The sequence below is a fragment of the Cricetulus griseus genome, chromosome 6 (genome assembly GCF_003668045.3).
Source record: "Cricetulus griseus strain 17A/GY chromosome 6, alternate assembly CriGri-PICRH-1.0, whole genome shotgun sequence".
In the NCBI taxonomy this organism is placed as follows: Eukaryota; Metazoa; Chordata; class Mammalia; order Rodentia; family Cricetidae; genus Cricetulus; species Cricetulus griseus.
The window spans coordinates 59,808,470-59,931,802 of NC_048599.1; the positions used below are offsets into that span (position 1 = coordinate 59,808,470).

The window sequence follows — 123,333 nt, forward strand, 5'->3', positions numbered from 1 at the left end:
GAGGTAAGAGCTCTTAGATAGCTGCCTCACTCTGTCTGCACAATAACCCTGGTGGAAGCGCTGTACTATCATTCTTTACAGGTGATGAAGCTGAGATACAGGGTGGCTGAGGACTCATAATTCCTGCTGTAAAATGCATGTGACACCCCCCCCCCCCGCCGCCACGCACTTGTATCCATCCACACGTTGAGATCTAATCCCCAATGTGAGAAGGCAAGGTTTTTGAGGTGATTAGCACCTGAAGGCCCCTTGGAACTACCCTGGTGGTTAACCCCAGCTAGCACTCAGGAGGCAGAGGCAGGTGAATCTCTGTGAGTTTGAGGCCAGCCTGGTCTGTTTAGCAAGCTCCAGGAGAGCCAGGGCTACACAGAGAAACCCTGCCTCGAAAAACAAACACCTACCGCCATCAAAATGATTCTCTGGGTTAGCAGAGAAATATTCTAAAGTGAAACACTTGTGCCTCTCCTTTAGAGACATCCAATCTATGAGATAGTGGACCACAAAGAATTCCGATTTTCTGCTTGAATTCCTTTCTAAGGGAAGGGATAAGCTGAAGCTCTGGTGCCGTCAGAACCTGTCTCCCAGGGAGGGGCTTCATCCGATCCCAACAACCTACCCACCCACCTCACAGGGTGCTGCTGAGACAGAAATGGGGGACTAACAGCAGAAGCACACCTTGACTGAGACTATTAGTTATACACGGCCCTTTCTCTAGTTAAAACTGACCCTGTCAGTACTCCTGGAGATGGACTTGGGGGTGTGTATGTTTCTCTTCCCAATGTGGCCATAATGAATATTTTTTGCCCCACTCCCAACCCCCATTACTTCTTTCTTTACTTGGCATTATCAGTGAGGTGACTAAGTCTAGCTTGTTGGGGCTGCCAGAGCATAGGCTTTTACTCTAAAAGCAAGCAAACAACAACAACAACAACAACAACCCATAACACCTCATGAACAGGATTAGTGCTCTACACAAGTGGCCCCAGAGTAGGCTCCAGTCTCTAGTCATCTGATGTTATTAAAAGCCAGGAAATGAGTTGGGCGTTGGTGGCGCACGCCTTTAGTCCGAGCACTCAGGAGGCAGAGACAGGCGGATCTCTGTGAGTTTCAGGCCAGCCTGGTCTACAAGAACTAGTTCCAGGACAGCCTCCAAAGCCACAGAGAAACCCTGTCTCAAAAAAACAAAAACAAAACAAAACAACAAAACCTAAAAAAATACAAACAAACAAACAAAAACAGGAAATGAGCCTTCACTGAACACCAAATTTTCCAGCGTCCTAACCTTGGACTTCCGAGAACCACAAGAAACAGCATTACATATACGGTATATATGGTCAGTGGTACTCTGTACAGCAGCCAGGGGCCTAAGCCACGTGCCTATGACTCCAAGTTTGTTTTCTTAACCTGATGTTCAGAAGTCCCTGAGGCTAAGGACAGTCTGAACAGCTGGCAGTGGGAAGAGGTCAACTGTGGAGAAAGGGTGAGTTTGCTGCAAAGATACCTCCACTCCAAATCTGAGTAGGACATGAGAACCTCCCTCTATAAGTGCAAGGTGAAGGTGGTCACTGAATCCCGTTAGGAACCAAGTCATGAGGCAACAGCCTGCCTGCATGTCTTCCTCGAGCTGTCTGTCTGTCACAGATGAATATGGGCTTGACGACCTGAGTTCCACATTCAGAGACTACTGGGGAGGGGGGCAGCCGACACACCAGCACACTCAAGGAAGGAGTCCGGTGGAGGCTGGGGTCTAGGAGTAGCAGTGTGCTGCTCCCTGCAACTCCCTGCCCCAGAATCAGGAACTCTGGAGAATAGTGGTTTTCACCCCTCTCTTTTAGGATGTTCCACACCTGTCCATTTCTGCTCTGGGATTGGTCCTGGCTAGTGCCTTTTCCTGACAGCCCATCCACCCATTTGCTGGTGCAGCAAGAGCACAGTACATACCTCCAAAGGCCTGGCAGCAAGAGCTGGGAGAGCTTACTTTGTCAGACTCTTGGGCCTTCCTGTAGGAGGAGGCAGACAAAGTCTAGCTGTAGAAAGCGTAGATTCCTGCAAGACTGTCCAGATGTTCATCATGACCTCAGCTTTGGTTTCTTGATGTGGATAATGGCGAAAGTTTGCTCTCTTCCCTTGGGAAGGAGAAGTGATGAGGTCTAAAGCATTAGGGTGCAAGAGTCCTTTGGGCCAGTACCTCCAAACAGAGTGAACACAGCTGATAAAGGAGTAAGGAGACTACACACACACACACACACACACACACACACACACACACACACACAGAGAGAGAGAGAGACAGAGAGAGAGAGACAGAGAGAGAGAGAGAGAGTGTGTGTGTATCCACACACTTTCCATAAAGCGCAGTCAAGCCTATTGTGGTATGCCGCAGAGCAGAATCCCAGAAGATAATGTTACTGCATGCTACTCAACTTATTCAACAGATCTAGCTACTTCATAGCCCATAAAAAGAGCCCCAGCCCTGCCTAGGGTCCAGTTAGTACTAGGAAAGTCCATGGGTGGCCATCTGATGGGACCACCCATCCATCTGCTGATGTGACAAGAGCTCGTGTGCATACTAGCCTCAGCAGAAGGAGACAGCCTCATCCACAACAATCCTTTTTGGCTACTTTTTCTCAAATTCCAACCCTTTCTAGACTGCCCTCCAAATAAAAACTGGCACTGGGGGTTCAACTAACCAGACATTCCCAAGGGGGTCTGATAACCCGAGAGGAGTTGTTCAGGAGCAGAGGCCTCTCTGCAGACCATGGCACCCTTCCCGGGAACATGGATGATGAGCTGAGTCAACCTGGGAAGGCTTGGGAGCAAAGCCATCTCTCCAGTAAGGACACTCACTTTAGAGACATGATGGATTCATTTAATATCTTCCTGCTACAATTGCTTTGCAGGCTTTACTCTTAATGGCCCCCAAAGTTCCATCCAAATGCCTTTTGCTGTCACTTTGGCTCTCTGGCTGCCACCGCTACTGGCTGAACTAACAGCTGGAGGCCCCCTGGAATAGAACCCCTTAATTATCCTTCCTTCTCTCTGCAGGACCCGCAGCTGCTGCCCCAGGTCTGAGGTTAGGGCAGGGTTATGACTGTGGAATCCTTGGGTCTGACTTTCAGGGAGGGACAGATGGAGATGGTATGGGGTGGGGGAGACCCATGCCTGGCCAGATGAGGACCAAAGCGTCTGAGGGAGTATGATGTTGGTCCCCCAAATACCACCCCAACTCTTTGGATTGAAGACCATACTTCGATGTAATTGCATGAAGGCCACAGGGTCTGGGCTGTATGGCTTCTAGGGACCTCTGACCACTGGTTTGATGTTTGAAGGCATGGCTTGTTTAGCTGCCACTTGGCAGGTCTGTGCTTAACTGTCTGTTCTCTGGGTATTTCCTTTTCCAGCTCTTTGGCATATACTGGGCATAGCTCCTGTTTGTTTACTGGAACATTCCTGTGAGCACTGACAGGGTGGGTCCAGTTCACACCATCGCCACACCCATAGCTGTGCCCCTGCTTAGCTGGTGGATGGTGGGAAGGTGTCCCCACATTGCTCTTACATGCTCCCACAGAGTCCTTCCCCACCAGCTGTGGGTCTGGGCCATTCCTCACATGGGCTAACATTTCCACCTTACCTCTCCTTCCCGGACATTGGACATACCATCTTCTTCCAACAAGTTCTTCCCTAAAGTCTTCTTGCCTGTCTCAGATCTGCTGACACGGGACCATCCTCCGCCTCCTGGGAACTGACCTCTAATTGTGACAGCTACATATTTACATCCCTTCCTCTAGGGGTAAAAAGATGTCTCAGTGGGCAAAGTACTTGCTGTGCAAGCATGAAAACCTGAATTCATACCCTTTCCCTGACCAGAACCCATATAAAAAAATTATGGCAAGCGCAGAGTGTATCCCCAGCTCTTGGAGTAACCAGGAGACAGACCCCAGGGCTCACTGACCAGCTGAAATAATGAGCTCCGTTTCAGTGAGATACCCTGTCTCCAAAAAATAGGGTAGAAGGGGCTGGAGAGATGACTCAGCAGTTAAGAGTCCTTTTGGCACTTCCAGAGTACCCAAGTTCAGTTCCCAGCACCCACATCATGTGGCTCACAACTGCCTTTAAGTCCAACTCCAGAGGATCCACCACCTTCTTCTGGCGTCCATGGGCATGTACACACACACAGCATCCACATACAGACACATGCATATAAAACCAAACCTCTAAAAATAGCAATAATAAGGAAGAGAAGTAATGGAGGAAGACACTAATATCAACCTCTGGCCTCCTCATGGAGGAGCACACACACACACACACACACACACACACACACATACACACACACACACACACACACACACACACACTCCTTGCTGGAGGTACCCCTCCCTCTATGCCTTCTCTCCCCTTTTCCTGTATTCTCTCACTTCCGGATACTCCCATCATTGCCCCCATCTTGGCTCAAGGCATTCTCAGCCTGTGATACTACCTGGGACACACAGAACTTGAGTCAATCCATTTACAAATTAGATCTGTTTATTGGCCAGTGGCCTAGTGCCAGGAGTGATGCCTGTCCTTGGGGAATGCTTGGTTAATAAACACAGACCAGACTGAGGCCCCATGTTGAGCAGAATGCAGGGTGAGATGGCAGAGCACAGGCCCTGTGTGAACAGCATGCCCAGAGGAGGCATAAGGACAGTGTCCAGCCTCACACTGTCAAACCAGACCTCCGCTCTCAAACCCAATGAGCTATGGGCCATTCTTGGCTGCTTCTGGTCAAGGGAGGTGGGATTTCTAGTTAACTGGGTGACCTCAGGGCCCACCTCTTCTCTCTGGGCCTGCTTTCCTCTATAAGTCAATGAGAGTTGGATTAAACACTGTCAGAGAACCACCTTTGTCTGGAAGGTGCTGCGGCATCTAAGAGGGCCAGCTCATTTGGATAGTCCTTTCCTCCCTTGGGCAACATGTACTCTGGCCGTGCAGCTGTGGTAGAACTGGTCCCCTAGCTCCTTCTACCCAAGAAGTTTCTTGTACAATTCCATATGATGCCTCATTTGAACCTGAGATAAAGCAACTGGAGCTGGAGGTGCTCCAGGCCAGGAAACCAAACTACAGAACCAGTCCTCCCGGTTTTAACTCTGCTGTTGCCTTGGCTTTTGGGAGTCTTGGTGCCATGCAGGCAGCCTTGAGCAAGGTGACTGCTTTGTAGCTATTTGCCCTAGGGGACAGGAGGCAGGGCCTCTGCTCCACTGAGATCCGAGGACAGAACAACAAGGCATAGCTGACTTGAGGTTTCTGCATTTCCTCTTCTACACACTCAGGGAAGCCTTTCCAAGCTCTGGGCAACCTGAAGTGAGGAGAAAAAACCCAGCCATGATGCTTCTTCCTTGGCCAGAGGTGTGTGTGTGTGGGGGGGGGGGCATGTGGCTAGGATACAGACACAAACGCCACACAAGCAGAGCATCCCAGGACAGCAATGTCTGATTTACTGATTAAACAGGACTTTAGCAGAATCCCCAGAGAAGTCCCAATTGCCCAAAAATGGTCATCGGCATCCCTCCGTAAATACTCGGGTCTCTGTACTGCAACAATGCCATAATGAGCTTCCGTAAACAGTACTGACTAGTATGAGAGTTCCTTTGCTTGGGTTGAGGTCCTGTGGCCTCTTGTCCAGAGAGGGAACTTACATGATTTCTCCCAGCTTACAAAAGCCTGTCATGTTCTGGGTCTGCCTTTGTTTCTAGGTGAAATCAGAACAGGGGGGTTGCATTTCCTAAATCACTACGATGGATTACCATTTGGTAGGAGGTTAAAGTCTTTGGGATTGAGCATCCCTAAGTCACTTGTAGGAGTGGTCCTCTCTGCATGCAGCCTTCCAAGCTTTGTTCTTCAGGTGGGGATGGTGAGTAAATAGCTCTTCAAGAACTGCAGCCACCACTATGAGAAAAGATGTCAGGCCAGAGAGGAGTGGTACCAGATGTTTGGCACTTTGCCTCCCCAGTCCTTCCACCGGCTCAACCCACTCCAAATCCTCAGCACCCTCAACTCAGGACCCCAGAAGGAACTGTTATCAGTAACCTGGGGACCTTTAACAAACCTAAGCACACAATCCAATCTACGGGGCAAATGGATCTGGTATTGCTATTTTCCCTAGGTCTCTTGGGCCTGGATCCATCAGCATTGTGATGCTTAGCTTTTCTCAGGGCAAGGTCTTCCACAGTCACCCAGAAAGCCCCTCCTGAGTCCCCTAAATAAAGTGAGTCTCTTCCTGCCAGCACATTGCCCCTCTGATGGTCTCAGCAGCTTCCAAAGCATCATGGTTACCCACTCAACAGCCCACAGGTCCTAATTATCTCTGTGGGTCAGGAGAGGAAACTGAAATGGAGAGGCGTGAAATAATTCATCCAGGTTACCAGAAGCAGCAATGAGGCCTGATATGCACTCCTGACTCTGCACAGTGACACTATCCCAGGTCTGACTGACTTACCCCTGAGCACTGTTTGCCTGGACGGAGAGGTAAGAGTTTCTACCATAACATAGGGCTTTTTTGTTGTTGTTGATAGCGGTAAGGCTTACTTTATGAAGTTCTAGTTCAGGACCGGCTCAAATTCTTAAAGTATTTGGAATGGATGAGTCATGGGTGACAACTTCAGGGATGAGAATGGGGCCCAGCAGAGGCACAGGCATAAGGACAAAATCATCAAGTCATAACCTGGCTATGTAGCTCAGCTGATTTCTGGTGGCCTTGACCCCAAGCTTCCTTCTTCATCCCTCTACTGCAGGGCCCCAGTACTGCCTAGGTCTGACCACCTGCAAACTTCCCCAGGCTCAGGGCTCTGTCCTGTTTATCTTTCCCACTCCCTCTTCCAGCCATCTGGATTTGGGACTTAATAGCCACACAATCACTAGATGCAAGCCCGTGAGCAAGGGAGAGCACTGTCTGGACCTTGCAGCCTGCCAGGTGCCACAGTCTACTGGCAATCCCCAATGCAGTAGGGTTGAGAGGTGTTTTCGTCACCGGGGTACCACCTTCATAAGTGGATTAAGGTCTCACAAAAGCTTTTGCCAAATGTGGGCCCTTTGACCATGGACTTCCCAGCCCCTAGAACTGTGGTAGCAATAAAACTCCATTATGTGAGAATTACTTGTATTATGCTGTAGTAACACACAACAGACGAGACACCAGAAAAGACAAGCGTGGCCACCATTGCCCTTGCATGAACTGAATCTCCCTGACTGTCCTCAAGATCCTCTGGTCTATTACCACTTGGCTCAAGTACACACGTCCTGCTGCTGGTCTCTGTTCTCTGACTGTGCCAGGCGCTATCCTGGCTCCTACCTCATCATCACAGCCTCATCCCCTTCATCTCATTGGTCCCAATTCTCTGCTTATCACTTCCTGGACCCAGAGTCTAAGTTATAATGGAGGTGGAGTGTGTGTGTGTGTGTGTGTGGGGTCATGCACATAGCTTAAACACACAGGAAGGCCAACCTTGGCTAAGGAGTTTCCATTGCCTATGCTCTGCCCCAAGCTGCTAGCTAGCCCATTTATACCAGAAACCTCAAAGAAATGAGCTCTTTTCTCAAGGCTGGCTACAAAATGCCTGATAATAAGGTTTGCAGGGCCCCAGTACTGCCCAGGTCTAACCACCTGCTCTACTTCTGGTTCTTTCTACTGAAAGTCTGGATGGCAGCCACTAGGAGAGCTCTCTGCTTCTAGCCACAGTTCTCTCAGGAGTCCTTTCTGCCTCTGCAAGGGAGACACAGGTCACTGGAGGAACCTCCGGGCCAGGTGTGTCCACCTTCTAGGATCTTGGCCTATCTTTTGGCTATCTCTGCCAGTCCTCTGTGCAGAGGATCTCCCCTAGAGACAGGCATGGTCAGAAGCCAGCCCAGAGCTTTTACTGAACCCTCTTAAGCCCCAGCAGTCTTTCCAGCTGCCGATAGCCTGGCTTCTACCTGAGGCTTCCTCCTGGCCAAGCCAGCTGCCTCCCTGAGGATCCACTGTTTTCTTGGATACTTGCTAGCATCTGCCATTATGTCCCCAGCTGGGCACTGGCTTCTGCTCAGCTCTGCAGACCTGGAGGCTCCCAGGGTTAAGAGTCACCTTCTGGGAGGAAGCAAGAAGCACTTCCAGAGCCAGGTCATTTTCCTCATCCTGGAGCCAGGCATAGAACACACTATAGTCTCCTCCTGACTGAGGTCCTGTACCCTCTCTATGCTTGGAAAATCCCAAATACTCTCAGTGTATACATGGGGGGAGGGATCACCAGAAAGGTTATGCAGTTCCTATATGCCCAGCAGGGGCTCAGAGTTTCCACCCAAATCAAATACTTCTAGAAGGGTTTGCTCTTAGTGCCAGCTCCCTTCCCTAGTGCCCTTGTCATTAGAGTTCCCTGACTTACCACCAGAAAAAAATTCGGGTAAACCTGCCCACAGAGGGGGACTAAAAGCCTTTAGTCTTCATCTAAAAGCCAATCTTCAATCTTAACTAGGTGAGCTCCCAAGCCCACCCTGGGAACTCAGTTTCCATCATAACCAACTTGGGCAAAGACCCCACTCCCCCACCCCCAGAGAAATGCAGAATTCTCTGACCTTGGCATTCCACACCAGAGGATACACTGCAGTATTAGCCTTGCTGTCCAGAGCTCTGTGCGTTATGAACCTGAGTTCCTGGGGCCTGATGGAGCTCACCAACCAAGAACTCAGGGCAGAAGCTGGGAGCCCAAACAAGACTAAGAGTAGCACTAGTGTGCCCCTAGGCAGGCCTCTGGCCCTGGCCTCATGCTGACCTTCAAAATCAGAGTCAGCCAGGTAAGTTCAGGGAAAGGGCGCCAATAGGGAGCAGAAACCCGGTAGGCAGAGGACGCGTGCCATAAATATTTGTGGAATGAGTACATGAGGGGCAGGTGAGAAGTGCTTCTTGGAAGGAGTCCTGGTGGCCCTGGCTTGGTCCAGCAGGAGCAAGAAGTAAATTCAGGGACTCAGAGACAAGCCCAGAGGCCGAAGCCAGTTTCCACAGAGCTGTTTCAAAATCTTCCTGAAGAGGGGTGGCAAGCAGGCAAGCAACCTTGGGAATCTTTAGCCCAAGACCTCACAGCTTTTTTGTGAACATGGAGTTAGTGTCTCAGTCCTGGGTGAGGATTAGCCTCAATGTATGGACAACCTATCCCCAGCTCAAAGGTCCAGAGCCTGATGGCACAGTGGAGACCTTACCTTGGCACTTCTGGGCAGCTGAGCCTCACCCTCTCCCACTGCAGGCTGGTGCTTGTCTGGAGCCCAGAAAGCTGCTCTGCCTTTAGACAAAAAAAAGAAAAGAGAGAAAAGGAGAAACCTCCGTGATTTTCTCTGTCAGCCTCTTTTCTCTGGAAGGTTCCTAATCGGTGTCATCTTGTTCCTGTGGGCCCAACCTCCCTCCCTGCAGCAGCTTACTCACCGGTGTGCCTAAAAGCCTGCCAGTTGCGTGGGGGATACAGGGGACCCACACCCCTCTGTCTGACATACACTGGGGCATAGCTGGAAGAGGACCCTGGGGCTTCATGGTGGCCCCCAGCTGAGCCCCAGATAGTAGCCTGCTCACTGAAGGTGCCTATGAGCTCAGCAGGGGACACACAGGTGCTGACCAGCTCTGCATGGGAGAATGGCAGATCTTGGTAGGAAGGTGTTCCCTGAGTGCCCAGGGCTGTCTGGAAGATAGAACGATAGACCTGCAGCCCCAAACCTTCTTAGTTCCCACACTTGGCCAGGCCTCAGGACCACTTCCTACCTTGGCATCTGGTCCTTTCTCTGTCCTGTGGACCCAGCAAGGGTTTGGGCCTGCCCGAGCAGGCAGCTGTTCTTCAGTCTGCTCAGGCCATGTGTTTGGTGTCCCTTCTCCCCAGCATGCATTCAAGACTAGACCCGCCCAGCATCAGCCAGGACCAACTGCTCTCTACTGACCAGCCGCTGTCCTTAGATCTGGCTGGGCTCACACACTGTGATACACCCTCACCCTCACACACGTGGGTCCACACCCAGTATAGAGCCACCTACCTGCACAGGCCTGCCTATGCCAATCCAGCCTTGCTCTCCAAATCCCAATGGCCCCGGAAGCCACACGTTTACAGAAAGATCCCCTTGAGAGGTGAGCTCAAAGCCAGCACAGGAGGTCTCCAGTCGGTGTGGACCAGACTCCCCTTCTCTTCCAGCACCCTCAGAGGACACATGGGCAGCCTGATCACCATGTCTGCTATTGTACTCTGCCAGCTGCGGTCTCTCCCTGGGCACCTCTGGCTCCCTCCGTGCCTTCCATGTCCTTAGGGGGTAGTGGCAGCTTCCCAGCGAGTTCCATCTTCCTCCAGCCGAGGTAGGGAGGAGAGTTAGAAGGGGCGGGCCTCAGGTACACCTCCAAGTTTTAGATCCCCAAATAATCAGATGCAAAGGGGGAAGGAAGAAAAGCCAAGGCGGGTGGGTGACTCAGTGGCGGTGGGCCGGCTTAGTCACCTGGATGGCTGCTTGCTGCTCCCGGTACGGTACGTCAGGAACCGAGCAGTGCCCTCCCCCCACCTGATGTGATCCTCCGATGCTGTCAGGAGGAGCTGGCGTGGAGCCTCTGGCGTGTCCAGGCTGCGGAGCAAGCGGTAGCCACTCCCGCCTTCCTTTGGCTGATCGATCAGGGCCCCGCAGCCCCGGCCACGGCGAGCCCCTCCTCCACCGTGCACCCTAGCTCACTTTGGGATTTCTCCATTAGATCCTCAGGCAGCGACCTGCTCCTTTAGGGCACGAGCAGCTCCAACGTTGCCTGGCAATTTTGATATCGTCGGGGGTTGCCATGGGGAGGAGGGTGATGTCATTGACACACACAAAAAACCCCACTGAATTTACAAATCAGCTGGGGCTGGAGCTATTTATAAAAACACGTTTCTCACTGCTTTCCTTTGCTGAGGGGGAGGGCGAGGAAGGACTGAGGGGTGGGACTCATAGGAGCCTACTGTAGTCACCGTTGCTCCCCAGAAGCCAGACCTTACTGGCTCACCGCCAAGCCTCACCCCATCTCCCTCCCCTACCCCAGGTTTGCAGCTGTGGGTCTCATCCCTGGCAGGCGTGGCCACAGCTGGGATGCACACCCCTTACTGGCTCCCATCTGGTTTTGTCCTAAAGAGCAAAAAGGGTGAGGATGGAGGGTGGGGTACTCAGCCCTGTGGGTACCAGCCTTCCGCTCTCCTCTGCCTCTGCATGCCCCTCCCATGACTAGAAACAATTGCACTGCCTGGAAAGGAGACTTGAGCTTTCAGGATGCCCACCTGCTGGTACCCTGGATAGCACTTGGTGAGCCTGGCCAGCCCTTTCCTGTCTTGAGCCTCCTGCCTCCTTCACTGGTCATTTTTCTCATGTCCATCTGTGAAGTGCCCAAGTTCCAGTCTTGACCAGTTGTTTTTTCTTTTCCCTGTTCCCATCTATCATTCCATTGAAACACTTCTGCTCTGTGGCTTCCACTAAAATCTGCTGAAGACTGGCCCCAAACCTATGTAGCAGCTGCCCATTGTGGGTAGCCCACCCCACACTGGTCAACACCTGTTCCTGGGCTGACAAGTACTCACAGGAGGAAGCTGGGAGTTGTTGCTGCTAACCACCTGCTGTCCAAGATGGCACTAATGTAGTTGTACCCAGCCGGGCATTGGTGGCACACGCCTTTAATCCCAGCACTCGGGAGGCAGAGGCAGGCGGATTTCTGTCAGTTCAAGGCCAGCCTGGTCTCCAGAGCGAGTGCCAGGATAGGCTCCAAAGCTACACAGAGAAACCCTGTCTCGAAAAACCAAAAAAAAAAAAAAAAAAAAAAAAAGGTAGGTATACCCATTATTTTTAAACACTCATTTTTAAAAATTTCCTAAAATTTGGCTAACACCCTAAGCTTTGAATTTTCAGTCTTGAGATTTCAGCTCCACAGTTCATTAGCTGAGTGACTTTGGCATGCTGTTTAACCAACTGAACCTCAAAGTTATCATCTATAAGATGGAGATAATTTTACCTGCCTCTGAGGATTGTGGGAATTCAGTGAACAAAGCTCTTGGCACAGGGACTGTTCATCCAAGAGCTCAATGAACATCTGCTTTCCTCTTGGTTGGTCTATGTCATTTATTGATCCTTCTTATTTGCCCAGTCACCAGGTTAATCCTCTAAAAACCATGAGTCCCAGTCACTGCCTGGGCAAAGGTCTCAGGCTGCACACGTGCCCCATGTCATGGAATCAAAACACAAACATCATTCAGGAGCCAGCAGGAAACATTTCCCCTTTAACTAGGTAGGCAGTTCCTTTTGGAGAGCTCCATGTTTCCTTTTTGTCCTTCAACATGGCATTGTGAGAAAAGAGTTATAAATGATCTACACGGAATCTAAAGCCCAGGCAGATGAAGCAAATCCATGATGGTTCACACTTGTAATTCCAGCACTCAGAAGACTAAGGCAGGAGGATTACTGTTAGTTTGAGGCTAGCCTAGGCTACATAAAGAGTTTAGGCCTGCCAGAATCTGATGTCTCTCTTTGCCACCCCCCATATATATTAGTATTGTTTGTGATCAGAAAAAAAAAAAAAAAAGGAAGCTATAATAAGGTTCACAAATAGAGGATTGGCTAACATAAGATGGTACTTCCTGATGTAACCAAGTACCTGGATCCTTAAAAAGGATGGACTTGGCCAGCAAGATGGCTCAGTGATTAAAAGTGCTAGCCACACAAACCTGACAAGCCTCACTGGAGCCTCAGATCCCATGATGGGAGGGAGGAAAGAGATTATCCTCTGACCGCCACACGTGCGCCCAAGCATTTATGCTCGTGAGTGTGTGTGACACAAAATAATAATAAAAATTAAAAAATTGTTTCTGCAAAAACTGTATCTGTAACTCAAGAGAAAAGACACCAACTTGCTGCAAGACAATGAGAAAACAGTTTGTAGAAAAGTATTTTTACTTCTCTGTTTAGCAACCAACTCTCACGCTGTTGCCCCCAAGATTGGACCTAGTGAATCTTTTTACTTAAAAAAAATAACCTTTGCAGTATTTGAAATTGTTTTTCTTGTTTTAAAATTATAGCCGGGTGTTGGTGGCACAGGCCTTTAATCCCAGCACTGGGGTGGGGGGGGGGCAGAGGCAGGAGTTTGAGACCAGCCTGGTCTCCAGAGTGAGTGCCAGGATAGGCTCCAAAGCTACACAGAGAAACCCTGTCTCAAAAACCTATATATAATATATATATATATATATATATATATATATATATATCACATAGGAGCTGGAAAATATATGTATATATATATTTGGGGCTGGAGAGATGGCTCAGTGGTTAAGAGAACGGGCTGCTCTTCTAGAGGACCTGGGTTCAATTCTGGGCACCCACATGGCAGTTCACAACTGTAACTCGTTCCAGGAGACCTGACATCTTCATACAGACATACATGCAAGCAAAACACCAATGCACATAAAATAAGAGGAAAGAAATCATTAAAATATATTTGAAAAATAAATTTATAAAGTTAAAAATAAGCAAGAAGGACTGGAGAAATACCTCAGTGGTTAAGAGCACTGGCTGCTCTTCTAGAGGACCCAGGTTTGTTTGCCAGCACCACAAGGCAGCTGGAATCACCGGAAACCTAACCCTAGGGGATCTGATGCCCTCTTCTGGCCTTTGTGGGTACCAGACACATACATGGTGCACAGACAAACATGAGGGCCAACACCTATATACAGAAAATAAAAACTCTAAAGAAATAAGCAAGGGTTTAAAAATTTAAATACAGAATACAAAGCTAACATGGAAACCCAAAGTTATGAAGAGTAATTAAAATACATATATTTGAACATCCCCCAATTCCATTTTAAGGCAATGTAGGCATACGAAAAATTATTTTTTTTCTTTTTTCAAATTTCCAGAAATGGTCTGTTTTAGAAGGAAGGACAACATAAAGATTGAAGGAGTTACCGAAGGAGTTAAGAGGTGGGTTGTTTATTATACTAAATTTGAAAGAATAATTGATTGAGATAACAATTATATTCACTCTTTAGGAAATATAATATTTCTATGTTCCTGCCCGTTTATAAGAAGCAGCAGAAGAAACTGACAGCATCCCCAATCCAGACACATCTGCCTTCTGCTACAATACCCAGTGGTCACAGATAACAGTGAATGAAGAGAACAAAACAAGCCACCTCCCTCCCAGCTCCCGATCAGCCACGTTCTCCAAATACCAGCCAGAAGAATCAAGAACAGAACAGAGATATCAGGGCAGCCTCAGAACCCCTTAAGCATCAGTGTGGAGGCCAGTCTACACAGATGCTCACACCTGCACAAAAGGTGCTTCGAAGCACCTACTGCAACCCTGCACTGGGACCAAGGAGATTCTGATTGGCTGGCTCAGGTCATATGCCCACCTCTCACGCTGACAAAGGGGAGGGAGATTCTGGAGACAGTGCTTCTGTTATCACACATAGGAGCTGGAAAATTAGTGTGCTATCACTGAAGGAAAGGAAACTGGCTGCCAGGCTACCAAAAATTACCCCCAACAACAACAAATACATCGGCAGGAGGGAGAGAGGAAGGGAGGTGGCTCACAACATCTCCACCACTTTTTCTAACTAAAGTCACTTCCTGAGAGTCAGCAGTTACTATCTCTTAGCTTCCTAAGGGACTTCTGGAAGCCGATGGCCTGCAGATACTGAGACCCAGTCCTCTGTGGTGGTGCATGACTGGGGTGAGGTATCTGTAAACCTGGGTCTGTACACACACACACACACACACACACACACACACACACACACACACACACACACTCCATATGAAGCAAAGATCTGCCAGCCATAGGAAGAATTCCTGTAAAGGCTTGGCTGCCTGTTGCAAGTGAGAGGTCTCACTGTCCCAAGTCCTGGCCAGTGGTATGCCCCGTGCCCTCCTTATCCTTCTGGAGTCACCTCTCTCACTCCAGTAGCCTCTGAGCTCTCTAGGACAGGATATAGTGGCTGCTTGTGTCATTTAGTTGGATGACTGAGTGAACATCTGAAGAGGCTCCAGGCTCTATCACCCTGAGAACACATTCAGAGCTCAAATGGATTCGAGAAAGCCCCGCCCCTCCTTTTAAAGATGCCAACTGCCTATTGCAGCCCTGGGAGAGGAGGTGACTCAGCAAAAACACAGAGGGAATTAGAGGCAGCCAGGACCAGAAGTTAACTTTCCCAACTCGCAGGTCTGGGTGTTCCCCTTACTGCTGACACAGGCCCATTGTAGCCGTAGCCCTGAATGTGATATTTCAGAAACTGTCAAGGCAGCAGCAGTCCTGTCCCTGTGGACATTTTGGCCTTTAAATTTTGGCTCCCAGGGATCTGCTGTAGTGTGAGTCAGCCAAGCCAGTGTCCTTACAACTTCAAAATAAAGTCTTTTGCTTTGCTGGCTTCTGTTTTTGTGAATGAACGTATACTTAGGAACTGGGTAGTAACCTCCCTCACTTCACAGAGTTGGCTTGGCAGGAACAACCGCTTGTACTTGCGTTGCCCTACGTCATGATTTTAAACTGTCATTTGGGGGTTCCTTTGGACAAGCCATGTCAATGACATCTGAAGTTTTCATAAACCAGTAATTCCAAAGTTTTTCACTAAGTGACGAAATGTTCGACACAGACTTCGGGGTTCCAGTGTGTCCAAAATTTTCCTCTTTACGGCCCCAAATGTCTGGATCTTCTCCACACTTCCTACCCACCTTTTACATAGACCTTTTTGCTGACTGAGCTGGGCTTGTCTCCACCTGCCTACACTGTCAGTGTCTGGAAGAGAGGAACGGACTTTCTGCCACACCTGCCCAGCCCAGCCCAGCCCTGGCTCAGCCCAGCCCAGCCCAGCCCAGGCCAGGCCAGGGCAAGCCTGAGAGGAACAGCTTGGACACAAGAGCAGGTGTTGCCTCTGGAGGCCCATGCCCCTCAGAGCTGACTTACCCCTGGGCTTCAAGTCGGGGAGGCTAGACAGAGGCAAAGGTCATCAGGCATCGCCCCGTCACTGCACCCACTCTGGAGGGTTAGCCAAAAAGGGAGACTCACTAGGTCCATTCAAGATATTCCTAGAGGGAAGGGGACTCCAAGGTCCTGTTGATGGGGATGCTCTAGGTTGCCTGTATGCCCTTTCCTAGCTCTGCTCCCCGTTTCCTGTGGTCTGCTGGCAGGCCTGCCTCCGTTCTCTCGATTTGGGCTCCAGGGTGGCAGCTGAGGGAATGTAGGTGGAAACTCCTCCTCTTTTGGCAAAGGCAAATGAGGGTACTGTGGGCCACGCCCTTCCACCCCAGCCTTGACCTGGGATGAGGCTGCCTCTTCTTGGAAGTGAAGAGGAAGAGGAACCCTCTAATATCGGGACCGGGCTGCAACCCTGGCTGCCAATGGGCAGGAACAGTGTGGAAGGGACCACGGACCCTCCCCCCCCCCGCCACCCCCGAGAAGCGTCCACACCCACCACACCCTGTTTCAGGGAACTTGGGAGGTGAAAGATTACGGTTATAAGCTGATAAGCACCGACCCAGGGCTCGGGCAGCAGGAGAGTACTGTCTTCTCTTCCTGCCCACTTTTTAGTCACAATGCTGTGGGGGAGAGGACTGTGGGATCCTAAGTCGGACTGTCGCAGGGTCAGGAGTGACCCTGGTAAGGAACCCTCCTCCAGAGGTACTTTCGCTTGGAACAGGAGTTTTCAAGTAGGTAAACAGGAGATGGAATTCTTTGGAACTGTGAAACCGCAGCTTCATGACCCGGAGGCTGCACAGAAAAAAGCTCCCATTGGGGGCACATCTAACAGTCAGATATGATAAGGCGAGGATTTCTCTACCTTATTTCTGTGCTGACTCCTCAGAGCACCCCAAGGCAAGTGCAATTACCCCAGACGGTAGAGAGGAGCCTGCAGCTCAGAGTCTGAGGAACCTGTCCCAAGTCGAAGAGGGACTGGCAGGCTCGGGATCTGGGGTCTGGGATCTGGGGTTTGCGGCCGGCTTTTACAGGGGCAATTCAGGGCAGGGGCAAGACTTACTGAGAAGGTTTACATTTTTCAGATGACTCGGCACAGGGGTGGGTCACTTGTAAGGAACTGCCTGCCTCTGTGGCTGGAGGGTTCACAGCTGTGTGACAGGAAAGCCAGGCGCTTAGACCCCAGGTGGGAGCGGCTTTCAGTCCTGGGTTGTTCAGCAGCTGGCAGCGGGCCCAGCAACAGCCTAGCTTATTGATGGCTAAGTGTTTCATCCCCACAGAGGAACCTAGACAGGGAGCAGTAACTCCAGGAGGAGCTACCCACTGCTGTCAGAGCAGGGAGGAAAAAGAAAGAAAAACTGGCTGGCATTTCAGTACGAAAGGGATGAAAAAGAAAAGCCTTTTGTCAGTGATGGGCACCCATCCAGATCCTGACCAGGTGGCCTTGGAAGTGAGTGAGGCTGGGCCAGAGAGGGGCGGGGTTAACTCTGAGAGGTTAAGGGCAATGTAGAGAGCTGCTCAGAAGCCAGTCAGAGGACAGTTACAAACTGAAGTGCCAATTAGGAACTGGCTGGAAGCCAGGGGGCCACAGATACTGATGTGCAGGGTCCCCCTATCAGCATAGGAAGTGACGAGCCTTTGTGTTCCAGCACTACCCACTAACGACCCAGAACCTTCTGAAACGCCCAGCTTCTGGGAGAGCAAGGGCAGCGGGAGGCCTGTGGTGGGCAACTCGAGAGCTTAGCTAAAGAGGTTTTTCTCCCCACACGTAATAGGTTACTCACATAGGTTAAACATTGACTCTTCTAAACCTCACAACACCTCTGTGAATTAATCCACTTGTCCAACAAACACCTACTGAGTGCCTGCTAACTGCTGGAGATAACTCAGGCCACAAGTACCCATATGCATAAAATTTGCAATCTGAGCAAAAACTATGATCCCAGTTTAGAGATGGGGAAACTAAGGCTTCCTAAGGCTAATCTACTCACTCAGGTAGTGACAGAATATCAGAGAAACAATCTTTTCTTCTCCCTGCCCTTTTCTACTTCTTAGCACAGTTCATGTAGCAGACACTGTTGGTTGCCCTTCTTTTCGGATGAAGCCCATTTATCTGAATGTACACCTTTCACCCATGTGCCCAGGGCCGAGTCCCTTCCCAGCTCTGGGGATGACTGTCAATTAGATTAAGACAAGTCTTAGTAACTTCTTTTTCTTCCCTTAGACAGGTGTTGGCTTAGGCCTCAAATATGTGGCATTCTGGCCAAGAGATGCATGGGGAGACTGGCTGGGAGAGTTTCTGCAAGGTTTTTGTTGGTTTTGTTTTGTTTTGTTTTTTTTCTTTTTCCAGCTTCAAAAGTAGCCAACTGCTCTCCTAAGGGGACCAGCCTGAGGCAAAACCCAACATTTGATGACCAGACAGGAGGGTGACAAAAAGACATTTACTACCATTCGATTGTTGAGCTCCAGACTTTGTTATGTGTGTCAGCCATGCCTTTCTGTTTTTTATTGGTTCTTGTTTGTTTGTTTGTTTGTTTGTTTGTTTTCAGTTCCAGACTACTTAATTCAAGGCAGCTCCCACTGCTCCCCAGCTGTGGTGGCCCCTGGATGCCCTCTACACTGGTGTTCACTGAGTATCCTAACATAGACTATGGGTTCTACATCTTTGGCTCTTGCTTTCCTTGAGATGTGTCTCTATAAAGCCTCCCCACCCCACCCTGCAGCTCAATAGATGGCCCAGCAGTGAAGAGCTTTGCAGGACACTTGAGTTTGGTTCCCAGAACCCACATGGAGACTCACAATCACCCGTGACTCTAATTCCAAGGGATCCAACACCCTCCTTTGACCTCTGCTGGCTCCTGCATGCCCACGTCGAACATACACATACTATGGCATTTTCTCTTTATTTTTTGTGTGTGCATGATATGAGGGTGAGGAACACGTAAGCTATGGCTATCTGGAGATATATGGAGGTCTGAGGACAACTTTGTGGGTCAGTTCTCTCCTACCCACAGATTTCAGGGACTGAATTAGGTTGCCAGGCTTGTGTGGAAGCACCTTTACCCATGATGCATCTGGCTGCCTACGCTGGCTCTTTTTGACTGATATCTCTTGTGTACTTTCTTGGCTATTCTGTTGCTATATCCCGCTAACTCAGAATTATAAACTCCTTCCAGGGAATAAGCAGGCCTTCCATTTCTTTAAATCCCATCTTAGATGGGCCATGGTGGAGCTTAATAAATATTTATTGGCTAATATTTTAAAACCACATTCCAAGATATCATTTGCTGCCCTGGAGGAGGTCTGTGAACTGGTTTCAACAAGCAGCAAAACAGAAGGTAATGGCTGCAGCTGGAGGCCTGGGCGAGTAGGCGTGTGGGGCATCTCGCTTACTCATGGCTTGGAGTCAACGATGGGGCAGCTCCAACCACGCTCTTTCGGGGCTGTCTGCTGGACAGGCAGATGAATCTATGGCTCGCTGTGAGCCCAAGGACGGTCCTGCTCTCTTTCTCCTGCTCACTCTCACAGCCCTGGAGGTAGGAAGCACAGTCTGTGTGGGAGAGGGATAACAATGGCAGATAGGCCCGCAGCTGGTCACCGGCAGGGCTACTTTTCCAGTTCCTGAGTCAAACTCAGGGAACTTCCAATATCCCCCTGGCTTTTTCCTATGAAACAACCAATGGCAGAGCACAAAACAGAAAAGGTTCAAAAGGCCAAGTGCAAACAGGAGGAGGCCAAGAATTTTGCCTTGTGTGATGTCGGTGAGTCCTGTTCCCTAAGCTAGCCAGAGATTTCCACAGTAGGGAAAAGGAAGAGAGAGCAACGAGGCACCATGTCTGTGGGTGGCTAGTGGGCAGCACTAGCCTGGTGCATGAGGGTAAATGGGGTTCAAGAAAAAGATTCCTGCACCTGCACACAGCGCAGAAGCCCTGCTGTGGCAAACCAGTGACCCTTTGCATCCAAGCAGCCTTATGGACCAAAACAGAGGAGCAGATACATACACCCTCCTGATTATCTGGTTTCGTGTCTTTTGATATTACTTCCAACCTTTAAATTTCAGAACAATTTGTTGTTGTTGTTTTGTTTTTTTGAGACAGGGTATCTCTGTATAATAGCCATAGCTGTCCCTGGAACTTGCTTTGTAGACCAGGCTGTCCTCAAACTCACAGAGATCTACCTGCCTCTGCCTTCTAGTGCTGGGACTAAAGGTGTATGCCACCATTGCCCAGCCAGAACAATTTCTTGACCTGTCTACTACAGTCCAAGTTTAGGTACACTGAGTACTATGAATTAAGGCAAGAGAGAAAGTGGGTTGAGGATGTGTCTAGGCCCTGGGTTCACCCCCAGCACCTCAAAAGTACAGACTGAATGACTGACACAAAGAGGACACTGGCAACCAGGTCACAGGCTGGTGGGGGGGTGGCTAGGGAATACGCACCCTCCTCCAACAGAACCTGCCCATTCTGCCTGTGTACTCACAGAGACCTCTATCCCTTGGGGCTGGCTCAATCTCTGAGCTGAAGGTAAGGGGAATTGAGGTTACTGGCCTGATGTGTTCCTACAGGGCAATAGGGCTGCTGCCAGTAACAGGAAACTGACACAGTGGGCTAGCCAAACAAAAGAGAGTAAGGGGGTAATGGCCAATGCAAGCAGAGCCAGAAAGCAGATGTGCCTAGTGCCCCAGAAAGTGGGGAGGGGAGTGAATGAGGTGCAGGCCCCGGCTCACCCTACAGGCCCATAGCACAGAGAGGTGGGAGCTTAGAATAGGGTCTGGGATGCCAGGGCAGTGCTGGGGGTTCACGCCTTTAATCCCAGCACTCAGGAGGCAGAGGCAGGTGAATCTCTGTGAGTTCGAGGCCAGACTAGTCTACAGGGCGAATTCCAGAACAGCCTCCAAAGCTACACAGAGAACCCTGTTTCGAAAAGAAAGAAAAAAAAAAAAAAAAAAAAAAAAAGAAAGAAAGAAAGAAAGAAAGAAAGAAAAGAATAGTGTCTGGGAGGGACACTGGAGGGCACATCATGCACTTTAATTGGTCACAGACCACTTATGCCCTCTCTTATGGTTGATTTCAATGTCAACTTGTCACAAATTAGAATCACTTGTGTAAGGAACCTCAAGGTTGTCCTGATTGCCTTGACTGATGTGGGGAGGCACACCCCGATTGTGGGTGGTGCAGTCAGGGAGCAGCCCATATAAAAAAGGGCATTTCAGAGGGATGCTCATCTCACTTTTTGCCCACGTGGCCTCTCTCTCACCACCGATTTGATTCTCACTGTTGATGAGCCTGTCACTGATGGTAGAAACAGTTTCCAAGCTTCCCTCACAGACTAGGAATCACCAGCTCTCCAGGATCCTCCCAGGCTCCCAGTAGCCAGACCGGGGCTACTGAGGCACCCACCACATCCTACAGACGGAGTCACTCTCGGTTGTTGCCTTCCGCCCCACCAGTGAGAGACAGCTATTGTGGGACTACTCCAACTGTTGAAGCACGCAGCTCCAGGGACCAAAGCTGCCAGGTTCTCAGCACCTCAGGTATGATTTCAGCACTGTCACTGTTTTACAGGACACTTAATACATTATTCATCCCTTAGTTCTGTCCCTGTAGAGAGCACTGACTAAAACATCTTCCTTCCAGGTTTGCTTCAAGGACATTTCCCACATTCCCACACTGAGAACTGCTAATACCTGGACCCATTTCAGGGTCAGTGGTGCTCCTCATTTTAGGGGCCTTGACCATGCTCAGGCCACATACAATACATACATACATACATACATACATACATACATACATACATACAGCTCTGCAAACGCAGTTTGGGGGATGTTTGGGGTGCAGTACTGTGCCTGTTTCCCCTGGCTCTTCCACACCATCTATTTCCACTCAGAGTCTCAGGCTTTCTCTGGACTGTTTGTGGGTGTTCTACTATCCACGGGGCTCTTTGTCCCTTAGCTATTGCTGCTTCTCCTCACCATGGCTCAGGCTGATCTATGCCTATCTGCGCCTGGGTGTTTCTGCATTCTCGTGGCCCCAGCTTGCCACGCTGAAGCACTGGCAGACAAGAGCAGGTGTGTTCCTGAGACCTGACTCTCACAGAGAGAGGTTTTGATCTCATGGCTGGGAGCTCTAATGCCGGAGCTGGCCTTTGAGGGCTTAAATTCCAAAGCACTTATTTCCTGGAAGATGTGCCACACAGTTCCAAGCCTCGCCTTTGTTGCCAACAGGAATCCCAAGTGATCTAGAAGGTAGCTACCTTGATGACTCTCTGGCTACCACAGGGCTGGAGGAACAACTTTCCAAGCTGTTGTATTTTGCTTTTGTGCTGCCGGGTTCGAAATCAAAACCTTACTTGGGTGCAAAGCAAGAGCTGTGCCGCTGAGCCACACCCTGGTCCCAACGCACTCGTCATTAAAAATTAATCATTTATTTTCTTGATGCTGGAGATGGATCCTAGGGCCTGGCAAATGCTAGGCAAGCACTCCGCCACTGAGATATGTCTCCAGCTCCCAAATGCTTTCAGCATACCTCACTGAAGTGAAAGGGAGGGTGGTAGAATCTGGTGCTAGTCAAGTGCCAGCTCTTTCAAAGCACTGGGGACTGAACTTGTCACCTCCATTGCCCTAGGTAAAGAGTGGAGGTGTCAAACCCAGCCACCGACCTTATAAACTTCCTAAGCAAGACAGCCACCAGCCAGTAGGCCTGAGAAAGGTCAATGAGAGAGAGCTTACCCCTCCCACAGCCACTGTCCACCACCACCATCTGCCCTTTCTTTGTAACCCATCTCATAACAAGCTACTCACTTTTTAAGACATGGTAATGTGTATTGTATATAGTATAGCTCCTTTTAAATTGTGTTACTCTGCCAAGGGAAGAACTCAAGTTATTTGAAGCTGGGCATACCTAGGATACATAAAAACTAGTGGCTTTATTCTTCTATCTGTAAATAGATTCTGTATCGGGGAATATAGGACCCAGGTTACAGTTGCTGTTGAAAAGTGTGCTGTGTGAACTGGAACACACAAAGCCCTGGGTTTGATGCTCAGCATCTCATGAAACAGGCTTTTAAAAAGTATACTGTAAAAGAAGGTGTGCAAGGGTGTGGTGATGTATGCCTTTAATCCCAGCCTGTACACACACACATACACACACAAATCCAATCCTCTGATTTATATTATACACACACACACACACACACACACACACACACACACACACACACACACACAGAGAGAGAGAGAGAGAGAGAGAGAGAGAGAGAGAATAACAAATAGAAACCTATTAGCATTGTGGTGTATCCTGACATAAAGGTTACAGTAAAGTACAGAAGACCACTTGTATGCCCACATATGATAGCAAGGCTCCAATCAACTAGCCAGGACCCCAACTTACTTGAGAGGTCTTTACGGAACCTCAGGCCATTGATCATTAGAACTAAATCAATGAAAACATATATGCTGAGATCATCAGTTTTCAATACTCCGTGAAGTGGGCTCTTGGGGTATCAGCATTTTAGAAGATGACATTGGCTCAGAGAAGTTAAGGTACACAGCTAAGATTCAAGTCCAATCATTCTGGCTTCAAAGACAGTATTTCTAGGCCTGGTGTAGTGATATGGACTTACAGTTCCAACCTGGGGAGGCAGAAGCAGGAGGACTGCCATAAGTTCAAGGCCAGCCTGATCTTCACAGAGTTCTACACTACTGGTGCTATAGTGAGGTGAGGCCATCTTAAAAACAAACGAAAAGGATGGCATTCTGACCACCACACTTTGTCTTGCCTGGCAGGGAATCACACTGAGAACTTCTAAGCAGGTCCAAACTTGTAAAGTCAACCCCTGTAATGTAAACCTAACTAGGTATTAGAAGGAACCCACCCCACTTCCTCAAACAGCTCACCTGATCTGGCAATGCAAAGCAAATACAAGGCAAATGCAACGAATCATACGTACAGCATCTGAAGGAGCAAAAGCACAGAGCTATGGGGTGGCCCTATAGCTATGGGCCTAATTATAGAATGCTGGCCACTGGTCCGTGCACTGGGGGATAGGACCTGTTTGGCTTCAATCCTGAGCAATGGCTTTCTTGTCTATGTAGTAATGACAAGCCCTTGATATGGAAGAACCTACTAGACAGTTACCTTGTTCCCTGTGCCTTGCTCATCTTTCTGCCTACCCCCACCACCCCCACACTTAATACTGTACTGTATTCACTCACGCTCAGCTTTTACTTCCTCTGAGCCCACCTAGGTCAAACTTCCTTTGTGCAGCTTTCCCACCTCTATTAGCACTTTATTTCAGCGTTACAAATTTTCAACTATAAAAGCTGGCAAATGCACATTCATCTCTTTACAGATTTTAAGTGGTCTTATTTACTTATAGATGGATTTTTGCTATGTAGCCTCGGCTGGCCTGGAATTCAGAGCTCAGCCTGCCTCTATCACCAGAGTGCTGGATTAAAGGTATGCGCCCCCAAGCGTGGCTCTTTTTATTTTGTGATGTCCAGTGCAGGCTACAAACTGTCTATGTAGCTGAGGGAAATCAGCGTCTGACCCTCCTGCCTCCACCTCCCAAAGGTTGGGATTGCAGCAGTACCACTACTGGTGCACGGTGCTAGGACTCAAACAAGGATATGGGGCATGTCAAGGAAAGGCTTTCTACCAAGTGCATGCACCCCTGGTCCAGTGTTTGTTTTTAGGAAGACCAATCTCACTTTGCAAATCTTAAAATGGCAGCAATTAGACAAGAAGCATCATGTGACCAAGGTTCGTTGAATCGACTCTGTATCTGCAGCACACAGGGCATCCCGCTATTTCAGCTGAGCATGAGCCCCAATTCAGCATGCATGGAAATGAAGAGTACACACCACAAAGAATACACTTCTGAAATAACATTTTTAGAGATAGTTTTTATATGTAGCCCAGGCTGACCTCAACTCGAGGTGCTGCTCAGCGTCTGGATTACAGACATGCATCACCATACCTGGCATCACTTTAATCTGAAAGGTATAACCTAGAGAGTGAAGCATATCACAACGTGAACTCACTAGTCAGCATGTTAAAGCAGAATTAAATGGCATACTACAGCGAGATCTAGAGCCAAGGACAGACATTAACCTCAGAACCAATACACTTGGTCGCAGAATTTGTAGACACCCCCTTCCAGTATTTTCATTTATGAGAATTACACAATTCTGGATACAGAGTAGGAGACACAAAGTCCCTTGCTTACAAGGGGTTTGAAAACTAGCAGTTTGGGCAACCTCAGTGTCAGGGAGAGGCTGGCGTAAACTTAGGGAACAATTACTGTGAGCCTCAACTCAGCCACGGGGGCCTCTCGAGAGCAACAGCAGAAGCAGATGTTTCACTGGGGAAACAGTCCATTCGCAGATGGTCACCTGACACCCATCAACCCATGAACCTTTCATAAGTATATAGAACCAGCTTGTGACAACTCACGTTTTTATTCAAAAGCAGTATTTTTAAGTTTATTTGTGTATGTATGTGTCCATGAAGACAACTTGCAAGAGGTGGTTTGTCCTTCCACCACGGGGGCCCCAAGGATCTAACTCAAGTCATCAGGCTCAGTAGCAAGGGCTTTTACCAGCTGAGCCATCTCAACACACACTCATGTACATAGACACATGCCATTAGCACATGTGTGGAGGTCAGAGGACAACTTTCAGAAGTTGGTTCTCTCATTCTACCATGTTAATCCTGGGGACTGCACTCAGAATGTCAAGCTTGGAGTAAGTGCCTTTATCCAACTCAATAGTTTAGTTTGGAAGAGTTGGACTGTATGTCACTCGATCCTTTGTTCATAGACATAAGGGTGCTTGATAGTGACAGAGACGGTGGTTTTAGAAGCATGTATCTGACAGGTCACAAAACACTCAAACTCAAGTGAATTTTCAGCATGCTACAGATACAAGTTTAGCTGCATTCTCTTTAGTGATTTTAAAATGAAGAACTGAGGTGTGGTTGGCTCAGTGGTGAAGAGTACTTGCTCTTGTAGAGACCTGAGTTCGGTTTCCAGCAACTACCCACATAGTGGCTCACACCCATCCATTAACTCCAGTTCCAAGGGATTCAGCTCCTGGTATCCTGACTCCCATGGGCACCAGAACACTTGCGGTGCACAGACATACATTCAAACAAAACACTCAAACACGAAGTAAAATAATGTTTTTTTGTTTGTTTTTCCCTGAGACAGGGTTTTTCTGTGTAGCTTTGTAGACCAGGCTGACCTAGAACTGAGATCGGCTTGCCTCTGCCTCCTGAGTGCTGGGATTAAAGGAGTGTGCCACCACCACCTGGCTCAAAATAAAATAAACCTTAAAATCAAAAATACCAATGACAGTTTATGCTGGAGAGGAACACTCCTCCACTGCTGGTGGGAGTGCCAACTTGTACAGCCACTGTGGAAATCAGTATGGCGACTCCTCAAGAAAATGGGAATGAGTCTACCACAAGATCCAGCAATTCCACTCCTAGGCATATACCCAAAAGAAGCACATTCATATAACAAGGACATATGTTCAACCATGTTCATAGCAGCATTATCTGTAATAGCCAGAAACTGGAAGCAGTCTAGATGCCCCTCAACCAAAGAATGGATAGAGAAATTGTGGTACAATTACACAATGGAGTACTACTCAGCAGAAAAAACAAAAACAAAAACAATGGAATCTTGAAATTTGCAAGAAAATGGATGGAACTCGAAGAAACCATTCTGAGCGAGGTAACCCAATCACAAAAAGACAAACATGATATGTACTCACTCATATGTGGACCTGCTTTATGATACACAGTAGTGACCGTGCTTTATCAGAGCTGTTTTTAATGATATTGCTCAGAATGGTTTGTTTCCTCCCAGATGATGACTGAGAAACTAATTAAAAAAAAAAAAATGGTGCCAAGTACCACAAGAGTAACAGAACTGTGCTGTCTTCTGGGATTTTGTTTTTTACTTTTTTGTTGTTGTTGTTGTTTTGTTTGTTTTTTGTTTTTTTAAAATGGAGTGTGCTGGATGTCTCTACTATTTTGTTCAAAGGACTACAGAACCTGGAAAAGCTGTTGCTGCTATTGATGTATAACATATTGCCATTATTGCTCTTTTTATATAAATATATATATATATATATATATATATGCGAAATAAAATAAAATAAATCTTAAAAAAAAAACAAATGTAATACTGATAAGGACCTGGGTTGGATTCCCGGCACCCACATGGCAGCTAACGACGGTAACCCGAGTTCCGGGGCGTCTGACACCTCCATGAGCACCGAATCAATGTGATGAGTAGAGATATGTGCAAAATACCCATACACAGAAAATAAACAAATCTCCAAGAATAAAGAAATGAAAATGTTAAAGCTTCCTAAATTTCCCAGGCTTTCATTCATTCATTCCTTCCTTTGTGAGACAGAGTCTTGGCTGTCCTGGAACTGGCTCTGTAGACCAGGCTGGCCCCGAACTCACAGAGATCCACCTGCCTCTGCCTCCAGTGCTAGGATTAAAGGTGTGCGCCTGGCACCCTTTTTCTCCAAACACAAGCTGGCAGTGACAGCTTGACTCAGGTTTTATTATCACTAAGGAGGACTCAAGGCAAACTGGTGCTAATGGCAGATGTCTTGGTCACATGGGTCACCCCACTGGGGAAAATGAGTCTTGGAAGCAATGAGGGCAGTGTTAGCTCACCATGTCAATGTCTAGGTAATATAAATTCTTAAGAGTAATTTCTTAGCTAGACAACATTTAAATTTAGAAAAGATAGTCAAACTGGCTTCTAAGAATGAACCTGCTAATGAGTGACTGCTTCCTTAATCTCACTAGTATGTTTTTAATATGTATAATCTACATACTTAAAATGTACATATCAGACTTTTGAGAGTGTTTTGCTTGCATGTATGTATGCATACCACATGTGTGCCTGGTGCCCTCAGAGATCAGGAGAGGGTGCTGAATCCCCTGGAAATGGAGCCACCATGTGGGTCCTGGGACCAAACCTAAGTCAAGTATTCTCAACCTGAGTCAGGTCTCCAGCTCCTCATCAACACAATCTTCAATGTATTTCATTAGTGGACGCTGAAGTTCTCACTTATATGTCTTAATAGGTTGTTTGTTTCCTGTCTCTGTTCTGGTTTTCTTCTATTTTTTGCACTTTGGTAAATGGTTTTATTTATTTAGGTGCTATTTTAGGGATCAGAGTTAAGAACTAATGTAAATTCCTGCCCTCAAAGAGTTTAAATTGTAGTAGTGGGATACAGAAAGGGGGGTTGTATATACAAGAACACATGAGGATCACTCCTGGTTGCACAAGATGTAAAAGGTGCTATGGGAAACACAAAGGCAAACAATGACAGGAAGTGACAGTGAGCCCATGGGACACTATATTGCTCAAGAAGGTCAGGGAGGACCACTCTAGTCCAGAGGAGATTTGAGAAGGCACCTGATTGAAGGAAGTAAATAAGTCACCCACAGGACTGGAAAAGAATTACTTGTATTTGTAGAAACAAATGATTGTCCGTATATCAATTTTGCTGTCTAGCCTGCTGAAGAATTCGCTTGATGGTAACTTATGTTAAAAGCTCTAAACTTCCTGGGTCAATGTAGGAAACTGAGAACCAAGGAGGGCAGAGGAAAGGGGCCTGATTACAGAAAGACAGAGTGCCATCATTCTACATCTTCAGTATAAGAAGCAAAGATCTTTGAAGAGTTGTATTTTGGTTGACAGAAAGTATTGTTTAATTATCATTCAGATCCAAATCATGTTTTATGACTTTAACCATACAGTTTGCTTAAAGTTTTTAATTGAGACATTTACTTAGTATTTTCTGCTTTCTAGCATTCTTAGAGCAATATTAGTGACAACTGTAAGGGGAAAATCAGGCACTAGCATGAGGAGCATTAGATAACTTTGATGTTTTAATATGAAATAAACAACTAGATGGTTTTCATACCCTTATTGAAAAAACAAAACCCTCAAGGCCAAGTGCAGCTGGTGCTGCTCTCTGGGTACCCAGTGGCTTAACAGACTTACTCTCTTTTCCAATCAGTCCACACTTTAGAGTCCTCTTTATGTTCTGACCCCTGCTTCCGAAAGTCAAGCAAAACCATCTTCTATCCTGTCCCCTCAGCAACCCTTGCTTCCTTCTACACGAAATGACAGAAAGGTGAGTATTCCATTCCATTCCAAGTTGGAAAATGTGTTCAGCAGCTACAAAATAAAACTACAAATACTCAGATGTGAGTCACGCACAGAATACAACTTGGAAACTTCAGAAAAGTTGAACTTGTGTACATCATTGATCTGCTCTCCATCTGAACACCTGCTAGAAGGCCGGAGAACCTAAAGAAGAAATGGCCAGCCAGCTGGCTTGTCATAACCCAATGGCAGCTGCTCTAAATCTAGGACACATAAGTGCCATGGTAAAATAACTCCTCTCTAAAACTAAACTGTTTACCACCTTAGTTTGCAAATGTAGATGAAATGCCAGAAGCACACATTTAACAAAAACTATTTTATTATAAAATACATGGTGAGTGCAAGAGTACATGTTATAAAATTACAAAAGAGAAAAGTAGAGGGGAAAGTAGAAACAAAAGGGTTAAGAAGTACCCATTTGTATGAAATCCATTTTGAATCAAACAGATAAGGCTGTCAGGGAACAGCATTCTGTTAAAAGTTGCCACTTAGAGTAAAGTTCTGGTAGAAAGGACTGGTAGTGTGTGTAAGTGTGCTCCAATTAAACGACAGGGCTCTGGGAGAGGCTTGACTGCTGGTCTTGCTGAAGGAGCAAAGCTCCAGGACTAATTACCTTCCCCACCTTCCACAAGGCTTTGTCCAGGTGACTGTGGAACGTGGTATCAAAAACCCCATTCATTTCTGCTGCAAGTTCCCTCAGAACAGACACCGTGGACTCATCATGGGCATTCAGAATCCGCATAAAGAATTTATTCCATAAGTCACCATCCTTTAGCCTAAGAAAATATAAAAATCATTTCTGTCAAGATCAGTCATATGAAGAGTAGAATTCTTTCTCAGTTTAACTCCGCAGTACAGGAATGTGCCAAAGTGATGTAGGGTAATACCCAGAAATCTAAGGTTGGAGATCATTCACTCTTTTTGAGAGTGCAGGGAAGAACCACAAAACCAGTCTACCATGGTGGTGTGGAATGCACATAAAGGGAAAGCCATTCTCTCACCTGAGCCTGCAGATCTCTTCTGTATACTAAGATGCAGCAATACTCCTAGTGTCTCTCTACAAACGGTACAAAGACATTGTCTCCCCTCTAGCTTTCCTCACTCCCACCTCAGGGGTCTGTCACCCTCACAGGTCTTGGAATCCTCAACTTGATTGAAGTAACTTACTTACTTATTCTCCTTGCCCTTTACCCAAAAACATCCACTGCTGGAGGGCAGGGGTGTTAGAAAAAGCCAAGTCACCCCGTCTATTTCTGCTTGTGTTAGCCACACCTAGCTGGTCCATAGCTAACTGGAGATGCCTATTAGTCCCACACATCTCAAAGTATGCTTCAAACTATTTCATTAATTTATTTTTGCTGTTGTTTGAGACAAGGTTTCACTGTGTACCCTGGCTGGCCTTGAACCTCTTCCTCCCAAGTGCTGGGATGAAAGGCAAGAGCCACCATCTCAGGCTCACACCTGTTTTAAAAATACATACAAGAGACAAATGTGATTGGTCAAGTTCTAAATCAAAAGAAGAAGAATATGCAACTTAATGCTTTGGAGAGGAAAGTAGGAAAAGGGGCACTAACTCTTCAACCCTGATTTAAAATGAAGACCAACTCAAGCACGGGTAGTGACTCATTAGTTGGTGAGCATCTTGTGGGAAGCCATTGGTGGAGCTGACTTTAAACAGTACATGGTAGCTAAGAGGTTCACAAGCAGGCCTGAGGAGTCCGGGGGTTCTGAGAGATCATTTATTTCTGCACCAGAAGAGTCTGCTCTATGGTTTGGCTCCACCTACTCCTTAAAAAAATAAGTCTAAAATTAGAATCTAACGTGGGAACTTAACTCTCTTCAAAAGACAATTAACTTTTGATAAACACAATTGTTAAAAATACTAACACCAATGGTTAGAAAATTATTCTTCTAAAAGGTTTCTAATATTTCTAAAACAATACACTTCCATACTCCTATATGATATACCAAGGTTCAGAATGCTCTAATGTCAGTAGAGTCCATGACTTAGTTTCAGTTAGCAGTTCTTTCCCCAGCTCTAGCAAACGCACAGAGAGATCACTGGAATCACAGTAACAGGTTCAGGAAATTAAGGTTACTCCACAGCAGGGACCACTGAAGAGAGAAAAGATTAACTACAGGGGGGAGGAAACTGCAGGATGTTACTTACTCTGAAGTATTCTGGCTAAGTTTCCAGAGGAGCCCATCCCAGAAGACATGTAGGTGTTCCTTGAACAACAGTAAGTGTGCTAGGTTTGCTATACCCAATAGATCTACCTGAAATCACAAAACACACCATGAGCTAAAGTCATTTTTGCTTCTATTATAAACTTATTCATATAAGAGTTGAAAAGCATGCCAGAGCTTAACTGTGTATTTTATGACATATTTTAGTAGATGTTCTTATCTTTACAGGATAGGCAGAAGCCCCTCAAAGAAATGACCAGAGATAACATAAGGGATTATTATTATTATTATTTGTTTTTGCAAGACAGGGTTTCTCTGTGTAGCCTTGGCTGTTCTGGAACTCACTCTGCAGACCAGGCTGGCCTCAAACTCAGAGATTGTCCTGCCTTTGCCTGCCAAGTGCTGGGATTAAAGTCATGTACCACCTGGCTTAAGAATTATTTTTAAGAGCCAAAGACAACAGATAACCTGGATTACCAAATCACATCAGCACACCTACTCCATTCTTCGTGGGCTCCATTTGTGATCTAATGTGACCTACCCTATCCAATCAGCAAACATCTTATGTCCAGAAGATATGTTTGCATACAATACAATCATATAAGACTCCTCACATTTGCCCTAGAGTTCTTTTCATGTACATCACTGCATTTAACCTTCCAAGTCTGATGTATATATAAAGAGCAGAGGCTACTGTCTTTACTGCAGAGGGACAGCAAAGAGGATGATTTGTAAGAGACGGCACAGATGGTGAGTAAAAGAAATGTCCCGAGCACTTAGTTACTGAGTTGCGTATTTCCATGTGTGTATTTATGTCCTTGAAAGCTGTGTTACAATATTTGGAAACGAGGTCATCTTTTCTAGGCGAGTCAATGGCAGTAAATACTAGCTTTCATAGCTTATCTAGATACAGAAATGTTCTCCATGTTTGCTCAGTCTTCTCTTCCACTTACCTGGTAGGGAGAACAGTTCTCCAGGATGTTTTGTCCTTCCAGGGTCTGTACAGTCCGAAAGCCATTGAAGGAAAAAGCATCTAGTTGCACCCTCAGGTCAACACTGTAGGAAAAGTCCACGATCTTCACAGCCTGATCGTTCTTATTGCAATCATAAGGATCGTGGATTCTGCAGCCAGATTCAAGAGGAGATAATAGAAACAGGCTGTGAAAGCAGCTGCAGAGCCGCTGTTTTTTCCTTTTAGGACTGCAGATGTGTCTTATCCTTGCCAACAGTACCCTCCAGTGGTTAGTTATGGAAGTGCACACGGAGAAGTAATAGCAATGCCAGCCCACAGGGTTAATCTACCTAATGTAAACCACAGAGTATGGCCACACAGGACACTCTCAAGTTTTTGTACTATGCAGAAGTACTGAAAGTAGAAGTAGGCTCTGCCCCATGCCGGTGACACTACCCTTCTTGTTACTGAAATAGGTGGGCTTTCCAAGTAGCAAAGGTTCTTCCTCTAAAGGTTAATGAAAAACAACTTATAATGTTATTTTCTAGTGAGCTACTATCTATATTGTAAATTTTCCTGTTTCAATTACATCAACAACATATTCTTCCTTACTTTTTTGGTAACCCCATCTCTTACTTCCTAAGAAAATAATTCAAAACACAACCTTACTATCAAGTAGGTATATTTCATACAATAGTTATTTGATATGGATATCCGGAAACAATTTGCCTGAGAGGAAAACAAAACAAAACAAAACAAACAACAAAAAACCCAAACAACTCTTTTCACATGTTTCTTTTGTTTGCTTTCTCTATTAGTTCCTCCAGTTGCTCACTGTTACAAATGCAGGTCTTAGATCCAGGCTTCCCGTGACCTGGCTCGCACACCTGTGCAGCAGCATTTTAGAGTTCAGCAGCAACCATTTTTCCTTGGCATAGATCCAACTTAATTTTGTTTCCTAAAACTGTGATCACTTAAAACATTTTTTTGTGAGCTTGAGTGTTTCCAGATTAATGAAGAGCATGGCTACCCTCTAGTTCTCTCTCTCCTCAACTACTCACATTGCCAAGGGCAAAACCTCTTTTCTTCCCCCTCTCCCTGGGGATCAAACCCAGGTTTGCTCATTACCACCGAGCAATAGTCTCACCCCTGCCCCCAATCGCTGATCTCATCTTCCTCACAAGTTTTGTAAACAATAAACTGAGTGACTTCAAAAGTCTCTCTCGGACTGGAGAGATGGCTCAAATGTTAAGAGCACTGGCTGCTCTTCCAGAGGTCCTGAGTTCAATTCCCAGCAACCACATGGTGGCTCACAACCACCTATAATGAGATCTGACGCCTTCTTCTGGCATGCAGGCTGAAGACTGTATATATAGTTTTTTAAAAGAAGTCTCTTTCTTGGGGAGCACTGGAGATGGCTTATCTGTTAAGAGCACCTGTTGCTCTTCCAGGGCATCCGGGCTCAATTTCTAGAATCCACATGGTAGTAGTATACAACCAATCATCCATAACTTTAGTTCTGGGGTCCTATGTCCTCTCCTGAACTCCACCCATCGTTAAGCATGCATGTGGTGCACACCACACATACAGACAAACATTCACATATAAAAAAATAAAATATATAGTAGGGTATGGTGGCACAGGCCTTTAATCCCAACACTTGAGAGGCAGAGGCAGGTGGATCTCTGAGTTCGAGGCCAGCCTGGTCTACAAATTGAGTTCCAGGCCAGCAAGGACTACACAGAGAAACCCTGTCTTGAAGAACAAAACATATACATACATACATACATACATACATACATACATACAAAAAATGTACACACATATATAAAAAAAAACAATTAAAAGACTTTTCTTGCTTTTAATATCTTATGACTCTATAAAATATATCCTGGCAAGTTTATTAAATAAAAGATAAGGTCCTTTTATTTTTTTCCCTAGTGTTAAGTTGAAGCCCAGAGCCTTATGCATGCAAGGTCCTTTGTTCACAAACATAGGATCCATTACCAACACCCACATGGCAGTTTACAAACATCCGTGTCTCCAGGTCCAGAGAGCCTGACTCCTCCTTCTGGCCTCAGTGGGCACCAGGCATATAAGTGGTACACAGACAAACAAGCAGGGAAAACACTTCCACACTTACTTTAGGCATAAATATGACAATTATCTATGTTTCAAAAAAAAGGGGAAGGCGGCCAATGTAGGAAAATAAAAAGGACCCACTGATGGGCAATGTCCTTCTGTATATGTTTCTCTTAGTGGTTGATGAATAAAATACTATTTGGCCACTAGAGCTCCGGCACTAGGAGATGAGGAGAATTTGGGGAAAAGTAAGCAGAGGGAGACCAGGAGGAGACGCCATGGAGATCCTGGGAGGATAGGACACGCCAGGCATTCTTCGGTAAGATAAGGCCATGTAGAAATACACAGATTTATAGAAATGGTTAATAGTTAAGACAGAACTAGCCAATAAGAAGCCCTAGCCATCGGCCAACAGGCTTATAACTAATATAGCATCAGTGTGTTTATTTGGGACTGTGAAGGGGCTGCAGGACCAGGAGGGATAAGAAAACTCTAGCAACAGACTCACCTGTTTCTTAGGATCAGACTCCTGGGACTCAAGTCTCCATGAACTATTTCAGCTTTGTGAAGCTTCTCCACTATTGTCAAGAGGTTATAAATAATCAGGACTATTATTTCATGAGTCACAAATTCACTGTGTTGGAGAAGATCCTGGAAACAGACAGAGAGAAAACTGTTTCTCCAGCTGGTGCACCTACAATACTGTCCCCCAATGACCAGCGCTTTGTGCATCTCCTCCTTCCCCACCAGACTGCAGGCTGGACCCTGGTCCCCTGCAGACCGGAAGTGTGTAATGAGACAGACTGTGGACGAAAGGGAAAGGTGTCCCTGCCAAGCCTGGAGATCCTTTTGGTCCCTGGAATCTACACAGTGCACAGAGAGAACTGACTCTAGCAAGCTGTTCTCTCATTGCCACATGTTATGTGCATGCTCACCTATATGTGAACACACACACACATAAAGGAAAATATTACCTTTTTTTTTTCTGGCAGGGAAACTTGAAGAACAAAGTGAAGAAAAAAATGATATATTTTTTTGTTTTTGAGACAGGGTTTCTCTGTGCAGCTATGGAGCCTATCCTGGCACTTGCTCTGGAGATCAGGCTGGCCTCGAACTCACAGAGATCCACCTGCCTCTGCCTCTGGAGTGCTGGGATTAAAGGCATGAGCCACCAATGCCCGGCGTGTCTGTATTTTTAAAAGGATGCAGGGAAGGCAGAATAGTCAGGACAAAAAAATTTATTTTGTCTTAAATGTGTTAATAATTATTCTAGTTAGGTAACTCATTCATTCCCCAGGATAAAATGTTAAAAAAAAATACCAAATAGGCACTTGATCAAAACCATTGGAGAAGGCGGCTGGGGAGGTAGCTCAGTGTAGAGCAATTGCCTAGATGTACAGTGCTCTGGTCAATCCCCAGTGCTGAAACAAAACAAAAAAAAACCCAAAAACAAAAAGCCAGGCATGGTGGCACACCTTTAATCCCAGCACTTGGGAGGCAGAGACAAGTGGACCTCTGTGAATTTGAGGTCAGCCTGGTCTACAGAGTGAGTTCTGGGACAGCCAAGGTTGCACAGAGAAACCCTGTCTTGAAAAACCAAACAAAAACAAAAACAAAAAAAACCCAAAACAAAACCAAATAACAACAACAAAAAACCTCAACCAGCCAACCAAGTATCACCTGAGAAAGAAGTCACTAATACTTTTAAATTGTAATTAAATTTGTCTTTATCTAGAGACGATGTGTTGGTGCACACCTGTAATCCCAGCACTTAGAAAAACTTCTGAGTTCAAGGCCAACCAGGTCTATGAACTTGCCTCCTCGCCTGCTGACATAAGTCTGATGCCAGGAACCCACGGAGAGAACTGACTTTTAATTGTCCTCGAATATCCACATGTACACCATGGCACACACACACACAATAAATGTGTGTGTGTGTGTGTGTGTGTGTGTGTGTGTGTGCACATGCCATGATATGAGAGTGAGTGTGTGTGTGTGTGTGTGTGTGTGTGTGCACATGCCATGGTATGAGAGTGAGTGTGTGTGTGTGTGTGCACATGCCATGATATGAAAGTGAAAACCGAAGAACAATTTATAGGATTTAATTCTCTCTCATCACAATTTGGGTCCTGGGGATCAAACTTGGCAGCAAGTGCCCCACCTGCTGAGCCACCTCACCAGCTGTATTAAATGTCTTTCAAAAATCTAGTATAAATTTCTTTTCATTTTAAGTTGTATGTTTTGAGTATTATCACAAACCTGAAGGGTGGAACACTTTATATATTGGTACCAAACGATATGGCCATCTTGGTACTGAAAATAGCTACAAAGCTGATCACAGTCCTCATTTAGACGTTCCTTTAACTTGAGGTTGATATAAAAATCCCATGGGACAGGTTGAAAAGATGCCTGTAAGATATATTTAACATTAACATTAGAATATGCAGTGATGGCTGACAGACTGCAAACACAAGGTCTCACTATGTATCCCTACATGGCCTAGAACTCTCATATAGACCATGTTAGCCCTGAACTCATAGAGATCCACCAGCCTCTGCCTCCTAGGATAAAGAGTGTATACTACCATGCCAGGCTGGAAAATACATGTCTTAGCCATAAAAAACAAAATCATATTATTTGTAAGAAAGTAGATAGAAATGAAGATTAAGTGAAGTAAGCCAGATACAGAAAGACAAATGCCCTGTATTTTCTATTTAACTAAATATACATGAAAGCAGGAGGGGACTAGGAGGGGGCAGCAATGCCGAGAGGGTGACAGAAGGGGAGCAAGTATGAGTAAAGTACAATTATTTACACACACACACACACACACACACACACACACACACACACACACACACACACACCTACATATGCTATAATGAAACCCATTATTTTTTATGCTACCTAAAACCAACCAACCGACCCAAAACACAACAATAACAACAATAACAACAAAAACTGTAGAACTTAGTTGGGTATTGATGGTGCACACCTTTAATCCCAGCACTCCGGAGGCAGAGGCAGGCGGATCTCTGTGAGTTCGAGGCCAGCCTGGTCTCCACAGTGAGTGCCAGGATAGGCTCCAAAGCTACACAGAGAAACCCTGTCTCGAAACCCACCCCCCCTCAAAACAAAAAACAAAAAAACCCTGCGGAACTTAGGAGGCAGAGGTAGGAGAACTAACATAAATTTAGACTAGCCTATTAGAACATTGCCTACATACTATGTTCCAGACCAGCCAGAGCTTCAGAGTGAGACCCTGTCTAAAACAAAACTAACAAAATCCTCCACATTTCTTCCAGCCTGTCTTAGTCCCTGTTGTATTGCTATGAAAAGACACCATGGCCAAGGCAACTCTTATTAATTGGGGGACTGGCTTACAGTTTCAGAGATTCGTCCATTATCATCACGGCAGGGAACATGGCAGCAGGCAGACAGACATGCTGCTGGAGAAGTAGCTCCAGTCGCACATCCTGATGCTTAGGCAGAGAGAGACTGACTCTGGGCCTGGCATGGGCTTTTGAAAGCTAAAAGCCCACCCCCAGTGACATATTTCCTTCAACAAGGCCACACCCATCTTATCAAAGAATTACACTCCCTAGTGACTAAGTATTCAAATATATAAAACTATGGGGACCATCCTTATTCAAATCACTGTATAGACTTTCTGATACTCCCGCAAATATAAAGCAAAAAGTAATTTTAAAAAGCATAATCTGGGGGCTGAAGAGATGGCTCACTGGTTAAGAGCACACCGGCTGCTAGATGCACTTCAAATGAAGAATGGATAAAGAAAATGTGGTATATTTAACAATGGAGTACTACTCAGCAGTAAGAAACAATGACATCCTAAACTTCACAGGCAAAAGGACAGAACTAGAAAACAAAACAAAACAAAAACATTGTGGGTGAGGTAACCCAAAACGAGAAAGACAAAAATATAGTATGTACTCACTCCTAAGTGGATACCAGACATAAAGCAAAAGATACCCAGCCTACACTCCACAACCCCAGAGAAGCTAAAACCCTTTTCCAGAAACAGATGGTAGCAGACGCAGAAATCCACAACTAAGCATTGATTGGGCCAAGCTTCTGGAGTACAACTGAGGTGAGGAAGGATCAACAATATGAACAAAGGAGTCAAGACCATGGTGGGGAAACCCATGGAGTCAGCTGACCAGAGCTAGTGAGAGATCTCTGACTCAGGTCTCACAAATGAGGAACCTGCAAAAAACCGAACTGGATTCCCTTAACACTGGTGACAATGGTGTGACTGGGACAATATATGAGGCCACTGGCAGTTGGTCTAAGATCTAACAATAATGCACAAACCGACTTAGTGGAGCCCATTCTATATGGAGAGATACCTTGCCCAGCCTAGACACAGCGGGGTGGGGGGTGGAGAGGTGCCTTGGTCCTGCCTCAATGAGATGATGTGACAGCCTTAGTAGACTTCCTAGGGGATGCCTTACCTTCTCCAAGAAGCAGATGGGAGGTAGGAGATCAGTGGGGAGAGGGGAGCAGGAGGAGAGGAGGGAGGGGGAACTGGGATTGGAATGTAAAACATAAATTAATCTAAAAAATAAGAGCATTGGCTGTTCTTCCAGAGGTCCTGAGTTCAATTCCCAGCACCCACATGGTGGCTCACAACCATCTGTAGGGAGATTTGATGCCCTCTTTTGGCATAAAGGCATACAAGCAGATAGAGCACTCATAAAATAAATAAATAAATAAATAAATAAATAAATAAATCTTAAAAAAAAAAAAAAAGCACAATCTGGCCAGGTGTGGTGCTTCCTTTAATGCCAGCACTCTACACCAAGAGTTCAGACTAAAACACCAAAATAAACCAACAAAAACCAAAGCAAGAGGACACAGGAGCAATACAGTTCTGAAAGGTGGAAAGAGAATAGAGTTAATGACTTAGAAGACTGACAGGAACACTGTTTGAGCAGCCAAGGACACTGCAGAGCAGCCTTGGTACCCAGACCCCTACTGCAGGAAACCTCCAGAATCAGTTAGGTAGGGCTGGATGCAGCCACAAGAGTGCCTGCACCACACTGAAGGAGAATTTAGTCTCCAAATTCTCTTTCCTGACCCTGTACCCCAGCTGGACACCCAACTTCTCCCCTCCCTCTCCAGAAGGTCATTTCCAGATGTACAAAGCAGAAGGACTGGACTAGAGGAAGCCAGGCACTGTGGGGGAGGGCGGAAACTCGGAAGACGCTTCTACATCAGAGGTTGCACCATCCACATCACTTCTCTTCTATACTGCTTCTCACTCCAGCACTCAGGCTCATACTCTCTGGGCAGGAAATGAAAAGCCCTCTTTCAGAGAGCCAATCAGCTCAAGAGAAAAGATGTAATAGTTGGTGGATTTCCAATAAAATGCCAAAACTACATCATCTAAAGTGATGCCCATGCTGCCAAGGTCTCTATACACACAGCTTCCAACTAGCTTTTAGTGTTACACACCTAACTCCAAAGAGAGCAAAACATTCCAAGTTGCTAATAATATGAAAAGACAGAACTTCAAACAGACAAAAAGAAAACAGATTAGGGCGGGGGACGACACAATGACTTTTTTCTCTCTGTAAAGAAAAAAAACACAGGCCAGGGAGATGGCTCAGAGGTTAAGAGCACTGGCTGTTCTTCCAGAGGACCTGGGTTCGGTTCCCAGCACCCACATGGTAACTTACAACTGCCTGTAACTCTACTTTCAGGGGATCCAACACCCTCACACAGACATGCATGTAGGCAAAGTACCAAGGCACATAAAATAAAAATAAAAAGCCACTTAAAACCATTCGTTTGTGTGTGTGTCTTGTGGCATGCGTGTGAAAGTGACAAGACACCTTGGGGAAGGGAGTTGGCAATGTTCACCTATGCCAGTTTCAGAGATTGAACTTCAGGTGGTGGGCAAGCACCTTTATCCATGGGCCATCTTGCTGACCCAAGAAAAACACGTTACTTAAAGGTAGCCTGGTAACAGAGTTAGTTCCAGGACAGCCAAGGCTACACAGAGAAACCCTGTCTCAAAACAAAAACAAAGACCAATCAAACAAAAAAAAAGAAAAACAAAAACTTCATTAATATCTAATGAGATAAAGAATATTCTCCCTTTGGAAGAAATAATGAAACCTATAAACAGACTGAAAATATGGCTAATAAAATAGTCTTCTGAATCTACAGGTTATACATGGCAGGACTCAACCAACTATGGGTGGAAAATACTTGAGGGGTTGGGGGGACAAGACACAATGAATAATATAGTATATACATCATATTAGGAAGTATAAGGAAACCCAGTGATGATTTAAAGCTTATTGATGAGTATGTGGAGGTTATTTGCAAATACTATGTCAGTCTATATAAAGTACTTGAATATCCTCAGGTTTGGTTATCTCAAATAGGAGGGAGGTCTCTTAGAATCAATCCCCTGCAGCTACGGAGAGACAACTGTACTACAGAAAGACAAAGGGGAAGCTAGAGGGGGAATAAAAACATTTTAATTTTGTCTGTCTGGGTACCCAAGTGCAGGTGCCCTCAGAAGAGGATCACAGACCCCTGGAGCTGCAGTCACAGGTGGTTGTGAGCTGCCCACCATAGGCGCTGAGAATCAAACTTGGGTCCTCTCTAACAGTAGTAAGCACTGTGAACCATCTCTGGAGCCCCATAAATGAGGGAGAGAGAGAGGGAGGGAGGAAGGGAGAGTGAGGGAGGGAAGGAGGGAGGAACATAGAGGAAATAAGGGTTGGTGAGATGGCTTGGTGGGTAAAGGTGTTTTTTTGTTTTTTTTTTTTTTTCATCAAGCCAGAACCATATAATGAGAGAGAACAGGGGCCCACAACTTGTCCTTGGACCTACACACACACACACACACACACACACACACACACACACACACCCCGAAAAATAAATGCTAAACAAAGAAATGATTGTCTAGGAAAAACCTATACCCTAATATGAGAAATTACAAAATGAGAAAGCAGAAAATTAGAAGAAACAATTTTTTTTCAAAGAAAATGTCAAGACTGAGTCTTCAGACTAAAATGCCCACTGATATTTCATATCTGCCCAGCACATAGGTGATATTACTTATATCAAAGTGTGTAACTGCTACATGCTTTCGACAAACAAGACTACAGGGTCTAGAGATAGGGAGAGATTTCACACAAAGTCCTGGAATTAAAAGGACAGCTGGGTGGACCTACACATCCAAAGTTACAGGATTTATATAGCACATGGCAACAACAGGATACCCAGGAGGAGCCCCAGTGAGGGCCCAGTATGGAGGGTGTAGCAGAAACCAGCAGCCTAGAGCTAGGCCAATGACTCATTGCAATAAATTGTATGGACTAAAGAGTTTACTGTATGACTCACGTGTCACACTACAGCTTCCAAGCCAAACCTTCATTTGTTTTTGTTTTTCTTTTCAATTTTATTCTGGTGGGGAGGTTGCAAGGGCAGAGGGCAGGTATGAAGGGGTAGGGGATGAAAGGGATCAGAATGCATGATGTGAAATCCACGAACAATCAATAAAAAGTTAAAAAAAAAAAAAAAAGGCAGCTGGGCATGGTGGCACACGCCTGCAAACCCAGCATCCAGGAGGCAGAGACAGGATTGTTGGTTTGAGGGTCACAACTAGGGCTACATAGTGAGACCTTATCTCAAAACTCCCACAAAAGCTCAGCTGCACTTCTAGAACTTGAAGGCCTGGAGAGGCTGACCCCTGCCTTGATTCCCTTTGTGCTGAGTCTTTTAAAACTAGGCAAAGGCTAGAGACTGTGAGGTTGGACCCCAGCTGACAGGGACAAAACAAAGTCACCACAGGTGTTAGAATAAAAATCAAGTGAATGTCCATGCCCAGGTGTGCTTGGTTTGGGTTCTAGCACACCCTGTTTGCAAAAAAAAAAAAAAAGCCCTCCTTGCTGAGCTTTAAAAAATGAGAAAAGATTAGGATGGCAGAGGATGGCAGAAGACTTTAAAAGTAAGGTTGGGGGTGATGTGGCTCAGTGGTGTGGTGTTTGCCTGCACAATGTCTGTATTCAGTTTCTAAAACGGCAGGAAAACCCCACCAAAACCAATCAAACAGAAAAACTAAACCAAAACCAAGCAAGGCTTTAAAATTCTCTTTCTTTTCTTTTCTTCTTCTTTTTCTTTCTTTTCTTTTCTTTTTTTTTTTTTTTTTTTTTTTTTTGAGACAGAGTTTCTCTGTATTGTTTTGGAGCCTATCCTGGAACTAGTTCTGTAGACCAGGCTGGCCTCGAACTCAGAGATCTGCCTGCCTCTGCTTCCCAACTGCTGGGATTAAAGGTGTTTGCCACCAATGCCTGGCTTAAAATTCTGAGGAAAAAAAATTAACAAAGAATTTTATATCCAGTTAAACCACCAATCAAGAAAAGATGCAGAATAAGGAATTTTCTAACCCAGAGGATTTAAACCTTTTTACTGCCTCCTTTTCATCAGAAAGCTACTAAGTACTCTTCCAAAATAAGAGGAATGAAGCTAAGAAAGAGATGGGGGGAAAATGGGTATCTGTATGTCCAGCCTAAGAAAAACATAGTGAGAGAACCAACAGTGATGGCAAATGGAGATTTAAGGGTGACACTAATGTGTGTCAAGACTAGAATACAACTATCCAGAGGGGAGCAGTCCACACACTCAGCATATTACAACAATCTTTACACGATAGTCCCTCATTTCTGATCCCTGTCTTGACATAGAATGCTGACTGATTTTTTCGATGGCTCACTGATTTCCCAGTTAAGAAGCCAGTAGACAGGTTTGACAGTACCATGGGACACAATGGTCTTCTTGGCTTATTTACAAGGTAATGAAATTCCAGAGTCAGACTCACCTTGATCATGGTTAACTCTGTTGAGTGTCTTGGTGCCACCCAGAATAACTTGTAATCTTCACATATTAGGTATTCTTGCTTAATGCAGTAGTTTTCGTTACCTGTTGACAAGTCAGATTCCATTCTAAAAGTCACTGTGAACACGTGGAGCCCTTACACTCTACCTCCTGGCTAAGGGGCGGGGGGGTGCTAGTGTATTTGCCAGTGAGTAGCATCTATAATACTTTTCAAATCATTTGTTTAAAAATGGAGAGGACAGCTAGACAGATGGCTCAGTTGTTAAGAGCACTAATTTTTACAGAGGACCTGGGTTTGATCTGCGGCACCCACACAGTAGCTCACAATCATATATAGAAGCCCAGTTCTAGGGGAACCAACAGGCATCATACACATGCAGGCAATAAACACTCATAAAGTAAATACATCTTAATCTTAAAAGACATTAAAAAAAAACAAAAGGAGGCAAATAAAAGTGCTATTATGATTATGTCATGAAACTATCAATGTGGGGGACTGGAGAGACGCCTCAGTGGTTAAGAGCACTGGCTGCTCTTACAGAGGTCCTGAGTTCAATTCTTGGCAACCACATGGTGGCTAACAGCCATCTATAAAGAGATCTGGTGCCCTCTTCTGCCCTGCAGCTAGAACACTGTGTACATAATAAATAATCTAAAATAAATAAAATAAAACTCTACCATCAAAAAAAAAAGTAATTACCAATGTGTTAATCTCTATAATGCTATTTATTACAACCTAGGAACGTTTACAGTGTTCAAGGGTTCATGGTGTTCAAATCATTTAATTGTATGCTGTCATATGCAAAAGGCAGGTATTCAACAATACTTACCTAACTCAATTTCCTTCCCCGTTTCCAGGGTAGGCATTGGTCTATCTTCCATAGAGAATTCTGCAAAAGTACTTGACTCTGGGAGGGATTTTAGTAGTTGTAGTCGATATTGTGAACACCAGGGTGACTGAATAGCATTTTCTGTGGAGAAAAGAAATTGAAATAAGTATCACATATAAACTAATGTTTAGGGCCAGATGGCTGAGGCAGGTGGATTTCTGGGAGTTTGGGGCCATCTTGGTCTATAGCAGTGGTTCTCAACCTGTAGGGTCTCATATCAGATTTTTACATTATGAATTATAAGAGCAGCAAAATTATAGTTATGAAGTAACAACACAATAATTTTATGGTTGGGGGTCACCACAGCATGAGGAACTATATTAAAGGGTTTCAGCATTAGGAAGGTTGAGAACCACTGGACTACAGACCAAGTCCAGCATAGCCAGGGCCACCCAGAAAAACCCTGTCCCACTCCCCCCAATCCCCACCCCCAAAAAAACAAACAAAAACAAAACCAGAGCAGTGGTGGCACATGTCTTTAATGCTAGCACTTGGAAGGCAGAAGAAGGTGGATCTCTGTGAGTTCGAGGCCAGCCTGGTCTATAGTGGGATCTATAGGCTACACAGAGAAACCCTGTCTCAACCCCCACCCCACCTCCACAAAATGTTGGGCAATCGTGTTGCATGCCTTTAATCTCAGTGCTCAGGAGGAAGAGGCAGGTGGGTCTCTGAGATCAAGGCCAGACTGGTCTACAGAGTGAGTTCCAGGGCTACAGAGAAACCCTATCTCAGAAAAACAAACAAAATACTAGCAGGGGTAAGGGATGGGGGGGATGACACGGGATGAGACTCCAAGATTACAAAATTAGCACTGCTAATCGGCCCACATTAAGTTGCCTTGCATACTTATGAATGACGTTAAGTGAGTGCTCGTTTATTTGGGAAATATCACAGTTTGTGGCAACTTCAAGTGTTAATAGGTCAGTCTGCTGAGGGATATGTGTATGTTCACCACACAGATCTAGAAGCTTGCCCATAGGCTGGATTGGACGGATCTACCTGCCGCATCATTAGTGAGCTCCAGTTTCTCATGGAGCTGCAGGCCTTTGATGGAGGAGGTACTTGTAACGGAAGCAGAGGATCCAGAGAAGCCGGATGAGTGTGTAGCTTCACGACTGTCTTCAATAATTGGGCTGCAAGACAAAAAGGTGCAGCTGTCCTCAGGGATAGAATACACCAACTTATGAGTTTTTAGATTTTAATTTAAATTTCCTTAATAAAGATGCATTTACTTCTCTGAGTGTTTTGCCTGCATGTATGAAGTGCACCAGTGTGACAGCAGAGCCTACAGAGGTCAAAAGAGGCGGCCAAATCCCCCAGAATTGAGTCACAGGGGGTTGTGAGCTCTGAGTATTGGGAACTGAACCTGGGACCTCTGTAAGAGCAAGTGTTTTCAACCACTGAGCCATCATTTTAGTCCTCAACTTTATACATTTTTAATTTATAAATTTTACATTGAACTCATTTTGCAATATAATTTATTTTAAAATAATTTATAGTTGTTATGATTTTTATTAGTCTCATTTTTAAAGCACATCATTTTCCCCAATCAGAAATAGATGGAAATACGTTATTTATTTATTGTATTTATATGAGTGTTCTGCTCACATGTTTGTGCACAATGTGTATGCCTAGTCCTGGAGAGGTCAGAGACAATGGACACCCCAAAACTGGAGTTAGGAGTTGTGGGTGCTGGGAATCAAACCTGGGTCCTCTAAAAGGACAAGTCTCTGCTGAGTCATGTCTCCTGTACCTCTGAGTCTCATTACCATCAAAATTTACCTCTTCTAATCCTCAAATTCAAACCAATCAGTAAACTTCACTGACATTATACCTGGGACAGTCAGACTTTCTTTTTAAGCATCTGAAAGACTGTAACTGACAAGCTCACAGACCCAGAGAACAAATGCTCCAATCACCTCAGCTTCTTGATGCTGAGGGTCTGGTTATAAATAGTGGCCAGCGCAGTGTGATGAACCTCAGTGGTCTTCCCATCCAGATCCTCTTCCTGCAACAGTCTCTCGGGATCGGAAGGGATGCCCTGCAAGGACGGTATCTCATGGAAAGGAGTAGATGCAAACCGAGGCGCTCTAACAAAGTAACAAGTGTCCTCAGGGTTAGGACCAATGGTTACGTTCCTGAAACTTGGTATGGTGGCATCTTCACCCAAAGGATCAATTCCTGTAAGCTCATCCTAAAAATAAAAGACAAAACACAGTTTAGCTGAGATAGTCAACAAACATGTGAAAGGCATATATGTACTTAGACATGGATCACTGACATGAAATTTAGAAATAACATACCTGGACGTTTAGTTAAAGACAATTCAAAAAGCATAGTACAGCATTAAGGAAAATGATTTTGTACTTCACCAAAAAATACACTGTCAGGACTCTCCACACATGGAAAACTGCTTAATGCCGTCTCCCAAACAATTTTATAAGAAAGCTGAAGAAGCACTGATACTACTTTTCTCACTTAAGGAGTATTCTGGGGGCTAGAAAGATGGCTCAAAGAGTACTCGCCTTTCCAGACGACCCCAGTTCAGTCCCCAGCACCTATATCCCAGGGCAGCACAGCTCCAAGGGGTTTGATACCCGATTCTGGCTTCCACATGTACCCCCACCCCAGCATCCATTTACAGAACCACACATACACATAGATAAAAAGCACTCTTAAAAAAAAAAATTCTTTAAATGTGGATGTGGTGGCGCACACCTTTAATCCCAGCACTCAGGAGGCAGAGGCAGAGGCAGGTGGATCTCTGATTCAGGTCAGTCTGCTCTACATAGTGAGTTCCAGGATGGTTAGCGCTACATAGTGAGACCCTGTTTTGAAAACCTCAAGTTTAAAAAAAAAATTCTTTAAAAACCAGGATGGTCACAATCCGGATTATATTTTTAATTAATTGATTAATTTGAGCGTGTTTGTGAATGTGAGCTGTGACATTCATATGGAGGTCAGGGGACAATTTGTGTAACTCATTTTTCTCCTTCCACCTTGAGGGTTCTGGGGACTGAGTTCAGGTTTCAGAATTGGCAGCAAAGGGCACCAAGCCTTCTAGCTCATGCCACAATGTCTATTTATAAGAAATTAGTCAAGGGGCTAGGGCCCTAATTCAGTGACAGTCATTAAAATATTCCTGGGGCCCCAGACCTGAGGACTAGGAGGAAATGGTAAGACAACTTAACTTAGTCAAGATTTCCATGTTATTCCCAATTTCTCACTACTTGAAACAATTTTAAAATATACACAATTTTTATGAATATTTAAATGTTCCCAGGATAAATATTCCTAAAATAATTAGCTAGTTGAAAAGTTAAAAACACTAAGGTTTTTTTTACATGCATTGCTTAGCTGCCCTGATAGATTAAACCATTTTATATATTTACCTACAATATAAGAAATGCCACTTTATTCAATCCTGTAGATACTAGATATTAATTTTCTAGATTATCTACAATTTGACACACTTTCTGACTCAAAATTAAGGAAGCAGAAGTAGAGGTATACTGCAAAGAGACAGTGCATGTAGATGTACAATAGCCTAGCCAGGCTTGCCCCAAAAAGCAAAAGAAAAACGAATTTGTTTTGTTTTGTTTTTGAGATAGGGTTTCTCTGTAGTTTTGGAGGCTATCTTAGAAGTCGCTCAGTAGATTAGGCTGGCCTTGATCTGCCTGCCTCTGCTTCCCGAGTACTGGGATTAAAGATATATGCCATCACCACCCGGTGCAAAATAAAAAGCTTAACTGGGTAGTCAGCCTGGTCTACAGAACAAGTCCAGGACAACCAGGGCTACATAGAGAAACCTTGTCTGGAAAAACAAACAAAACAAAATTTAAAGTAAAATAAACTACTGTTTATGGATCTATCCATTAGTTTAGACATTTCAAATATGACTGGAAGGGGAGCTAAAAAATTCAGTTAGATATTTCTTAACCCAAGCAAGAGATTGCAAAGGGAAAGGGGGAAGGAAGAGAGAAAGAGGGGAGAAAGAGAGAGAGAGAATATTTATTTATTTATTTATATTTATTTTTGGCTTTTCGGGACAGAGTTTCTCTGTGGCTTTGGAGGCTGTCCTGGAACTCACTCTGCAGACCAGGCTGGCCTCGAACTCACAGAGATCCACCTGCCTCTGCCTCCCAGTGCTGGGAGTAAAGGGGCAGCACCACCGCCTGGCTGAGCATGTGCTTGCTCTTAACTGCCCTACATTTAACCCTTTAAAGAATGGCCAACAAGTCTCCCAAAATGATTGTTCCAGTGTGCTCGCCCTCCAACACTTGATTATAGATACTCCAGTGGACACAGCATACTATCTCACTGTGCTTCTGTCATTTTCCTGTGACATGATTCTGAAAATATTTTCATGGGCTTAGTTCCAATTAGTGATTTTAATTTTATCACTAAACTTTTTTTTTTGAACAACATCTAGCTATTACTCAAGCTGGACTCAAACTCACACAGCCTGGGTTGACTTTGACACTAGTTCTCCTCTAATTCCACTGCCCATTGAGACTACAAGAAGCTTGCTTAGCACTTAACCCTAAACTTTTGTTTTAAACTTAAATACATTCATTTGTACTTGAGCGTGTGTGGGGATGGGGGTAGGGATCAGAGGACTTCCACAACCTGTGGAAGTCAGTTTTCTCCTTTTACCCTGTGGTGGGACCCCAGTGGGGAACAATCTCAGGCCCAGACTTGGCAGGAAGTGCCTTTACCTGCTTAGTCAGCTAAGCAGGCAAATGCTAAACTTCTGAGAGACTTGAGTGAACTAATTCACTAAGCCCACTTATGTTAACTTACACAAACATCAGGAGACATGTCCTCATTTGAGGCAATGATTTCTGCAGTTTTGAGAACTGCAAGGGGTCTTCGCTGGGCTTTGAGAGCCTGTGGAGAATCTGCAGCAGGACTTCAAAAAGACATATTCCAGTTAGCACTCTGTGTTACTGTATGCAGAAGTAGCAGCAACCCTGACTCGTGCCTTTTTGGTTGTTTGTCTTTGAACTCATCTCCCTATCTCAACTCCTTCTTCCCAGTCCTGTGTGCACCAGTGTCCAGCTACCCTCACTCACAGACTCAAATCCTGGGGACAGCATGGCTCAGTAGGTAACGACTTGTAGTTCAAGCCTGCTAACATGAGTTCCATCCCAGAGACCCATGGTAAGAAATAGATACCCAATTTATAAAAGTTTTCATACAAAAAATTTATAAAATTTTTCAAGGAATTTTAGATAAGGGTCTGGAAAAATGACTTAATAGTTAAAAGTACTGACTGCTCTTGCAGAGAACCTGGGTTCAGTTGCTAGTATCCACATGGCAGCTCGCAACTGCTTGATCTAATACCCTTTACTGGATACCCTGGGCACACAGCTTGTATAGAGATACACACAAATATTCATATGGCAAACACCCATATGAATAAAAATATTTTATTTTAATTTTAAAGAATCTAACATTTTAAGTTAAAAATGTACATATATAGGAAGATCTACTCCTAAAAACTCCAAAAAACAATAAAACCAAACCTTTTGTCCTTTTCGTCTGAAAGAAACTCATCAAAAATCGAGAAAGGAATGCTGGGACCTATAAAAAGAGAAAAGGGTTTTGCGAGTGTTGATTCTTTAAGAAAACTATAGAAAGTAATTAATGCTGTGTTGTTTGAAAGAAAAGGCACAATTTAAAAACAGACATTGATAATTATGTAGATGTGTGTGTGTGTGTGTGTGTGTGTCTTGGGTGTGGTACAGTTCATGCAATTCAGTGAGCACAGATAGGAGCGTCCCACCCCCTGAAGACACATGACATGTGCTGGGAACCAAACCTGGGTCCTCTGTAAGAAGCACACACCCCCTAACCACTAAGGCATCTTTCTACCCTGATTTGTTTTTATAAGGAAAAAGTTAAGACACATAAAAGTGAGATCATTTCATAATAACTCATAATAATCAATTCATAACTGCAAATATTTTAGTGTCTTTGTAAGCCTTTTAGAAGGTTCTTTTTATTATTACTATTTAAGACATAATATCTATATAACTAATAATTTCTGAATATCTAGTCAGTCTTACATTTCAGTGATTATTTACACTGTTTTAAATGTGTTTGAACTGGAACTGCATAACGAGATCTGTATATTGTCAACAATCCAAGTGCCTCTAAAGCTTTTCCTCTGGAGCTGCCAAGGTGGCTCAGATAAAAGTCGCTCGCTCACTAGTCATGAAAGCTGACAACCTGAGTTTGATCCCTGAAACCTGGCAGAGGGAATCAACTCCTGCACGCTGTCCTGATCTCTGCCTATGTGCCAGCACACACATGCGCACACACATACACAAGATAAATAGAAAAAAAATCCTTAAATCTTATATTTATTCATTTAATTTTGGTCATTTCATACTGGATTTTGCCAGTTATTTTCCCTCTGTTGTTCAAGACGAATCTCCCTGCTTCGTGCTCTTAGCTATGAGAGGCCCACAAGATTTATGCTTTATAAAACTACTTCTAAGTAGATATTTATGTTTTTACCACATAAAACATTTTAGTGTGTTTTAAGTCTTTTTGTTAAATACATACATTTTTCGTGTATATGTGTGGGCAAGCATGTGGAAATTAGAGAAAAACTTGTGGAAGTCAGTTCACTCCTTCCACCATGTGGATCTTGGTATTGAACTCAAGTCACCAGGCTTGGTGGCAATTGCCTTTACTGGCTCTGAGGTCTCTTTATACTTACATTTTTCATAGCTTATATTTTTTTTCCTCTGATAGCTTTTATACAACAATAATCATTGATGCAAAAAGAAACTGAGAGAGAAAATGTGTAATCTTTTTCAACTCAGCTAAACAGATAGGAAGCCAAATATTTTTAACATATTCTTAGAAAAGAAACCAATTTGAGCCAGGCGTTGGTGGTGCATGCCTTTAATCCCAGCACTCGGGAGGTAGAGGCAGGTGAATCTCTGAGTTTGAGGCCAGCCTGGTCTACAGAACAAGTTCCAGGACAACCTCCAAAGCAATACAGAAAAACCCTGTCTCAAGAAAAAAGAAGAAGAAGAAGAAGAAGAAGAAGAAGAAGAAGAAGAAGAAGAAGAAGAAGAAGAAGAAGAAGAAGAAGAAGAGAAAAGGAAAAGAAAAGAAAAGGAAACCAATCTGCAGCTGAGGAGAGAGGAGATGGCTCAGTGGTTAAGAGCATCGGCTGTACTTCCAAAGGAGCCTGGCTGAGCTGGGTTCAATTCCTAGCACCCACATGGTAACTCACATAGCTCTGTAACTCCATTCTCATACATGCAGGCAATGACCAATGCATATTAAAAAATTAATGTGTTAAAAAAAAAAAGCCAGCCGGAGTGTTGGTGGCACAAGCCTTTAATCCCAGCACTTGGGAGGCAGAGGCAGGTGGATCTCTGTGAGTTCGAGGCCAGCCTGGTCTCCAGAACGAGTGCCAGGATAGGCTCTGAAGCTACACAGAGAAACCCTGTCTCGAAAAAACAAAAACAAACAGAAAAAACCAACAACAACAAAAAAACCCCTAAGGCACCTTCAGATTGGTTTAATAAAGAGCTGAATGGCCAATAGCTAGGAAGGAGAGGACAGGCAGGACTTCCAGACAGATAGGAACTCTGGAAAAGAACCTGAGACGGGATATTCACCAGCCAGAAGCAAGAGGAGTCAGACATATGGTACAGAAGAGAAGTAATGAGCCATGTGGCAGACATAGGCTAATATAAACAGGTTAATTTCAGTTTTAAGAGCTAGTTTGGAAAAAGCCTAAGCTAATGCCAAGCTTTCAAAATTCATAAAGCGTCTCTGTGTCCAAAGACCTGCTACATGAAGGTCAGTGGGTTCTGAGGGTCAAACTCAGGTTGTTGGACAGCAAGCACCTTTACCTGTCATCCTGCTGTCCCTAAACTAAGTATTTCAAAGTAGTGAGAAATCTTATGAAAATATTCTCTCAAATCACATATAATGAATTATAGGTGTTTATAGTGAGTTCCATTATTTAAAGACAAAATAAAACTCTATGCCCACTCTGTCCTCTTCTACTCATTTTACTACAATTAAGACGAGCATTTACTGTTACATAGTGCATTTGTTGTTGGTATTCCTCCCAATGCTATCAAATGCAACTTACCTTTAGAGTCAGGCTGTTCTTGCAAAATGTTTATGGCTGGTAAAGTTTCCCTGTGAAGAAATTTGTTTTAAAAAAATATAAAGTGTGCTCAACACCCACAGGAAGGTCCTTCTGTTTCAGAGAGAGACGCCACACTGTCCAGGCCAGCCTTAACTAACTGCAGTGGGGGGTGGTCCTGAGCCGATACCTCCCTCCCAAGAGCTGGGATTACAAGCATCTGCCCCATACTCACTCATAGTCCTACCACTATTAATCCAAACACTGAAAATTCTCTAAATAATTTTGATTAACACAAGAACCATTAAAGCAGATTACAAAATGGTAAGCCATCAATTTTATAAAACAAAAATATCAGTACCAAAGAAGACACATATTAGTGTGAATAGCAGTTATCTTGTGTGATAATTTTTTGAGTTTTGATTTTAATTAGTATATGTTCATTGTACACAGCACTGGGTTACATAAGGACATTCCATACACATATGTAATGAACTTCAAAGGTCTTACCGTGTAGGCTAGACTGGCATTGATGATTTAATGCCTTAGCCACCCGAGTACTACCATTTTTATTTTGTGTGTATGGGCAGGATGACAACAGGGCCTCATGTATCCCAGGCCAGTCTCAAAGGCTGAATTCCTGATCCCTCTTGCCTTTATCTCCTAAATGCTAGGTGTCATTGTACATGTACCAAGCTCTAGAAATATTTATTTTTATTTACTTTTCTTTCAGGACAAGAACCCCTGAGCAAATTGGGAGCACAGGTGCAGTCTTGGCTCCTTTGCTCATCCCTCTCTACAACTGGATTCCAGGAGTATGGCTCAATGCTTAGCTGTGGTTGACTGCTTCTGCTTTGATCAGCTACTGGATGAAGGCTCTAGGAATGGTAACCAAGATAGTCATCAATCTCATTATAGGGGAAGGGTACCAAAGGCAGCCTCTCCACTACTGCCTAGATTCTTAGTTGGGGCCATCCTTGTCTGAACATTTCCACAGTGCTAGATTTCTCTTTAAACCTATACTGCTCCCTCTGCTAAGGTATCTCTTTTGTTGCTTTCCTCTATTCCGCCCCTGTCTCAGTCTTCTTCTCTTCCCCATTTCTCTTCTCCCCTTCTCTTTTTCCAGGGGACCATGTATTTCTCTCTTAGGGTCCTCCTTGTTTCCTAGTTTCTCTGGTGGTGTTGATTGTAAGCTGGTAATCCTTTGCTCTATGTCTAATATCCAAATAAAAGTAAGCACATACCATGCTTGTCTTTCTGTGACTGGATTACCTCACTCAGGATGGTTTCTTCCAGTTCCCTCCATTTGCCTGCAAATTTCAAGATTTCATTGTTTTTTTTATTTCCGCTGAGTAGTACTCCATTGTGTAAATGTACCAAATTTCTCTCTCCATTCTTCAGGTGAGGGACATCTAGGTTGCTTCCAGGTTCTGGCTGTTACAAACAATGCTGCTATGAACATATGTCCTTGTTGTATGAATGTGCATTCTTTGGGTATATGCCCAAGAGCAGAATTGCTGGATCTTGAGGTAGACTGATTCCCATTTTCCTAAGGAACCACCATACTGATTTCCAAAGTGGCTGTACAAGTTGGCACTCCCACCAGCAGTAGAGGAATGTTCCCTTTCTCCCCATCCTCTCCAGCACAAACTGTCATTGGTGTTTTTGATTTTGGCCATTCTGACAGGAGTATGATGGTATCTCAGAGTTGTTTTGATTTGCATTTGCCTGATGGCTAGGGATGTTGAAGCACTTTCTTAAGTGTCTTTTAGCCATTTTAGATTCCTCTATTGAGAATTCTCTATTTAGTTCTGTACCCCACTTTTTAATTGGATTGTTTGGTGTTTTGGAGACTAGCTTCTTGAGTTCTTTGTATATTTTGGAGATCAGCCCTCTGACAGATGCAGGGTTGGTGAAGATCTTTCCCTATTCTATGGGCTGCCATTTTGTCTTGTTGACTGTGTCTTTTGCCTTACAGAAGCTTCTCAGCTTCAGGAGGTCCAATTTATTAATTGTCGATCTCAGTGTCTATGCTAATGGTGTTATGTTCAGGAAGCAGTCTCCTGTACCAATTCGTTCAAGGGTACCTCCCACTTTCTAAGAGGTTCAGTGTGGCTAGATTTGTTGAGGGGTTGATCCATTTGAACTTGTTTTGTGCATGGTGATAGATACAGATCTATCTGCAATCTTCTACATGTCAGCATCCAGTTATGCCAGCACTATTTGTTGAAGATGCTTTCTTTTTTCGATTGTATAACTTTAGCTTCTTTGTCAAAAATCGGGTATTTGTAGGGTGTGGGTCCATATCAGAGTTTTCAATTCGATTCCATTGGCTTACCTTTTTGTGCCAATACCAAGCTGTTTTCAGGACTATAGCTCTGTAATAAGAGCTTGAAGTCAGGGATGGTGATGCCTCCAGAAGTTCCTTTATTGTACAGTGTTGTTTTGGATAACCTGGGTTTTTTGTTTTTCCATATAAAGTTGAGTATTGTTCTTTCCAGGTCTGTGAAGAACTGTGTTGGGATTTTGATGGGGATTGCATTGAATCTGTAGATTGCTTTTGGCAAGATTGCCATTTTTACTATGTTGATCCTACCTATCCAAGAGCATGGGAGATCTTTTCATTTTCAGTTATCTTCTTTAATTTCTTTCTTTAAAGACTCAAAGTTCTTGTTAAACAGGTCTTTTACTTGTTTAGTTAGTGTTACTACAAGATATTTGGTTATTTTTATTTTTATCAAGTTAAAGACAGTATCATATATTCCCTCACTGGCACGAAACTTTATATTAAAATTTGTAAAACTCGTGACTCAGTACTGTCAAAAAATTAAGGAGACTTCAAGTCACCAGAGTCAGAAGTTTGTTCTGTGATCTGTGAGCAGCATGCCTTCCACCAAAGTGGTCTTACCTGGGATTTGAGCTTAGTGGACAGACAGAATGGGACAGAGATGTTGCCAGCATTTCCTTAGACTCTGAAGCAATCTGCAGTCTGGCTGTCTCCTCTGTAGGCCCCTTGTCTTCTTGCTGCTTACATTAACATAAAGAAAACCAATGTCCTCCATACAGAAAATCAGCTGTCACTACCACAAAAGGTCTCTCCAATAATCTAGGTTCCTAGTCAAATTGTTTCTGTTGTACTCAACTGAGCAGTGGCAAGTATATAGTGAATTTTAAAAATTAACCCCATTTTAACAGACCATGATTAAAATAGAAAGTTAACATCAGAATTAATAAGAATATAATCTAGAAGTCAGTGAATTACATCACTTATTTCACATGTTGTAAATCCCATTTGAAATCACTTGTTAAATTACTTTCCTGTTAGTAGTAACTAAAAAACTATCATAAAAAGTCTCTTTAGGTTGGGCATGCAGATCAAAGGTAGAACTCTTGCCAGACATGCCTGAGTTTACTGTGCTAAATAGTAGAAAATTTTTTACCTGGTCACCAGCTCTCTCTTGCTGAATAGTCTGGATTTCCTTTAGCTTTCTCTCCATCTCCTCAATCTGTTTCTGCATTTCTTCCCTCTTTTTCGCACTGGTCAGCAGTTCGGCTGTAAACAGTGAAGTAAGTTGGGGCATTCCCCGCCTCACAACAACTCCTCCTGGAAAGACTGACTCCAATTCATACTCTCACGCTAACATAAAGACTGCCTGTGGCTCATGGCCTCATGTTAACACTGATGCAAATGACAAAGTGGGAATGAGTCCTCAATTTGAGGCCTGGGTCTCCATTCTTTTATGGATGTGATCAGGAAAAAAAGCAATACCTATCATACACAAGTAGTAAAAACAGGTTCCAATGATACAAATCCTTGGCCATATGATGCTAACATCCAAATACGGCAGAAACAAGAAATAAGAAAATCATTTAGAGGTCTAAGCTAGCTTGGGCTACAAAGCAAGACTTTCTCAAAAGCACCCAAAGTATCCATACATAAAACAGGATAGGGAATGTAGCTTAGTTGGTAGAGTGCTTGCCTACCCTGAAACCCTAGGACTGCAGTACTTAGGAAGTAGAGGTAGGAAGCACCAAAAGTCAGTGTCATCTTCAAATACACAGCCTAAGTTACACGAGACTATTTCTCAAACAAATAAGCAAGCAAACACCCAGAAACCTCCAAAATAAATTGGGGGGTGGGGGGGTGCAACACATGGGACTAAGGCTAGAGCCCACTGATAAGAGCGCTCAACTTATAGTGTAAGCTCAATACTCAGTACAGCACCAAATAGGGGTGTAAAACTATGTATAGTGGACGAAGGTATGAAGGTCATGGCTACTGAAGACCAGTGACCAGTACTCATTTTGATAAAGTGTTGCGATAAAGCTGAAACCTGAATGATGAGGAATCAGTCCAACAAAGATCTGGGGAAAGTTTGTTAACACAGGAAGACCACTGTACTGAAGACCCCGAGGAAAGCCAGCGTGCTTGTAGCAATGAAGGAGAGCTATGAAAGATGGGGTTGGAGAGGCAGTTGAGTGGTGCAGTGAAAAAAACAGGCACTGGGTTTGGCAAATGGGCTTCTGATGACCACAACTGTTTGACAAGAATAAAAGGAATGCCTAAGAGAACACTGGGCAATGAAGAAGACTGACTACACTTTCAAGTCTAGGGTTGGGAAGATGGCTCAGTGTTAGAGTGTCTGCCATGCAAGCGCAAGGTCTGGAGTTTAGATTCCTAGCATCCAAGTAAATGCTGGGTGAGTAGGCTGGCCTACTTGGAATCCCAATACGTGGAAGGTGGGAAGAGGGGAGCTCTGGGAGCAAACTGGCCAGACCAGTATATAAGTGAGCTCTGGCTTTTATCAAGACTCTACCTCAATGAGGAGATGGGAAGTGATTGTGAAAAAAGCCCAGTGTCAACCTCGTGTCTCCACACAAATGTGCAAATGTGAATACACACACAGATGTGTGCTAGGACTGACACTACTTAAGAAGGATTAGGAATCCTTGTTGGATGAGTTGTGACCTCCTTGGAGAAGTGAGTCATTGGGGGTAAGGCTTTGGGGTTTCAAAAGCCTAAGCCAGGCCCAATGTCTCATCCTGCTGCCTGTGGATCAGGGTGAAGAACTCTCGCACCTTCTCCAGCACCATGTCTGCCTGTGTGCAGTGATGCTTCCCGCCATAATAACCATAGACTAACCCTCTAAAATTGTCAGCATGTGAGAGAAGGCATTTTATCTACACAAACCTCACCAAACCTCAGCATGGAGATTTCTTTGGCTGAGAATAAAGTGTACATTCCATCACACTTTTGTATAGGAGGTATGAACTAGAAATTTTCCTTAGAAAAATATTTTTAATTAGGGACCTCCTCCTCCTCATTTAATCTTTGTTGACAGGCTCTTTGGGGATTTTGGCAGTGTCTTCTGCACCACGGGCTGACTGACCCCAGGTCTTCACGTGCAAGACAAGTATTCTTAGCGCCGAGCTTCGCCTTCCAGCTCAGTTCCTATTTTAAAACCTTTGGATTATTACTGTGTGTGTAAGGTGTGTGATGTGCCTGCCACAGGAGACAACTCTATGGAGTCAGTTCCCTCTTTCCAGCTTTATACAGGTCCTAAGGGTCAAACCCAGATCACCAGGCTTGTGCAGCAAGTTCCTTTATCCAGTAACCATGTACCGACCTCCAGTTCCTGTTTTTATTTTATTTTTTTAACACTTTATGTGTAAGGGTATTTTGCCTGAATATGCCTGTCTACTTGTGTACCTGGTGTCAAAGGCCAGAAGAGGGCATCAGATCCCCAGACACTAGAGTTAAGATGGCAGTGAGCTATGATGTGTATGCTTGGTAGAGAACCTAGGTCCTCTGTAAGAGCAGCTAATGCCCTTAACTGCTGAGCCATCCCTCTAGGCCTTCAGTTCCTGATTTCAAAAAGGCCACACTCAGTCTAGTGTAGTGGCACACACCTTTAATCTCACCACCTGGGAGGCTGAGCCAGCCTGGTCTACACAGTGAGATGAGACCCTGTCTGAAAAACAACAACAACAAAAACCAAAAACCAAAAGGCCTCACTCAGCTGGCCCTTTGCTTTTGCAACGATGGCTCCCACATTGGCACATAGAGCCCATTTTTCAATATGTCATTTGAAATTTACTTTATCCCTAAAGTCTAATTAATGCCCTAAAGGCTCCAATATTCACTTTCCTATTTGTGTGTCAGTTCCTTCTGTCCCTCCTAACCCAGAACAGACAGCTCCAGAACAGGAACTACTTTCTGTTCCCCTCAGTTTTCAGATCTTCCCTTACTGTCAGAGTGATAATACAAATAACTATTCTAAGTGACTGAGATATGAGTTAATATATGTTAAGATATGTTAATACAAATAAACGGTGAGAGAAATTGAGGCCTCATATTTCAGGCAACATCTAGGACGGTACTTAAGGGAGGTGTACCTATCTATATGCACACCAGGGTCCGGCTGCCTGCTTCTGTTGTGAAATGGGGTGCCCCTGCAGGGTGACCACCTTTTCTTCTTTTACTCTTGAGCAGACTGTTTTCTCCATCAAGAGGTTTTCTGGGAGGCAGCACTAGGAGTTCAGCATATGTACAGTATATACATGCACACACAGAGTACTGTCCAGCCATAGAAACATCACACACGGGTACAAGTAATGGAGATGCAATCTCTCTTAGACCAGAAAGAGTTATTTCTTAGAACAACGCACACACCTTCCCTTTGCTCTTTCAGCTTCTTCCGGAACACTTCAGCTCTGATCTCCTCGAAGGAGAACTCCCCGACTCCAGCATAAATCTTTTCCTTACAGTACATCATCTTTTCCTTCCTCTCCTCGGAACCTTGCTGGTGACTCTGCACCCTCTGCAGGGGGTCTCCTTCTTCCTTCCCAGGCTTCCTGGTGCTGAGAATGTGGTTGATACTAGGTTCAATTTTACACGGTGTCCTAAGGAAGCAAAAAAATTATCATTCACTCCAAAGTCAAAATGAGTTATTTCTTATGAATTTTGCCTGAACAGATGGACAATGCCAGCTTTGGGTCTATATGTGATTTATTTCTAAAACAAAAACAAAAGTTAAGATTTTAAGATGGGGCTAAAAATAACCCACAAGAATAGACAGTAATGATGTTCTAGAGCCCAGTGAGAGCACTGCCTACAATGATCAAGGCAGAGCCTGGGTGGGAAGTGTGAGTTCTCAGGACCACCTATGCTTTGAAGAAAATTAGTAGCAGCTCGGGCCATCAAGTTCAAAAGACCATATGCCAAAACTTGAGCCAAAATAAACCTTTTCTTTGTACATGCTGGTTGTCTCGGGTGCTTGTGACAATGACAGAAAGTTGATTAACACAGTTAGGTTAAAGAAATTCCATCAAAGAATGATCCTCTTAACTTATAAAGAGATACATAAATCATTAAGAAAAACTACCTGACTGGGCATGAGTATAAGCCCAGCATTTGAGTTGTCCTCTGACAACTCTCTCTCTCTCTCTCTCTCTCTCTCTCTCTCTCTCTCTCTCCACACACCCCAACACAAGCACGCACACACACACACACACACACACACACACACACACACACACACACACACACAAGTCAAATATAAATTTTTAAAAAGGAGCCAGAGTGTATGCCTAGAATCTTAGCACTCAGGAGGCAGAGGCAGGAGGATCTCTGTGAGTTCAAGGGCAGCCTGGTCTACCGAGCAAGTTTCAGGACAGCCATGGTAAACAGTAAGAGTTATCTTAAAAAAAAATAAAAATAAATAAAATAAAAATTTAAATTTAATTTAAAAAGTAGAATTGGCATAAAGCTCAATAACAATTCTATAAAGGTTTCAATGGCTTCCCTTGTTTCATGTTTGGTTCAGAAAGAATTTTTGCTCAGAACCGCACTGGTTTTGCCTTCCTATGCTATCATATAGTGTGAGTGATAAATTAGTCATGAGATTCAGGCGTGGTATTGTGGGCCTTTAATCTCAGCACTCGGAAGGCAGAGACGGGTGGATCTCGAGTTCAGGGCTAACATGGTCTACACAGAGACTGTCTTCCAGAAAAAAGCAAATAGAATAAATAGACATATTAGCTACAAGGAAACTCTTACACTGCAACACAGTGTATTAGAACTCCCAGTCTTTAAAGGCTAGACTAAAGCTTGAGCTGGGTATCTGTCTTTTGCCCTAGTTTTTCTGATAACAAAAATTTTGGGGGCCTGGAGTTGGTTCAGCAGTTAAGAGCACTTTTCTTCCAGAGGACCCAGCACCCACATGGTAGCTCACAACTGCCTATAACTGCAGTCCCAGAGGATCCAATGCCCTCTCTTCTGACCTCTGTGAACTCCAGGCATGCATGTGGAACACATACATACATGCAGGCAAAACATTCATACACACTAAAAAACATTTAAATCTAAAAAACAAAAAACATTTTTTAAAGTGTTAAGGATTAGGAAGGAAAAAAGAGACCCCTTTCTAATTATTATCAGTAATTAAACAGCATGTCTCACTTGGATGGCGGTGGCGTGTCTGTTACATCAATATTACCATAACCTAATTATTAAGCTCATTACAGTTGTTCGGCTCTAGCATATACAGTGAATACAAAGGACACAGAGCTTTGTCGGTTTTCCCTCCCGCCAGAAGATGCCACTGGGACTGTATATCAGGAACCTTAGCCAGCCTTAGTAATTCCCACTGCGAATGATCTGGAAGCCACTCACATGACTGACTGTTGAGCGCTCTCTTCCACATAAGGAGTAAAGCTGGGAAGCGAAGGGGGCACAGCTGATACAGAGGCTGAATTGCTGCCATGAGGCTAAAAATGAAGAAAGAGTAGAATGATTATTTTACACCCTGTCACAACTGAGGCAGACAATCTCTAAATAGTGAAGGAGTTAAGATATGTTAAAATAGAGCCAGGCAGGATGGTGTGTGACTACAATGCTAGCACATGGAAAGCTGAGGCAGGAGCATGGGAAGTTCAAGTCCAGCCTGGAATACATAGCAAGTTCAAGGTAAGCCTAAGCTAAATAAACAGAGCCCATCTCAAAAAAACCAACCAAACAAAGAAACAAAGCAAACAACAAGAAGCCAAGACAGACCAATCTGAAATCTTCTTTAGATTGGCAAATACTGTGAGACCTTACCCTATATTCCAAGGGTCTGTCTGTGTTCCACGGGCCTGGTTGTAGCTCATTCTCTTTGTCCCTAGGGACAGGGGGTGCCATCCATGGCTGGACTACAGGCTTGGGTAACTCTGCCCTAGAAGTGCTATCAGCATTTTCATCAAAAATCGTGATCCTGCGGTTACTGCACATCTGCTGAGGAGCTGCATTCTGGAGTCCTCTGCTCTGACCCGGAGCTTGAAGACATATATGAATATGCCATTATCAACTTATATGGATATAAGATATGCACAGTCTGCTCCAAATTAAGGAGGATACTTCCTCTACCACAGAGTCAAAATGAGATTTAAGAGATTTTTTTCCTTTCAAAACCTTAAATTGGGGTAAAGAGATGGTTCAGCAGTTAAGAGCATATACTGTTCTTACAGGGGACCAGAGCTGAGTTCCTAGCACCCAGATGGGGTGGCTCATAGTAACTGCAACTCTAGAAGCCCTTCCCTGGTCTCCACCGGTACCTGTACTCACACGCACATGCCTGCATACAGGCCCACAAACATACTAATATAATTAAGAATAAAATAGCCGGGCGTTGGTGGCGCACGCCTTTAATCCCAGCACTCGGGGAGGCAGAGGCAGGTGGAACTCTGTGAGTTCGAGACCAGCCTAGTCTACAAGAGTAGTTCCAGGACAGCCTCCAAAGCCACAGGGAAACCCTGTCTCGAAGAAGAGAAGAAAAAAAAAAAAAAAAAAGAATAAAATAAATCTTCATAAAAGGTAGAAGTAAATTATCAATGATCCAGCTAGTAACATTTTTATATATTTTATTTTCTCTTTCCTTTCCCCTTTGTCCTAACACTTCCAGTCTTTTATTTTTACCATTTTTAATTATGTGCAGGTGTGTGTGTGTGTGTGTGTGTGTGTGCATGTGGGTGTGTTCATGCAAGTGCAGTGTTTATGGAGGCAGAGGCACTGGGTCCCCTGTCGCTAGACTTCCATATGGCTGTGATCTGCCTGACATGAGGGCTGTGAACAGAACGCAGGTCCTCAGGAAGAACAGCAAGTGCTCTGAACCCCTGAGCCTTTCTCCAGTCCCCACTTCTGGTTTAATTTTTGAGACAGGGTCTCACTTTAAGCCCTGGGTGGCTTGGAACTCACTATGTAGACTAAGCTGGTCTCACACTCAGATCTGCTTGTCTCTGTCTCCCAAGCACTATATTAAAAAAGTCCACCACTGCACAGGGCCCACACCCATTCATAACTTAAAAAAAAAAAAAAAAAAAGAAGTCCTATAACTTCTTTCAGTCATCGTTGTAACACTGCCTAATATTTTTGTTTGTTTAGTTGGTTAGTTTTTGTTTTGTTTTAATACAGGGTTTCTCTGTGTAGCTCGGGCAGCTGCAGCTGCCCTGAAACTCCCTCTATCGACCAGGCTGGCCTCGAACTCAAGAGATCCTAGTGCCTCCCAAGTGCTGGGATTAAAGGCAATGCACTGCCACTGCCCAGCAAAAATGATATTCTTAACTACATTGATAATATTCTGTAGGCTTTAATGCATTTAAGCTTTATTTCAATAATATCTACTATATTACTACATACCTTCTTTCAAAAACAACGCTTAGAAAATGACACATCTCAAATATCAGGTTTACTCAGTTACAACACAAAATTGCCACCTTTGGCTTTCCTGCATTCTGTGACATTAGATTTCTTTTGGCTTTTCTTTTTGCTACCTAGTATTCAGAAAACTAGGGCAGTGTCCACATATATACTTAGGTATTGCCTTCTTACATAATATGCCCACCACAAGAGAGTACGGGCGCTCCAAAATAACACAGCAAGCTCACCCTTCAGGGCACCTCCGACACGGCTGATGGGTACTTTGGCCATCTTTTTCCCTCTGCTCTTCAGCTCAGCTAGTGTGCTTCTCTGTGGTACAGAAGACCCCAAGACCTCCTCCTCCTCTTCATTCTCAAGTGCCAAGAGAGCTTGTCGAGATACTCGAGCCTGGAATTGTCTGAAACATGACAAAGGATGATCGGCTTTTAACTGAAGTGACCAGTTCTCACACAACAAAAACAGACTAGAGAAAACAGAACACAATTGTCCCCAGGAAATTTGTTCTCTAGGAATAGGGACAGCAACTCAAGACATAAGGGTATCCAGGCTAGGATGACTCAGGGTCCGTTAAAATGTTCCAGTTTGACCCGTTGAAAATTTCTAAAAATCCTCATCAGGTAGACCTGAGCATCAGCTAAGACTAGAAAATTGATAAAATTCACAGTTTCTCAGCAACTTGTATTATAAAATTAAAAATAAAAATTGCAGAATTGTGTAAAGAGTGAATGAATACCCAAATGCCCTTCACCTAGACCCACCAATAATATCCTGACGCATCTACCCACATACACACTTTTTTCTTACACATGTTTACATACAGCATGACATCTTACTTTAGTACAGCTGGCAGAAATTCAAAAACAAAACTCTACGGTTACTGCTACAATCTTAAAGTATATTGGAAGAACAAAAAAGCAAATAGATTGTAGGTGCTCACTAGGACACAGCACAAGCACTGCAGCCTCTCTTTCCACCGTTTCAATTTAAAACTCTAAAACATAAAAACAGAAACCAAACCCATGACTCTGGAGGGTTAACAAAAGCAAGGACCAGAGGAGGCGTGGAGCTTAGACACCCTGCACTGGGCTGTTTTCTGTTTTGTTTCTTCTGTTTTCTCCTGTGCTTTGACCTCCTGGTACAGTAATTTGGGAAGCCTACAACTCCTTGAGAAACCCTATCTTTCTGTCCAAAGGAACGGGAACAGGGGATTCTGAGGGCCAAAAACTATTAGAAGAATACTGGAGAGGAACACACTGAAGATTGGGAACTCCCAACTCCCCTGAGCTCACTCCTTAGCTATGGACACAGAATGAACTATGACCCCATCCACTGGTCTCACATTGGCCCAGCAGTACATGCAGGAGACAGCACCATAAAGGGCTTAAGGCTGAACTAACATTGGAACAACCATTGCCATTAGATGAGAAAGAATTTGTGACTTCTGGAATTCAGTTGCCTAAGACAACAATAAGGGTTATGACAGGCTCCAGGGGAAGCCCACTACCTATGCTGGGACTGCAGTCTTTCAAGGGGCTCCGCCTTGCGTTCAATCCCTTCCTGGAACACTGCATCTGCTCTCTTGAAGTTTTCTCTGGCTTCATATTCTTCAGCCCATGAAATGTAGAACTGGGCAAGGGAGACGCCAATCCCCTGGCTGTGTAAATAGCTGTACAAATCCAAGGGCTCATTGCACAGATGCCCCTGTAACATAGTAAGAGTGATAACAGTCGGTCAGTTTCCTTCACTTGTCAATGCCTGTTGTGTGCCAAATAACCACTAGGGAAACTACATGCACAACTCCTGCACTGAGGAATATGTACCTTACCTTATAATTTAATTATATTATTTTTATACCATAATTATCCCAGTATTAAAATATACTGGAATAGGGCTGGAGAGATGGCTCAGAGGTTAAGAGCACTGGCTGCTCTTCCAGAGGACCTGAGTTCAATTCCCAGCAACCACATGATGGCTCACAACCATCCGTTATGAGATCTGGTGCCCTCTTCTGGTGTGCAGATATGCATGGAAGCAGAATGTTGCATACATAATAAATAAATAAAATAAAATAAAAAAATACTGGAATAAAGACCCAAGAAAGGGACTAGAGTAAGAGATCAGTTTGCAAGAAAAAGGGAAAGGAAGCAAATGCTTCACACAGGTGACAGTTAACCGATGGGAAAGGGAACTGGACTTTCAGCAGATATAGAATGGAAGCATATGGTATTCCCTTTATGTCTGGCATAAGTGAAGACAAAAACAGACTCTACCAGGGCAGGGCAAGATGGGGAATCTGGAGTAAAGCTGTGACAGGTGTTAAATGCAAATCCAATTGATTTGCTTCTCCCTGATGGTAAATATATTCTGTGCTGAGAGAGTTAAAAGCAAAGGCAAGATTTGCTCAAGGCTGTATTTAAGGAACTATGTAATCAGGTATAGTGAAGAAAATTTTAACAGCAAAAGAGGAAAAATAAAAATTCCATACTGAAGATTGTTTTAACATATTTCTACATTTCCTGGGCCATAAGAAAAATGTATTTCACTGTATTATATATACTATATATATACACACATATATATAGTATTAATTAATTAATTAACTTTTGGGGACAAGGTCTCACTCATAGCCCAGGCTGGCCTAGAACTCATCATTTGGACTAGGATATCCTTGAACATTATTTGGTAATCCCCTTGCTTCTGCCTCTCAAGTGCTAGCATTACCAACAGAACCACCACATCTGGCCTCAAATTTTTGTTAAGCAGTAATTCAATCTCATTTAACACATAAAATCAATAGTTAGAATAGGTAGTTTTTGACGGTTCCCCATGGAGGGCCTCACTATCCCTGGGGAGGGGGAGGGGTGGGCTGGGGAGTTGGTCGGGAGCATGGGCGGATGGGAGGACAAGGGAATGGGGGAATGGATATGTAAATAAGAGTGCTTCTAAAATTTAAAAAAAAAAAGAATAGGTAGTTAATTCCCATTCCGAATAAATAGTAAACCTCCACAGTTTGTATTATTGTGACTGATATTACAGTACAGTCAGTGACACCACTAAACTACTAGAAAAGAATCCAGATCATCAGAGTTAAGCCTGCACCATCAGAGCATCACAGCAAACTGCTGTGAGTCAGTCTTGTTGAAAGCACACAGTGTAGGAAAGTAGGAGGACTGTTTAGGGATCAACACCTAAGAAGGGGACAGGAGGACAGGAAGTACAACCCATGGGGAGAGCTCAAGGGCTAGGATGACCTAAAGGGGTTTTGCTAGTTAAGGCCTGGCCTTTCCATCTCCACCCAAAGCAGCTCAAGGATACAGGCCCCAGGAAAGGGACATGACCTGGGGTGAGTCAGGACCCTTCTATGGGGAAAATACCCAAAGAATACTGACAACTGGGAACAAGGCAGCAGCACCTCAGGCAGTTGGCAACCAGGTTCTCTGTGCTGACAGATTAGGGGCGCAGTTAAAAGTATGAGTAGAGAGGTACATCCACGGACTACGCAAGCCTGACAGCCACGTAGCCAGAGCCATTACAACATGCTTCACATCCCATGCTTCCATGACTGCTCAGTGAATGCTAGTACTTGAGAGGGAAAAAACAGCAGGATTGCTAGGATTCAAGGCCATCGTAGTCTAAATAGTTGAGTGCAGGCCAGCCTGGGCTATGAGTGAGACTGTGCCCACACCTGTATCTGTGTCAGTCTCTCTCTCCCTCTTCCTGGTGCTGTATGTTTTCTGATGTACAGCACATATATAGCTGTATGTGTTCTGTGTATAGGCACACATGGGGGTCAGAGACAGGCGTCTGCCTCCATAACTATCTTATCTTTTGTCACAGTCTCTCCCTCAACCTGGAGCCACCAGGCTCCAGGATGCTTTACATGGGTGCTGGGATCAGGACTCGGGTCCTTCTGCTTGTACAGCAAGCACTCTACAAACCAAGCCACCTTTCTAGTCCCTCTAGGAGTTTAAGGGACAAATGTAAAATGCATGAAGAGATTTTTAAAATTGTATTTATAACTGAACAAAAGTAGAAGTTGCTTAAATACAGAAAAATTGGTTAACAAATTAGAGAATGTCAACTAGATGCAACACTATGCATCCATTTAAAAATAACTGCAGCAGGCTGCGGAGATGGCTCATTTTTGTAAAAATACACATTAACACACAGGAAACAAAGAAATAATCCCCTAGAGGTCAAATTATGCTAAAAATAATCAGTTGCTTTCTAAGAGGAATATATAATTTAAAATGCTAAAACTGAGTAAGTCACAAACTTTGCTGGAATGTTTTATCTGTTCCTAATCTGCAATACCAGATTCAGGTCCTTCTATGTCTTCCTCTCCTTCCCTGTGACAATTTAACATATGCGGCCTTTTCTGATGACTTTGCTACATGTACACTCAACTCATCAAACTTAGCTTCTATAATAAAACAGGTTTCACAAAGGTGGCAAGCATTGTTACCTACAAACATCCTCATCTCTAGCCAGGGTTTTATGAGACTAGTCTGGAATATATCAAATACTCCACTTAAAATTTTTTATTTGATAAATGTAGAGTAAATCAAACATTCCATCTAAAATTTAGTTTATTTTGGGTTTTGAAGTTAGGGTTGGGCCATGTATCTCTAGCTGGCTTGGAACGCCCTATTAGACCAAGCTAGCCTCAAAATTTTAAGAATCCTATTGCTTCCAACTTTTGAGTAGTGTAATTACAGACTTGCAGTATTCTGTCCAGCTTCCATTTACACTTTTAACAAAAACAATTGTTTCATAGTTTAAGTTTGCATAACTTAATTCAGTAAACAATGGTTTCTTTAAATTAGTGATGTTTTCTCATGATGGTGCTTTAGGAAAACTCACTTTGAGTGTGATGTCAGTTTAAGATCCATTTGTGGTTCTGCCAACGCACAAATAAAGCTTAACAACAATTTAATATATGCAGCTTTCTGAGAGACCTATCCTCTCGCATATGGCATAGCCAGTAAAGGTCAAACTACTCAGTGTTGAATAAGAACATTGAATAAGAACATTTAAGACACTACATAAATAAAAAGACAAAAGGTAGCACACACCTTTAATTCCTTTAATTCCAGCACTTGGGAGGCAGAGGCAGGTGTGTGCATGTGTGTACGTAGGAGCCTGTGTGTGTGTGTGTGTGTGTGTGTGTGTGTGTGTGTGTATAGGAGCTTGTGTGCATGTGTGTGTACAAGTGTGTGTGTTATGTGTGTTTAAACATAACATAGCGTGAACTGCTATCTTTCACTGCTACTGGGATTTGAACCTGGCACTGTGCACCACTAGGAAAGTGCCGCCCTATTAAGGGAATCCCCATTCCTCTCTTACTTACTGTATTTTGAGAGATTTCCCGGGGCTGGCCTTGAATACATTACATTGTCCAGGCAGGCCTTCGCTCTGTGATCCTCCTGCCTCAGCCTCCCAAGTAGTTGGATTGCAGGCCTATACTAACAGGTCTGGATTTAGGGTATTCACTGAACACAGAAGGTGGGCTGCAGAGTGGGCTCAATGGTTAAGTGGATTTGCTCTTGCAGAGGACCCAGGTTCAGTTTCCAGTACCAACAGGGGAGCTCACAAACACCTGTAACTCTAGTTCCAAGGGGATCCAATGTTCCCCAAGGACAAATGTACATACATGCAGGAAATTACTTATACACATACAATAAAAATGAACAAAGTCTTGTAAACAATAAACATAGACGCTACTAAAAAATGATGGTACTTTTAGATCTTTTACCAATCTTAACATCTGCTTTGCTTTTTCAAGGCTTTTAGTTAGTTTTATAAGACAGGATCTGACTATGTAGCCCAGAATGGCATCAAACTTGTGATCCTCCAGCCTCAGCCTCTCAAGTGTACAGATTAATGTATCACCATGCATATAATGTTCAAATGGCTGCTGAAGTTTCCAAATGTTTACTCTTAATACCTCCACAGGAAAAAGCTGGTTTGCTATTTGAATTCAGATGACACTTACCAATTTGAGCCAAAGACTGAGAAAGCGGGGGTCACTATAATAACGCTTCTCTCCCTGTAGGGCCTCTATAGCGCGCTCTAGTAACGTTGACATGTTACTCTCCTTCCCCCCTTGAGGATAGTTCTGCTCTGTCCAGTTAATATACCTGAACAGGAGAAGGAAAAGAATACATTTTGAATTGATGTAAACTTTTGCTCTAGCTCTAAGTCTTATTCTGAATGGGTTTTTTGCTGTTTTGAGACAGAGTCTTATGTAGCCCTAGCTGGCTTGTACTCAACTATGTGGACCAGGCTGCACTCAACTCAAAGAGATCTGCCTACCTCTGCCTCCTGGGATTAAAGGCATGTGCAACCACACCTAACCCATTCTGGATTTGCTTATTTTATTATTTGTGTATATGGGTTTTGTCTGCCTGTCTCTGTACCACATGTGTGCAGTGCCATCAGAAACCAGAAGAAGGCGTCAGAGAGTTACACAGGGTTGTAAGCTGCCATGGGAGAACTGGGAATCTAACTCAATTCTTTGGAAGTGCAGCCAGGGCTCTTAACAAATGAGCCACTGTTCTAGCCCTCTATTCTGGATTTTTCAACAGAAAATATTTCACATATTCAAAGTATGTTTCTTTAGAAGTCCTCAGTGACAATATCCTAAGCCTCTGTCTCTCAGACTCTTGAAGTACTTGCAACAGATATTCTGGGAAAACAATAGAAAGATGCACCTCAAAGCTGTGTCATACCACAACTTAAACACCTGAGGGCAACTACAGTTTAACTAAGTAGCACAGCCCTTCCTTGGCATGTGTAAAATCCTGGGCTCTATGCACAGCCCTGCAAAACAAACACCTCAGAAAACCACTGTGGCTATTCTGGAAGTCTGTGCCACCAAGACACCACTTTCTGCTCTCTTTACCACTCCATACCCTCAACTTGAGAAACAAGGCCCAGAAGATTTGTCTGTGAATGTGTCTGGTGTTCCCTCCATACACAGTACTCACCTGTCCCAAACATCCAGGGGGTCATTTCCAGAGTAAAATCGAATTTCAGATTCGAAAGCCCTAGGATTGAAACAGACCATGTTAGCACGCGCAGCTCTGATGACAGCTGGGGCAGGCCTCACTCACTTCTCGTCACTCAAGTGCTTCAAACTGATCTAAACAACTATACTAGAGTTTGAGAATTTATTAAATAGAAAAAAAAAGAAAGATTGGGATTTAGCTCAGTGGTACAGTGCTCAAGACCCTAGATTCAGTTGCCAGCTCAAAACAGAAAAGGGCAAAATCACACCAAATCAATTATGGAATACTGTTTAGGCTAGAGAGCTGACTCAGCAGTTAAGAGTGCTGTCTGTTACTTTTCTCCAGTCCCACCCTTCCAAAAATAGAATCTTTCAGAGCACACAAATAGGGTTTATCACAATCACCTTGAACTCCAGGTTACAGAGACCTGATGCCTCTGGCCTTAGCAAGCACCTGTACCCACATGCACATACCCACATATACATATACTCAATTAAAACTAATTTAAAAAACTTAAATAAACACATAAAAAGAATAGAAATAATTAATATTCTAAGCCTCTCCTCTAATCCCAGCACTCAAGGCAGCGGCATGGAGATGTCTTTGAGTTTGAGCTAACTTGATTTACTTAGTGAGTTCCAGGCCAGCCAGGGCTGCTCCATGAGAGCTTACTAAAAGTAAAACAAACCCAGCTCTATCAGTCATTAGTTTAGACAACAATAGTTACTTCTCTGTTTTCAGTTTCTTCACATGTAAAATGAGATCATAATACTTCCTATTCGGTTTGTTTATATTTTTAAAGATTTATCTTTAATTGTGTTTGTGTCTGTGTGGGTATATGCATGTAAGTATAGGTGCCCAAGAGGGAACATGTATCAGCCTTGATTAGTGACACTTGTTTTGTGGCAGAACACAGTAAAGGTAGATTCCTAACTGATCAAAGTGCTAAGAATCAGTGACTAATTGGGGGGATATCTACATCACCCCCTCCCAGGCTCCAGGACAGCATGGAAGAGGGGGTGGCAAGATTCTAAGAGACGGAGGCTGGAGGAAAGCAGCATAAAACACAGTTTCCTGGACATGACCGGGCTAGGGCACCCACAATGCACAGCAGCTGTGGTTGTTTGCACAACACACAAACGAGGAAGAGCCCACTGGCCAGAGATGCGCAGTGGGTAAGCGCACTCACTGCTGCGCCTGAGGACATGAATTGGGTTCCTAGAACCCGCATGATAGAAGAAAAGAACAGACTCCTGCAAGTTGTCTTTTGACCTCCACACATGTAATAAATAAATAGATTCAAGAAAAAAAAAAAAGTTAAACTAAGATGAGGTCCAGTGACATTCAACCCTGCATGGGAAGGCTCATGGGTCCCCACTCCTCCCTGAGGTGCCACTGGCAGTTAATGGGTGCTGCAGGGTCAAGTCATTGCTTTCAGGGGTAGTCACTGTTAGGTTACCCATGATCCAGTACCCCACAGTTCATGCAAGCAAGCAACCCTCATTCAACTCAGTAGGTCATACACACACACACACCACCACCACCACCACCACCACCACAAAACACAACAAACAAGCAGAGACAGGAAAATGGGCAGTGGTGGCGCACTCCTTTAATCCCAGCAATTGGGAGGCAGAGGCAGGAGGATCTCTGTGAGTTTGAGGCCAGCCTGGACTACAAAGCGAGTTCCAGGACAGCCAGGACTGTTACCAGAGAAACCCTGTCTGGAAAAACAACAACAACGAAAGAAAGGAAGGGAGGGAGGGAGGGAGATTTGTTCGCTGTCCCCAAAAGCTGTCAATAAACTGAACCTTGAGTCAGAGAACAGAGTCCATGCTCATCTGAACAGAATAAACTATAGAGTTTTTGTTTGTTTGTTTTTTTGGCGGACTCAGATGGGGAGAGAGAGACACAGGGAGGAAGGAAGCGGGGGCTTAGGAGTTTTGTGGGCCTTTCTCTATCTTAGAAAAGCACAGAAGAGGGTCAGTTGGGCTGTTTTCTGTCAATTTTTGGATCTACCAGGTTCATTCCAACTGTCTGACTCCCAAGTTTTTATTAATAATAGAATAATTTGGATAATTGTTACATTTTGTTGTTGTTGTTGTTTCAAACGGCCAGGAGGGCTCCAGTAAAGGTTTTAAGAAGTGAAAATCGGGGTAGGAACTAGGAAGCAACCATAATATATCAAAGAGGAATTTTTCCAGTAGATCACCTGCCTTTGTGGTCCTGGGTTTAAGATAATCTGTGATCCAACAATTCCATTCCAAGGGGGTGGGGTGAGGATTTTATATGAAAAAAGCTTTGTCAAATATCCACAATGGCTTGATTTAAAAAGCACAAATTGAACCAAAATGTCCAACAACTGGTGAATATTAAACACAGCACTTACTTGGCTGTAAAAAGGGATAGTCTACTGATATATGCAACATGAAAAAGTATTCAAAATTACATTAAATGAAAGACCCATATGATTCTATGTTGTGGAATATTCTTTGAAGATGTATTACATTCGTTTATGCTGTGGAATATTTGTTTTAATGATGCAAAGATGTGTTGTATTCTTTTATGTCGAATTTGTTTAACTCTGTAAAGCTGTGTTAATTTATCTGCCTAAAACACCTGAATGGTCTAATAAAGAGCTGACTGGCCAATAGCTAGCAGGAGAGAGAAGTAGGCGAGGCTGCAGGCAGAGAGAATAAATAGAGGGCTAAATCAAGGAGCAGAGAAGAGGAGGAGAGGAGGGCATCAGGAGCCAGCTACCCAGCCACCCAGCAAGCCATGAGTGAGTAAAAAGTAAAGGTATATAGAATAGAGAAAGATAAAGCCCAGAGGCAAAAGGTAGACAGATAATTAAGAAAAGCTGGCTAGAAACAAGTCAAGCTAAAGCCAGGCATTTGTACAAAAGAATAAATCTCCATGTGTGATCATTGGGGAGCTGGGTAGTGGCCCCCAAAGAGTAAAGAACCAAAAGAGTAATAAATAAACAAAGAAACAAACAAACAACCATTTTATTTATATAAAATTCTACAATAAGCTGGATGTGCTGACACACACCTGCAAGTCTATCACCTGGGAGACTGCAGGAGCTGACCACAAGCTAAAGTCAGTCTAGGCTGCAGAGCAAGGCCCTGCCCCAAACAAACAACGAAACTCCAGAACAGGCAAAGTGGCTTATTTTGACAGAAACCTAATCAGTGGATGCTTCACAGAGAGGGGGAGAGAGAGAGAGAGAGAGAGAGAGAGAGAGAGAGAGAGAGAGAGAGAGAGAGGGAGGGAGAGGGAGGGAAGGAGGGAGGGAGGGGAGAGTATCCTATAGTCAGGGTAATGACGAAATGCACTGCTTGACTGGCTTGACTAGCATTCTTAAAAGTCTGAGTATTCACTTACCTACATTATACTCAAAAGAAATGGGAGGTGGGAATGACTCAATGGTAATATGTATGCTTGATATTCAGGAGGCCCTGGACCAATCCCAGAAATGATGAAAGGGCTGAAGACATGGCTCAGGGGTACAGAGCAGACGTGCTGGGCAGCTCACATCAGCCTACAACTCCAGCTCCCAGGGATAAAAGCCCTTTCTGACCTCCTTGGGAACTTGTGTACACACACACACACACACACACACACACACACACACACACACACACACACACGAAAAGAAAATAGTGTCTATCTCTACAAAAGGGAAATCAGAGAGCAATGAATTAAGAGTCCTTCAGATGAGTTTTTGTAACATTAACCAAAATGGGAAAGTAGAAAAAGGAGGGTCATTTGGGAGTGAAGAGATTTGTTATCCAATGACAGAATTATATCCAGTTAAACCTGTCACAGTTGAAAATACCCTAGGTAGCCTGGCAGTGGTGGTACAAGCCTTTAATTCCAGCACTCAGGAGGCAAAGGCAGGAGGATCTGTGAGTTTGAAGCCAGCCTGGTTTACAGAGTGAGTTCCTAGGACAGCCAGGGCTATACAGAAATAGTCTGTCTCAAAATAAATAAATAAATAAATACTTGTGGAATAATCTTTTTGTACACTGTGAAGATATGTCTTTGCCAAGTTTCCTTCTTACTGGTTTAATAAAAAGTTAAATGGCCACGGCTACTAGCTAGGCAGAAGGTATAGACAGAACAGCCAGGCACAGGACACTGTGAAGAAGAAAGGCAGAGTTGCCAGGACCAAGACACACTGAAGGACAGGTAAAGCCACGAGTCATGTGACAATACGTAATTGAACCCATGGAAATGGGTTAAAGTTGTAAGAGCTAGTTAGTAACAAGCCTAACCTACAGCTGAGCTTTTATAATTAATAAGTCTCTGTGTCATTAGTGAGGACCCGGTGGTCCCAACAAAAAGGTCCAACCACAATAAATAAATAAATAAATAAATAAATAAAACTCAAAAGGAAGAGAAAAAGAAAATACCCTAGGTTAAAATGCAATAAATACATCTATCCTGCCAGATACCACAACTTAGCAACACAGCATATTGTATATGGCTCAGCCTCTCAGAGATGCAGGGTCACTGGATAGCGCGCCTCTCTGCAACCACCAGGCATCTCAAAGCAGTCCTACTTTGTATCCCTCCATCCTTGAAAAGATCAAAATTCAAAGTATGGCTTCTATTGAATGATTATCATTTCCACATCTACATAAAATCATAAGCTGAATTTTCTCAAGCTTGAGACTGTCTACAGGTTACAGGGAAAAGACATTGAGAAGGCAAGAGTTGTCAATGGTAGCTGTGAAAGCACAGCTGAGGCCAGAGACTGGGCCCACATATCAGGGGTCCAACACCAATCAGACAAGTAGAGAAATAAGAACAGGATCAATGCAGGCGCCAGGAACAAGCATTAAGAATAAATAAAATACCACTGGGCACATGCTGAATCCCAGCACTTGTGAGGCATAAGCAGACAGATCTCTCTGAGTTCAAAGCCAGACTGGAACTACATAGTAAGGTCTAGGCCAGCCAGAGCTACAGAGCAACCCTGTCTCAAAAAACAAAAACAAAACAAAAAAACCCAAAATAAGAAAAGAACACTATGCCTCTACAGCAAAATCATGAAAACACTGCTTTCAAAGATCTAACGCAGTGAATATGGTTACACATTACATTTTAACCTGAAATAAACACTATCTCATGCAATTAAAAAGCTTGCAATTAACGGGCAATGGTGGCACATGCCTTTAATCCCAGCATTTGGGAGACACAGACAAGTGGATCTCTGTGAGTTTGAGGCCAGCCTGATCTACAAAGTGAGTTCCAGGACAGCCAGTGCTACAAAGAAACCCTGTCTTGAAAAACTAAATAAATTAATAAATCTTTTTAAAAGAGAGTTTACAATCAGAGAATTCCTTAGGACTTTCTACAGTTTCATACCCATGCTCTCTACCACAGCTGGGACCAACAAGTTGGACCCTGATAGTTCTACCACATACCTTTTCTGCTGCTGAAGAGCAGTGTTACAGGCTGACTCCTGCTGTGCCAAAGCTCCCTGAAGCGCAGACATGATCCGACCATGTCGTAAGGGTTGTACATTTTCTTTACTCAGCTCCCACTCATCTCCCTCCAGGGACATGGCTTCACTGTGAACAAGGAACAGAAGTGACCCTGACACCAACAGTGTTACACAGTACCAGACTGTGTCACCACCTTCACACAGGTGAATTTCTGTGACCTTCGGATTGGATGCAGAGAGTTGGAACGCTGGTAGCATTATTATTCTCTACAGCTTCTGAGCCTACCACTTGGTTTCCAAGTTTATGCCTAACAGAAGAGAGAACTTGGCAAGGGCGTTGTTGACAATATTATACAAATAAAGTTAAAGCCAGGAAAAAATAATTTTTAAAAGTATCATAAATTTAGCAACGCAGATTTTTTTTTTTTTAAAGCTAGCAGTTTTAAGTCTAACATGGAACAATCTGGTGTAATTTGAAATTTGTGTTAGTCAGACTAATATGCCATGTTTTAACTTTCAATTTAAAACAGAAATAAGTTGGGCAGTAATGGTGCATGCCTTGAATCTCAGCACTTGGGAGGCAGAGGCAGGTGGCTTTCTCTGAGTTTGAGATCAGCCTGGTCTACAGAGTGAGTTCCAGGACAGTCAGGGTTACATAAGGAAATCCTGTCTTGAAAAACCAAAAATAAATAAATAGAACAGAGAAATAGAAGCCAGGTATGGTGGCACAAGCCTTTAGTTCCAGCACTTAGGAGGCAGAGTTTGAGGCTAACTAGTGCTGCATAGTGTGTTGTGAAACCCTATCTTAAAAAAAAAAAAAATCCAGAAATCTATCACTTCTCAACATCTCCATTGTTTTCAGTCTTTCTCAGCTACCCCCCTCTCTTCCCTAGGTTAGTGCAATGAGGTCTTCACTGGTCTGTGGGTCTCCATCTTTTTTTTGTTTTTAATCCAATCAACACTGCACACTAATAAATCCCTCTTAAATGGAGGTCAGATCATTGCTTTGCTAAAATACATCCTTGAGGCTTTCCATTACAACCAAATGAAAAGCTCAGGCATTACTGTGCTTGCATACTCACCTTGACATTTTGGTTGTCAGCCTCTCTCATGGCTGAACCATTTCTCCAGCCCCATACTCAATGCCTTCTACTATCTAGGTTCATGGTGCCCCAGTGACAATGACCATGCCAGCTAGCAGCTTCCCCTCCTACATTTCTACAATACAAACATGACTAGTTCTCTAAAATTAATGATTTATTTACGTGTCTGTGTGTGTGTGTATGCGCGGGTGCGCGCGCGTGCGTCATGTGAGTGTACAACAGACAGCAAGTGTGTGGAGGTCAGAGGACAACTTTTCAAAATTGGTTCTTCCACCATATGGGGGTCCTAGGAACCAAACTGAGGTTCTCGGTCTTGGTAGCAATCAACTCTATCTGCAGAGCCATGTCCATGACTAGTTCTAGTTTTGACCCAAACACCATCTCATCAGTGAGGATTCTGTTCAAATCTTTTTTCCCTGTCAGTGCTAGGGAACAAACCCTAGGCCTTGTGTATCCTGGGCAAGTGAGTACAGCCTCAGATCCAAACTTTTCAGCAGCCGCAAAATCCCACCTCCAATGCTCCTGTCATCTCTTGCGTTATATCTTTTAATACTGACTGCTATCGGATTTTTCTGATTTTATTTTTTTTTGTTTGTTTTGTTTTTTCGAGACAGGGTTTCTCTGTGTAGCTTTTCTGATTTTAAATGTATCTTATTCATTGTTTCCCCCATTTCATTCCTAGAACTTAGGCTTCACAAGGGCTGGAATTTTGTGTCTTTTATTGTCCACCTTCAGTGTTCATGTGGTGGTCAATAAAAATTATTACATGAATGAAAGCTTATGACATGGCAATAACCCAGCTATTATGGATTCCATAATTAAAATGCATATTAAGTTTTAACCTAGAAAACCTCTATATTTTTGTATATGAGGAAAAGCAGCAAATGTTCTGCTTTTTAGATCCCTGTGCTACTGGCATAATTAAACACCTATTAATTGAAAGTAGTTACTTACAGCAGCATTACTATCTACACGACTCCCATATAAGGCATGTTCAAGATCAAACAAAACAGCTAAAGTAAGTTGCAGACTCAGATCTTAAGACAAATTTCAAGCTCTCTCAGTTTTGCCGGGCGGCTGGATGCAGGGCTCCACGCTGTCAGGAAAGGGGCTCGGGAGGGCCTGCCCTTTCCCGACCTCTGCGATCCACCCCTCACCCACCAAGCACCCAGCTGCAGCAGCCTGACTCCGGTACTCACCTAGCTGCAAGCCCTTCCTTCCTGGCCGCCGCCATCCTGCATTCCCGGTTCTTGCTCTCGCCCGTCCGCAGACCTTTTTCCCCCGGGTGTCGACTATCTGGCCTTCCTTCCTCAACCTTCAGCTGGTCCTGGAGTTGCGGAGACTGTCTTCCCGTGCTCCTAGACGAAAGCGTGCACGCAACTCTGTCCCAAAGGCGACACCTCACGCCCCATCGCGCCGAAACCGCCAAGTTTCAAATTTAACGGTCCCTCGCCGCCCCCTCTCCCAAAGCATTCTGGGGATTGTAGTTTGTCCTTGGTTAAAGGCTCGCGCTGCGCTGAGCACATGGGAGTTGTAGTTCCGGGGTTGAGGAGCTCTTAGGCGCTTCAGCAGATTGGGGCACTAAGAATTCTCTGTGGGTTCAAACGCTCTGAGTTTCTGCTCTAAGGCAAATATTGGAATCCAGCGAGAGACACCATAAGAACAAGGGTTTCTTTGATGTTTTGAGTGTTATGTCTTTGAGTACATGTGTCTGGCCTGGCTCTTCTGGCTTGCTCAGACCAAGTGATCGTGTTCCCCTAGGTCTTGCTGTCTGCCCCAGGTCACACACTTGTCCAGGGATCCTTAGGCCACTCTCACCCAGCTGTTTCCCATCGAACCCTTGAATTTTTAAAAAAGTTAGATTCTAGTTCTCAGTTTATCTCTTACACCAGAACTGGTTCAGCACCCCCCCACCCACCCCCCACCCACACCCCACCCCACCCACCCCACCCCGGGCAAGCCAGCACAGCTTCTCAACTTCGACCAACTTCCTTTAAACCATCCTGGAAGTGTACCGCTGTTCTTTCACACAGCCTAGCCAGACAACACAGAATACAACAAGGCTAAGTTTCTTGCTTGTTTCCCCGAGGCTAAAGATCAGGCTTGGTACAAGCCTGTATCTGAGCTACTCAAAAGTCAGATACAAGGATCTGTCTGTTCAATACCATTCAAGGAAGACCTTATTTCAAAACAAAAAGTTGTGGGTTGTTTTTGTTTGTTTGTTTGTTTGTTTGTTTTGTCTGTTTTGTTTGCTTGCTTTTAAGGGTGGTGAGGTTCTAGAGGCTCAGTGGGAAGCACTTGTCTTGCATATATTCAGGCCCTGTGTCTAATCCCCATGACCACACACACACACACACACACACACACACAAACACACGAGAGAGAGAGAGAGAGAGAGAGAGAGAGAGAGAGAGAGAGAGAGAGAGAGAAGAAGAAGAAGAAGAAGAAGAAGAAGAAGAAGAAGAAGAAGAAGAAGGTGAAGAAGAAAGGGAGGGAGAGGGGGGAAATGAGAGTAAAAATTACTTGGAACATGAAATCTGGTTAGGCTGGATAAGACCTGTGGGGGTTTGAATGACATGGGCTCATATATTTGAATACTTGGAACCCTGTGGGAAGGATTAGGAGGTGTGATCCCATTGGAGGAGGTGTGTCACTTGGGGGGTGGGCTCTGAGGTTTGAAAAGCCCACTTCACACCTTTTTAGTGGAAATCGGATAAGACAAAGGCTCAGCTGGAGAGCCTCTGTGTTCCAGCCATTGCTGGAACGGAGAAGATGAGGTCGGTGAAAGGGTCAAATAAACCAGCAATTTCAGTGCATTGATACCCAGGCCAGAAGCAAATTAAAGGTGGGGGGCACAGAAGCATAGAGGAGCTTGCAACTAGGCTCTGGAGTAGAAAGGGAAGCTATGGAAATGTCTCTTCAGAAGTCAGTGAGGCTGAAGGGAAAGTCAGTCCAGTCTACTGATGAGGGCACAAAGTTCTGTAGGAGCTGCTGTGTCTGCGCTTGAATCCCACCTCCTTTCCAGTCACTGCTGTCCAGGCTGTTTCCAGCCTCACCTTGTGGTCCTCTGTGCTGCCCCAACAAAATGGGCCTGACTTATGTTCATTATCTCACCTAACCATCATCTAGAAAGCAAGTGTTAAATGATGATAAGGTGCTCCTGATAGGCTGGGCAGAGGCAGAGGCAGGCAGATCTCTGTGAGTTCAAGACCAGACGGTCTACAGAGCTAGTTCCAGGACAGTCTCCAAAGCCACAGAGAAACCCTGTCTTTAAAAACCAAAAAAAAAAAAAAAAACCCAACTCCCTCTGTACATCTGGCTGGCCTCGAATTCACAGAGATCCACCTGCCTCTGTCTCCCAAGTGTTGGTATTAAAGGAGTGCACTGCCACCACCCTGCAAGAATGTGCTTCTTTTTTTGCCAGTTTTCTAGAAGCTTCACTGGCACCCTCTGGTTCTTGCTTCCCGTTTTCATCCTCAATGCCGGGATCTAGCTTCTCCCTGGCCAGGTTTCCTCGTTTCATGTCTTTCTCTATCATAGTCAAGGAATTTTCTCTGTTTTTAAAGGCTCATGATGGGACTAGACTAGATTAGATGGGACTCACCTAGACAATGCAGAATAACCTTCACATCTCCCAGTCCTGAGCCCTAATCACATCTGCCAAGTCCCTTTGGCAATAGGAGGTAACATAGTCACAGGAACGATTTGGGAGGGCCATTATTCTACCTATCTTGGATTGAAAACACACATTGGTATCTCTAAAATTATTTCATCATAAAGAAACTTCTCCATACTCTTCTTTCAGGACAGATCTTGGAATATGCTGCTTAATACATTGCCCTCTCTAGGGCTCTTTATATTTTAACAAGGAGGTTTCTCTGTACAGCCTTGGTTTATCTTAGAACTAGCTCTGTTGACCAGGCTGACCTCTAACTCACTCTAAATCTGCCTGCCTCTGCCTCCTGAGTGCTGAGATTAAAGGCTTGTGCCATTGCGGCCTGGCTAACTAACCGAGCTTTGAGAGAAGAAAATTTATAAAGGAATACATTTTACTGATGGGGCCAGGCATAATGGTGTTTGCCTTTCGTTCTAGCATCTGGGGAGCAGAGGCAGGTAAAGTTTGAGACCAGCCTAGTCTACACAGAGAGTTCCAGGCTGCATAGTGAAACCCTGTCTGTTTCAAATAAACAAATAAATAAATTCAATTTTAACTTGTGGATTTCAGGCAGAATGGCAACTTTTAGCACTCTGGGATTGTTCTAGCAAGCTCCTCCGTTTCTTGCATTTACTGTCATCAAAGCTGTACCTTCCTGCATGAGTGGCTCTTAGACGGACCTAGTGCTTATACATGATCTCTTGTGCAGTATGGTGAGGGTGTGTGTTCTTGACCCTGAAAAGTCAGATTGCTCCAGTTTTGCCTTGCCTTCTTGGGTCAAAAAAAATCGAGCTTTGGCATGACAAAAAGTCCAAAGATAGGAACATTGAGGTCTCCAGGGCACCCCTGGATTGACAGTTTATTGTGCAATCACATAAGAAGAGTCTCCCTGGGGGTAGGAGTAAGGTCAAAGGGAACAGAATTAGGGGTAAAGAAAAAGTGTTCAAGGTCAGAAGTTACCACATCTGAGAAAGCAGTATCACTCTAGGGCCTTTACCCTAACAGCAGATCAGCCTATCAGAACCGCAGGAACTGGTTGAATTTACCAATGATTAGGTGTCTTGAAGAGAGGGAACCAATAAGATAGAGGTATGAGCCAACCAAACATTGCCAAGAAGGGAGGTGGTAGATGGAGAGGCATTTTGGCCCCTGACTGAGGGCTGCTGGCTGCTGCCCAGTTGTGTCTCCCTAAGTAGCTGTTGCTGACAGGGTACTAGGGAACTCTCCAAAAAAGTTGGGGTTTTCTCTTCAGTTGGGTGGAAACTCCTTTCTGGGCTACACTTCTGCTTTTCTGCAGAAGTACCCTACTTTCACGATCATCTTAAAAACATTGGAGATCGCTTAACCCCAAATTTCCCCTGATATGTGCAATAATTATCTGTGCAGAATGGGAGGTACCAGTTTTCAACTGTCGGACATCTGGCAGAAAAGATCAAAATGTCAGAACAGACCACAGGCTGAGAACATACAAAACCATAGGGAAGGGTTGTAAAGAGGCAACCGCCTTTAACCAGATCACTTGGTAGGTGAAGGCAGGAGGACCAGATGTTCAAGGTCATCCTCAGATACATAGTGAGTTCCAGGCTAGCCTGGGCTACAAATGACCCTTTATAGGACAAACAAGGCAGCCCCTGCCCACCAAAACTGAAAAAGAAACAAGACAAGATGCAGGGTTAAATAAGTTAGGGAACTGGCAGGAAATAGAAATTTTAGGTTGCTTCACCATCAAATCCGCCCAGCCATGTTTGTGCTCTTAGCAGATCTTGGAGAATTTTAGTTTGCCAGTATCCCACCTCCTCTGTACATGCCTATTGCTTCTTTCTCTCATTCCCTCAACACCCCTAGATGGGGTTCCAGCACAAGGCAAGAGGGATGCAGTTGTAATCAGGCCAACCTGGATTACATAATAAGATCATGTCTCAAAATACCTAGGGCTGTGGATGTAATTTAGGGGTGGAATGCTTGCCTAGAATATGAAAGGTCCTGGGTTCCATCCCAAACACTGCATCCCTAATTTACCTGAAGCACTGTGTGCCAGACCAGAAGTTCCACGGAAGAGCCAATGGAGTGTTCCTGTGATTCCATACTTGAGGACTCCTACCATGCTGTGCAGTCCCAATTCTGGAAGCTGATTATAAGCTACCTGGTCTGGATGGCTCCTGGAAGAACTGACCAACATGGGGCAGGGGGAGCTGACGGGATGGCGGGGTACCTAGTAGAATGGATCTATCCCAAGCTCGCTCTGCTTTTCTGCTAGGCAGGCTTCCTTGGTTTAGTGTTTTCAGACACTGCCTCCTGAGGCTTGGTGCACATTGTACAAAGCTTGCTTCTGACATTCTGAGGGGGCTATGGGCGTCCATTCCTGGCAATCTGGTCTCCTCATTGCTTTTCTAGGGGAAAGGTCAGAGGTCCCGTATCATTACAAACAACATAGGCTAGATGTAGGAGTTAAACTAAGTCAGAGGGTTGAGAAGATACGCTGATCTGATTCTTGTTCCCATAGGTGCCCTGTCTGTACACACACACACACACACACACACACACACACACACACACACACACACACACACACACATCCCTGCCTTTGATTGGAGGGTAGACCCCAGCTAGAATTATCCGACATTGAATTTCTATTGAAATAACCTTAAGAGATTGAGGACCATTGTAGATGAAATAACCTTAAGAGATTGAGGACCATTGCAGATGCTGAATCCAGAGCACTTGTGGGCCGTTCAGGAGAGATCCCTGACCCACTATGCCTTTGATCCTCCACAGGTGATGACCTGGACTCAAGAGCCAGTGCAGAACCACAGAAGTTTCCCTTCTCCACGGGGTCTTCGGGGTATGTTGCTTCTGGATCATTTCATTTTAGCACATTCTCCAGGCCAGAGCAGGGAGAAGATAACCCAGAAGCAGGTGTATTATGGAACTATCTTCCCCCTGACAGCCAAAGATACAAGGAGGGGCACAGGCCTCCCTGAACCAAACTGGGCCTGTTTCTGGATTTCTATCCAGGCTTTGGCTTTGACCTCTGTTATCAGTTACTTTTCTGCAGCTATGATAGAACACCATGACCACAGGCAATTTATAGAAGGAAGAGTTTATTTTGGCCTATGGTCCCAGTGGAATAATGGTGGGAGTGGCTTGGCAACAGTCAGCTAGAGCAGGGTGTTGAGAGATCACATCTCCATCCACAGACAGAAAGCAGGAGACAGGGAGAGAAGAGAGAGGGAGAGAGGGGGAAAAGGAATGGGACAGGAAGGGATAGAAAACTAGAAGTGGAGTGAAACTATAGACCCCTAAATCCTGCCCCAGTGACAAGATTCCTCCAGCAAGGCCCCTCCTCCTGAAGGTTCCATACCCTAAACAACCAGCACCACCCACTAGGGCTAGGCTCAAATACCTGAGCCCATGGGACATTCTCATTCAAACCACCACAATCCGAGTCACTACAAACCAGCAGAAAGGGGCCTTGTTTTCTTAATTTACTTGGAATACTGTGTACCCGCTTTTCCACTCACAGGAAGGAGTTAGAAACTGCTATGGCATTCGAAGAGAGAGGTGAAGATGTTTGGTAACTCTGGTCCATGTTTCCAGGTGGGGACTGTGCAATATGTAGGCTGGCTTCTGTTAATGGTGGGATGTACCCTGGGAGCAGATCTCATGCTGAACATAATTACTTATGACTGCTAACATGAGGAGAACTTCTCTACGATGACAAGCCCATGGACTGTAGTTTTCTCCACAATTATTAACAAAGAAATAGACCAGAAGACTCCTAGCATTCAGATGCTCTGGACTAGGTTGTTTTCTGACTGCAATGTATGAACCATGTAACAGGGCATGGCAGGTTTTACTCTTCATCAAATGCTCAGGACCTGCCCTGTGTCCCGCGCACGCTCTGTATTTTCTCGGCCGGCAAGAAATACACGCAGGACACTCGGATCCTTCTGCAGACAAGCTTTAATGCATCTTAAGCTTACCAGAGCAGAGACCCTGAACTAAGAAACCCATCCCTTAAAAAGGCTGACCAGCCGCCTGGGACGTGTTACCCTATGAATGGCTTCAGCTCCTCAGGCCAAATGAGCCACGGGATAGGCAGAGATCAAAGGAATGGAGATTACCCAGCGCCTGTGAAGTAATTTACATCTTGGTGTCTTCAGGCACCATTATTGTAATGGATAATGCAGGAACCGGCTCCCTACATATCCCCCTTTTTTATTAATTAATGAAAAGGCTTTATATTTTTACAAGCAAATAGGTCACCCATATGTTGAGGGATAGAGGCAGAGGTTGAACCTTCCCAAATCAAACATTAAGACTGTGTACGAGAGTCGCCATCAGGCTGTTAGCTTGACCCGAAGTACTCTCGACCTGTCCTCTGCCGTTTTTCTGGGAAAGGGAGTCTCGGGGCAGGTAACCCTTATGCAGGTCAACGTACCTCTCAGAGAAGCCTGTATATTAGGCAACTCTGTGCGATGCCTTTGCTCAGCATCCCTCATTGGGGCTGCTCAAACCAGACACTCTACCCTGTGCAATGAGCCTGGGCTCCGGGTGTGCAAGAGCTGTCTGGCCGGCGGCCTATTGCTTAAGCATAGTTAGCCAAAATATAAGCGCTTGGGCGATCTCTCTTGGTTTGAGCCCTGGAGCTTACAGACCAGCCAAAGAAGTAACATCAATCCGCAAACGGCTGCATCAAACAATCCCACCCCCACCCCTTTAGCGATACAATCTCTCCGCCAAGGACAGGAGTTAATCTGGATAACAATAGCGGCTCTCAACTCCCGGGGAGAGGGTGGAGTTTCGACTTTTGAAGGTCCGAAGGGGCTCTTCAGGTGAGTCTTTCTGGGATCCACAGAGGATTTTCTTCATCCTGTGGAAAAACACATATCGCCCCCCTGGACCTTATGAGAATAGGATCCGGGCCTCTCCAAAGATCAGTTAAGATATCTTTCCATTTTACCATTTCCTTTTGGCCTTTTAGGTTTTGAGGTGAGACGCTTGGCCCGAGCGTCAATGTTTATGAGGCTTTAAAGCCCCAGGCATTCCAGGCCTTTAAGAAGTGTTGAATAGCAGGCATGGCCTTTTCCCCTATCAAAGACTGGGAAAGCCATCTGTAATTTTCTCCGCTCCTCTGATGGTAAAAAGGAGTCGGCACCAAACAATGGGGGTGCTGATGGAAGCACACCCGCTGGATTAATAGGCGATGGCCTCATATTTGCTTTCGCTTTTGGCAGCCGATATCTATCGGGGTGGTATTGTGTTGTCTCCTCCTCTAGCTCTGCTTCCTTGCTAGAGTCTAAAATCTCAGAGTCTGAGCTGCTCAGCTCCAAGGCCTCTAGTTTCGTTGTAGGGCAGAGGCTAGGTTTTGAGTCTTTATTTCTCTTAAATTTACCGGGGTGTGACCGGTTATCTCCTATTTTCTCTCCCTCCATTTTTGTTTCTTTTTTACCTAGTTGAGCTGATTTCCTCTAAAACTTTATCTCTTGAGCCTTTAGAGTCATCAGAGCTATCAAGATTTAAAGCTTTAAACTTATTTACAGTATCATCTAGCAAATTATTCACTCCCTTGTCAGTAGACATCCCAGGAGGTCCTTTTTTCTTATTTGTTGTTGTTTCTCTTAACAAATTATTCACTCCCTTGTCACTAGACATCCCGGGAGGTCCTTTTTTCTTATATTTTATTGTTAGGCGCGCCCCATCTCTCACCACATTCGGTTTCTGATATGTAATTCTGGACTTCTTTAAGATTGCTACAACAGTGAGAAAAGTCAAAATAGCTCCTAGTAAAAGCATAGAAGCCTCTATATTAACCTCCCAAAATAGCAACATTCCCAAGCCAAAGTCCAGAAAAAACATACCTCTCCGAATTTACCACCCTGCAGTTCTGAATCCGCCTTGTAGCCAAGGGGTCTCCGAGGTGCTGGAGATGTTCATATGTTCCCGGGTTTCGGCACCATATGTCCCGCGCACGCTCTGTATTTTCTCGGCCGGCAAGAAATACACGCAGGACACTCGGATCCTTCTGCAGACAAGCTTTAATGCATCTTAAGCTTACCAGAGCAGAGACCCTGAACTAAGAAACCCATCCCTTAAAAAGGCTGACCAGCCGCCTGGGACGTGTTACCCTATGAATGGCTTCAGCTCCTCAGGCCAAATGAGCCACGGGATAGGCAGAGATCAAAGGAATGGAGATTACCCAGCGCCTGTGAAGTAATTTACATCTTGGTGTCTTCAGGCACCATTATTGTAATGGATAATGCAGGAACCGGCTCCCTACAGCCCTGAGGCAGGAGCTCAATAAATATTGGTTAGTTGGCTGACAGGCATGCACACAGGGAAATAGCATGTGGCTTTGTTAGATCATGAAAATGACATATGTTCACAAAAATTTCTTGAATATTTTGTGTTAGCTGCTATGCTAGGCACTGGAGACCTAACCATGAAGAAAGCATAAGTCCTGTGACCAAGAAAAACAACCTGTAACATGCCTACAGTTAGGGGTGCAGGAGAGGCTGCATCTCTTCCCCCATTTGTTCCTGGAAACCCATAGGAAAGAGGCCACAGGTGGGAGTGGCTAAGAGTACTTCCCTTGAGCTCTCAAGTGGCTCTGCTTTGGAGCCACATGGTCTTCCCACTGACAAAGGCCTGATAATCCCTTAGTCCTGCCATAGGACAGAAGCAGGCAGGGCACAGAATGGGCACTGCCCACACACCAAGGATGTATTCCCTTCCTCACCCCAGACAAAACTCTCTGATGTCAAGTTGTTCATGTTTGTTTGCTTTGCTGAGTGTGCCAGGACCAAGGAGAACTGGCCCAGCTGGTCTGACTGGTTGGAGGGCTCCTGGGTCTCTCTTGTCTCACTGCTTTGCTGCGAGGAAGTCCAGGCGTATATCCACTATTTTGCTCTATCTCCTGCCCCTACCAAGCTGGGAGGGAGAGGATTCCATAAAGAGCACCTTGATATTTTAGCTGCCGCATCCTTCCTCGATTCCTGGGACCATCTGTAGACAGGCGTCACTGGAGTCACACAAATTGCATGTACTCAAGGTCTTATGAGGAGAAGGACTTTCCTGGTTGCAAAGAACACTTCTCTCCAGCATCACACTCCAAGGCACCCTAACCTAATTATTTGTCTCTATGGATGTTAGTGGGTTTTTGCTAACGGATGTTTAAATTTGTTATGGGACAAAAGAAGCTCATTGGACTTTCACAGGATGTCTGGCAAAGTGGGGGATGATTTCATACAATACCAGAGTGTCCCACCCAAAATGTCAGTATCTCCCTGCCACACTGAAGTCACACACTGAAGAACACTACATATGGCCCTGCTCTTTTCGAGGAAAGGTAATCTGTGGCAGCTGGAGAGAAGGCTCAGCAGTTAAGAGCACTGGCTGCTCTTCACAGGTCTTGAGTTCAATTCCCAGCAAGCATACAGTGGCTCATAACCATCTGCAATGGAATCCAATGCTCTCTTTTGACATAAAGTTGTACACACAGATAGAGAACTCATACATAAAATAAGTAAATCTTCAAGACAAACAAACAAAATAACACTACATCTAAACCTCATTGCGAAGATGAATGAATCATCTGGGGCAGTTTTAAAGACCCAGATCTTGGTTCTGTAAGTCTGAGGTGTGGCAGGAGATCCAGGATTTCTGACAAGCTTTTGGTATCGTGCAGGCTTCGAGCCTGCAGAGCAGACTTTGATGGGCAAGGTTCTTTGGCACAAATGTGCATGTCTTTTCTTTCAGGGAGACATTTTATCTGCAGATTGGGGTGCAACTGATTTCTAGCAACTAGAGGCCAGGGACATTAATGAACAGGTCACCACCCATATGTGGAGAGACAAGAGGTTTGTGAGTTTGATGCCATCCTGGGCTACATAATTAGGACTCGTCTCAAAATTGATTAATTAATGTCTTAGTTATTGTATTATTGCTGTGAAGAGGCACCATGATCAGGGCAACTCTTATAAGAGAAAGCTTTAGTTGAGGACTTGCTTATAGTTTCAGAGAGTCAGTCCATGACCATCATGGTGGGAAACAGGGCAGCAAGCAGGCACACATGGGGCTGAGAGCTCATGACGTCCTGATCTGCAGGCAGAAGATAGAGACACTGGGCCTAGCATGGGCTTTGGAAATCTCAAGGCCCACCCCCAGTAATATACCTCTTCCAATATGGCCACACCTCCTCCAATAAGGCCACACCTCTATAAATAGAGGTTTTTCTCCTGCCCGCCAGTTCCTGAATAAACACTCAGAGGCTTTGAAAGACCCCCGAAGAGGCACTTTCGTAGAGGGAGACCCACACACCCAGGAATCAGCGAGGCCACGAACTGGATGCAAAAAACAAGAGGCTTTATTGGAGACGCGGGTACCCGGGGCGACTTAGCCTTTGTGTGGCTAAGCGCGCCGAGCCAAGGGAAAGGGGTCCTTATATAGGGAAAAAGGCGCAAGCTAGGAGCAGGGATTCGATTGGATAATTCTAATGAGGCATTATACAGAGCTATTCCCATTGGTCAATGTATATGAGGCGCTATACAGGGTTATTCAAATGAGGCAAAGTACAGAGTTATTCAAATGAGGTGAAACACAGAGTCTTTCAAATGAGGCGAAATACAGAATCATTTCCATTGGATGGTTCAAATGAGACACAGAGCCATTCCAGATCAGCATATTCTCAAGGTCTGGTGTCTGGTACAGCAGACTCAATTCCCCCCCCTTTCCTGATGGCTGACCTTGGGGGCGGAGACCTTGGGACGGAGTGTTTCTCTTCGGGCGGGGCGGGGGCTCAGGGGCAGAGCTCCAGGCCGGCTCACTCGGTGTTTGTTCTCGTGCTGACCCACCTGGTGCTCGCCCTCGTGCCGGCCCACCCGGTGCTCGTTCTCGGGCTGGCCCACCTGGTGCTCATTCTCGGGCCGGCCCCACCCGGTGCTTGTTCTCTGGCAGGGCGGGGAAAGGCCACCGGGGGTGGGGATCGGGGAAGCCGCCGACAGGAGGAAGAGGAGACAAACTTGAGAAAGAAAGGGCTAAGGGACAGGGGTCTTTCATTCCCCCATTTCTCTTGTAACTGAATGGAATCTTTCATTCAGAGGTCTCTGGATACTCTGGATCTATTTGCTTTAGCTGATGATATTGTTGAGTTAAGACTAAGGCCTGTACAACAGATAGTCGTTCTCTGATGAATTGAGTCAGTTTGTTCAGAATGCAGGGACCAAATATGAGGATCAAAAATAGAATAACCAGAGGTCCCATGAGCGTGGATATAAGGGTAGTCAACCAGGGGGACTTAGCGAACCATCCTTCGAACCATCCTTGTTGAGACTCAAATAGCTGTTGCCTCTGTTTTAGCCTTTCCCTAAGTTTGGCCATGCTGTCCCTAACTATTCCTGTATGATCTGCATAAAAGCAGCATTCTTCCTTGAGGGCAGCACATAGCCCCCCTTCCTGTAAAAATAATAAATCTAATCCTCGTCTGTTCTGCAGGACCACCTCAGAGAGTGATGTTAAGGATTTCTCGAGTGCACTGACTGACTCTTCTAGGACCTGGATATCCGTGTGCATGGCTTGTTGTAGAAGCTTAAAATGATTAATTCCCTGTAGGGCAACGGTTCCGGTCCCTATGCCGGCTGCTATGCCCCCCACTGTTATTCCTCCTAATAATAGGGCCACGGTAAAGGATATTGGCTCCCTCTTATATCGGGTTGATTTCTCTAGTACGCTGTAAACATATTCAGGTTGGTGGTATGTGACTTTGGGCCAAAGTTCTATCAATATACAAAAGTCAATGGTGGTGTTGAGAACAGTGGTAGAGACACAGGGAGTCAACCCAGTACTGCAAGCCCAATAAGTTCCATAAGGGGCAACAAGGTATCGGCTGTCCTGAGATAATGGCTCTACTTGGTTACATAATTCTTGATGTGAGGAAGGAATCCTGCCTATGCATAGCCCCTTTCCTGAGACCTCAGATATTGTGAGCTTGTGCTGCATAGCAGCTCCGCAACTGGTAGGTGCTGAGGTCTGGTTGGAGTAGTTGCCCAGTATTGCCACGCCTTCATAATATGGGGGCCGGGAAACTAGGCATAACCAGCATTCCTGAGTCTTGTTGGGGTCTGAAAAATTTAAGGCTTGGTAAACTCCTTGGATTAATTGTAATAATCTATCTCTGGTACCTGGAGGGTCTCTGGTTATCTCGATGTTTAGGGCATCTGGGGTGGGGGAGAAGGTGACAGCACCTGGTGTAGGAGTGATAGCTTTAGGAACGGTAGGGGGTTTAGGGACTTGAAAATGGGTTGGGGATCTCTGGTCCGCTATTACTATGTTTGGCCCGACTGATTGTTGGCTTAGGGGAGTAATTTGTCTGTACAGGGAGAATAAAGTCACCGGATCTTTCCCTGCTCGGTGCAGCCTGAGTCCCCAGACTTTAGGACTATCCCAAGTAGTCCTTTTTCCAGCATCTGTGAACCTTAGGATGAGAGGGTTGCATTTTCCTCCGGGGGTGGCGCCTTGAAAACCTCCCCCTCCGGCACTATCATAACAAGGTCCGCAGGCTCTTTGCCCACATCTCCATGGTCCTTTCCCTGCGTACCCTGGGATCTCCCTCCGTTTGAGAGTGATGAAATCCCAAGAGGAAGAGGGTTTCCAGTAAGCCTCCCCTGTGGTTTCACATCCCCATCTTGCACAGTACCCTTCCTGCGGCCCCCCGCAGCCATGAGTTGGTTTATGGCCGGGGCAAACATAAAAATCCTTGCTTCTTGTTCCTATCCTTCCCCCAGGGTGGTGGCATCCGTACCCTGGGAATGGTTCCTGGTCAGAGGGATCCCAATCAGACCCTACTAAGTCACATAGGTCGACATAGAGAGGAGGGAACCCATCATGTAGAGTCCCTATATAAGTGCTGAGGTTGGCTATTTCCCCGGTCCCTAGATTGGCTATTTTCCAGGTGATATTATAAACCCTGTGGGGGTTAGTTGCTACATGGGGGGTAAACAGACAACCAATCAACAGGAGGGTGTACGAGAGAGTCTTATCTTTAAAGGATTTTGAGTGCGGTGTGCGGTCCATTCTGATGCAGTGGCTGAATCGGTGGGTCGGGCTGGCTTTACATGTGAAGCATGTATCCAAGCTGCAATGCCGTCTACCTTGAGTGCGGTGGGAGTGGTAAGCAAAACGATGTAGGGTCCCTTCCAGCGGGGTTCAAGGTTCTTGGCCTGGTGACGCCGGACCCAAACAGTGTCCCCGATCTGGTAGGAATGGGGGATGGTGGGATGGTCCCTCTGGTCTTTATAAGCTTGAGCAAGGGGTTTCCAGACCTCCCGTTGTACTAGTTGGAGGGCCTGTAAATGAGCTTGGAGAGAAGGGGAGTTAGCAAAATCTGAGACATCTTGATCAAGAAAGTTAATGATAGGAGTAGGTACTCCATACAGGATCTCAAAGGGTGTGAGCCCATGTGGTCCAGGGGTATTACGAGCGCGGTAGAGTGCTAGGGGGAGTAGGAGGACCCAGTCTCTAGTGCCAGTTGCAAGCGACAATTTTGTTAAAGTCTCCTTGATTGTTCTATTCATCCTTTCTACCTGTCCTGAACTTTGGGGTCTATAAGCACAATGTAATTTCCAATCAATCCCCAACAAGGTGGCCACTGACTGACTTACCTGGGAGACGAAGGCGGGCCCATTGTCTGTTCCCAGTACCTGAGGCATCCCATAACGGGGAAAGATTTCTTCAAGCAATTTCTTAGTAACGATCTTGGCTGTTTCATGTTTAGTAGGGAAGGCTTCAACCCATCCTGAAAAGGTGTCTACAAAAATTAATAGATACTTGTATCCATATTTTCCTGGTTTAATCTCAGTGAAATCTATCTCCCAATGTGTTCCGGGCCGGTAGCCTCTGACCCGGTTCCCGGGAGGAAGCTTCAGTCTGGATGCGTTGACTCGGGCGCACGCATCACATTGCTCAGTTACCTGTTTTAGAATATCGTTCTTCCCCAAAAGGAAATTGAATTCCTCTTCTCGTTCGAGGAGCTCCCGCATCTTCTTGGAGCTCAGATGTGTCATCTTATGTAAAAATGTCACTAGGTACTTGGTTACCCGGTAGGGGATGACAGTCTTTCCTTCATAAGTCCAATCCCCGTTTGGTTCCTTTGCGGCTCCCAATTTCTCTAGGGTTTGGATGTCTCTTTGTTCATAGTCCCATGAGGGGAAGGGATGGTCGTTGGTGGGCTCTAGAGCCAGGAGGTTAGTGGTGTCTGTGGTCAGGGCCGCCTCTCGGGCAGCCAAGTCTGCCCTTCGATTGCCCCTTGCTTCGAAAGAATCCCCTTTTTGGTGTCCAGGGCAATGTATGATACTTAAGGCAGCGGGCAGATGAAGAGCCCTTAAGAGAGCGAGGATTTCCTCCTTATTTTTAATGTCTTTCCCTTCGGAGGTAAGCAGCCCCCTCCGTCTGTAAATTTCTCCATGTATATGGGCAGTGGCGAAGGCATAACGACTGTCTGTATACACGGTGAGCCTCTTACCTTCTGCCAATTTTAGAGCCTGCGTGAGTGCTATGAGTTCTGCCCTCTGTGCGGAAGTTCCAGGGGGGAGTGCCTGGGCCCAGACGACCTGATTCTCTGTGGTGACTGCCGCGCCCGCCCTTCGTTCTCCTTGATGCAAAAAGCTGCTTCCATCCGTGAACCAGATGTGGTCCGGGCTAGGTAGAGGCTGGTCAGTCAGGTCGGATCTCGCTCCATGGGCCTCGGCCAATACCTGTAAGCAATCATGAGCCTCGGGCTCCCCAGGGAGGGGGAGCAGGGTGGCTGGGTTCAGAGTCACCAAAGGCCCGAAGTGGACCCGGTCTTTGTCTAACAGCATAGTCTGGTAATGAGTCATTCGGGCATTAGTAAGCCATCTGTCTGGAGGCTGTCTGATGACTGCCTCTACTGCATGAGGGGCATGTATGGTCAAAGGCTGCCCCAAGGTTAGCTTGTGAGAATCTTTTACCAGCAGGGCTATAGCGGCAATCATTCGAAGGCAGGGTGGCCATCCCGATGCCACAGGATCCAATTTCTTGGAGAGGTATGCAGTGGGCCTTCTCCAAGGCCCCAGTTTTTGGGTGAGGACTCCCTTAGCATAGCCCTCTTTCTCATCTATAAAAAGTTCAAATGGCTTAGCTAAGTCCGGTAGACCCAGGGCTGGTGATTCAAGGAGAGCCTTTTTGATGTCGGTGAAGGCTTTCTTTTGGGGCTCTTCCCATTTAAAAGCAACCCCTGGCCGAGTGAGGGGGTAGAGGGGAGCCGCCATTTCGGCAAACCCAGGGATCCATAGGCGGCAGAAGCCTGCCGTTCCCAAGAATTCTCTCAGTTGGCGGGGATTTTGTGGGGTGGGAATGTCTAAGATGGCTCGCATACGGGCTTCCGTTAGCCATCGACGTCCATCCTTTATCTTGTATCCTAAATAGGTCACCTGTTTCTGACATATCTGGGCCTTCTTGGCGGATGCCCGGTACCCTAGGCTCCCAAGAGTCTGGAGGAGGGCTTGAGTGCCTTCCTTGCATTCCCCTTTGGTTTTGGCTGCCAGGAGAATGTCATCTACATATTGTAAGAGGATTAGAGCGGGGTACCTAACCCGGAATTCTGCCAGGTCCTGATGTAAAGCTTCATCAAAAAGGGTAGGGCTGTTCTTAAACCCTTGAGGTAGCCTAGTCCAAGTCAGCTGCCCAGAGATTCCAAGGGCCGCGTCCTGCCATTCAAAGGCAAATATGGCTGGTGGGATGCAGGCGGAGGCAGAAGAAAGCGTCTTTAAGATCTAAGACTGTGTACCAGGTATAGTTAGGTGGCAATCCACTCAGCAAATTGTAAGGGTTGGGGACAGTAGGGTGTATGTCCTCTATCCTTTTATTGACTTCTCTCAGGTCCTGCACTGGCCGGTAGTCATTAGTTCCCGGCTTCCTAACGGGTAGCAAGGGTGTATTCCAAGGAGATTTACAGGGCACCAGAATCCCTTGTTCAAGTAACCTTTTAATATGTGGCCGAATTCCTTCGCGGGCTTCTTTAGGCATTGGATACTGTCTGACGGATGCAGGAAGGATGGCAGCTTTTAAGGTTACTATAATTGGGGCCTGGTTAATGGCAAGGCCCATTCCTCCTGTTTCAGCCCAGGCTTGGGGAAATTCCGCAAGCCAGTGATCAAGGGTTTCCTGATTGTTCGAATTAGTCCTCTTTTCATGGAGTCTATATTCATCTTCTATGGACATTGTCAAGATGGTAAGGGGAATTCCCTCTGGCCCTGTGACTTTGACTTCTGACCTCTCAAAGTGTATTTGAGCTTTTAATTTGGTCAATAGGTCCCGTCCTAGTAAGGGGTAGGGGCAATCTGGCACATGGAGGAAAGAATGCATAACCTTACCGGTCGCGAGCTGGAGCTGCCGATTTGTAGTCCAATGGTACTGCTTTCCGCCTGTAGCTCCCTGTACCCATGCAGTCCGGTGACTCAGGGGTCCGGGTGACCGATTCAGAACGGAATGTTGTGCCCCTGTATCGACTAGGAAGGTGACCGGATGCCCCCCGACTTGCAGTGTTATCCTGGGCTCAGGGGGGGGCTCCTGGCCCCGACTCCTCTAATCTTCTAGGTTCAGGAGGTCAGAAACCCTTGGCGGTGGAAGCTTGGCCCGGGGGTTCTTAGGGCATTCTCTTGCCCAATGTCCTTTTTCTTTACAGTAAGCACATTGGTCCCTGTCCAGGTGGGGCCCCCTTCTGTCATCCCTCTGTCTATTCTGTCTCTGGCCTGTCACTACTGTGGCCAATAACCTGCTCATTTCTTTATTCCGCTTACGGTCTCTCGCAACCTCTTTTTCCTCAGCTTCCTGTCTTAGTCTTTCCTCTCTCTCCTGAGTTTCCTTCCTCCAACGTTCTTCTCTTTCTGTCTGTGTTTCCCTCTTATTAAAAATACGTTCTGCTTCCTTCAACAAATCTTGGAGTGTATATCCCTGTAGATTTTCTAGCCTTTGAAGCTTGTTTCTTATGTCCGGGGCTGATTGCCAAATAAAGGACATAGAAACGTTGGTGGCCTGACCTGGATCTTCCGGATTATAGGGAGTATACATCCTGTACGCTTCTTTCAATCTCTCTAGAAAAGCGGCAGGTGATTCCTCCGCACCCTGTATTATCTGCTTCACCTGGGCCAAATTAGTGGGTCTGCGTCCTGCCCCCCTGAGACCCGCTACCAGCAACTGGCGATAGAGACGCAGGTGGGTCCTACCTGCTTCGGTGGTAAAATCCCATTCAGGTCTTTCAAGAGGGCAAGCCGCATCAATTTCATTGGGCAGCTGGGTGGGCTGCCCGTTTGCTCCTGGGACATTTTTTCGTGCTTCTAGTAGCACGCGCTGTTTCTCCTCCGAGGTTAGGAGGACCTGCAAAAGCTGCTGACAATCATCCCAGGTGGGTTGGTGAGTCGTGAGGACCGACTCTATGAGAGATGTCAGCCTCACGGGGTCTGCAGAAAAAGAAGGATTATTATTTTTCCAGTTATAGAGGTCCGATGCTGAGAATGGCCAATACTGAGGTTGGCCGTTCAGTCCAGTTCGGAGGGGCAAAGTGGTTGAATCTGGAACGGGCTGCTCCCTGCGACCTCTTAGTCGATAAGCCATTGGTGAAGGGTCAGGGGCCGCTTCCGCCAAGGCGGCGGCGGAGTCCGCTTCTGCCTCTGGTGGGGGCGGCAGTGGCGGATATGGCGGGGGCTCCTCCGTTAATAGATCAACCAACTGGTCTTCTCCCGGGGGGAGTACCTTAGGTGTCTTCTTTTCTTTAGCCTTAGTGTCTTTCACCACGGTAGGGTAAAGGTTGGAATGGGAAGGGGGGTTGGGAGGAATCAAAGGAGTGGGAGGTGTAGGGGCCGAAGGAATGGGTCGGTTGGAGCGGTTAGAGGGGGGAAGGAGAGAGGGGCCCTTGGGATGTAAGAAAGGACGTACCCAGGGAGGGGGGTCCTGAACCAAAGCCTCCCAAGTGACGATATAAGCCACTTGATCGGGATGCCCGTGTGGTCCAGGATCCATAATCTTCTCTTTTACCTGGAATATAGTCTGGGGGTTAAAGGTACCATCTCGCGGCCAGCCTACGTCAAAGGTCGGCCATTCTGAAGAACAAAGAGTAATCCATTTGCGTTTACGCACATTAACAGATTGGTTATGAGCATATTCCTGTACATCTCTCCAGTGCGAGAGTGTTAGGGACAAAGGAGTGGTGACAGTTTGCCCCATAGTTTCTAGGCTTAGGAGGACACAAATGACAGCTACAAGACAAAGACCGAATAACACAGAACAGACTTTCGCAGCGCGGTTTCGACAGAGAGTCGACAGAAGGAATTGAGAGGGGGTCGAGGAAGGGGGCCCTCCTTCCTCGTCCCCAGTAAAGATTGCAAATCCCTCAAGCCGAGGGCCTTCTCCAAAGAGACTGGGAAAATGTCCAGTCATAGATCTAAGTTCAAAGTACAAATCCCTCACCCTGAGGGCTTCCCAAGTTCAAAATACAAATCCCTCACCCTGAGGGCTTCCCAAGTTCAAAATACAAATCCCTCACCCTGAGGGCTTCAAACGCTACCAGGACGTCTCCTGGAGCCGCGGTCGGGAGTCCGAGCTCGTCAGCTCCTCTCGGATCCGCCAAATACAAATGTACACAGCTGTATACTACAAACGCAAGCGCAGTTCACAAGACGGACTCAGACCAGACAAGATAAAACAGCGGATCCGCACAACACTTACCTCCCAAACGTGGGTCGGTGGTCCCTGAGTGGGGGTCTCTAATCCCGGACGAGCCCCCAAATGAAAGACCCCCGAAGAGGCACTTTCGTAGAGGGAGACCCACACACCCAGGAATCAGCGAGGCCACGAACTGGATGCAAAAAACAAGAGGCTTTATTGGAGACGCGGGTACCCGGGGCGACTTAGCCTTTGTGTGGCTAAGCGCGCCGAGCCAAGGGAAAGGGGTCCTTATATAGGGAAAAAGGCGCAAGCTAGGAGCAGGGATTCGATTGGATAATTCTAATGAGGCATTATACAGAGCTATTCCCATTGGTCAATGTATATGAGGCGCTATACAGGGTTATTCAAATGAGGCAAAGTACAGAGTTATTCAAATGAGGTGAAACACAGAGTCTTTCAAATGAGGCGAAATACAGAATCATTTCCATTGGATGGTTCAAATGAGACACAGAGCCATTCCAGATCAGCATATTCTCAAGGTCTGGTGTCTGGTACAGCAGACTCAATTCCCCCCCCTTTCCTGATGGCTGACCTTGGGGGCGGAGACCTTGGGACGGAGTGTTTCTCTTCGGGCGGGGCGGGGGCTCAGGGGCAGAGCTCCAGGCCGGCTCACTCGGTGTTTGTTCTCGTGCTGACCCACCTGGTGCTCGCCCTCGTGCCGGCCCACCCGGTGCTCGTTCTCGGGCTGGCCCACCTGGTGCTCATTCTCGGGCCGGCCCCACCCGGTGCTTGTTCTCGGGCCGGGCGGGGAAAGGCCACCGGGGGTGGGGATCGGGGAAGCCGCCGACAGGAGGAAGAGGAGACAAACTTGAGAAAGAAAGGGCTAAGGGACAGGGGTCTTTCAGCTTAATATTAATTATAATTGTTTGGCCAGTGGCTCAGACATATTTCTGACTATCTCTCACAATTAAAATTAACCCATTTTTATTAATCCATGTGTCACCATGTGGCCGTGGCTTACTGGTAATGTTCTGATATCTTGCTCCTTTGGTGGCTACATGGTGTCTCTCTGAGTTTGCCTTCTTTCTCTCCATATCTTTGTTTGAATTTCCCACTAGGCTCCATTCTCCCCGGCCATTGGCCAAATCAGCTTTATTTATCAACCAATAAAAGGAACACATATTCACAGCATTCAGAAGGACATCCCAAGCCGGGCATTGGTGGCGCACGCCTTTAATCCCAGCACTCAGGAGGCAGAGGCAGGTGGATCTGTGAGTTCGAGACCAGCCTGGTCTACAAGAGCTAGTTCCAGGACGGCCTCCAAAGCCACAGAGAAACCCTGTCTCGAAAAAACAAAAAAACAAAAAAACAGAAGGACATCCCACATCATCACACCTCCTCCAATAAGGCCACACCTCCTATCCTTCCCAAAAAGTTCCACTAAGTGGGGACCAAGTATTTAAACACATGAGCCTATGGGGGCCATCCTTATTAAAAACCACCACAATTGATTAATAAAAGTAAAACAAAAAGACAACTCTTTGGTCAAGACTCAGGAAAGAATACCCCAGAGTATAATACTTGACACATTGAGCACTCCAAATGAAAGAAAACTGGAAAGCCCCAGGAAGGCCATTTAATAAAGGTCTCATAAGCCTTCCCTTTGTTTCTCCTCCCTCCCTGCACTTGGAGGGATTTGACCATTCTCTGGTCCACTTAAGCCCAGACATGTTGGGTTAAAGAGATGGCTCAGAGGTTAAGAGCACCGGCTGCTCTTCCAGAGGTTCTGAGTTCAATTCCCAGCAACCACACAGTGGCTCACAACCATCCGTTATGAGATCTGGTGCCCTCTTCTGACCTGCAGGCAATCATGCATGCAGAACACTGCATACATAATAACTAAAAAAATAAATCTTCAAAATAAATAAAGGTTAAATTCTTTAAAAAAAAAAAGTCCAGATATGTCAAAGAGACACAATAACCTGTGATCACCTCCCCCAAATCTCATTAATCAAAAAGATTAGACTCATTTTGAAGGAAGGGTTCTACCTAGACAGTTTGTCACAGCCTTTGTTCTTTAGTCCCACTCAGTTCCCAGTGATTTCATTTACAAACCACTATCTGTTAGGCCCACAGCGGTAGAGTATGCTCCTGGCCAAACGTTACTAGTTCCCAGTCTTCATTAGTTCAGTTGGGTCTACTCGATAACCCTCAGCTCAGCTGGATATATCAACTACTGATTCTCCTTCATGGAAGGAGGGGTGGGAGGGTGGTGGGGCCCTCACCTGAGTATCGAGCCTTTCCTCCCAACCAGCTTTATACTGATAAAGTTGGGAAACTCCAGGTGAAATGAACATTTTAAATAATGTAAAATATATTTGAGAGCCATCTTATTTCACCACAAGATGGGGACTCCAGCCATGATTTAAACATGTGTCATTGTCTAAGGCTCACAACAGAAAGTGGTCTGAGACACCGAACAGTATCTTATTATTTACTTACTTACTTATGTACGTATTTACATTCCAATCCCAGTTCCCCCTCTCTTCTCTCCTCATGCTCTTCCCCTCTTCCCCAATGCCACCTCCCATCCACTCCTCAGAGAGGGAAAGGCCTCCTCTAGGATGTCAACTAAGTCTGTCCCCTCACCTCATTGAGGCAGGACCAAGGTGTACCCCCCATGTCTAGACTGAGATATGTATATCTATATATATCTATATATCTATATATATATATTATTTGTTCAATGTATATGAGCACTCTGTCTGCATGTACACCTTTATGCCAGAAGAGGGCATAAGATCCTATAATAGGTGGTTGTGAGCCGCCATGTGGTCCCTGGGAATTGAACTCAGGACCTCTGGAAGAGCAGCCAGTGCTCTTAACCACTGAGCCATCTCTCTAGTCCCCTGGGCAGTATCTTGCGTATATATAAGATCTCAAAGCCCACCTCCACAGTGACACATTTCCTCCAACAAGGCCATACCTACTGCAACAAAGCCACACCTCCTAATAATGCCACTCTTGTTGTGGGGAGCATTTTCTTTCAAACCACCATATTGGACTCCCTGGTCCCCAAAGACTTGTATCCATATCATAATGCAAAAATGTATTCACCCCAACTTCAAAAGTCCTCACAGTCTATAACAGTATCAAACTTACTTCAGTCCAAAGTCTTTTACAAGATGCATGGCAATCTCTTAACTATAATCCCCTGTAAAATCAAAATCAAGAAGCAGATTACATACTCCCAACATATAATGGTACAAGATATACATTATCATTCCAAATTATAGGGAAGGGAGCTTAGTGAGGAAATACAAGGCCAAAGCAAGACTGAAAATCAGCTGGGCAAACTCCAAACTCTGCATCTCCATGTCTGATGTCAAATTGCTCTTCAGATCTCCAACTCCATTCAGCTTTGTTAACTGCAACACACTTCTTTCTCTTGGTCTTGTTACACGCCCTGTTAGTAGCTTTCCTTAGCAAGTGTCCAATGACTCTGTCATCTCTAACATCTTGGGGTCTATGAGGCAATCCAGGCTTCTCCTTCACAGCTTCACACAGTGGCCTCTCTGGGGCACCCCTGACACATGCCTGCCCTCAGCAGCTTTCCTTAGGCTTGGAGGCAAATTCCTTAACTCCTTTCTTCTATCCTTGACTCTAAGTCCAGAACCACGTGGCCAAAGCTACTAAGTTCTGCCGCTTGCTAGGGCTAGAACTTGGCCCCCACATTCAAGTACATCTTCACCAGCTTTCTGTTTTCAGTGGTTACCTTCAGTGCCTAAGCTTGGCTGTCCTTGAAGTTGCTCTGTAGACCAGGCTGTCCTCATATTCTGAGATCTGCCAACCTCTGCCTTCTGAGTACTGGGATTAAAGGCATGCACCACCACCACACCCAGCTCTAAGCTTTTCCTTAATTCCTTTTCACAAGTTGGAAATTTAGTTTAGTGAATCTTGTCCTGAGGTTACTACTCTACCATTAGTCCATTTCTTAATCTGTTTATTTCCTTGGACACAGAATTTAGCACTGTTCCACTTTTTGGTGTTTCTTTTCTCCTTAGCATGCTCCTTTTCATTATAAATCTTTGTTTGTTTTTCAAGACAGGGTTTCTCTGTGTAACAGCCCTGGCTGTCCTGGAACTCACTTTGAGGCTGGCCTCAAACTCACAGAGATCTTCTTGCCTCTGCCTCCTCTGAGTGCTAGAAGTAAAGGCATATGCTACCACCACCTAGCTCATTATAAATCTTTATAAGTATGAACCACACGACAGAGTCTATACTAGGCAGTTTTGAGATTTCTTCTGCCATGAGAATTAGTTCAAAACTCTTCACTTTAGTCTCAGGCAGACTTTTAGGACAAGGGCAAAAGCAGCACATTCTTCACCAAAATATCACAAGACTGGTCTCTAGGCCACATACTAACATTCTTCTCCTCTGAAACCTCTTGATCCAGGCCCCCACAGTTCAAATCACACTCAGCACCTCTATCTCCCATGTTCCTACTAGGATGTCTCATTAAACAGAACTTAAAGTGTTCAACTGCTTTTCCAATCCACAGCCCCAAGGCCCATATCCCTTAAGACAGATGCATGGTCAGGCCTATCACAGCAATACCCTACTCATGATAATAACTTCTGTCTTAGTTAGCGTTTCTATTGTTGTGAAGAGACACCATGACATGGCAACTCTTTTTTTTTAAATTTATTTATTTTTATTTTATGTGCTTTGGTGTTTTTCCATGGATGCCAGATCCCCTGGGACTGGAGTTACAGACAGTTGTGAGCTGCCATGTGGGTGCTGGGAATTGAACCCGGGTCCTCTGGAAGAGCAGTCAGTGCTCTTACCTGCTGAGCTACCTCTCCAGCCCAATGGCAACTCTTACAAAGGAAAAATACTGGAGTAGCTTACATTTTCAGAGGTTTTGTCCATTATCATCAAGGTGCAATAGCACCATGCTTGCAGACAGACATGGTGCTGGAAAGGTAGCTAAGTGTCCTACATTTTGACTTAAGGCAACAGGAAGTAGTCTAAGACACTGGGCAGTATCTTGAACATATATGAGACTTCAAAGCCTGCCTCCATACTAACATAGTAACAAACTTTCTCTAACAAGACCACACCTACTCCAACAAAGCCACACCTCCTAATAATGCCACTCCCTTTGGAGGCCATTTTCTTTCAAACCACCACACATCAGTTACTGTTGAGCATCAGCAAATTAGCCAAGCTCTTGATTCTGGTAAATATAAACTGAGGCAACAATTATGTCTTGGTCAGTTTGTCATTGTATGATGGAATACCTAAGACCAGACAAACTGTAAAGAAAGAGGTCTATTTTAGCTCACTGTTCTAGAAACAACATAGCATTGAAGACCTCATACTGCTTCAATTCATGGTAGAAAACAGAAGAGCAAGTGGGCATGCGTGCAAGAGAGAAACTGAAAGGGAATGCCTCACTTTCTAAGAGCCCATGCTCGCTCACAGCAAGTAGTCTCCTGAAAAAAAAAAAAAACAAAAAAACAAGAACTCATTCACCAACTCAAGAATTAACTTGGTCCTGCCTGGAAAACATTAATTACTTTGATGACCTAACTACCTCACACCGACCTGTGAGCTGAAGTTCTCTGGAGAAACTCAATCTGAGCTGAAGACTGTGTAGGTCAGCTAATTAGAATTTAATGGCTGTCCTTTGTCAGTTGTGGCACACACCTTTAATCCCAGCAGTCAGATCTCTATGAGTTCAGGACCAGAGTGAACTCTAGAACAGCCAGGGCTGTTACACCGGAAAACTCTGTTTCGGAAAAAGAAAAGAAAAGAAAAGAAAAGAATTAACGAGTGTGGTGGAATGCTGCATTGCAGAGCCAAATTATGTTTGTCTTTAGTCCTCAATAGCTATTTACCATGGCCTCTGTTATCTGAGCTAGAGTCTTTGTGACTATTAGATAAAACTTTTGGAATATATCTACTTAGCAGACCACTAGTGCCCACCAGCCCTAAAGCTAACAGTGCTATTAATATAAAAACCTGAAAACTATAGGAGCCTTCTTCTCCTAACTCTGCTATAACCACTGTCTCAGTCACTGTTCTATTGTGTGAAGAGACACCATGACCACACAACTCTTTTCAGAGAAAGCATTGCGCTTGCTTACAGTTCAGAGGTTTAGTCCATTATCTCATGGTGGGAGCATGGCAGCATGCAGGGTGCTAGAGAAGTAGCTGAGAGTTCGCCAACTGAATCTGCAGGCAGCAGGAAGAGAGAGACACTGGGCCTGACCTAGGCTTTTGAAACCTCAACACCCAAGTGATACGCTTCCTCCAACAAGGCCATGCCTCTTAATCCAAGTAGAGCCATTCCCTAGTGACTAAGGATTGGCACATATGAGCCTGTGGGGGGTGGGGCATTCTTATTCAAACCACCACACCTGATGCCCTTTCTGATGTGTTTGATAAATGCATTGACTCATGACTCTATTGTTTTGTATGAAAGTTCTCGTAACCCCTTGCACAGTAGGGCATGCTATTCAAGGTACCTGAAGCCAGATTCCCTATTGGCTACTCATGTTGCTTCAGAATAAATATCCCTTTTCAACAAGCGCTGTGTTCTTCACTTGCAGGCCCTGCTTGCCAAGACTGCCACAATGGCAGTCAAGTTTCAACATGTGTTTGGGAGAACACACATCATTTTTTAACAGATGTGCTTTATTTTTTTATTACTTGTGGCAGGGAGTGTATACAGGTGCCAGTGAGTCCAGACGAGGGCGCTGGATCCCCTGCAGCTGGAGTTACAGCTGGTTTTGAGACTGCCATGAGTGCTAAAAACTGAACTCTGGTCCTCAGAGCAACACGTGCATTTAACCTCCAAGCCATCTCTCCAGTCAGACACATCATTGTTAAACCATAGTAAGATGAAATGCTTCATGCCCACTCTTGACCTCTCACCCAATTTAGGAAACATTTATTGTTATTTTGAGGCAGGTTCCATAGAGCTCAGGCTGGCCTCGAGCTTGATATGCAGCCATCAACTCCCACCTCTTAAGTGCCAGTATTGCAGGTGTGAGCCACCATGCCAGCAAGACTTTTTTTTTTTTTTTTTTTTTTAAGAAAATCTATGTGGGTGCCAGACATGATAGCACATACGTGTAATTCCAGCACTGGGGAATCTGAGGCAGGGGGTTGTAAATTTGAGAGCAGACTGGGATTGCATCTCAACAAACAAACTACACACACACACACACACACACACACACACACACACACACACATCCTTAAAAAGAAAAAGAAAGAAAGAACAAGAGAAAAGGAAAAGAAAACTTGATAGAGGGTAGCAGGGCAGCAGATGGGAGTCGGATGAAGGAGAAGCATGGAGCACTTAGAAGTGGGGACCATGCTTTAGCACTAGGTGATTCTGGATGTTCCTTATGGTATTACGAGATATATAATCATGCCAGAGAAGTCGATACAGCATCAGTTGTAATGGGGGGATAATTACTTCGGTGACAAAATACCCTCCTCCTCTTCTTTTTTGGTTATTTGTAGCCCAGGCTTGCCCAAAATATACTTTACTCTGTATCCTAGGTTGGCCTTGAACTTTCCTTGATTCTCCTACTCTGCCTCTTAGGGGCTGTGATTATATAAGTGTGTGTTACTATACCGGTTTTTGATGATGACATTTTCTTCAGCACCCTGTTTTTTTTCTTTTTTTAATATATAATTTATTTTTATTTTATGTCCATTGGTATTTTGCCTACATGTATGTCTACATGAGGGTGCCTTCTTCCTTCCTTCCTTTCTTTCTTCCTTTCTTCTTTCCTTCCTTCCTTCCTTCCTTTCTTCCTTTCTGTTTTCTTTAGGTAGGATCTCCAAGTAGGCCCTAGTCTGATTGTTGAGGGCAGCGTCTTGTGCAAAGACCATTGCAATGCAGTGAGAGCAGATACACAGGGTTGAAGGCACCTGGAGTGGGGAGAGGAAACTCCTGAGGCTGCTGCTATGGAAGACTTCACAGAGGAGCCTTCTGGTTGTGTTCTGAGTCTGCCTTGGCATCTGTGGTCTGCATAGTTCTTTGCATAGGTCAGAAATGGACACAAAGTAGCTGTAAAGACAGATGCCCTCAAGCTTGTCCCCAGTTGAGCTCATTCTTCTTTATGATCATGTACCAATTATCACCATCATATACACCAGTATTCATTGTCTTGTTGGGCACAGTTTGCATCCTCAGCCCTGACAATGACATCATCACAGCAGCTGTCTGTTTGCATGGCTTCCCCAACATCAACCCTCTGCCTTTTCCTGTAATGGCAGGATGCCTGTTTGCGATGTGTCCTGCTTGCTTTTCTGTTGCTGTGATAAAGCACTGACCAAAAGCAACTGCAAGCAGTGGGGCGTGTTCTTCCTTCTTACAGATTATACCATCAATAAGGGAAGCCAGAGGTAGGAACTCAAACAAGAACCTGGAGGCAGAAACTGAGGCAGAGGCCATAGAGGAGCACTGAATACTGGCTAGTTATCATGATTTCCTTCTTAATACAACCCAGGGCCACCTGCCCAGGGATGACACCATTCACAGTGGCTGAGCCCTCTTATATCAATCCTCACTCTAGAAAACTGTCCAAAAAGAAAAAGAAAAGGAAGAAAGGAGGAAAGAAAGAAAGGAAGGAAGGAAGGGAGGGAGGAAGGAAGGAAGGAAGGAAGGAAGAAAGAAAGAAAGAAAGAAAGGAAAGAAGGTAGGAAGGAAGGAAGAGGTACACACCTTTAATCCCAGCACTCAGAAGGCAAAGAAAGGCAGATCTCTAAGTTCCAGGGCAGACTGATATACTCAACAAGGTCCAGGGTAGCCAGAGCTACACAGAGAGGAAGGCAACCAGCTTTTTACTAACAATGAGAGCAATACAGTTTCAATGTGTATAGAAGGATTATTTCACAGCAGTGGAAGAGGAAGCAGGTAGGGTAAGCAAGGGATGGGGAGAGTGTTCCTGGGAAGAGGAGACCTCACAGTCCAGTGAAGGGTTCTCCTGCTACTTCCCTGCAGTAGAATTGCCTACTGACAACAAATTTGATTTGTACCAGACCTGGTAGTCCTGGTGCCGGAAGTGTGTTTCTCGACTGCCCTCACTAATATGTGAAAAGTTTGTGAGTCACCAGGTGTCCCCTATCTGATTTGTTTGCGAGGAAGTTAGATGTGAGATAGTGCATGCAGTTACAATAACTACCACTAACTCACATTTTCCAGAATAATGGTTACCCCATATTTATTACATGCTTCTTACTTGTTTATCTTTGTTTTAATGATTCTATCATATGCTTGTCATTTACTATTAATTGTCTCTAATTATACTTGGAACTAAATGGAGTGTGAACAGTAAGTCCAAGCTGGCTGGGCAGTAGTGGCACATGCTTTTAATCCCAGCACTCGGGAGGCAGAGTTAGGCTGATCATTTTGAGTTCGAGGCCAACCTGGTCTACACAGCGAGTGCTAGGACAGGCTCCAAAGCTACACAGAGAAACCCTGTCTTGAAAAACAAACAACCAAAAACAAAATTAAAAAAAAAAAGGCTCATGCTAGGCTCAAACTCACAAAGTAGTCAAGGATGGCCATGAACTCCTGATTCTCCTGCTTCTAGCTCCTAAGTGCTGGTTTTACAGGCATATAACACCACAACTGGCAATAAGTCTGACCTTGGCTCTGGGTAATAGATATACCAGGTGACGCTGGCTTCAATAAAATGACTACTTCTCAGTGAAGTGAATGTCTGTGGTGGGCAGGCCATGCCAGGCATGCCAGATTTACTCTACAAATTCGTTAAGAACATGGACCTTTCAGGGTTTGGGGGCTTGAGGAGCAGCTGCACTTCGGCTCTTTTATGGATTTTCTGCTGAGACTCTCACCAAGAGTTCTTTGGCTAAGCAGAGCACCAGCTGGAGTCTCACCCATGACCTTGGCTCCGGTATCATTGAGTGAGCTGCTGTGTGAACACCTTGAAGACCTGGCACTGTCTGAATGCTTGGACCTAACAAATGTTTCAGGCTTAGGATAAAGTTTACCCCATCCACCCAGCTTGAGGATCATTATGGGATGGTGGGGAGATGTGGCACTACCAGTCTTCAAGGAAAGAAAAGGAAATAAAGCTCTTTCAGAAGCAAAGATCCAGATGGGGTTTGTATTCATCCATTTATTGTTACCAATAACATTATACTACAAACTGGACAAATTATAAAGAAACAAGACTGGGCCTGGGAATGTAGATAGTTTGTAAATGCTAGACTAGCATGCACAAAGCCCTGGGTTTGATCCTCAGCACCTCATAAATCAGGTGTGGTGACAATTGCCTATAATCCCAGCATTTAGGAGATAAAGGCAGGAGGTTTACAAATTCAAGGTCATCCTTAGCCATGCAGAGTTAGAGGCCAGCATGGATTACATGAAACTTTGACTTAAGAAATAAATAAAAAAAAAATGGAGGGACAGAGACAGTAAGAGAGGAAAAAGAAGGGGAAGGAAGGAAGAAATGATATTTGAACTAGGTCTGCATGCCTGTTGCACCAGCCACTCAGGAGGCAGAGGTTGGAGGATCATTTGAGCCTATGAGATCAACTCAGGCAATATGAGTTTATTTTGGCTGTGGTTCTGGTGGTCCAAAGTTGAGGAGCCATATCTGGGATTTATTTTCTTTCTGGCACAGTTCCTAGATGATTAAGTGTCACACACCAAGACCCAGATTCTTTTTAAAGGGCCAGTAAGATGGCTCAGAGGGTAAAGACATTTGTTACCAAGCCTGGAGCACTGACCTTAGTTCAATCCCAGGCCAGACATGGTAGAAGGACAGAAATGACTCATTGATGCCCATAAATTGTCCTCTGACTTCCACACATACATTGAGGCGCGTGCGCGCGCGCACACACACACACACACACACACACACACACACACACACACACACACAGTGAATAAATAATAGAAATAAAAAATAAAACCAAAACTATTAATTGTAGCAGATATGTTGACACAGATCTGTCTGTAATCTCAGCGCTTAGGAATGGAGGCAGGATTTGGAATTCAAGATCCACTCCACTGTACCACAAATTCCAGACCTGCCTGAGTGACATAAGACCGTTTCTCAAACAGCAGCAGCAACAACAACAAAACCAACAGAGAGAGCGACAGATAGACAGAAACACACAGACAGGAAGAAAGAGACAGAGACAGACAGACATATACACAGAGGGAGGGAGTGTATTGTGCCTTCTGGCATCTCTCCCACATATAAGCCATCAGGATTCAATTATCCCCAAAATCAAATGACATTATCTTATCTTAATCACATCTTAAAGCCCTAGCTATGTTCACCCTGTTAATACTTCTCTTTTTTGGGGGGGAGGGGGGAGGAGAATGGGGGCAGGGTTTCTCTGTGGCTTTGGAGCCTGTCCTGGAACTAACTTGTAGACCAGGCTGGTCTTGAACTCACAGAGATCCTCCTGCCTCTTTCTCCCAAGTGCTGGGATTAAAGATGTGTGCCACCACTGTTAATTCTTCTTAATGTGGATTAAATTTCAACATAGGAACCATTGAAAGATACACTAAGAACCACATCTGCACCATAGTGGGAACTGATTGGAAGGCAAGTCTGAAGTTACAACCAGACTTCTGTTCTTTTTTTTTTTTTTTGGTTTTTCAAGACAGGGTTTCTCTGTGAGCTTTGGAGCCTATCCTAGCACTCGCTCTGGAGACCAGGCTGGCCTCGAACTCACAGAGATCTGCCTGCCTCTGCCTCCTGAGTACTGGAATTAAAGGCGTGTGCCACCAACGCCCAGCTCAGACTTCTGTTCTTGTAAAGGGATTGTGGAATATTTGATCACAAAGAGAACCTTGAGTTTGCATTTGCATCAATTAAATAAAATCAAGCTTGGGTCAGGAGGCCAAATTAGCAACTAGTTGACAGAAAGTAATCACAGAGTCATAGGGTGTCTGTAAGACACTAGAGAGATGCAGGGGAAGAAGTAGGGAGGGACTTGGAGTAGAGTGGGTTCTTTTGTTTTGGCTGAGCAGAAAGATGTGCTCTTTTAGGTCAGCTACTTTGTTTCTCAACTTCTCTGAGTTAGCAGGTTTTCACTCCAGCCTTTTGACTTCTGAGTCTTATTGACAAATGGAATGTCAGAGATTTAATTAAAAACCTATATAACACATTTCCTCCAACAAGGCCACACCTACTCCAACGAAGCCACACCTCCTAATAGTGCCACTCCCTGTTAGCTTATGGAGGCCAATTACATTCAAACCACCACATTGTCCTTTCTTCCTTCTGCCTCTAAAGGACTGAATCACCAGGTACATCCCTGCTCTTTGAGACTGGTTCCAAAGCCAATCAAACAGCCTTCTTTGCTCTCTATTCTCCAAGAGGAATAGAGGACATACCTCCCTCTCTTTGTCTCTGCTAGCTTTTCTTTCTTTTTTTTTGTCGGTCTTATCTATCTATCTATCTATCTATCTATCTATCTATCTATCTATCTATCTATCTATCTATCTGTAGTAGTATGTGTGTTTTAAGTTAGTGCCTCATGTAGCCCATGCAAGCCTAAAACTCACTATGTAGCTGAGACTGACCTTGAACTCCTCACCCTCTTGTCTACACTTCTCAAGTGCAGGGTTACAGGTGTGACCACCATTCCTGACTTAATGGCTGTATCTTAAGAGGGACCTGTGAAAGTTTCAAAGGAGGGTTTGAGTTGTGGTACCTGTAGGAATAGCATGGGCTATGGAGTCCCACAGTGTTTGGCCCTCTTTTCAAGCCACCCCAGTGCTTAATCCCATGAAGAGAGAAGGCAACTACAGCAATGCCCAGTCTGAGTGGCCCTAATTTGATCATCATGGGGGATCCAGAGACTTTGTCTACAGTTAGGCTTGACTCTTTGGATACAGATAACTCAAAGGCTAAAGAGTTCCTTGAGGGGGAGGTCAAGGCAGTCCAGACTTCCCTTTAAGTCAGAGAAGTTCCAGCCCAGCTGTGGATGCTGGCACACACTGTCCCCCTGGGTTTCCTCCACACACTGCTTGGCTTCTGGGTAAAAACTGAGTGACAACTCATTGGATAGGAAAGTCAGTAGAAAACCAGAATTTAGAACAATCTGACTTTGTCCTGGAGCCAGGCTGCTCTGCAATGGCCAGAGAACAAAGGACTCTGCAGACTTGAAAACAACATGAGCCTTTGATGGTGTAACTTTAAAAGCAGAGGTAATGGATCAGGGCCAAGTTCTTCCACGATCCCAGGTCTGTCCGTCTGCCTGCCCTCGTGGAGATTTCCTTCCATGGCCCCACTCTGTGGACATTCTTCTGAATGCCTGTCCTGTTGTGGGTGCTGTGCAGATTCTTAGTGGTGCCTGTGTGAGCACCCTCTGGGGCCTAGGCAGGGAGTCCCTGAGCCAGGTCTCCCCTTGATCTAGAGGAGGCAGAAGCAGTAGTTGGGAAGGTAGAGAGATCTGGGGAGAGTCTCTGCATTGGGCCTTTGGCCCTCACTTCTGGGAGGCTCCTGAACAGTTGCTACCTGCTTGTGGCCTGCAACCCTGCCCTGTAGGTCTGCCATCTGCTTCCCACAGGTCAGTGTCTAATACGAGGTTGATTACAATCATTACTAAGTAACCTAATTAACTCATTGTTCCTGCTTTCTTCTATGTGTATGTGAATGTGTGCCAATAAACACACCGTCTGTGGCTAGCCCAAGAGGTCTGATGTTCCTTTTATTCCCAAGTCCCAAGCTGGAGTTTATGTGGTAATTCTGGAGGCCCAGGTGCATTGAAATGATAGTTATTTTCTACTAATTAATTAATTAATCGATCAATTAGTTGGTTGATTAGTGAGACAGGGTCTCATGCATCTAAGGCTGACTGTAGTCAAGGATGATCTTGAACTTTTGATTCTCCTCACTTTACCTCCTGAGTCCTAAGATTTCAGCCACCGGCCATGCCTCCCTCCCACCCCGCCCCACCCACTTGCCACTTCCTGTGAGAGAAGGGAAAAAAATGAACCTAAATCTAAAGATGAAACTGAAAGCCTGTAAGAGAGCCCTAAGCGTTCACAGGCACAGGGACCTATAGCTGTGTGGCAGGCTTACAGGACTGCCAGCATCACTTTTACAATAGTAATTTCAGACTGCTAAGCAGATTTCATAGGGAAGCCATCATTTTGAATTGAACTCTTGTATTAGGCCACTATAACCCAACAAAAAATGGAGTTGGTTATGCTAAACACCACATCATCATACTGAAACTTTAAGGAACAAATAAGCAGATCCCAAAAACAGACTAGCATTTCCTGAGAACTGCAGAATTCAGTCCTAGTCAGCTAGTAAGGAAGTTGCCCCTGCTTAAACCCTTAAAAACAAAACAAAACAAAAAAAAACTCAAATAGCCTGGAGTAACCTCATGTTAACTAATCAGCTCTCTCTCTCTCTCTCTCTCTCTCTCTCTTTCTCTCTCTCTATCTCTCTCTCTCTCTCGCTTTCTGTGTTTCTATAGCACAAAACTTTCAATGTTATTATTGCTTAGAGAGAGCTTTTCCTATTTACAGAATTCATAAGTAAAAGCCAACTATATCTCTAAATTTGCTATGACTTTGTCTTTTGACAAGAACTAGCTGTAGATTTTGCCATTTTAGTTCTTAAGTAATGCACTGGAAATGTAAACTGTAACTGAGAGTGAATGAAATCATACATTTGATTTCCTTTGCTAAGGAATTATTGGAGAAGTAGTTGACCCATAACTATTAGCCTGTTTTAGTTAGTGGGAGTTCTGAAAGACACAAACAGTTGTAAGGACACTGGTGGCTCTAGGGGGTCAGCTGAGGCTATCCAATTATGTTCCCTTTTGGGGAAGGGAAGAGAAACTAACTTTGCATCTACCCAGTTGGCATCATGCAGAGCACATCTATACTCCCCATCTCTTTAATCCCTACTTTAAAGAAGATAAGAAACTAGGACTCAAAATGTAAGTGACCTGGGCTGAAGCTGTAGCTCAGTTGGTAGAGTGCTTGCCTAGCATCCAGGAAGCCCTGGGATGGATAAACCAGGCATGGTGGTGCACACCTGTAATCTCAACACTCAGGAAGTGGAGGGCCACAGGGTAAAGAGAGTGGGGTGAGGGTTAGGGTGTCAAATTCAAGCACTTCAAGGGTTCCTTCTCGGGGTTTGCTGGCCTTCTAAGAGACAAGCTGAGGTTGGGAAAAGCTCATTTCCTTTCTGGGTCTCTCATCTCACAGGTGGAGTTTGGAAGGAGGATGGCAGAATGGAAACGGCACCTGCATTAGAAGATGTATCCATTTTAGAATTAGAATAGTCTGTTATTATAAAGCTCAGTCTAGCTGGGTGGTGGTGGCGCACACCTTTAATCCCAGCATTTGAGAGGTAGAAGGAGGCAGATCTCTGTGAGTTTGAGGCCAGCCTGGTCTACAGTATGAGTTCTAGGACAGCCAATGATACACAGAGAAGCCCTGTCTCAAAACACAAGAACAAAAACAAAAACAAAAAATAAACAAAAAGCTCTTCCTAGAGGTATATTTTTAAAATAATTCATTTATTTTTATTTTGTGTGCATTGGTGCTTTGCCTGCATGTATGTCTCTGTGTGAGTGTAAGATCTCTGGAAATGGAGTTACAGACAGTTGTGAGCTGCCAAGTGGGAGCTAGGAATTGAACCTGGGTCCTCAGGAAGAGCATTCGGTGCTCTTAATTGATGAGCCATCTCTGAAGCCCCAAAAGATATACTCTTAAACCCTTGACATATATAATCTTGGAACTTTAAGAAATTCTATGACAGTCCCCTGATCTCAATGGACCATGGGTCTCTCTCTCTCTCTCTCTCTCTCTCTCTCTCTCTCTCTCCCTCCCTCTCTCCCTCTCTCCCTCTCTTTAATTTCTCAGGCAATTCTTTTAACCTTCATTTTAAAAAATTTTACATTTACTTACATCCATGTTCCCATGCTGGCATATCATGGTACTTTTGGAGGTCAGAAGACAACTTGTGGGAGTCAGTTGTCTCCTACCCTTTGGGTTCTGGGAATCAAACTTGGGTCATCAAGCTTGGTGGCAGGTATCTTCAACCACCGACCCAGCTCACTGGCAATCTCCAGGCAATTATAATGTCTGCTGAGAACACATCCTCATCACCAGGAGGGCCTAGGAAAACCCTGATGCTGGGTCCCACCCTCCATGTTTACCAGTGAGGAGTTCGGGGAGGGAGGTTGAGAATCTCCTCTTCTGATACTTCAGGGTGCAGCTTAGAGTAGAGAACTTGCCTAACTGAAGTTCAGGAGAGTTTGCTCTTTTTTTTTTTTTAATTTTCTTTTAATTTTTTTAAAAGTTTATTTGTTATGTATATAGTGTTCTGTCCGCATGTTTGCCTGCAAGCCAGAAGAGGGCACCATATCTCAATACAGGTGGTTGTGAGCCACCATGTGGTTGCTGGGAATTGAACTCAGGACCTCCGGAAGAGCAGACAGTGCTCTTAACCTCTGAGCCATCTCTCCAACCCCGAGAGTTTGCTCTTAAATAAATAAATAAATACTACAGCCACTGTGCTAGCTAGTTGCTAAAGTTAATTGAAAGGAGGGAACCTCAGTTGAGAAAATGCCTCTACAAGATCCCTCTGTAGGACATTTTCTTAATTAATGATTGGTGTGAAAGGGCCCAGTCCATGGTGGGCAGTGACACCCCTATACTGGTGATCCTAGGTTCTCTAAGAAAGCAGCCTGAGCAAGCCATGATAAGGCAGTAGACAGCACTCCTCCATGGCCTCTGCATCAGCTCCTGCCTCCAGGTTGCTGTTTGAGTTCCTGTCCTGACTTCCTTCAGTGATGAACAGTGATATGGAAGCGTAAGCCAGATAAACCCTTATGTACAAAAGCAATCTGTAAAGTTACTTTGTATTTACTTATTATACTTATTTGTATTTTTTATTAACTTATGACAGTTTATACTCCAAAATTATGCAAGGAGCCTGTCTTAGGGTTTCTATTGCTGTGAAGAGACACTATGAGCATAGTGACTTTTACAAAGGAAAACATTTAATGGGGCTGGCGTGGTGGCGTGTAAGCAGACATGGCGCTACAGAGGTAGCTGAGAGTTCTCCATCTTGATCTGCAGGCAACAGAAGGAAAACTGAGCCACACTGGGCCTAGCTTGAGCATGAGACCTCAGAGCCCACCTCCACAGTGACACCCTTCCTCCAACAAGGCCACATCTCCTAATAGTACGACTCCTTGATGGAGCCAAGCACTCACACACGTGAGTCTATGGGAGCCACACCTATTCAAGCCACCACAGACCCCATCTGATAGGTGATGTGTCAAAACTCAGAGGCTACTTTATAACAGGTGCAAAATAGAGGCATGAATCTCCACGTGCCAGACTGAAGCCTGCTCTTACCCTTTTATATTGGCTATTGACTCTTTTTTTTTTTTTTTTTTATAGGCTTCCTTTTTGGGACAGAGTGTCACTGTAGCCTTGGATGGCCTAAGATTTACTAGGTAAATCTTGTGGCAATCACCCTGCCTTAGCCTCCCAAGTGAGAGGATTACAGGTATGGACCAACACATCTAGTTTATACTAACTGCTCCACTAAGAGCACTGTCCATACAGTAAGTGCTGTCTGTGCCCAGCCAATTAAATCTCCAGGGACCCCAGGCTTTTCTTCTATGGCTGCCAAGCATGACTGAAATGGAAGAGATATTCACCCAGTTGCCTTCCTAATGGTACCTGTGTGTCTTGGGGCACACAGCTTGTGCTTAACAAATACTGCAAAAGTTCCTTTTTAGAGAAGAAGTGATAATTATCTAAGTTAAACCCATTGGGATTGTACGAAACTAGGAAGTGACCTTATTGCCAAAGACAAAGTGAAACAAGGTTCTCAAAATAAAACACAAAAATGTTAAACTAGGTGTGGTGACGCATTCCTGTAATTCTAGCACTGGTAAAGCTGAGGCAAGGCAACTCTAAGTTTGAGGCCATGCTGGGCTACATGGTGAGACTGTCCACCCCAAAACACCTAGTTTTTTGTTAGCATGTTTTGTATTTGTTTTTTGAGAATTTCATACATATGTACAATGTATTTTGATCATGTCTATCCCCCCACCCTCCAACTTCCCCTGGACCCCCCCCAAACACGTGCCCTCCTCATTTCATATCCTCTTCTTCTTTTAAAAAGACAAACAAACAGCCCACTCAGTCCAATCATGTACATGGGGGCGGAGGGAGCCATCCACTGGAACATGAGTACCTACTAGTAGCCACACCTCTAAACAAAATGACTCTTCCTAAGCTCCCATCAAATGCTAATGGTTCCTCATTTGGGGGTAGAGCCACATGAACTCCCCTTATCCAAGCTGAGATTTTGACTGGCTTGGTTTTGCGCAGGTAACCATAGCTGCTGTGAGTTAGTTAATAAGCGCAACAGGGCTGTCATGTCCAGAAGATAGCCTTTCACAACAGGCCTTTCCATCTTCCTGCTCTTACATTCTTTCTGCACCCCCTGCCCTGAGCCTGAGACCTGAAAACTCACAGTCACTTAGTCTTAGCACTTTGACCAGAAGTCTCTGTATTAACTGAGAGGCCCACTGCAAAAACAGGCTTCTCTGACCAAAGTTGAGATTAGTGCAAATCTAAGGACATACACATAAATATTTAGAATGGCGTTTGACAATATGACCATTTAACAAAATGTTGTAGGCTCCCGCTAGGGTCTATCACTTCTTCAGACAGCTTTACAGTACTCGACAGGAATTCCCTCCTGTAGAGCAAGTCTGATCAGGTAGCAGTTGGTTGCCCACAACCATCATGTCACTATTGTACCAGTGGGATGTGAATGAAGGTTCCCAGAGAGAAGTTGCACCTTCCATTAAATCTTCGACAAGGCCAATCAACTGATTAAAAATTGAATGACTTTAGAGAGGCTGAGATGTTGCAGGTCCGGAGCCTAATTACAATTTATCTTGGGCTGTCTTTAGCCCCCTAAACAGCCATTCCTTGTCCACCTTTGGGCCTAACCTAACATCCTTTGACTTAAAATCTTTTAGAATGTAATTAACTTAATAAAACCCAGTTTCTTCCAATCAAAAAACTAAGAGCATCATCAGTTAGCATTTGAGGCCTATTCTGAGATTTTTTCCACTTTGCTGCAACCACTTACTATTTCCACCAATGTTTTTGAGAAGCACCTTGATTTATGACTTCTTTGTTCTGTTATTATGAAAAATCATGAAATTTGGGGTAATATAAAATCTGTGGTCATTCATATTTGGTGTCAGAATAATCTTATCCTATTAGGGGTGACAGTTGTGTTTTTGTGTTGATAGGGAACATTTTGAAAAACTAAATTTTCTTTTCTTGTTTTATTTTATTTTATTTTATTTTTGTTTTTTTAAGACATGGTTTCTCTGTGCAGCCCTAGCTGGCCTAGCACTTACTCTGTAGACCAGGATGGCCACAAACTCAGAGATCTATCTGCCTCTGCCTCCTGAGTGTTAGGATTAAAGGTGTGCACCACCATCACCTGGTGAAAGACTTAATTTTTAAAAAACTCAGAATCATTTTCAGCCATAGTGTAAATGTTTTTATTTATTTATTATGATGATGTGTGTGATGTGTACGCCATGGTGCATGTTCAGTTGGTTCTCTCCTTCTGCCCTAGGTGCTAGGACTGGGCCGAGGTTGCTGTGTTTCCCTTTCCTGTGCTTCCTGGGCAAGCATCCCTAGCCAGTGAGCCATCTTATCAACTCTAAGACTTTAAATAAATACAGCTGGGATGAAGTAGCTCAATGGTAAAGCACTTGCTTAGCATAAGCCCTGGGTTCTATTCCTTCCTAGAACTGTAAAAACAACATCAAATCCCCCCAAAACCAAAGAAATGAAGTAAAACACGTTCTACTTACAGGGAATATTCAAGCAATAAACACGGAAGCAAAAACATCCTTCTCATAGCTAAGAAAACTAACAAACATCAGGGACACTTGCCATGGAACTGGACTCCAAAACAAGATTCTTATCTCTGAAAACTTGCCTAGTCCAAAAACACAGTTAAGGACAGTCTCGAGTACTGGAGAAGTCAGTAGGAATTTATACTGAGAACTTATACTGGGGTCAGAACTAGACCACTCCATGGGTAGAAATAAAGTTTTTTTATTGGAATCAGACTGCCAAGGCTATCTCTGTCTGGGTGGGTGGGTGAGTGCAGCAAAAAGGCAGAAAAGCAAGCCAACTATATGAAAGTCATAGGGTGGGCACTTTGAACTGATGAGGCTGTTTGCATTGATCTGGAACCAGATGCCTTGTCTGAGATAGCTGACCTTTGGGGTGTATTAAGGAAAGTTCCTGGTAAACAGAAACCCACCTTGTGAGATTCATGAGGAATGCTGAATTTAGGCTTCTGTTATCCAGTGACAATCCTGTTTCCCCATCAGAGTCCTATTGAGGACACTGTCACCAGCACTGCTATTTGGGGGATCCCAATTTGGACCAACAATCTTACATACTTTATATCCTCATTATAAGAGAGGGCAGATCTGAAAAACAATTCTACTTTAAAACATTTTTGATGTTTTTCTTCAGTTGTGAAATCCAGGATAGATCCTGGTGTTTAGTTTCTTTATCAAAAGTCACATGGCTGCTGGTGATGAAGCCCGGAGCAGCCGCAGAGCCCTGTTTGATCTGGGGGAAGAATTCAGATTCCTGGGGTAGTTACATCTGGAAAGGACTTGACTACCTCAAAACCTAAAATAACCTTACACTATCCAGTTTCATTGTAGCCTGACATTTCTTTAGGCCAGTGGTTCTCAAACTGTGGGTCACAACCCCTTGACAAACCTCTATCTCTAAAAACTTTTACATTATGATCCATGACAGTTGCAAAATTACAGCTAGGAAGTAGCAACAAAAAATAATTTTATGGCTGGGGGTCACCACAACATAAGGAACTGTATTAAAGGGTCACAGCATTAGGAAGGCTGAGAACCACAGCTTTAGATAAATTAATACAAAAATGGCAATTAAAACTGAGCTTGTCAAAAAAGATACTTTTGTATTATTTCAAATACTGAACCAGGCTGGGTGTGGTGGTGCACACTTTTAATTCCAGAACTTGGGAGGCAGATCTCTGTGAATTCAAAGCCAGTCTGGTCTACAAAGTGACATAGAACCTATTTCAATAAATAAATAAATAAATAAATAAATAAATAAATAAATAAATTAAATACTGAGCCAGATGTCTTTAACACTCACCACAGAGTAAGTCATCTTAGGCATACAAAGAGCAACCAGAGAATTCGGGGACTAGCAGAGCTGTCACCGGTGGAGAGTAGCACTCTCTGGAAAGATTGTGATGACTCTATTTAAAATGCCACTTGGAATGGTTATGGTAATGCACCTGTAATGTTAGCACTGAGGCAGTGGAGATAGGAGGAGCCCAGAGCTTACTGGCCAGCCAGTCTAGATGAATGTGTGGACTCCAGGTTTAGAGACTGTCTCAAAAATAGGAGATGGAGAATGATAGAAAAACAAACAAACAAACCCCCACACACAGTGCCTATCTCCATACATGTATACAAAGGTGCATATACCCAAACATATACACACATTAATTATTAATAGTAATTAATTAATCAAACAAAATCTTACCTGGCTGGGTGTGGTAGCATTCAACTGTAAATCCCAACATTTGAGAGTCTGAGGAATCAAGATTACCATAAATTTGAGACCAGTTTAAACTATAGAGTGAATTGAAGGACAGCCTATCATATATAGACACAAACAAACAAGCAAACAGTCACTCAGACATAAACAAACCATTTTCTTCTTGGTTTTTCTTCTGAGAAAAAGAAAACAGGGCTTCTTTGTGTTGCTTTGGAGGCTGTCCTAGAACTCACTTTGTAGACCAGGCTGGGCTCAAACTCACAGAGATCTGCCTGCCTCTGCCTCTCGAGTGCTGGGATTAAAGGCATGGGCCACCATTTTCAAATGGAGGTAACCTAAAAAGTATTCTCTCCACCGGGAGACCGCCACTAAAACACTTTCTAGTCTGTTGGGTGTGGTAGCATAGTCCAGTAATCTAGCACTGGGAGGGCTGAGGCAGAGAGATCTTGAATTCAAGATTAGCTTGAGCAACAAATGGCCATCTTGTCTCAAAAAGGCAAAAGTCATGGAGTATTTTGAGTTGATAAAGAACTGACTGGCATTGTTGTGGGCTCCAGTGAGGCAACAGATACAGGAACTACCATGAAAAGAGATGGGGAGATTAAGAGAGATAAAAAGAACTTCGGGGGTGGGGGGTAAGGTAGGGGGTGTGGAAGAGAAGGGAACATCTCTTTCCTACGAGGAGAGAGAAAGTTCAGGTTGGGCAGAAAGAACTAGCTATCCTCAGTTCCAGGAGATTCTATATATAAAAAGGAAGACTGAAAAGTCAGATGTAGCATCTACTGGATACCATCCCAGAGACATCTACCTGTGTTGACAGCGCTGTTAGTGTTCACCAGACATTAGGACACGACCCAAACACGTGGGCCCCTGATACTTGAAAGGTAAATGTAAGTGAATGGTGACTTCCTTGCCTTGTCCACAGAAGGACTTTTCTCTGAGCCCATAAATCCCCAAGCAGTTCTCAGCTAGGAAAGTCCCATCAGCCAGAGCCCATTCCACCCATCAGGCCATGCTCAGAACAAGACTATACCGGTCCTGTACAAATCCCATCCCTATGATAGACCATACAGTACCTATGCCCAGTAGCCTGAGCCCTTAAAGTCAGGGCAGGGAGTAGGAAACAGGGTGGCAGACAGGAGGATGCAAGTAGGAAGTGAAAATATGCCTCAGAGAGCAGTAGGGCTGCCAGGCTGCTTCCTGTGGATGATGCAACAGCTTCTGCCACAGGTGGTGTGGGGGTGACCTGTGGGAGTGTCTGCAACTGACAGGCTGGGATTTAGCTCACTAGGCTGCCTCAGGCAAGCTTCACCTATTCTAAGGAAAGGAGGGTGGAGTGTGGAGGCAGGGCTTGCTTGCCTTCAAGGCAGTAGTTAGAGCCAACAATTTAAACCATGGTTCCATTGTTCACCTGCTGCTGGAGAAAGGACCTTAGCTTTCTTAAACATAAAACAGCTCAGTCTTGGGTTAACTTGACACCCACTTTGTAACATCAGGTCTGACTATCTGTAAATGCTCACCATGGTGAGGGCTGCTTTGGCTCTATTAAAGGTCCTGGGCAGGACTGATGGGTTATTGTCAGCCTATGGTTTGAACCCCTGATGTGGCAGACTTTACTCAGAGGTCAGCTTGGCAAAGACTTAAGTATGGATGTTAGAAGGTCATCCTTTGGCAGAACTCAGATCTAATGTTTGGCATGGGTTTCTTTCTAGTCTCCCTAATGACAGGTGGGCTTGGGGGAACACCTAGGAATGGTATATCAGACCTGTCTAGATATCTCTATTCAAGCAGAGGCAAAGCCACTGGGGAGGAAGCTCAGCCTCCCTGAGAAGCATATTGTTCTATTGCTTGTCTAGTTCCGGAGTTAGTTGTTTTTGTTTGTTTGTTTGCTATAACCTGCTCCTGTCCCTAGTGTCTCTTTGATCCTATGTCTAGTGTATAAAATGTCATAAGTTATATACATTCGGGGTACCTGTATCTCTAGTACCTCTTGATCCTGGCGTGGAGCCTAACACAAAGCATGATTACTTGTTTGATAAATTAGCATCTCTCCCTCGTCGCTGGAGACCTCTTCCTACTTCAGCTCGGGGGAGGGGGTGAGAAGGGTGAGGGGTTGGCTGGGAAGCAGCTGTTCTAACTCGCCTTCTCATCCTATACCCTCCTGAGTGCCAAGTTAAAAATCTAAAGGACACTGGACTAGTTATTTTTCTGTTGCTGTGCTAAAACATCATGACCAAAATCAATTTGTGGAAGGAAGACTCTCATCCAGAGGGATGAGAGCCCATCGTGGTGGGGAAGCATGGCCACGCGGAGCAGCAGCGTGGAGGCAGAGACAGAAAGCTGCAACAGCAAACATGAAAGACAAAGTAAGTAACCTGGGGATGGCTCCAGGATTTTAATTCCAAAGCCTCCTGCGAAGCACTGTGAGAACCAAAATGATGTTTTGAGTTTTAGTTGCTGTGCCTAAGAGACCCATAAAACAAAAATGCTTCTGACCTGTAAGCCTTACTCAAGCACAGATACTTCCTGAGACGCTGGAGGCTATTGTTTGTGTTCACTCCCCTAACCATGTTTGTTTGACCCAGCTACACTGGATGTGATTGATCACATGTAGGTGGAAGGAAATATGTCAGGATGTATGCTTTCCCCATTGGACCTGATGGGAAATACAGTGACCTTATAAGGTTGCCTTTTTAAGCCCCTGCAAAATGCAACTCATCTCCATTTTCTAGGAACCCAGTAATGGACCTGGCCAGAGTCCATCATCCTGGCCATATTTAATTAAAGCTTGCTTCAGATTTGGCTCAAAATTGTTGTAGTGGTCTTTTTTTTTCTTTTCTTCTTTCTTTCTTTTTTTTTTTTTTTTTTTTTTTTTTTTTTTTTTTTTTTGAGACAAGTGTTCTCTGTATAGCTTTTGAGCCTGTCCTGGAACTTGCTCTGTAGACCACGATGGGCTTGAACTCACAGAGATCTGCTTGCTTCTGCCTCCCGAGTGCTGGGATCAAAGGTGTGTGCCACCACTACCCAGCTATGTAGTAGTGGCCTTATTCTCCCCTGGCGGGGTTAACAGTACTTCCTTAGCAAGGCTGTACCACCTAACCCTCACCAGACAGCACTACCAACTGGGGACCAAGTGTCCAAATGCCTGAGACTATGGGGGACATTCCTGTTCAAACTACCACATACATTGTCAGGAGGGATTGCCCCCCCCCGCCCCCCCCCCCCGTGTCAGGATTCCTTGATAGCAGTCCATCTCTTTGGTCTCCTCTGAAAACTCCTGTAACTTCTCTGCTAATCCCAAAGAAAAGTATGTAATGGCATACCAACACACTTTTGTCCCAAAGAGGCTGCCCTCTTGTGGCATTAGTGAAGCCAAAGCAGTATACTTTGATTGGATCTCTCCAGTCCTTGGGAAGATAAAGCCAGTTCTTTCCCTTGGGTCTGGGTGGCAGGTTCGAGAGGAGCCCAGAACACTGCCCTGGTACCTGGCTTGGGATTTTTTTTTTTTTTTTTTTTTTTTAGTAAACTGTCTGCATGGACCAGGGACAATTGACATTATCTCTGTTGCCTTGAGGGGTTCCTTCTGCTAATGAGAACCTAAGGAAGGCCAGGTGTTCCAAAACCAAACACAATTTAGACTAGACTTAGTGAAAATCCCCCAAGGCTGCTTTCTTCCAACTTTGTGACACTTGTTTCTGTTCCTTTTAAAATGGGAAGGTGCACTCGTGTATTCACTCTGCAAATGCGTACTGAGTATTCTCTAAAACAAGACCGAACCTGTGCACAGGGCCTGAACTCCGCACCATCTTTCAGGTTGTCCTGGATCTAGCATACCTTAGTTCTTGCTTTCGGAACCCCTAGATGCTGCCTCTTTAGCACTTGTTGAACACCTGAATCCCCCTGAATCCATAATAGTAGTAAGCACAATTTGAAGAAGCCAGTCTGTTCTGGTACAGTCTTTGAACTCATGGCAATCCTCCTGCCATACCTCTCCATTGTTGTGATGGGACTACAGGTATTGCTTTCACCCTTGTGTAGTATATCATTTTTTTCTATCTGTGTTTGTCAATTGTCAATTTCCCTCTCAAACTGCAACTCAGAAAACTCGAGAACGCGCGCGCGCGCGCATGTGTGTGTGTGTGTGTGTGTGTGTGCGTGTGTACAGACAGAATGGTGCATAGAGAATTTGTCTAGGCAAGTCCAGCAAAGGAGAGGACCCCTAAACCTTATCTTCCTACATGACCGATCCCCCTGCTGAAGGGAGCCAAGAGGAAAGGACCATGGACTTCCCCAGCCAAACCTCCCCTTACATAAATCAGTTTCCCATCTGTTCCTTTTCTGGAGTCACTATAAACCTCATTAGCCCCAGGACGGCTTGCCCACTAACTCCTATTAGTTTTAAAAACTACCCTCTCCAGTGATCCAGTTACTGGAGCTTCAGAGCCCCTCCCATTACCCTTGCCAGGTGAAACAATGTTGAGGGCTCCTGCCTGCTCCCTGCAGAGGGCTGGCGCTTTTCTTTGCATCCTCCCACATTGTCCAGAGGCTCCTCCTCCCTCCAGGCCTCCTGGCTAACGCTTTTCTCTGGGGACCCTCTTTGCTGTACCAACATCAGTCAGCAGAGAACAAATTGGAGTGGAGAGGTGGGAAGAGAAGGACAAAATTGTTCAAAATGAAGATTGCTATGCTGTGATGCATATTTGCTCAAAGTCGGATGCCTCTACTCCTATACTGTTGCTGCTGCTGCTGCTGCATCACAGGAGACTCAACTCAGATCCCCAGCTGGCCGGTCCTGATGCTTGCTC

The 123,333-nt window shown here is 44.9% G+C and overlaps 2 protein-coding genes across 6 annotated transcripts; both read right to left on the reverse strand.

The window, feature by feature from the left end:
• Positions 1-29,453: 29,453 nt before the first annotated feature.
• On the reverse strand, positions 29,454-77,977 carry LOC100754771 (mitotic checkpoint serine/threonine-protein kinase BUB1 beta). 2 transcript variants are annotated; one of them, XM_027422205.2, is made up of 23 exons: positions 77,732-77,977; positions 75,410-75,556; positions 69,954-70,013; positions 68,960-69,104; positions 64,469-64,665; positions 63,192-63,361; positions 61,369-61,583; positions 60,943-61,037; positions 58,942-59,171; positions 55,709-55,821; positions 55,177-55,292; positions 52,272-52,321; positions 49,672-49,729; positions 48,947-49,055; positions 46,063-46,337; positions 45,143-45,276; positions 44,084-44,224; positions 43,237-43,337; positions 36,633-36,782; positions 34,882-35,024; positions 32,293-32,461; positions 31,323-31,429; positions 29,454-29,928 (listed from the first exon to the last, which is right to left on the reverse strand). In XM_027422205.2, the coding sequence occupies exons 1-23, from the start codon at positions 77,764-77,766 to the stop codon at positions 29,694-29,696; spliced, it is 3,195 nt and encodes a 1,064-aa protein (XP_027278006.1). In that variant the 5' UTR covers positions 77,767-77,977; the 3' UTR covers positions 29,454-29,693. The 2 variants fall into 2 exon arrangements, with proteins under 2 accessions (XP_027278006.1, XP_027278005.1); XM_027422204.2 differs by having other exon boundaries at positions 55,177-55,295.
• Positions 77,978-91,106: 13,129 nt separating this feature from the next.
• On the reverse strand, positions 91,107-96,438 carry LOC113836409. 4 transcript variants are annotated; one of them, XM_027422208.2, is made up of 3 exons: positions 95,427-96,438; positions 91,884-91,990; positions 91,401-91,540 (listed from the first exon to the last, which is right to left on the reverse strand). In XM_027422208.2, exons 1-3 carry the CDS (start codon positions 96,421-96,423, stop codon positions 91,517-91,519), a joined length of 1,128 nt encoding a protein of 375 aa, XP_027278009.2. In that variant the 5' UTR covers positions 96,424-96,438; the 3' UTR covers positions 91,401-91,516. The 4 variants fall into 4 exon arrangements, with proteins under 4 accessions (XP_027278008.2, XP_027278009.2, XP_035302161.1 ...); XM_027422207.2 differs by lacking the exon at positions 91,884-91,990 and having other exon boundaries at positions 91,107-91,540; XM_035446270.1 differs by lacking the exons at positions 91,884-91,990; positions 95,427-96,438 and adding an exon at positions 92,154-95,393.
• Between the last annotated feature and the right edge of the window lie 26,895 nt (positions 96,439-123,333).

Excerpts from the sequence above, each read along its gene's own strand:
- LOC100754771 (XM_027422204.2), bottom strand. The coding sequence starts at position 77,766 with ATGGCGGCGGCCAGGAAGGAAGGGCTTGCAGCTAG. Across the intron at positions 45,277-46,062 it reads CTCAGCATCAAGAAGCTGAG|CCCAATTATTGAAGACAGTC; the intron begins GTGATTGGAGCA and ends TTTGTCTTGCAG. Across the intron at positions 31,430-32,292 it reads AGAACTGTTCTCCCTACCAG|GTAGATCTATTGGGTATAGC; the intron begins GTAAGTGGAAGA and ends TTGTGATTTCAG.
- LOC113836409 (XM_027422206.2), bottom strand. The coding sequence starts at position 93,575 with ATGCGAGCCATCTTAGACATTCCCACCCCACAAAATCCCCGCCAACTG. Across the intron at positions 91,541-91,883 it reads CCCGTTATGGGATGCCTCAG|CTCATTTACAGGCCCTCCAA; the intron begins GTACTGGGAACA and ends CTTCTCTCCAAG.